Raw genomic sequence first — 111,693 nt, 5'->3', positions numbered from 1 at the left:
ATAGCTGAGAGAAAACTATCGCTTTCCACCAAGTAGTTAGGATTAATTGAAACATTCCTTGCTAGAATTAAGTACTGTAAGTACTGTAAACCTTTTGCTTGTCTACAAAATGACGCAAAAGTGTGGCAAAAATGGTAGATTTATCTTGCACTCATGCAAGATATAAACAGGAGTGTTTATTGGGAAATGGCAGGAAGTTCATACAGGAAAATATCACCTTCTCCCCATCATTGCAAAAGCATGCTCCTAATTTATAGCGGACCTTTGCAAGCTCAGAAGTATAGACATGATTTTAATTTTTTTATAATGAAAACCCTAAGCCTGAAAAAATATAAGTAACACAGGTCTGTACAAACGCCTAGGCTTAAGAGGTCAGTAACCTAAATTATTAATACCAATATAGATTCACTTCCTACAAAAGAAATTAGACCACTGTGTGTCTTTGCTGGATTAGTTTCATGGTTGTGTTTTCTTGTGAGAAGTTACCAATTTTAACCAAGGAATGTAATCAGTGTTGTACAAGTTTAAGTTTGCTGGCACAATGGAACTTCATAATCCTCTTCTCTATCCTGCAGACTTCCTAGAGCCCCCAAAAATTGTTCTAGAGAGTCCCACAACGTTTTGGAACAGATTTTGAGAGCTCTGAAGTGGGAAGATATGAAGTTCTGTGTGAACAGAAGTGTTCTGCTCATGTACAGACTATGCTGGATACAACCCAAAATGTTTTCACAGTATAGTCCTGCACTTATTGGCAGGAGTTCTACAATCTTGGACAAGTTCTATGCAGCTTCTCCATGCAGTGGTTATAACGTGTACAGCTGTTCAGCATATAGATTACCAGCATTGCATAGCAACTCTCTACAGTATGTCAAGGAGTAACATTGTTGACCCCAAACAAGATTAAGGGCTGTAGTAAAGTCACCACATTAGCACAGAGATTTCTGCCTGTACAAAAAGACTTCCTTCTCCCTCCATGCCCATCCCCAAATCTGTTCTGAGGGCTCCTCCAAACCTCTGGAGCAGAAGATGGGAAGGAAGTTCTGTTGCACAGGTGGAAGCCCTTGAACCAATGAGACAACTGTTGGATACACCCTAAGTGTTTGTTCTTTGATAAATGAACCTACTGCAGAGGAAGGAAGATCAAATTACCTGGGCCGTCCCTTTCTAGCTTTATACTGTACTACAAATTCATAAACTCTCCACAACCATTCCCACCTACATTTGTAGTCATTCTATAAATTTATCTACTATTTCCTAATATTTTCAATTAATAAATACCGGAGTTCATTAATTCAGCCTCCCAATAGAATATATTTATTTGTATCACAATGGACAGAAAGAACCAATTAGAGTAGGTATTATGTAATGGCTACGTGGCAACTGGAAGGTTTCGGTTCAAGTCAGCACCATTCCACATAATTGCGCATATATATATATATATATATATATATATATATATATATATTCATCCTTAATCCACTCTCATTGTGAATGCAGTATGTTTGAAGGGGATCTGAGGGCAGGAAAAGAGAGTAATTGTGATTATTGAGTAGGGGAAACCACCAAAAGGGACAGCTAAACTTCTGCTATACCCAAAAGTTAATAATTCATACTAATACAGTTCTAGGTCTGTTTGGTTTTTTAGAACTATAGACTGAGTAGTTAGACCTGTTAGCAATTTAAGTTAGGTCTGCTTTTTCATTCATAGAAATCATTTTGTACAAGTTCCAGTAATCCTCAAACCTAAGCCGCAGTAACAACTTTTATGATCCATGTATATTTCACAACACTGGAGATTGTAGGAACTATATGTATGAGCTCATATTTTACACTTTAGATTGTTCATGAGAAGACACAACTCACATTTGAAAACCCGTTATAAGAGCTATATGTTGAGAAATAGCATTGCTGTAAGAACTACCCCTGTGTTAGACAATTTGGATGAACTACTAAGTGGTTACTTCATTTCAAACAACACTGCTATTTAACAGGGTTTCATGTCTTTTTAATTAAACCACCATAATGAACTTAGGTACATAGTCTCAACTATACATTACCAGCATACTGGATTATTCCTTGGCATTAGCTTTTTCGTTCTCAACCAGGAAACAGGTTATATTCATGCCCTTAAAAATCAAACTACTATTAGAACTGAATACATGCACAAACTTTACATCTTGTAAAGAGGAGGAAAAGTCAATTTACATCAAACCAACCAACCAAGCTTATGTTGCTGTGATGATCAAATGGGTTAATTCACATACTGCCCTGAATTAAGTTCCTTGAAGGAAAAGTGGGATAAATGAGTCATCAACATCACACAGCTGCCCTGATGCTAGAAATTACTTGCTGGATCATAGCTAGTGATTGGATCATAACCAGAAGTGGGAGTTTAAGTTAGAAGATGTGGTAGAACTCAGTGGCAAATATGTAAAGCAGGAGTGGGAAGCCTGTGGTCTTCCAGTTGTAGTCCAACAACATGTGAGGACCACTGGTTCCCTAATTTTAACATATAAAACCCAAGGTCCAACCCCTGATATCTCCACAGTTTTAAAAAAAGAATTTGAGGCTGTTTTGAGAGTCAGAATTAGGACAGAGAAATACCCGTTATCTAACACCACATTAATTTTTTTTTTTTTTAGGATTTAAATTTTTATTGTTAAGAAAATATTTATTTTTTAAAAAAACCTTATATCTTTCCCTGGGATAAATCTGACAGGAACGGGAGAGCATCTGGTTTAGGATGAAATGAGAATGAGAATGTGTAAATGTCCAAATCAGAACAGAGTAGAAATAGTCAATGGCAGTGCAGTGGGATGATAGCCAGCCAGAAGTCCATAGCCATAAAGGAAAAATCCACATGACACAGACATTTGCAGAGGGACCCTACGTATTGAAAGAATGAGTGGAATAGAGTTCCATCTTTATTTAAATCCAATAGGAAGGGAAAGGTGTTGCTCTGGAATATGGTCAAAAAATTAAAAAGGGGTTACAACTCCCCAGAACCATTGTGTGTGAGTGATAATAGCAAGCCTCCAAAGTTATTTAGTACTGAAAAAGTACTAACATTCCCCTGAGCAAAAGGTCCAGGGTGATCTGGGCCCTAGCTACTTGGTCCTAAAACTGACCAGATGGGAAGTGACACAGAACTTAATCTTAAGTAACACCCAGGACCTGTTGAGAGATGCAAGTGTTAAACCATTTGGAAACGACAGTACTACAGCTCTATCAAATTCATTATATATTGAAATAGACAATTGCCAAGAAAGTCCAACAGAAGCATTATTTGAACACTGTAGAAGTTTGTTGAGGGATTAGTGAAAAAAAAAGTTTGAAAATGATAGTTAAGAGCTGGCTTCCTCAAATTCTGCCATCCAGATTGTTTTTGGTCTACAACTCCCATTAGCTAGCAGAACCAACGGTCAGGGATGATGGGAATTGTAGCCTCAAAACATCTGGAGGGCTGAGTTTGAGGAAGCCTGGTCAAGACTCTCTAAGTGACTTGGGAGCTATTAAAACACAATACACAGAAACTCAGCTAAAATATATACCACAGATCTGCAAAGGTATGACCAAAGCTATGAGGATGCCAAAGGGTTAACAAGCAGAGATGAGAGGCAAAAAGACACTCCAGAAAACAGAAGAGTTGCCTAAATTAGGATAACAAAAAGGAACACAAACTTTGGCAAAACAAATACAAGCAGACAAAAAGGAATTAAAAGGATTATGAGGATTGTATTGCTAGAAATATTAAGACCAACAATAAAACATTTTATAAATACATTAAGAGACATTCTAGGGAGACTGTTGGACCTTCGCACAACAAATGAGTCCAAGGTGTGCTAAAAGAGGAAAAGGAGATTGCAGGGAACCTAAATCAATCCTTTGCATCTGTTTTCACTGCCAGGTTGTAGAGCAGATCCCTGTGTCTCATAATGGAGAAACATAAGTACGGTAGTGGGGATTTCCTGAAGAAATTTGTATTGGGACCTGTGCTTCTTAGCTTGTGCATTACTGATCTAGAGTTAGGGGTGAGCAGCAAGGTAGCCAAATATACTGAGGCACGAAAATATTTAGCGCTGCAAACCATGTCAGATATTGAGACTCCAAAAGAAACTCTTCAGACTGGGGAAATAGGCACTAAAATGGCAAATGTAGTTCAATGAAAAGAATTGTAAGATTATGCATACTATGGCAAATATATGTAAATGTATCTCCTCACTTCACATACATCTGAACTGGCATAGCCTGACCAGGAAAGAAATCTTGCGACATAGTGGATAGTTCAATGAAATGTCAACCCAATGTGAAATAGCTGTGGAAATGGTGAATTCTGTGTTAAGGATCACTAGGAAAGGGATCAAAAATAATGTATTTATACAAATCTATGGTGCAACCACACTTGGAATACTTGCACAGTTCTGGTCAGTGCATCTCAAGAATATTTTACAACTTGATATGGTACAAAAAAGGGGGGCAGCCAAAATCATCCATGGGGATTGATCAACTGCACTATGAAGAAAGATTATACATAGGGGTTTTTTAGTTTGGAAAATGGGCAAGCAGGCAACAAACGCACAACAGAGGTGTATAACATTATGCATTGTGTGGAGAAAGTAGATGTAGAGAAGCAACAGCAGGGAGATGGTTGCTTTTCTTACATCCTGCTTGTAGGCTTCCTATAGGCATCTGATTGGTTGCTGTGGGAAGCAGGATGTTGCAGGAGACAAGTCCTGATCTAGCATATATTCTTATTCTAGCATTATCAGAAACATTGTCAGTGGCAAGACTTCCACGATCTCATGTCCATTAAATGCTTCTAACCAAGCATGCACATTGTAATGTTAAAAAGTATGCTTAAACTGTTGTCTTAAATCAAAGACCAAGAAGCCAATCTATCCCACACATAAAATATACAATGTGTGCAACACACTGTACACACAGGTATATAGGTTTTGTGAATTTTAACCCCCCCGCCTATTTCCTCCCTCGTTTACAAAGGATAAAATACACACTAACACCAAAACGTTTACTTCATCAGATATCAAATACTCACAAGGCAAGCAATATACGAACTTCAGTAACTTTGAGCAGAACCTCCACCCCACCAGCTTCAAAACTCAATGAGCAGAGGCCAGTTCAACAGTATTGTATATGTGTGGTTAGACACAAGTGTGGCTGAATGCAGTTCCACTTCTGAAATTCTTGTTTTTTCAGTTAATAAACTTTAGCTGCATAACAAAATTTAAGAACTTGAGTGTTCTATGAAAACTGTTGCAGACAAATCAGTTAGTTAACAGGAATTAATTATCCTTGGTTAAAATAGAGATACGGCACTAAGGAAACACAAACCAATCTAGCACTTTTAAATATTATTAGGACTATGTTAGTCTTTATTGAACTTTTTAGGTGTGCTACTCCCACTCAAACTGAAAATGCTCGTTCAATTTGTTTCTCAACTGGTTAATTTCAGATAGAAATTTTCAGAACTTAACATTCATCTCATTTATAATCTCAAACTCAAAAACCTTTATTCAGTTGTACCTCATAATTGATGGAATTGAAAGTGAAAACCTTCTTTAAACATAATGGGTTTGATCAAACACTGCAGTTCCATTCACACAACAGACTTCAGCATGAACAATGGAACTTTCTTCCCAGTTGCCTACCCCCCCCTCCAGTGCACTATCAAAATCTGCTCCAAATAGGCAGACTCTCCAGAGCAGTTGCAAGCGGAGGTGCAAAAGGGGGGGGGGGAGGGAGTTCTGCTTCACACAAAGAAATCCGCTTGTGCAGTGTTGGATACAACTGAGCATTTTTCCTCTTTATTATTGAAGTGTAAGAATGTTCTAAATCAATAGTTCCCAATTAGCTAAGTACCGCAGACCTCATTTTTCAAAAGCCAAACCGTGGACCCCGTACTTTTGAAAATACTGATATCTCTATGGTAGTTTTTGTTATGTGAATGGTGCCAGAGATCTCCTGGGTGGATTACGCAGACCCCCAGGGTCCATGGACCATTCTTGGGAACAAATGTTCTAAATGAATTGAAATCCATTCTCCAAAGGGACTGGACTCCAGAGGGAATACCTCCCCAATAGACCTCAGCACCACCTCATATGCTATTTCAAAAGTTTCTCCAACTCTCCAGAACACCTTTTCAGGAGGCACCAGGAGTCAAAGATGGAGGAATCAGCATAAGCCATACTGTGACTAGAGTTCTGCTCTTGGGAACTCAGGATCTAACCTAAATATGTATAATATAATAAATGTTGAACTTTTAAGGTAAGGGCAAAAGCACCTGTTAAAATGTTAAGTTACAATATAACATTGCAAGCCATTCAGTTTAATTAACAACTTAAATTTGGTGTGGCTACTATTTTAACTTCTGCATTACTACTTCCACATAGGGAACAGCTATTCAAACATACATAATTTTCAAAATAAAGAATTCTCTCCCCTCACTATGGCAAATTTATCTGTGAAAGAGGAAATTCAATATCAAAACCAGTATAAAAATAACATGCAGCTAAAACTTAAAAAGCAGATTTAGGCATTATGAATTTTATAGACAATCTCTGCCTTTTCTATTTTCAAAATGTTACAATTTGACTTCAAGGGGTATTAGGAAAAAACACTGCACTGGCAGACTGGGCACTAGCCTGCACATTCAATCAAAATTCCATGATAATTATAGGGCAATATTTTTTATTATTATTTCAAAACAGATTGAGTGAAGTTTAGTGGTGAAAAAAGATGAAGCAAATGAGGGAGTTTAAGGAAGTGTATTTACACACAGATGTAAAGGTCTAATTGGTAAAGAGGCAAAAATAGTTGTAATATTTCATTTAACTTTTCAGAGTCCAACATCATCTGTTTTTAAAAGAAATATAAATACTTCAACATTGGGCAATATATTGGTTTGGTGTAACTACAAATGTTATGCAGTTTCAGTCTTCTTTAAGATATGGACTTGAAAGCAAAATAATTATTGAGGTGGAGTTGGAATGTATTCCTCAGTTCCATTTAGATCTGCAAGTGAAAGAAAAGTATGAAAAGTCACAAATTACAATTTCACTATAGCATGTAAAATATAATCTATGATAAGCTTAACATCTTGTGTCGCTTGAGTTGCTGTCATGACTATGCATGATGGGCATAATTTTATTTCACTGACATTCTTGCTCAGTGGAAAAGGAAAGGCTCTCTACATTCACTCCAAACCATTATTCTACATTTCTGCTTACCAGGCTCAGTTACAATTTGCAGACCCCTGGCCAAGCAATATAACTTGAGTTGAATGATACAAAGTGTTAGCATACTCTACCCTTGAACAACCATCTTAATACTTTCCATGTACTTACATCATCAATATCTTCATCATCATCTCCAATATCATCAAATTGGATTTCATCATCATCACCAGGCCCAAAGGTATCAGTTTCATTAATTTTGGCTAGTAGAAATTAAAACAAAATAGAAACACATTTTAGCAGCTGTTTTACTGTGAGTCCACCCACCCCCGTTATTCGTAACAGCTTCTGAAATGACCAAGGAAATTCTTACCATGCTCTGGAAGTTCTCCATATGCCTTCAGACTTCTGGCTTCATCTGCATTGTACTTTAGAATGACGTCAGCCTTGTTATCCTAAATAATATTAAGTTACTAGTAAGTAGTATTTTGGGGCGGGGGGATAATCTAGCTCAAAACTTACTTTAACTGGACATTTAAGTTGTTATTTCTTATCAAGCCCTATATATTGAAGAAGACAACATCCTAGCCCCGTTATAGACCAATTTTTGCCGACAAAGCTTATTTCAGCAGAGGCATGTACTTTTCAAGTTTATATACTAAAAACAGTTTCAGTACTAAAAATTATTATTAGAAAATCTGGAAGTGAGAGGGGAGGAGAATGAGCTATGTACTATAAAGCTCAACTTGTAGATGCTACAAGTCAAGCTACACTTTTTTAGCCGCATCATCTCTGCTACTTTTGACTCTTAAGAAGCTCCAAATTAATTATATTTATGAACCAAAGCGTGTCTAAAATTGGTAATTTACTAACTTTGCTATTGCTTGATTCTACCCCACTTCCTTTCTCATTTATGTTGAGCCTACTATAGGAACTGGATAGATTGATGGTCTGTGGTAGTGCTTCTGCCTTCCTAGTTGTGCTAGAAATCTCTCCTTCTCACCCCATCCTCTGCAGAGAAAGGTAGGTATATGACACAGCTAGGCCATACTACACTACACATTAGTCTTACTGAAACTACAGGCGCAACTCAAAATACACACACAGACCAGTGCATGACTTGAAGCTTTACCAATGAACAGAGGACAGGAACGATGAATGAAGGGACAGATGGTTCACTACTGCATAAGCAGTGCTGCAATGTGGGGTTCTCCCCACACCTTTACTGAAGTCACTTTTTCTATTATGTGGGCAGTGGGGCTATAACCTATTGAGACGATCCTTGCCCAAAACACTTAGCCAAGACAGAAGCTGAATGGATTAATTCCATAGAAATGAGAGAAGATAAGTCTTCTCTTACCAGCTATGTTCGAGATTCAGCATTTATTAGTTTTTTTGAAATACGAAGTTATCAAAGCTGAGGAACTTGGGCTTTGTACAAAGCAAGCTTTAGCACATATTCCATACATTTTAATTATCCCTTTCCCTTCTTCCCAAGGGGAAGTTATTGGTTTGTTTTTGTTTTTATTATGTATTTTGTGTTTTTACCTTGTGAACCGCCCTGAGATCTACAGATGAAAGGCAGTATACAAATTTAATAAATAATAAGAATAAAGTGCCAGCAGGTGTGGGTAGGTTTATAAAATATGGCCCATACAGGGGATCAAGGTGTTTGGGCTTTTAATGTTTACACCAGCAACTCAGGTTTTTGGGACTCCTCATTTACAGTTACAAAAACCAAGAAAAGAAAGAAAAACAACAATATTTACCTGGTAATCTCTTAAACCCACCAGTATGATATCTGATGTATTTATCCAAACCTAAAATTCAAACAAATAATTAAGGAAAACCTACAAACCCAAGACTATTCCTCATTAACAATCTAACAACAATATCATCATTGGATTTTTTGAAATTCAAAATAATAAAAAAAGTCGCTCACAATGTAGAGAAGAGCAGAACCAAGAAAGAGCTTGAGGGAAGTTGGAAGAAATATAATCAAAGGTGGTAGAAATGTAGATATGGTAGCCACAAAGTCATAATAAGTGTGATCACCAAGGAAAGTGGAGAATAAAAAGCAGCAATCAAGGAATGCAAGACCCTTTACGGACATAAATGTCAAAGAGGACAGGGAAATACCATATTGGCCCGAAAGCGCAGCTTATATTTGTGACCAAGTGCTGTTTCAAGAATGGCTTTCTTCACTTTTCTTTTTTCTCTGGATCAAACTGGGTGCTTTCATACAAAATTTTCTTTCTCATCCCTTCTTGAACCATTTGTTGCTGAATCCTTAGTTTTGCATTATTGTATCAACATCCTAATGTTGTCAGGATAAAACCTCCCACTCCAAAGTCACAGGATCGTCTCACTCTGCTAGTTGCCAAAAAGTGTCCAAGACCCAAAGTTAGACCACCCAATGAGCCATAGAGCACTGATTCTCGAGCACAAGGGACATTTCTGACATCAAGTATTCCCAGTAGCTTAAAAGACTTTTCCGTGTCCCCGACCTCTTCCTCGCCCGCCATAACAACCCTGCTTGCTAGGCTTCTCCCAGCCGACCAACCGCCTCAGCTAAACCACAGAGCCCTCGAAAGGGGGAAAAATTGAAGAGCAACAAGACATTCTGAGTGATAGTCAAATGGAGGAAGCTGCAGTGCAATTGTTTAGTAATAATAATAATAATAATAATAATAATTTATTATTTGTACCCCGCCCATCTGGCTGGGTTTCCCCAGCCACTCTGGGCGGCTTCCAACAGAGATAAAAAATACACTAAAATGTCACATATTAAAAACTTCCCTGAACAGGGCTGCCTTCAGATGTCTTCTGAATGTCAGGTAGTTGTCCATCGCCTTGACATCCAATGGGAGGGCATTCCACAGGGCAGGCGCCACCACGGAGAAGGCCCTCTGCCTGGTTCCCTGCAACTTGGCCTCTCGCAGTGAGGGAACCGCCAGAAGGCCCTCGGAGCTGGACCTCAGTGTCCGGGCAGAACGATGGGGGAGGAGACGCTCCTTCAGATATACTGGACCGAGGCCATTTAGGGCTTTAAAGGTCAGCACCAACACTTTGAATTGTGCTCGGAAACGTACTGGGAGCCAATGTAGGTCTTTCAAGACCGGTGTTATATGGTCTCGGCGGCCGCTCCCAGTCACCAGTCTAGCTGCCGCATTCTGTATTAGTTGTAGTTTCCGGGTCACCCTCAAAGGTAGCCCCACGTAGAGCGCATTGCAGTAGTCCAAGCGGGAGATAACCAGAGCATGTACCACTCTGGCGAGACAGTCCGCAGGCAGATAGGGTCTCAGCCTACGTACCAGATGGAGCTGGTAAACAGCTGCCCTGGATACAGATTTGACCTGTGCCTCCATGGACAGCTGTGAGTCCAAAATGACTCCCAGGCTGCGCACCTGGTCCTTCAGGGGCACAGTTACCGCATTCAGGACCAGGGAATCCTCCACACCTGCCCGCCTCCTGTCCCCCAAAAACAGTACTTCTGTCTTGTCAGGATTCAACCTCAATCTGTTAGCCGCCATCCATCCTCCAACCGCCTCCAGACACTCACACAGGACCTTTACCGCCTTCACTGGTTCTGATTTAAAAGAGAGGTAGAGCTGGGTATCATCTGCATACTGATGAACACCCAGCCCAAACCTCCTGATGATCGCTCCCAGCGGCTGCATGTAGATGTTGAAAAGCATGGGGGAGAGGACAGAACCCTGAGGCACCCCACAAGTGAGCGGCCAGGGGTCTGAACACTCATCCCCCACCACCACTTTCTGAACACGGCCCAGGAGGAAGGAGCGGAACCACTGTATGACAGTGCCCCCAGCTCCCAGCCCCTCAAGACGGTCCAGAAGGATGTCATGGTCGATGGTATCAAACGCCGCTGAGAGATCCAGCAGAACTAGGAAACAGCTCTCACCTTTGTCCCTAGCCCGCCGGAGATCATCAACCAGTGCGACCAAGGCAGTTTCAGTCCCATGATGAGGCCTGAATCCCGACTGGAAGGGATCCAAATGGTCCGCTTCTTCCAGGCGTGCCTGGAGTTGTTCAGCAACCACTCGCTCAATCACCTTGCCCAAGAATGGGAGGTTTGAGACTGGGCGATAATTGGCCATCGTGGCCGCATCTAAAGATGGTTTTTTAAGAAGCGGTTTAATAACCGCCTCTTTCAGCGGGTCTGGGAAGGCTCCCTCACGGAGGGAAGCATTCACCACCCCACGAAGCCCATCGCCCAGTCCTTCCTGGCTAGCTTTTATAAGCCAGGATGGGCAAGGATCCAGGAGACAGGTGGTTGGCTTCACTCGTCCAAGCAGCCTGTCCACATCCTCGGAGGTAACAGATTGAAATTGATCCCACACAACTTGACCAGACAGGACTCTAGCACTCTCCCGCCCCGGCCCTGCTCCCACGGTGGAGTCTACTTCTTCCCGAATCTGAGCGATTTTATCTGCAAAAAAATTTGCAAAATCATTGCAGGAGAACATGTGGCCCGTACTGGGCCCCGATGTTACAGGTGGTTCCGCTAAATTGCGAACCACCTGAAAGAGTCTCCTGCTGCTGTTTTCTGCAGATGCAATAGAGGCGGTGAAGAAAGTCTTCTTCGCCGTCGCTATCGCCACTTGGTAGGCTCGACGTTAAGCTCTAACCCGTGTCCGGTCAGATTCAGAATGAGTTATCCGCCACCGGCGCTCTAGCCGTCTCAACGATTGTTTCATTGCCCTCAGATCCGTGGAAAACCACGGGGCTCTCCGGGCTTCATGCAATCGGAGAGGGCGCTTCGGAGCCAAACAGTCAATAGCCCTGGTTAACTCCACATTCCAGCGGGCCACCAGGGAATCGGCTGAAAGGCCATCAACATGGGATAAAGCATCCCCAACCACTCTCTGGAAACCATTTGGATCCATTAAGTGGCGGGGGCAGAAAAAGTAGGGCAGAAGCAGATCTGTTAAAAGTAAGTGTGGCTTTAATATTTTTTTGTACACACTCAGCAGACTAGGATTGAGAGGGCAAATAGTGGTGGTATCAATCATGTTCTGACAGACCTGACAGAAGGCAAGGAGAGTAGAGCAATAGTATCCAAAATACTGATGTCAAGAACCATACTTGTCAGCAAACTAGTGTAACATGCATCATGCTATAGAGGAATCACTACAAATATTTGTTGTTTACTCTGAAATTCATTAGTTAACTTCAATCAGAGTCCATTCTAGCAAGTCATTGGAAACATTGGTTGAAAATACGTACCTTTTTTCTTAACTTTCCTCTGATGTGACATAACCTCTTTACACCATCAAAACATAATGCCTCCAGTCTGCCATTTCCCAACATTTTGATAACCTGGGCATACTCTGAAAGACATGAAACAGCAGCTAAACCTTGACAGTTGTATGCATAACCAAAAAGAGGGAGCAAGCTTGTTTTCGCCTGCTCTGGAGGGTAGGACTCGAACCAATGGCTTCAAGTTACAGGAAAGGAGATTCTGACTAAACATTCGAAAAAACTTTCTGACAGAGCTGTTCAGCAGTGGAACAGACTCCCATGAGAGGTGGTGCACCCTTGGAGGTTTTTAAGCAGAAGTCATCTGTCATGGAAGCTTTAGCTGAGATTCCTGCATTGCAGGGCTTCGGACTAGATGACCCTTGGGTCCCTTCCAACTCTAAGAGTCTATGACTCTATGAAAACTTATATGCTATTTAATAAACAGAAGCAAAATGTCAGATTTTTCACAGCTGCTTGAGTTTAAAATGTCTCAACACAAAAAATTGATCCAGCCACCAAAAATATATGACTACATTCAGTACTACCAGATTACTAAATCCACAAGCTGACCCTTGTATCATAAAACTCCTAAGTGGTCAACATAAAATAAAATATACATTAAAATTATTGATCAATCAGTTAAAAAAATAAATGTGTTTTTCAAAAAGAAAATATGGCTAATGGAACTAGAAATCCTTTCCACAAACTACTGTATTCCCCTAGTTCACCATGCTTGTGTGCTGATTATTTGGTTATGTTTCCTGAATTCTTTATCTCTCTCTCTCTCTCTCTCTCTCTCTCTCTCCCCCTCCCCCCCCAACAATGTTAAAAAAGAAATCTTGTTTATCAGATTTTCACTCATTTCAATCTTCTTAAATTTTTCACAAGGCTAATTTAAGCACCATCTGGCATTTAAAGCTAAAGCAAATATCTCTGGAGACGCCCAGATTTGTACCAAAATATTATATTTTTCTAAACCCTTCTCCAACCCCTTCTACCTCTCCTTATATCCTGTATCACATGTTTCAATCTGTTCTTTCAGCTTTGCTCATTGTTTCTTTTAATTTTGCATAGAAGCTGTTTTCTTTTGGGGAGGAGAAAGGTGGTAGAGAACACGTATCTTTGTACTTCTCGTTTGAATTAAACATGCAAGTTCTGTGTTTTCTCCCTTTCCCAATTAAAAAGAGCTACAAATATGTCTCCTCCAAAAGTTTCATGTCCAGAAAACCACGGCAATCCAATGACATTAACCATAAAATGTTACTGCATTCATAGGGGATAACAAAACTGTGTGTCTCACCTTGTCCATCTTCTTTGAACACCAGTTCTCTTTTTTCTGATTCATTCTCATTCTTACCTCGTCTTCTGTTTTTACCTCCCTTACCTAAATTGCAAGAAAAAATGGAGAACCACAATTTGAAATCCTGCATGAAAAATTGTGTTGAATAAATTAATGGCATATCAGGCCTCCCAAAAGCTTTTTTTTTTTTTAATAAGAGAATTTGATTTTTTTCTGAAATAGCAGGTTTTCATCTAACCCACTCCACTCTATGTTCCTTGCTCTAAGGCAGTTAATTTTTATTTAAGACTCGGAAGGCGCTCTCAGTGCTACAACTAATAGTAACAGCTCCTATGAGCTAATTCAGTAAATTCAGATACAAAGTATACAAATTCCCCAATAAAGGTACAAAATATAGACTATCCCCAATAAAAGGTAACACAACTACTTGTGTTTTGTTTCCAATAAACATCTATAGTTCTGCTAAGGTTTGCAGACATTTTCCCTTCCTCAAATGCATATATTGTAGTTAGCTAACAGAATTAGCTATACTAATACAATTTTTCTAGTTTAGTAAGTTGTAAGAGGAAAAGTAGTACGTTATTCATCCAAATCTAGTGCATATTCAAGTATATTACACCAGAAACTTAAATAACCGTGGAAACCAAAGGCAGGTTTATACCAGACAGAATATAGCTTACGTATCGTATCCACACTAACACCATGTAGAAAATATGGATTAACACCTAATTATAAAGCCATTAACAATAAATCACAGAACAATCTCCCCCCATTTTCAGTGTGTGTAGTAGCTACTAATGAATATCAAATTAGTAATTTAATGGAATTTATAGTGTAAAAATAATTCTTCTGCCAAAGGCAATGGATGTAACTATTTTGCACATATATCTATGTGTATGTAAGTAAACAGTGATGTAGAACAGGCATAGGCAATCTCCGGCCCTCCTGATGTTTGGGACTACAATTCCCATCATCCCTAGCTAACAGGACCAGTGGTCAGGGATGATGGGAACTGTAGTCCAAAACATCTGGAGGGCCAGAGTTTGCCTATGCCTGACGTAGAACTTCTTGCACTGAAAAGATTTGTATAACACTTTGGAAAACATTCATGCTAACAGTTTATCCTGAATTGCAGGAGAATGTATACTTTGAATTTCAAGATCAAAACTCAAATTCATCAGCTGTTTAGACTGCAAATCTGAAGGCAGGTGCTACCTTGATCTCTGTTAATGATTCTGGGAATCATATTTAATTGGAAATTGGGGTAAAAATACTTTTAACTGGATATGTATAGTTAGCTATTTAACAATTTCCATCCTGAAGGCTTGACCAGGCAACAACCAAACAGGATATGACAGCCACTAAACACTTAACCATTTCAAATAAGCAGTTATTCAGCAAGGAAGCTGGGTCTAAGAGAAACACCAAGCACACTTTATTTTCCATTCTGTCTTTTCGAAGAGTATATATGTGTTCATCTGAGTACAGAAAAACAAACAAAAAAGGCCAACAGGACCTAAAAAGAATCAAGTGACCAATGTCTTTCAGGGGCTCTGATGCCCCAGGAAAACAAACATAAACCAAATAATCAAAACCAACCCAATAATCATAAGACACAGCAAATGAAAGGGAAGCAAAGGTGAGGAAACAGGCCTAAAGTGTGTGTGTGTGAGGTGTCACAGTCTTAAATCACCAATTCCCACCCACCCAGACGGCCTAAAAAGGCTGTGTGATCCTACACACACGTGTAGTATTGAATATATGCAATAAATACAGGACGATTCTCTTCCAAGACATACACTTGGGAGTGAGCCCACTGAACTAGGCGGGCCTTAAATCCGAATTTTAAGTACTCTGGTGGGGGAGACTGCAAGGTTGCGAGGGGAGAAAGAAGAGAAGAGGAAAAAAGACGCGAGAAGGAAGGGCGGCCACAAGACCCTCGCCTCTCTTCCGAAAGAGGAAGGCGACGCACTTTAGCCCCAGCGGAGGGCCAGGCCCAGGGGCGCCGAAGGCAGCGCAGTATCCCGGGGCGGGACTGAGCCTCGAAGGGGAGAGGGGCGGCCAGAGGCGCCGCGTGGAGGCGGAGGTCTGACCAGGCCTCACCTTTATTCTTCGGCATGGCGGCGGCGGCGGCGGTGTCAGGTGCTGCTTAGCGGGCGCAGCGTCGGCAGAGGCGGGAAGGAAGGACGCGCGAGCGGGGTCGCCCTCCGCCTTCTTTGAGCTCCTGGCTGAGGGAAGCAGAAGACCGTGCGAGGCGGTGACGCGCGTCTCGCGACAGCGGGAGAAAGGAGGCGAGAGTGCCGCGCGGGCTCCGCCGAATCCCAGCGAGAGAAGGAAGACGAGGGAGAAGCAAGCGTCGTCTCTTCTTCGTCGGCCCCCCAGAATGCACTTCGCTCGCGCAAGTTCCGCCAACCGCTTGCGGCCGTCTCTCTAGCGTCCCCTTGTGGTGGGAGGAACAAGCTGACGGACTAATGTTGTTTTGCTGCACGGCGGGGGCGGTTCATTCTCTCCCTGCGTGATTACGGGCAGGGAAGTCCCGTGCGTCATTGGCGCGTAAGGAACGGTGCCTGCTCATTGGCCAAAGGCCACCCAGGCCGCCAACGCTGCCCTGTCTTTCCGCAGCAGCTGGCAAACATTCAGAGGCAGCCTCTGCCTCCGCAGGGGAGGGCGACCCGGACTAGTCGCTTAAGGAACATCTTTCTCTCTTTAATTAATGGCTGTACTTTTCAGTTTTTCTGAGGTTCCTGTGCTATATTGATCCAGCCCCGCGTCACTCACCAGCCATGACTTTAAAGAGAAATGTAGTGGGGCTTAAATCAGTGAAGAAGAGGTTTAATTTTAAGTGATGTACAATTCTATGATTCTGTTATGATTTATTTGAGATTCTTGCATGGCAGGGGGTTGGACTAGATGATCCTCAGGGTCCCTTCCAACTCTACAGTTCTAGGATTCTATGAAACAATAGGATGACAGAAGAAACCAAAAAGCCAAATACATAATGGCTGGAAAGAACTTGTTAAGTCCTATATTCAGATGGTAAATCATTTTTTACCATCTGAATACAGTATAGGGCTTTACTGCCTTGAGTTAAAGGTAATGCAGTTAAGGACCAAACTAGGTTTGTTAGCTCCACATCTGTGGCCATAGGTGTTTCTAAGATCAATTTGCCAAAGGGAGTTAATCTTAATTAATCTAGCATACAGAGTAGGGGTACTTTAATCTTTTGTCTTCCACTATGCTCCCAATAAGGATCAGGGCTCCATGCTAGAAATTAGTAAAAAAAGGTAAAGGACCCCTGACAGTTAAGTCGAGCTGCAGATGACTCTGGGGTTGCGGTGCTCATCTTGCTTTACAGGCCGAGGGAGCCGGCATTTGTCCGCAGTTTTTCTGGGTTATGTGGCCAGCATGACTAAGCCGCTTCTGGTGCAACGGAACACCGAAACCAGAGCAGCACACGGGAACACCGTTTACATTCTCACCTATTTATCTACTTGCACTTTTCACCGTGCTTTCAAACTGCTAGGTTGGCAGGAGCTGGGACCGAGCAACGGGAGCTCACCCCATCATGGGGATTCGAACCTCCGACCTGATTGGCAAGCCCAAGTGGCTCAGTGTTTTAGACCACAGCACCTACGAGAAATTAGTATAAAGGGGGAAATATCCCATTCACTTCAATGAGAGCTTCCATCTGCCTGCTAGTGTGCCATTGCAGATAGGGATCCAGCAATGGCAAATGATATTCCACTGTGCACTGAAGGACACAGATACAGAGCAAATATACCGTATTCACTCAAGTCTAATGCACCATCAAATCTAATGCGCACCTCAATTTTCAGAACCTTGAAATCAAAAAAAGGATTTGCTGGTGAATGTAAATGTGCCATCAAATCTAATGTGTACCTTAATTTTTGCAATGTAATTTTGCCAAAAAAGGTGAACATTAAATACAAATAAATACAGTAAAATCTGGCCCTAACTCTATCTTCTGTGCTCTATTAAATGCAGATTATATTTCTTCAACCTCAGGGCAGCTTTCCTCCCCCCGCCCCACTTTGCCAGACAATTGGAGTATTCTGAAGAAAGCTTGCTCTCTTATTTTTTAACTTGATTGATCCTAATAAATGTGTTGTCCCAACTCTGGATTTTGTCTTTTCTTTTAGATATAATGCTAACTTGTGGACAGTGAGAAAAATAAACGTAGCTCTGACAGCCTAGATCAGTCATTTTCAAATTCAATTACTCTTGTCCAGCTGATTTGTTGGACAAATGTTTATAGCCCGGGGGGTTTCTCATCAGACCTTGAAAAAGAGAAGTTACGGTATATTTTAGAGAACTTTTATCTTGTCCAATGAATCTTGTGTATAAGAAAAGATTTAGGGACCTTTTCTAAAGCCATTCTGTACACAGTACTAGGTCTATAGGGCAATGATTAGGTCCAATATACAACCGAGAGCATAGTCTACATTAGAGGTGAGATCCCTGTGACCTTTCACATATCGTTGGGCTCCAGTTCCCATCATCCCCAGCCAACATGGCAAAATGTCAAGAAAGATGAGAATCCTGGTTGGCATCCTGGAGACAACTGAACTGTGCGCCTTTGGGGATCAAGTCAAACCATTGCGAGAGTTGCAGCACCTACTGTGGCTGTAGAGACCAATACGGAGAAGACATGTTTTTGTTGCAGATGGGGCAAATGAAGGAGTCCAGTTGTGCTGATGCAGGTGTACTATGGTGTATCTTCTACTCCAGCAACATCTGGAGGCACCACATTAACTTCCCCTGCTCTAAATAGAATATACTGAACTCTTACCCTGTAGTTGCAGATCACAGAGGCAGATTGCTATGGACTGGCAAACTGCCTTTCAGGGAAGCTTATCTACTATTATCTTATTGAAGATCTGATAAGTTCAAAGAACTCCTGTTCTCTAGCTCAGAATTTGAAAGCCACAGTCCTAAATTATAGCTTGATCAGTTTGCAGCAGCAAAGAGAGATCAGCAGTCAAATGGTTTGTCAAGGCAAGGGCATCAGAAATCCAGTGTCGCTGTAGAGGCCTAATTTAGCACACCAGTGTTAACAGCATGCCACCCCACACCCCAGTTTCCCTGTGGATGGGACTCCACGCAGCTATGAATACACTTATCAACAATTGAATTGTGTGGTATTTGTTTTTTCTTGGTATATTCCATGCCAGAATATGCAGCACAGGGAGAGAGGTTGGATGGGAGATTTCATACCAATGAAGTTAAACATTTGACTTCTTAAAAAACTGGCATTTTGGAAGACAAAGGTTATTTAAACATGTATATAAAGCTTACCAGCAAATGAAAACCCTGTGAATCTTTAGGTGGGTCAGGATCATTTATACCTGCTGATCAGATGAATGGATCTCCCATTTGCTCATGGAATTTTATTCTCCCTCCAGGTTTTCATTTGGCAGTAGGGCCCATGAGCTGGAGCTTCCCTAAATCTTCTAATTGCTCCTTTGCAAGTGGGTCTCCCTGACAGTCCAACCAAGTTCCACTGGGATTAGCTGCAGTAGGAAGTTTCTCGTTGTTACGCAAACCTTTGGTGCAAGAAGAAACCTGCTCCAGAGGCCAGCATAATCATATGCAGTTTCTGAAGAGGGGTAGGAGAAACTAGGTTATGCTGGACTTTGGACGTGAAGGCCATGAAAGTCTGTAACACAACTTCTGCCTGCTCTAGAAATTCTTCATTTACTACAGGAGTCTAAAAACGTTAGTTTGGCATGTTTGCCAACTATTATTTGTGGGCACCTCTGCTACTTATTCAGGCATGCACAGTAGGCTTCAGAGCACGGAGGAGACTATTCCATACAACATAATGTGAACAAGCTAAGAATCACACAACTAATGAATAATACTTGTTTTGTAATGAGAGAAGTAGTAAATTACTTGAAACGCACACATTAATATATCTTTGAAAGTTTATTTGCTGTATAAATTCAGTTTCTTTTGAAGACTACAAAACCTGCCCTTTGACAAGGATACAAGCAATTGTATCTTTCAAGGCTCATCTGTGGTTATATCTGGAACATTTCTGATTACACATATACAGTATTTTTTGAAAACATACATAGCTCTCAATAAAACCATCAGAAGTTATCAGTCCTTTAGTCTCCTTATCAGCACTTCAGTTCTATGATGCTAACAAAAGCATCCAACAGATGCTATTTTAATTTTCTACTCTAAAGGTACAATACAGCCAGGTCCTTTTGTTGTACCTTAGACTTGCATGCCATGCTGAAGAAGTCAATATAAAGAATGATTGTACATAACTGTAGAAAAATATTTTCTGATATTAAAAAAAAATCTCTTATGTAGATTCCCCCTCCCTTCACTAAAACTGTTAAAATAATTACATCCCTCTTGAGTGCACTTTCCCTAGGTCAGAAGTATAAAGATAAAGCTAATCATATACATCACTTTCATGAGTTAAAAGCCATTCATTACTGCTTACCAAGGATTCACATGCCTCTGAACAAAAACCTTCCTTTCCATTACCAGAAAAGCAATGCTTCAGTTCATCTACTACATTTACTACAACAAAACTACATACAATTATTTCCTTATGCCCTGATTCTGTATTTAAAAAGCAATTTTAAATACTTTGCTTGCTTGGTCTTGACAGACAGCTAATCTAACAAGAATGATTGTAAGAAATCTCAGTTTTCTCCTGCTCGGATATTGAGAACATAACTACTACCGTAATTTATTTTGTTTTGCTGGACATCCAACTGCAGTTCTCAAGCCCTTTCTTTCTTTCCATATCATACCTTGTAGGGAAAAGAAAATACAGTAAAGAGTACTTTTGAGATGTCATAAAACCAGTACAGTGCTTATTTGAGGAAAATCTTGCGGTTTGACATCTTGTCACAGGGTGGCTTGTTGGGCCTTGGAAAGCTGCTTCATATTACCAGAGCTATAAATTAAGCTGACAAATTCTTGCCACCTCTCTATCAGGTAGCAATAAATTCAGAATATCCAGTTTATATATTGAGAGTAATGAAAATGTAACTTCCTTACATTCATTTGAGTGTCTTAAGGGTCCTGACATTTTAAAGTGGTTTCAAAGGTGCCAATTCTGAATCTAAGTAGGCATATTTATTTCTCTTACCACAGTTATGAATACACAGGGAATATTAACTTTATGGAAGGGGAAATGTGAGCAAGTGAAGATCAGTGAAAGGGTTTTTCAGCACCATGTTCTAACCAAGTGACTATGCAGGTGATCATCACTGAAAGGATTAAAGGACTGAGTTGGGCTATTTTATTGTGAATAAATTTTTCAAACTTACCCTCCAAAAATCTTGGGTAAGTCAACAGTCCTAAACACTTTAAATGAGTTTGCCTTTTGCCATCCATCACAGAATCTATTTTAAAGCAACTAGTTTGATAATTCAATCAAATTTAGTAAACGCATGCTTTCTTGAATATTTGGGGGGCTTCGGTGATAACTGCATTGTTGATACCAAAATTTTAAGCCACAGACAGAAAGCAACAGCAGTAGACTGGTGGTTCCTCTCAGATATAAAAAGTAACATGATTTTGCAGTTATATTTTACAGTAGTTGCAAATTTTATCCTTTGGTTTAAAATCTTTTAAGAAATCAGCCTACAAGAAATAGCGCTAAAGGGAACAGGTTTGTGAGCACTAGAGGAACTGTAACATTACAGTGGTGCCCCGCAAGACGAATGCCTCTCAAGACGAAAAACCCGCTAGACGAAAGGGTTTTCCGTTTTGGAGGCGCTTCGCAAAATGAATTTCCTATGGGCTTGCTTCGCAAGACGAAAATGTCTTGCGAGTTCCTGCGGGGGTTTTTTTTCTTTCCCCCCCTTTTTCTAAGCCTCTAAGCCGCTTATCTGCTTATCTGCTAAGCCGCTAAGCCGCTTGTCTGCTTATCTGCTAAGCCAATAAGCCGCTAAAAGCCGCTAATCTGCTAATCCATCAATGGGCTTGCTTCACAAGACGAAAAAACCGCTAGACGAAGAGACTCGCAGAATGGATTCTTTCCGTCTTGCGAGACACCACTGTAGTTGGTGTTAAATAGTTTCTAGCATATAACTGAGCTGGGGTGAGCATATCCACATGTAAAATAAGGCCAACCAAATCAATGGTTTCTTAAATTTAAATATGTTTCCGTTAGTTGAGGGACTTCTTTACAGAAAATGAAAATGAGCCTCCCTGATCACTGCCTGAAGTATTCAGAAAAAGCCAAAATTGAAGCAGTACAACTTATCTTCTGCACCTATACGTCTTTTTTGCAGGATCCTGATTCTCCTGTGAGTATGAGACAGTCAGTGCAACACTGAAACCATTTTCCATTCCCATATTAATGCATTACTACACAGCAAAGAAAAGCTGAATGTAGACAGTAAAAAAATTCTGGATTTGGATATGGATGTGTCTTGTTTGAAACAAGCCAACGTTATTGCTGTAGAGTGTTGTCCAGAAAGCTAACTTGTTATAAAGAAGAGTTTAGGTAAAAGGAAGGAGTGCTTGTATAAGAAAAAGGGTGTAAGTTAGCAACCAGGGACTAACTAATTGCTGCCCCTACACAAGGCGTGAGGACTGTGATCCGCACACCCTCTAACATAGGAAGAGGGGAGGTATTTTTTCTGGTCTCCCCCTCCTGCCTATGGCCCACAGTGCCCCTGAAAATTAGTTCTGGAGAGGAGGAGGAGCGGGAAATCAACAAATAATCCCCATTGTTCTTCCTTCATTAGTGGAAAAGTTCTGCTGGAGCAGCAATGCTAGGATGAACAACTGAATTTCACTCTAGGGAGACAGTAACGAACACTAGCCTAAAGTAGTTCACATTTTTCTAGGGTCAGGTGAGTTTTCACTCAAGAGTAACATTTTCAGATTTACAGTGCAATTCTGTTGCATATTTACTCAGAAATAAATCCTATTGTGTTGATCAAGTTTTACTTTCTAGTAAGTGGGGCTGCAGCCTGAGTGGCCCCGGATGAGAAGCTGGATGTCGCAAAGCCCAAGCGAACAATGCAAGACTGGATATACTTGAATCCAACTGTGCAAAGTTATTTTGTAAACGTAACATTAAGGGAATGATTTAAATTAAGACATGTCTCTGTCTCAAGAGCAGAGCTACCAAAGCAGAATGATGACTTATGAATAGATCTAACGCAAGTGCAAAAAGACAAGCATCTTTAAAGCATCTGATAAAAAAACCCCTCAATGACAAAGCAATCCCTGAAAGAGGTCTTCCTTTGCACGAGACTTGAACAGTTTCCTACAGGTTTGTGAAATGTGTTAACTAATTTGAGATCACAGGTAGAAAGCCCAAGTTATTGCAAGAAATCAGTTCAGTTTCCCAAGGCAACTATTCGTTAATGCCGAGGAGAACAAGGCCCTATACCATTATTGATATCTCTTACGTTGGTATTGAATTATTTTTAAATGATTTGCCAAAATACTGGATTTTAGCCAATAGCTGCAAGTATTTTAGCATCCTTATCAAATTTAGGATATGATAGCTATGTTACAACTTAAGCTAGCCCATCTATGACAAGACTGAATAAGCTTGACCATGGAAATGATATGCTTCCTTCCTTTGGGTTGATTTAAGTTATTTGTGGGAAACGGAGTATTTTTTTAAAAAATGCTGAGTTTTTTTAGCTTGTCTCTTCACATGTCCAGAGACACAAATGGAATGTCTGATGAATTGCGTTGTAAGTGCTTCAGAGGTATTATTGTGCTGATCAACTAGTAGTTGAAGACTACTCTAATTAAAAATGAAATACATGAAGGACCACCGAGCTAAAATAGCAGCCTATTGAAAATATCTGATTAAAAATAGAGTAAAAGAAGCATAAGATGTTTGGGTCCAGTATTGCCTTTCCACTTAAAAGGGGGTCTGAGAAACAGCAGAGGCTTACACAGGAGGACAGGGAGATTTCTGCCAATTCCCCCTACAGCCCCCCAGCACCAATTCCTATGCTGAGAACTCTGAATCCACAATATTAGATCAATACTTCAGAGACAATATTCAGGAAACCCAACTAGAAAAGGTAGCTGGCTCATTCTTTGCACAGAACACTCCAAATCACATGAATGAAGAATAAGGGATGTTCACTGCCCAGATATTTTAGTTCTACCACATCTATATGAAATGTCATTGAGTAACAATTGTCTCTTTAACTATGAGATTGAGGATAGAGGGGATGAGAAATTTCGGATTTGTTGCTGCAAGGAAGATTGCTGGCAACTTGTCTAATTATTAAAAAGATTTCCAACCAACAGAAGAAAACTGGATTTCAAAATACAACAAATAAAGAGATAGTAAATTAAAGGCCACTGGGTGGCTAGATTAGCAGCTTCTAAGCACAGGCTTGATTTGCAAACTAGTCTGATGTGGAAGGAAAGAAAAAACATGCTTTTGAAATACTATTTATAAATAAAAAATAAAATAACCTGAAACAACAAAACCAAAGGAACTGCATGAGTTTGTAAGGCAAGGGATGATGCAAAGCACTAGGAAGTTACTACAAGAGGAAGACTAAGAATACTACATGGGGCTGAGTGACCTTAGAAAAGGTAAGCATTTGTAAGACCCAAGAAAACTACTACTCACTGCCTATCTTGCTGCTATTTTGTTTAACACACTGAATTAGGACTAAATTGTTTTCAAAACTCAGAAACATTGATATTAAAAAAAAAAAATTCTTTGGCAGAACTCTGGGATGATCCGTCAAAATTATGTTGTACTTCAACTTATCGAACTTTTTAGTAAATACAACTTCAATATTTCCCAGAAAACAAGTACTCCAAGACAATTCAAACAAGCTGGGAACACAGACCTTTCCCCACTTTCTCATTAAAATAATAAAAACAAAGTCCAAGCCCCACTGTGGTCTTCAGGCTTAGTCATTAGTTATGTGTGGTTAGGATTGTAGCCTTAGCTGGCCAGCTGATTGACGAGCAATGACCAAAAGTCCAATGCTAATAGCAGAGCCACTAGGAAAGGCTGAAGACACTGGGCACATCCCCATTCAACTCAAATGCCATTCTGCTTTGGATTGCAAGCTGAAAATAGCCCAAGTTCAGCCAACCTCCTAATTGCAATTTCCTGACTTTTTTTCTTTTGCTGGCATGCTCATTAACAGATAATGCACTGCTTTAGCTTTAAATGTTCCATTTCCCACCCTATTTCAGTTTAGCTCTGTGGAAGAGTTATCCCTTCTCCTGAAGCAGCAAAGTTTTGGGTTTTAGATGACCAATTACAACTAAACACAACAAAACTGGTTAAACTATTTTGCCATGGTGTCCGATGTCCACAAAAAGGACATGCACACTGGAGATATACAGCTGCTTTTTCATGTCAGTACAGATTCAATTCCACATGTCTGATGGTGAGGAACCTAATGTGCCATTAAATCCGTCAACAGCTCTGGATTCCCATGACTTCTAACCGTATGTCTGTGGAGAGACATACACAAAACACATTCACAGAATTACATTCAATAGCTGTTTAACAGTCAAGCTGCTTTAGAGATGTTAACCATATTGATTAACCATTTAATCAAACGTAATTGTCAAATTCAATTAGTCTAAATAGAAGGCATGTAAAAGGAAACAGTACAGAAATGTACTGCTTATGAAAAGTTTACAAAAACATATAAAATGCTGGATGGCACAAATAATACAGTGCTAATATAAACATACTGTTTAAGCTAAGTGCTTAACATAAACTGTCCATCCATACATGTAACGAAGAATATTTTAAAGGGAGTAAAAATATTCCCTATAAAAATAATGCTATATGGGGAGAGAGTGCTTCATTCAGTGTATTTAATGTGACAGGTGTATGGAATTCTACTATCTCCATGAATAGTTCATTTCCCATTGATTCCACTTTATATTCCATCTGAAAGGCAATATTTTGCCACTGATAGTTTAAAGCAAGAACAGATGAAAGCAGGAGCAGCAGCATAATAGGTACCAGCTGGAACAGTGTGCTTGCAGGTATCTTGGATATGTGCTACCTGTTGCCATGATTTGTGCTATCATCGTATTATGGTACCACATTTTTCAACTAAGGTCACTTCACAGGGCAGTTGAGGTAATTTTTTTCACTCCTCTTCGTTGAGCAAGGGTAGAACGGCCTACTGGCTCTAAAACTGGTGACTGATTGCGGTTCAACGCTGAGTATGTAGCAGCCATGGCACCCTAAAAATAAAAAGGTTGAAAAAATAATTGTAATGTGATTCAAAATCAATAAAAGTGATTAGGGGCTATTTTTAGTTTAAACAAGCAGCACATTATAATGTGCAGGTTGACCCACTCTTCACAAATCCAACTTTTTTTAACACTGAAGCTTTGTGTGCACAGCTCTAGATTTATTTTGTGTCATTTTGGTTCACATTGCCCACAGTTTCTGGGGATATAGTGACTTGATTTTTCTTTCCCCCTCTACCAATTCCTTTTCCTTTGTGTCTTTTAGATTATAAGCCAAGGGAGAAGGAATCTCTAATCACTCCATGTTCCGTATTCTATTGTGCATTTTCACATTTTGATCCTGCAGGCCCAGAGCTGGTGACAAATAGAATAATACAAACTGGGTACATTTTTACATTGTTATTGAATCCATAGACATCTATACCTGAATTGTGATTTAAGCTATAGAGAAGGGACTCCCTGTTTAACAGTATAACAGTTTGTTTCCCCAGTGATGGAAGTACTATTACAGAATTTCAGCAAATCAGTGCTGCAAGAGGTATGTAGCCTTAGAAAATCTACCAGGCACAAACAACAAAATGGAAGTAGAAACTGCAGTTTAATAGGGAGAGGGGTAGGAATAGTAATAGTAATGGGACACTCTATGGAATGGAAGTACAGCCAGTGACCGGGTACTTGGGAAAATGGAAGGAGATGCAGGCAGTCTGCAAATTTTAAAGGGGAAAATAGATGAAAAAACACAGTTATACAAATGCGTATTTTTACCTTCACAAGATGTGGAGCATCTTGCCTGTTTAGCTGGAACTGAGGCAACTGGTCACAGTGGACAATCCATGGATGTCTCAAGACCTGGGCAGCCGTCAATCTCTGATGAGGGTCAACATGAAGCATTTTCGAAACCAAGTCCTATTAATAATAGAACAGAACTAATTAGGCATGTGTTCTAAGGCTTAAAATATGCAACAAATCGAAGATTTTGAATCTCACAAAACTACATACACTCTGATAAAAATGATTCAGATTATTCATTTCTCATATTTCCAAATATATTTTCAAATGCTATAGGGATAAAGGTCTGTTATCAAGAAAGAGGAGCAGGAATACAGAGAGACTTCTTAAAAACATCTGGAGGATATTAATTTAAATAAATCACCATTCAGCAACATACTAGAGTTCCAATGGTGGTTTCTTTGTTTAAGTTGTAGTGTCCATCACATTTTAAAGACATAGTCTGCAACATCTATCACTGGAAGGAAATGCATATTCATTTATAATTTATAAGATTGTAAAACTAGTGACATGCCCCCCCCCCCAATATCCTAAGTATGGTCTGTAACTGAGTGGGTGACGGAGCTGAGAGCATCTTCTGTTTTCAGCAAGCTTTGTCCCTTTTTGCTTAGCTCCTCCTCTCCCCCACTTTCTGCATCTGCAGATAAGGCATCAGTGCATCTGTCTACTGCCTCACATCTTTCCCCTGATTGCAAGTACCTCAATCCTCATTAAGTTCCATTCAGCTGAAGACAATTCCTGTGAAAAGCCCACATTTCCCTAATCTTGGAAGAGTGCTTCCCCAATTCTTGCTCTTCCCCAATTCTTGCAGCTGTGTACTTCCAAGTGTGTGCATTTACTTCCAAATAGTGACGTAAAGGGAGGAAACAAATTGTGTCTTCTGACCTCAGTTTCATGTATCATTCCAGAGGAATGCTAGACTCTTAGCAGTGGCTTTCAAGGGGTTGCAGGAGTCAAGAAAGTGCTGTTGCAGGAGCAGAGTTCTGCTGATCTCTCTCTGGATCTAATGCAAGGGATGCCCATTTGCTGCGTTTCTTTTATCATGGACTTAATTTTATTTATATGCTCAACTTTGATTATCTACAATGATGTAGTCTTATAATCACCTAGTTGGTTAAACAATAAATTGTTGACTATTTCAGATGTCGCCATGAAATGTTATTCAAAAACACATCTAACATACAATGGATGGAACATATATGCTACCTTTGCTGTATCTGAAACAGAATTCCAGTATCCACCACTGAGAGAGAACTTTCCACTGCCTATTCGTGCCAAAATTTCTTCTGGAGTATCATCAGGACCATTTGCAAATGGAGTGTAGCTAAAAATAATAATAACAATCACAAAGATTTTTGAGTTCATTGTTAACTTCCAACTACTACAAGTGTCAATGACACTAAAATAGTAATGCATATTCATATTATGGGGAAATTCATGTTAGGAAGTAGCTTGTCATCTTACTGAATTCAACAGACTTAGGAAAGTCAGCAGACCAGGCAGAGGGGCTTTTCGGTAGTGGCACCCACCCTGTGGAACACCCTCCCATCATATGTCAAGGGGATAAGTAACTATACAACCTTTAGAATACATCTGAAGGCAGCCCTGTAATGTTTAATGTTTTATTATGTTTTTGTATATACTGGAAGCCACCGAGAGTGACTGGGGCAACCCAGTCAGATGGGCAGAGCAGAAATAAAAAAATTACTAATTTTATATAGAAAATACTGAAACCTATTCAGTATTGCTATTAGCCCTGCAGTTTCATCTCTCATCACCACTATCTGCCTCATGAATGAATGACTGGGAAGAAGAACAAGAAAGCACAGCAGAACAACAGGGCAAGGGGACATGAGCAGATCTCAAGGTAACAGAGTAGGACAGAGTATATACACAGGCAATACCTTGTGGTGCTGCAAGAGAATATCAACTTAGTTTTGAAATTCTGAGATGAAAAGCTACAAGAACCTCTAATCCACTTTTACAAATTAATGTAACAATTTCCAACTTAGAACCTACAAACATACCCAGTCAGCATTGTATAAAGCAGAACACCAAGGCTCCATATGTCACATGCAGCATCATAGCCTTGCCTTTTTAAAACCTATGGAAAGCAATGTTTTCATTAGTTTCTGCAGAAAAAGCCAATTCCTTTGGTTATGAAAAATGGGTGGAATCCAATGCAGCACAAGCAGGCATCCACTCATCAACTGTTTTTCTTCTACCCCTCTTCTTTCCCTACAGCCCCCTGCACACATCCAACATCTGCTCCAGAGGGTGGGGGACCCTCCAGAGCAGATTTATGTGCAAGTATTGAAGGAGTAAGCATCTTCTATTATACATTTAAGAAAAAATGTGTGAGTTATTTAAAAAGTCACTCCACTGAAGCACGCACACAGGGTGAAGACAATTCCACTGTACAGCCACCACAGGACTGCAAAAAGAAATATGAAACAGGAAAATTCTGTTCAAGTAAAATAAGAACCCTCAAAAGACTACATCAATATAGAAGTACACTGAAAGGGGGAGGAACTATATTGTTTCTGCTTAATAACTACGAGGTAAACAAAGCATTAAATCATTTGTGCACCACTTGATGTATCAACAGTCTCAAAACTCTTAAAAAGAGGGGGCAGGAATGCCTTGTGTTCTCCCTCTAACTCTGAAAAGCACTGTGGCATGCCCAGCCCAATATATAGGGCCAAAATGGAAGCCCAGGACACATGTAACTTTACCCAAGTTAAGAAATCCGAAGCAGGTCATAAGACTGCACACTCTCACCTCCACACCAAAAAACTATACTGATAGTTACCTCAGGAGCAACAAAATTTGCTGTGTAACAAGGAGTCATTAGAAGGCCATTTTCTGCTCTCAGCTGCTTTGCAAAGCCAAAGTCACAAATTCGAATAGATTCTGGATTGCCAGATTCATCAACATAAAGGATGTTGCTAGGTTTCAAGTCTCTGTGTACAACCTAAACCAACCAAACAAACATGGCTGTTGTTACTTCCACATTTAAAAAGAATATAATGCATCCAATATCAACATCCCTTTATTGCAAAATAAATTAATTGAGCATAGTCTATCATTTTGGGTCATATATATATATATGTGTGTGTATATATATATATGTGTGTATATATATATATATATATATATATTCATGAGCATTCATTCTTACAAGTTAATTATCCATAAGGTACTTGTGTGCTTGCCCTTATTCACCATATCTACAGAAAAGTTATGAACTGGCTCTTGGGTACCTTTTCTTCTACCTTTACACAAACTAACGAACTATTGCAAACTAGCATCTAATTAGTTAATGCTCACAGGCCAGATGGGAGAATTTAAAATAAAATGAAAGCTTTAAGAGCTGTAACAACGGAATAACTTATCTATTGTATTAACCAGGTAGTGCATTTCAAATATATCCCTCAAGAACGCAGACTTACTCCTTGTGCATGAAGATATTCAACAGTTTTTGTTATTGTCAGTAGAACAGCACTGGCTTCTCTTTCTGAAAAAAATTTTTGCCTAAGGATTTTGTCCAACAGCTCTCCTCCTTTCATAAGTTCTGTTACCAGGTACACACATTTCCCATCATCGTACACCTGAAAAGTGTAACACATTATTTAAGTGCTCAGTTGTGCAAAGAGTTGTATCCAACATTAGTCATACATTGAGTACACCCACTGAAATCGAAAGGCATAACAATCTTCGTTCCACTAACCTAGCAAGTGCATTTGCAGACTCCTAATGAAAGATTAAATACTGTACATGTCAAAAGCATCTTATTTATGCCTGAATTGCAATAAAGCTGCTAATCATCTACTTACATCTTTGAGAGTAATAATATTTGGATGCTGTCCGTATCGTAGTAGAATTTCTATTTCCTCTGTGGGATCTCTTTTACTCTTGTCTATTATCTAAAAGAGCAAACATATTTGAACCAATAACTATATTATTAACTCAGTTTTCCCCATGTCAATATTGTTTCATACCTACAACCACTGTTTTAAGTCTCTCAGAGGATTTGAAACAGCATTTTTGTGTGAAGAGCCACCCTTCTTCAAACCAGTTTTCCTTCTAAGCTCATAACACTTTCATTAATTGGGTGTTTGCAGATTTCTGCTTTTCCAGTTCCTCAATCTCCTTTAGCTGCCGAAGCCACCTCACTACAAGCCTATAACAGTCTCCCCTCATCTTAACCCATAGCCCTCAAAATGCTTCTCAGCCTTGGTTACCCAATTACCTCAGTGCACTGAGAATGTGCTAACATTATGGATGCTTGAAACAATTAATTACCTTTACTGCATATTCCATATTTGTTGCTTTATGTATACATCTCTTGCACACCGAATAGGAGCCAACTCCTATATCTTGTTTGACTTCATATCCATCAGTAAACTGAATGCTGTTCCTGTGTAACTGCTACCAAAATAACATTATCAATTAATGCATTCTTTACAAATATCCAATTTAGATCTTTATATTTTAGAACAAATGTTTATCAGTAATGAATTGTTTGTACAACTAATAATATTGAACTTTTAAAAGAAAGCATTTTCCACTCTGATTTTCATATCTTCTCCAACCTGAATAATATGTTCATACACACTGAATAGTGTGGAAAGACACAAACGGCTGGTTTTCACATTACCCCTTGGTTCAGCATATAGTTCATTTGCTCCTTCCTTTACATGTGTGGGGCAACAAGCAAGGAAGCTGCAATCAAAACTAGGAACTATGCTTATTCACTTCCAAACAAGCTGGAATATAGAAGTTAACTTTAAACCATTGCTACATAGTCTGGCTTCTATGGAAGCCATTAAACAGTTTTCCACTGTAACCTCCGCACACAACACTAATTCATGGTTTTAGGCAACCTTCACAAGCCTGGTCCCATGCATTTGTTTTGAACTACAGTATCTAGAGGACACCAGCTTACCAAAGGCTTGTTTAAGGTTATGTGCCCCAAAGCATTATTAACTGATAATTTTTATTTTCTGAATAAAACTATCTCAAATTGGACATAACAAAAAGGCAAATAAAATGTTTAATAACACATGCAAAGTAGAACTGGTCTGTTATGAGCACATAAGTAGCGAAAGCTATTCAAATTAAACTGATAGAGCCAAAAACAAGGACAAAATATGAGAGAGAAAAAGCAATCTACTTGTTTACTTTGCATGTGGAAATAACTTCAAGACATTAAGTAGCTTGAGCTCTTGAGATACAGCAAGCTACAGATAACAAAAACAAAAAGAGATTAACGTCACAGAAACACTTCCATGCGCTTCTGCACAGCAAGGGCTTTTTTCCTCATGCAAACCAGTAATATAATCAGCTTGAGGAAGAAAATGCATTCACTTCCAAATATCATTTTCTGCATGTGGAAATCCTTCAATAAGATTATATGTGAAACTTGATTATCTATCCTTTGGGCACAGCTTGTGCATACATATTGTGCAAGCAATATCTGATCTCCTTGCAGGCCCCTAAATTCCAGCCAATACGAATAGTTAACTTCATAATGAACATTCACCTGAACAATCGAGTGCCCAACAGATGTCTGCATTGCTTGACTTTCATCATCGGTTGCAATAGCTACAAAACTGAAGCCCCGAAAAAGTTGGTGAGCATTAGCACTAGGTGGAATACCAGGTGAATCTGGGGAAAAAATATTTTATTTTATTTAAGATATTCCTCTTTTAGAAATATTTCATAAAAATGCCTAAGGCAGTTTGCACAAAAAGCTGCATTTCAAATTATGATCAGAACAAAACAACAATATGACAGGCAACAAAGATCAGGATATTTAAAAAGCGGTGTACCATTTTAGTGAGTTGTCAGGTCAAATACATGATTGAACAACCCAATTATCATATCGTGCTGGAAGGTAACAGCGAGGGATAGGCCTCACTATCTAAAAACTGAGTCCCAGGAATGGTAACTGAAAAGGCCATCTTCTCTATCCCAACCAAATGCAACACCGATTTTGGTAGAACATGAAGGACACAAGATCTTGGCAAGAAAGACCTGCTGCATACTGAAGTCAGATTAAAAGGACACCTGTGTGTCAGGTAACACAAAACCAAGGGAGTAACACAAAATTGAGGTTGTTTGCCTGTTTCTCATGTATAGCAACTGTGTGACTGATTTATTTCATTTGTATACCCTAGACTCATAAAAGTTAAAAATCATGCACGTGATTAAGATTAAAACCGTAACTTTCCCAAACCACCTGAGAGAACGGTATATATATCTTACCTTTTGGAGTTTTTGCTGTAAATTCGGGATCAAAATAAAATGTGTCTTCAGGTCTACCCGTTGCTGGTTTAAATGGTGGATTAATTTCTCTTCTGTACAATTTCTAAGACAAACACATTTAACACGTTAGAAAGCTGTAACACAATTAACATGAAATGTTGTAAGTGTGTTTTACTCCGTTGTGTGTACTTACATTCCAGTCTATTGTGGAGAAAAATGGATGCCTCTTAATTTCCTCAACTCCATCAGGACCTGCACCTATCCGAGGTCAGCAATGAACATAACAGCAGATATATTAGGGATTTGTTTAGCTTAATGTTGAAGTCCTTAGTAGATAACTTAATTAAATTATTTACCTAATCTGTTTGCAGGGTTTCTCTTGAAAAGCATTCGGAGAAGACTCTGAGCTTCTGGACTTAAAAACTGAGGCATTCCAAGTTTGGCTCTGTACAATAAAAACACATTAACCATATACAAAGTTTATAGTGGAAATGCCACGTTCATTTGTTTTAAGCACAACGCTTGGTGAACAGCAAATGCTGCACAAGCAGGCTTCCCCTTCTGCAATGGAACATCCCCCTTTCCTTCCCTCTCCCTGAAGCCTTCCCTGTGCCTCCAAATTCTGCTCCAGAGGGTTGGAGGATCCTCAAAAGTACACCAGGCGAAAGGTGGGAGTGGGCAACAGGGGGAAGGAAACAAGGGGAAGTCTTTTGCACAACTGGGTGGAAATCCACTGGCTATCATTCCTGTCTGAAAATAAAGTAGGTGAAAACACACAAAAAGGCCCAAATGTTGCTTCCACACAAAAATTCCTATTCCAACTGTGCGATCCTGGAACTGCAGAACTAAACATAATGGAAAATTATGGAAAGGAAACACAAATATTGTATTTCATTGCCATCTATGGTCTCTCTTAATTGAATTTTTCACATGCATTGGTAGGGTTGTGTATATCCAGCAGCCTAAAAATCTCTCTCTTTTTTAGCATGATAGCAATGCCAGTAAAGCCAAAGGAGGAATTAGTAAGAGAACAGAACGCCTAAGATCAGTCCTCAGTCCTCATGCTTCTGCTAACTTTCACATGTACTTTCCACTCTTCATTTCAGTAACTGGAATTCATAAACAGAAAAGGAACACTATGAGTGAACACTATGAACTACAGCAATGCTTTAATAGGCCACACTCAATGTAAAAGGTACTATGATGGAATACATTCTTGTTTAATCCGTTGATCCTGTTCCCTGAAACCAGTGAGGTAAACTGCCTGGATCACTGCAAACCAACTGGGAAAGGCTAACTGGTTCTTCTGTAACTAAATGAGAATCATTTCCTGGAACAGTTTCTGCAGAAATTCCATTGGTTTGCATCTAGCAAAGAGACACTGATTAATTTTAGCTCAACTAACTAGAAACACACAATGTCCTTGGAATGTTATGATTAACCACTTTGCATTACAGCAGATTCTTCTGAAAATATTTGATTCATAACCGGTTACTGTTGAGCAAAACACAACCCTGTTCCAACAAGAAACTCTCTAGATTATATAGCTACATGAATGAGAGCCATCTTGGTTGTTTTTTTTTTACAGGTATATACAAAAACATGCCTTGATAATTTAGGACAAAATAGACACAAAAAAATCTGTCTTTGATTCAGGCTGATCATGGCTAAAGAAACCAAAGTTAAAAACTGTGGAATAAAATGATAATATCAGTAGAAGGGGAACAGACAGACTAAATATGAAATACAATCACAAGTTTATAAATTATAAAAAACAGACCCCTTATAGAGAATTAAGTCTAGCACCATGCAAAAGTACTGGGTGGTATTCAACCACATTTTACTCAGTGTAAAGGTAAAGGTACCCCTGCGCGTATGGGCCAGTCGTGTCTGACTCTAGGGTTGTGCGCCCATCTCACTTAAGAGGCCGGGGGCCAGCACTGTCCAGAGACACTTCCGGGTCACGTGGCCAGCATGACGAAGCTGCTCTGGCGAGCCAGCACCAGCGCAGCAAACAGAAACGCCGTTTACCTTCCCGCTATAAAGCGGTACCTATTTATCTACTTGCACTTAGGGGTGCTTTCGAACTGCTAGGTGGGCAGGAGCTGGGACTGAAAGACGGGAGCTCACCCCGCCGCGGGGATTTGAACCGCCGACCATACGATCAGCAAGTCCTAGGCACTGAGGTTTTACCCACAGCACCACCCGCGTCCCTTTACTCAGTGTAGACCCATAGAAATTAACAAACATGACTAATTTAGGCCCACTAATTTCATTGAGTCTACTCTGAGTAAAACAAAGCTGAATATTATCCTCTGCCATTACCACAGGAGTGGTAGCTAAGACATAGTGACAAAGAAAGTATGAGAGTGTATATACATAGCAAAGACCAAAAGACATTCAAGTTGCTTCAGAAGTATAACAATAGTAGTCAGATATAGATCTATTTATTATATGACCAAGTCTGATATATTGATATATGACTACAGCCAACCTAGGCTATAGGTATATTCCACAGTATCAAATTTTGTATCCAGATTGAAAAATAAATAATGCATTAAGTATACCAGAGGTATACTGTAGCTGGATAATAATCTACAATGCAAACCTTAATTCCACCCACTTGTCAGGAGTGTTAGAATTAAATCAGTATGCAATGATAAGGATAGGTTTCAGAAACAGGAGAGGCACCGGAAGGACCAATGGTTTATAACAGTAGTAACAAAAAGGGAACGTTAAGACATTTTTCCACTAGAATTTTCAGGATGGTGAAACTAATAACAGATCAAGGAGAATATAATTTGGTAACTTTTAAAGGAGATAATGGGACTACAAATACATTATTATGTATTAGAAAAGTACTGGACTAAGTGTCCGTTCAGCTTTTGACAGGAAGGACAGTAGAGTGGAAAAGGACATTAGCAGGATGCATTATGGAGTCAGGATGTAAAATGAGGGAATAGTAGAAAGAGATTGCAGCATGGAGGGCATCCCCAGTAGAATACCTGGTGAGATAAACGTATAATAAGAGTGTACTCACTTGAGAATCAGTGTCATGGTTTCTTTTCTGTCTTTCCCTTGGAAAGGTAGAGTACCAGTGAGCATTTCAAACTGTATAAAGTAAAACTTCCATCAATCATATTAAAAGACGAGGTAATTTCTTTTCAACATCACATTTGATTGTTGTAACCCACCCTGGGACCTTAGGGTGAAAGGTGGGAAATAAATGATAACAGCAACAACCACCTTCCTCTCTTTGACAAAACTAGTAGAACCTTGTTTATAAAACAAATTGTGCATACCAACCAATAACTCTGCATAATAATGTTCTGCAGCATAACTTTTTACATTTTCAGGAGTTTAACACATCTACCTTTGACGCAGTCAGTGCATGTTAACCTAATTCAGATGCTAATAGCTAGTTGTACATTTCTACATCTAATGTGCGTTTGAAGCTAAAAATTAAAAGGCAGCTATTTTGAATGAAGCACACTTTTCATTTTGTCTACTTGTAAGAAAATACTGCTGTTGTCTTAAATCTGAGCAAACACAAACTTTGTATGTGATTTATGAAAAAATATCCACTCTCTTGATAGCTCAGTTGGTAGAACATGAGACTCTTAATCTCCAGGTTGTGCGTTTGAGCCCCACGTTGAGCAAAATATTACTGCACTACAGGAAGTTGGGCTAAATGACCCTCATGGTCCCTTCCAACTCTACAATTCTCCAATATAAAAAATGTGCTTGTGTTAAGACCCACAAATTTAAGTGTATATCAGTAGGTTATAACAAGTCTTTTATTCTGTAAGGGTCAATAAAAAGGCTGCTTATTACTCTATATTTCTTCTAATCATTAGGTGTATCTTAACTTATTTTGGGTTCTAAGTTTCTCAGAACTGATCTATTTAATCTAATTGAGAGCAAGACTAGGAACTTATGCTTCCTTTTAGTAGCCTTGCCTCCCACGCCACTTAACTAGGGTTAAGTAGCATGTTAGAACTAATATTAACTATGGTGTTCCTTAACCCAGAGTCTAAAATTGTGGCCTTTAAAACTGCATCAAAGTTAACTTTAAAATAAGAGTGCAGGACATTTCTGTAAAACAAATTTATCTGTAATGTAATTAAGGAAGTATTATTGAATTGCATCTAACTAAGAAACAGAGACAACAGTGTACAGCGGGTCCGCAACTTACAATCACTTTACTTATGCAATCGCAGCCTTACACGGGTAGGGTGGGGCAATAAAATAGAAAATGGAGAGCGGGGAAAACCTGCCGTTCCCCAATCTTCATTTCCACTACCCACCCACCCACACTCCCAGCAGGCTTTGCTGCTGTGGAAAGTGTTTTTTAAGCCCTCCACCTCACTTACTGGGCTCTCGGAAGGTGGTGGAAGGGCTCTAGGAACATTCCTTTGGCTCTCGCATGAGCTTCCCAGAGCCTGGTAAGCAACACCTCACAGGGGCTGGTTCTGAGGGTTCCTGACTTTGTGCAGTTTTGAATTTGCCTTTCCATGTACACCCCCAGAACCGAACCCTCATGTGAGTGGTAGGCCCACTGTATTGCAAAATATCGTTTCAGTTTGCTATCACATATACGTATAGGGCAAAATTCACCTAACAAACCTGCCCAAGGGCTTTTGTTGCACAAGAGGGCTTTCCCCTCCCCCTCTGTGGCCCCACCTCCCGAAACTGGCTCGGTAAAGGGCATTGGGAGAACCTCCAGAACAGCATGTGGGGAGAGGGGAAATTGTTCCATCTAGAAACTGATATGTTTGAAAAGAAGGATCATTCAACACAACATGGTGTTGAATTCCACCCTTAAAAACAAAAACAAGTTGCTTAAAATACTGTACAAAAAATAAAACCTGCCCTCTGCTTTTTCAACTGGCTGATCTGCAAAGATTTCACTTAAGGAATGTATTTGTCCCTATGGAGCCAGGTAGAAAGAATCTGTGGGTCACTTTTTTGGACTGCAATTTGTACAAGGTGCCCAGGGAGGATAGATTCTTTTTTAGCTACTCTAGGTGGATGACTTGCTGCAATTCTGATCTATTACTGTTTAAATGGCGAGTTTCAGGAAAGGTTAGTGATAAGATAGCTAAGTACTTTCTATCCTCAGTAATGTTAAAACTTATAATAAAGTAAGAAGTCTTTTTTGGTGAATCTATTTGTTATTCTTACTATGCAATTGTATCAACTTCTATAGGATCTACTTCTTGTATCAACCTTTATGATTGAAAAAAAAAAGCTATTCTTTTGTAAATAATGTGTTGCATTTTAAACATCTCAGCTTTGCTTCAAAACATTTGATAAGCTTAAATTATAATCATTTTGTAATATGTTGTGGTTTTTAAGATTTATATTTTTTATCGTTTTGTCTGACCAGGGATTACTTCTCTTTGTTGTCTTGATTGCATTCAACTATAGCTACTGGCATCATAGTCTTATGGTATTTATACACCTATGAAATACTGTAACCAAAATATTGTAGAACCCAGTGGTGGCTTTGTAAATTGCAAACAAGAGTGACAGACGCAGCTTGAGCTATTTGGCCTTGGTTTTTAATTTTTTGTGTTTGATGAAAAAAGGTTGTGGATAAGGAGCTGCACATCTTTTTCAGAATGAAATACCGTATTTTTCCATCTATAAGATGCCCCCATGTATAAGACACCCCCTATTTTGTGGGGCCTCAGATTTAAGAAAATGGGGGGAGATGGCCCCGTGGATAAGACGCCCCCTAATTGTTGACATTATTTTTTAGGTGGGGGTGGAAACTAGTCTTATACATGGAAAAATACAGAAATACTACCACTGAAAGCATGAAGTTATTCTCTTTCCTACTATTTTCTGGACTAGAAACTGCTACTTCTGAATTATTTACATTTAAAATGAATGAAATTTACCCCCAAGTAAATGAGCCAAGAATCGGGGATCAAGAGACTCTACCACCACTTTCAGTTCATCAGAAACCTACCATTAACACTCCAAAAGACCACCAGTCTGCACTCTGTGTATGCCCCCGCCGATTAACCACTTCCGGGGCCATATATTCTACTGTTCCACAGAAGGAATATGCTTTTTTCTCGTGATCAATAGACTCCTTGCTTAAACCAAAATCTGGAGAAAGAAAGCACAATGAATTTAGTAATCTTATGAGAATATACAAAGTTTTGAAAACAGGTTCTTTATACTTTGCATGTGTTTCACCAGCATAATTTCATTTCCCCTCTCTAGCGCTGTTTATCACACTAAAAGAAAACTGTCTACGAATTATTTATGTAGTAGAAGTTTGTTTTTACTTACCTGTCAATTTAATATGTCCTTCTTCATCAAGTAATATGCTATAAAAAAAGATAAAGCTTGTTTGAAACATGGTTATGCTGATTTTCTTTACAACAAATAATGACTGTCAGAGAGCATACTGGGAGGATTAAAAATCTAGAGAGAGAATATGGTATTTCTATCATATTCAAAATAAAAGGTTCTTACTTTTCTGGTTTTAGATCTCTGTATATTATTCCAAGACTATGCAGATGATCTAAAGCAAGTGCTAATTCAGCCAGGTAGAATTTGACGTCCTCTTCTGTGAACATCACCTAGAAGAGAAAATGCATAATACTTGTCTAAAGTTAATACAGAGCAAACAGTTTCTATGATTAGAAAAGATTGAAGAGTTTTTTTCCAGTTTAAACTTAAATTGAAAACTAAAAATTGTATGTCAAGTGTTTATAAAAGTCACTTGCACTGTCAAGTAAGTGCATTATTAATACAACAGACTTTGAATTCTGATGGATGCATTTCTACATCAGCTGCCTAAGGATAATTCAACTGTACATTTGTTGCATCTCTATTCCCCCACTCCCAACCCTCCAAAATATTTAAGATTTAAGTGTGGAAAGCAAAGGGGAAGAAAGAAGAGACAGAACGGAAGAGATATATGAACACAGACCATGCAGTGTAAAGTAACTTAGATTCATCGGTACAATTAATTAAGAAATCATGGCAAATATTTCCCTGAACATTTGAGCACATTCTATAAAATAAACACAACCTCTATTAATAGAATTCAGAATTGTGACAACAATATATGAAACATTTACCTCTTTGGATAAGCGTGTAAACAAGTCTCCTCCTCTGAGAAAGTCTAAAATAAGGTATAGTTTCCCTTCTGTTTGAAAAGCTGAGGGGGAAATCAACATTATTTTAATAAAAGTATTATATTCTTGGGTATGTAGGTACTTATTGACTGTTACTATTATTGCAAAGATATTGTTTTATGATGCTGGATCATTAAAAAGTTCGTTCAAGAATGTGTTAAAATGCAATGCTGCACCCTAGCTATTACTATGTTCTATGATTTTTCAAACAACATTAAAATGAGCATCTTTGCTTATTATACATTATGGCTAGAGTCATAGAAAGGTTTTAGATCCAGCTGTGGTATCTCTTGACGAAAGAAGAAGGGATGCAAATTTTCCCCGTTCTCTCTATTCCCCACACCTGCCATGCCACCATCCACACTGATCTGGAGGAGTCCCCAACTTTCTGAAGCTGACACTGGTGGGGGCTGGCACTGGCCACTGCAGGGGCACAAGGAAATCAGCAAGAAATACCTCCCTCCATCTTCCATTAGGGGACACCCTCCACTGGATTAAAAGCTCTTCCACGAGCACAAAGTTATCAACTATAGTCTACTCTATACAGCGTGTATCATATTTGTAGCATACAGATCAAAACTATCACGCAAAGCAATTTTTATCTTGGCCACACCAATGTTAAGATTCATATGTATTTTATGCATTCAAAAAAGGTTTTAGAAGTTTTATGAGATATTTGACGCTTTAATGCACAACTGCTCTGTGTTTTGTATGTATTATGCAAGTGATGGGTATTGAAGAAAATAGACACTGTGCACATTTTGTATGTGGAAGTGTAAGGATTCTGTCGAGTTGCTTTTGAGGTTATTTTTTTTAGAAGCAAATTACTTCTGCTCACCCCACCCCTATGTCCTCACATTGCCAAAGCACATGTTATCCAGACTTCTGAAACTTTAAACTGCTGGACAGTGCCAAATTTATTATAGATCTGGCCACTTGTAACTTGCATTCAGCAACAAGAAAGTTCCAGATCACTCACTGGAGAACAGCATCAAAGCTTCTACCCCTTCCACCTCAATACTGAATATTTTTCTTTAACAGAAAAAGTAAACAGTGGGTTGCTTCTTAAAATTTAAAATTTAATTGCCTCAGAGATATGCAAAATGCAAAGCATCCCTTTAAAAACAGGACTGGGTAAATCTCAGGTAAATAAAACCTAAGTATGTTCTGTTCTGGCCAATGCTTAAAAAAAAGTATAGCTGACATATTCTATAACAGAGTATTTCTTTTTCTTTCTTATATTAATTAACTAAATAGGTGAGAAAACTGCCAAAACAGTACTGAAATCACAAAAGCTGAAAATGAACCCTTAGGGAGGTAAATTTAACAACACCATTGTATATTTGTATGAGGCCTTTCCATAGTTACGCCACATTCAAGGTGGCTTACAACATGAAAATATTTACATAACTAAAAATATATCAAAATTTAACACTAGGGAAGTTAAAGGAATGTCAAAAATTACATTTGTTCAGAAACTGATCTTTACTAATGATCAAGCTTCAAAATGTAGCATTTGTCTTTTTGTGATTTTCTGCAATGAATAGTATGGATGAAATCTCCTATACAATTAACTGCTTTAACAAATGCCAGTTATGCAAACTGACTTGTACAGGAGTACAAGATGGTAGGTTGGGTCTCAATAGAACTTGCTATATTTTATTTGAAGGTATCAGGATTTTATAAATGGCAAATACGTACGAAATATCATAGTTACCAGTAACTAGCAATATTTACGGTACTTTAGCAATTTAGGATGCTTATTAAACTTACCGTAATGCAACTTGACAATAAAGGGATGATTAACCTCTACTAAAATGTCACGCTCCATTTTTGTCCGAACACGATCGCGAACTATAAGAGATGTTGACCAACATTTAGTGCAAAAGAATACTACCCACTTAATTATGTATATGGACTATTGTTTTTCGGTTTTATATCCATTGTATGTGGACGCAATGTCAAAGTTTTCAAGAACCATTTTCACTGTACAAAATGTAATGAAAAATAAAGTTTTAAGAGTGCAATGTTATGGATAAAAAATGGCTTGTGCCAATGGAAAGGCACTTCCGTTGTGCGAGGAAGTATTACAAAATTCTCTCATGTCCACATCCTGCTGGAGCCCCCATGCCCAGTTCCAGGTGGTCCCTCAACCTTTATGAGCGGGTTGTGGGGCACAGAGGGGTGTAGTATGGGGGTGCCAGGAAGGCCCGATTGTGTTAGCAGAGTTATACTCTCACCTCTCTAGTACCAAATTTATAAATACAATTTTTGGGATCTGAGCAGGAAAAACATTGGACTTGCCTATGCACATATCCCCCTGCTGCATAGACCCTGGCTTACCGGAGTCAACAATCATACCAAAGTGCCAGGGGTTGAAAATATATGTACGGTAGGGTACTTTACTATAGCTCTCAAGGACTTTCTTCTCAATTTCTAGCATGCTTTCCAAAAAGGGTGATCACCATAACTTTATCCCAGTGTCTAAGTATTGATGGAAGGATTTGTAGTATACATTATTCAACAACTAGCAAATCCATCACCCTGACAATTTTCCATTGTCTGTCGCTAAATACATACTATGCAATAAAAAAACTTGCAAAAAGAAATTAGGCATCTGTTGCATAAAGCAAGAGTACTGAATTTACATTATGAGTGCAAATTCTAAAACCGAAGCCAAGAAACTAAGTGCATTCAAATTCTATTTGCTCTATTTACAATTATTGTTTCTAAGCACTCATTCTAGCAAAACCATCAAGATGTGAACATAGTCCACATGAAGATGCCTGTAAAACTGTTGCACCGGGAAAATATTCAGTGCCATACACCCTATGTTATGGTGGATATGTATTCTTAGCCTCCAAACGCAGGCTATATTCATGTATAGCCCAACCCTAAGATCAACATTATTACTAATAATTTATTACTTATTATTAAATTTGTATACCACCCTATACCTGCAGATCTCAGGACTGTTCACAACCATAAAGTATCAGTGAACTAAACAGGTCTTATTTCCCAGCAAACATGCATAGCAAAATGTTTAGAAGCATTAATAATGTTTTTAAAAAGTACAAGAAAAAGAGCTAATAAGCAAAACTCATGACAAATAGGTGATTGAAAAAGACACCACTGTATGTAAATTTAGATGCAGTCATCTAAATTTAGGCGCAGATTCCAGGGAACAAAAGCAAGGTTGTCTAAATATGAGCAAGTATCAAGTGCATGAATGTGCCTCAATGGGTTCCAACTTTTTCACATATGCTACTTTTCAAAATCACATTCTTGATGGGGATATATATACACACACACACATATATATATATATATATATATATATATATATATATATATATATATGTGTGTGTGTGTGTGTGTGTGTATTCCAGTTGGATTGTATTGCGCTGGATATATGAATTGCTCTAATTTTTAAAGGGTATGGGGTTAAAGTTCTCCCAAGATTATGTAGAAGCTCAGCCATCAAGTCAACACCAGAAAATTTTCCTTTTACTATCAGCTCCTCCACCACATCTCATTGCACTGTCAGTCTCTTGCAACAATGTTTTAATATATTATTCTTAAAACAATTATATTTAAAGAAATCATGTCATTTACCCTTGAGTGTTGCTTTTTTTAGCACCTTCATTGCATACAGCTGTCTTGCATCTGATCCTGAGATTTTTTTTACAAGGAATACCTGTATTAAACACATGAAACAATTCTATTACAATGATCCAACACACACTGAACAGACCCAGGGTAAGAACGTATTTGTGCACATACAGAAACATCAATCTCACATGAATGCAAATGGTAAGGTAGGCATTATTCCACTTCACTACATACTTTTAAAAAGCTGCATGTGAATAAGACTCAGGTGCACTTTCAGTATAATTTCACATTCCTAACTCTCTAAGTATTGTTACAGCAAGGCGACTAGACTAGAAGGAGTGTACATTTCCTACCAGTAACTTACAGAAACCAAGTGCAAGGAGCAGAGGAAATTGGATGCCAATGTCATAAATAAGATTGAATAGTCTTTTATCAAACCAAATTCCTTGAAAGGGGAACAGCAGTGAATAACAGAGCAAGCAAACCCTGGCCAGAGAGATGCAGAGTCACTGCTACATCTGCAGCCTCATTGCTCATGCTGGTCAGGGCAAAAGCACAGCCGTCTGGCTAGATATCATCAAGTGATGGCAGTGAAGATGGCTCAGGATCCAGGGAATCCCTGATCAGTTCAGCCACTTGCCCTCCCTGGAACACTCCACTTACAGACATCTCACAGGTTACAGCAAGTCAGAAGTTTGTTGGGGGTGAACAGGGAGCCCAGCATGAGTGAAGGTGTTGTGGGCTGAGGGAAAATCTCTGCCCAGCTCACCCCCCGCCCCCGTGGCAGGTCAGGGACTTAGATTGAGCCCTTAGTTAAGAGGAGTTTATTTAAAAATGGCCACTCAGACCTTTTTGGCATTTAAATGTTGAATGAAGAAAATGTGTTGTTGTAAAATACAGTGGTACCTCGGGTTACAGACGCTTCAGCTTACAGACTCCGCTAACCCAGAAATAGTACCTCGGATTAAGAACTTTGCCCCAGGATGAGAACAGAAATTGTGTGCCAGTATTGCAGTGGCAGCGGGAGGCCCCATTAGCTAAAGTGGTGCTTCAGGTTAAGAGCAGTTTCAGGTTAAGAATAGACCACTGGAACGAATTAAGTTCTTAACCAGAGGTACCACTGTAGTCATCTTCGGACAAAGAATTCTGTGAGTGGTAGTAAGCTCAGCTGGTTAGAGTGTGGTGCAGATAATGCCAAGGTCATAGGTTTGATACCCATATGGGCTACCTGCACGTTCCTGCAGTTTCAAGGGGCTGGACTAGATGACCCTTGGGGTCTCTTCAAACCCTACAATACTTTTATACTACACTAAGATCAGTAGAATATTACCACAGTTGAGGGGAAAATTTATGTCAAGTGTCTAACTCTGAAAAAGAAAATCAACACCACATACTACCATGGCAATCCTAGAAATATGCCTTAGTTCAAGAGATGTGAGTTTCCTTCCAATTGTGTCGAAGTATTAAAATAGGCAACTAAAACAAATTTCATTTTGCTCAGAGACCAATGCTTTTAGTTGCTTTAATGCTGATGGACGTAGGTCAAGAATATATAGGTTTTCATCACTGACACATTGAAGACTCTTTCAAAATATGAACTAGATACAAAATATATGCATGCTTTAATTCATCCTTGAAAAGATATAGGGTGAGACTGGATTCTAGTGATATTCAGAGTAGACCAACTAGAATTATTTCAGTGGGTTTACTCTGAGAATGACTAAAACTGAATATCCCTCCACAGCATAAATATTAAGGTGATCTAGTGAAAAATATGTTTAATTTATACTGTTCACTGAAAAAATATGACAATAAGTATTCCTGCATATATGAATGCGAGCTAGGGCAGCAAACTAGGAGACAATTAAGGAGATTAGAACAAAAGATTCAAGAGGTGGTATTACAGAAACAGAGCATCTATTTTAGGAATTCTGGTTAGTGCTGGCTCAGGCAAGCCATCTGAGCACCATGACAGCTGGTATCAATTCCAGAAGTCAGTCTTACCTTTCCAAAAGACCCCTGTCCTAGCACTTTAAGGAGTTCAAATTGTGAAGGGTCTGCTTTTTCATGTCCTTCCTTGACGTGATATGTTATTGCAATCTCTTTAACATTGCCTTCTTCCTGCAAAGAAAACAAGAATAAAGCTCTCATTTTTATGTTTGGAATTCATGCCTGGAATATTCATCCTAGGCTGGTATTTAACTATTCACAGATGAAAGCAATTGTAATGGATAAAAGCCAACGAAGAAAAATATATATTCATTAAGTCCAATGTTGGTACCACTAGGAAAAACAGGAATGTAGAATTTCCACAAAAGTTTGGTTTTCTTCATGTTTGGGAAAACCACCAACTGAGGAATGAAAGATACCAAACTGCCAGATTTTTACAGAGTAGGGAAATACAAAATAACAGAAGGAAGCTTAGTTATGAACAGTTTCTTTTTTCCAAATTAAGAAAATAAAAAGCGGAAAATAGTCATCTGGCATATTCAGCTACCTAGTAAAAATACTAAGTTTAGGTCATTATCGTATACCACTTTTTAAATGTTTCTTCAACATTTTGCTTGTTTCTCAATATAGCATGTAGTCGGTACAGGAACAGCTCTAGTCACTCTTCAAAATCGCAGCTTCAGCTGTCTTGTCTAAGAGCTAATTCACACATTATAAAAAAGGGGAGAAAGCAGGAGAAAGGTGACTCACTTCTGCTCCTAGTGTTGTTTGCTAAGGGGTGGGGTGGGGACTTATGAATGTCACCACAGCAAGTATCTGCAAGTCCCACCATAGACATTTACAGGAAAAGCAGAAGTGTGAGCCTCTTGGGCTTCTTTTCCTGATTGTGTATTATGTGCAAACTGACTGGTGGTTCATGCATTGAAGACGAAGGGCTTCCACAACCATAATGGGTCTCTGCTCAACTCTTTCAAAGCATTGCTCCTAGCCTCCATAAGCAGTATTGATTTTATAGGATTATTTAATACACAAAGTAAAAAGAAAAGAATTAATTACATCAAATAGTTTATTCTCAACAATTGGTCACTTTTATATCTAACCATTCTTCCAAAGAGATCAGGCAGGGTAACATGCATTTAATTATCAGTTTTATCATTGCAATCTTTCTTAGAGGTAGGTGAGACCGAGCCACTGTGCCTTGCTTATTCCATTGAACCTCCTGGCTGGGTGGAGACTTGAACCTGGCCACAACTCACTATACATTTTATTGTTACACAGTAGGCAAAGCTTTTCCTATACATAAAAGGAGTTTTAGGATTGTATTACAGTGGTACCTCGGGATGCGAATGGGATCCGTTCCAGAGCCCCGTTCACATCCTGAACAGAACGTAAGACGTGGCTGCGCGGGGAAGGAGAATTAAAAGAGCCATGTGTTAGATAGAAGCAACAGTCAGAAGTAGAAGAACTGTAATAATTCAAGTAAATTGAACTAAAGGAAGGACAGGAGATGTAATAAAGGAGCATGGAAGAAAGCAGCTATGTGTGTGGAAGAAAAATATGTTTGCTGCTTCTGTATTTCACAAGAGTGAAACTGAGTAATTGCTATCCTTTCAGCAGCTGGCTTTATTCTCCTTGCTGGCATGATGCAGAGTATACACATGATGACAACAGGGAAGTGAAATATTATTGCATAATTTCAGAGATAATAAATTACTGTATACAGCACTCTCAGGGATCAAGAAGACAAAAGCGTTGGAGCACCTTCCCTACAAGTACACTTTGGAACTCCCTGCCTATTGATATAACACAGGCCCCTTCACTGTAGTGGTTTTTTGGCGTGTGCTGAAGACATTCTTATTTAGATAAACCTACCCAGATGTTTAGAAAGTTTGCCTGAGATTTGTTTTAGTCTACTTTATTGCCATTTTAGCATTCTATATGTTTAAAACATTTTAGCATTCTGTATGTTGTACTTTTTTTGTGTTATCTTTATTGTTTTATCATTTTTGTAAACCACTTTACGGGTTTTTTATAATCTACAGATTCTATGAAATAAATAAGAAATAAAGTGTTCGGTGCACTTTAGTCAGGTTTTATAGAATTATGCATGATGCAGGAAAAGTAGGCACAGAATTTTTCTCCCTCACGTTAGGGTGGTATTAAACTAAACTGTACTCAAACGAAACCCACTGAAATTAAGATGACTCAGGTCCATTACTTTCAGTGGGTTTACTCTGAGTAAAACTTAGCTGAATACTATCTTTAGAATACTATCTTCTGCATCATCCAGTGAGATTGATTGGTAGCAGATTCAGGGGACATAAAAGAAGGGCGTTCTTAATACAACACATTATTAATCTATGGTGTTTCACCACCACAAGATGAAGTCATTGCTTAAGATAGATTTAAAATAATTAAGCATATTTATGGAGGATAGAGTTAACAACAACAACAATGTGGCTAACAGATGTCGTTATGTCCTACTCTTCCTCCAAAGGGGGTCCAGGGTGGATAACAATGTTTAAACAAATAGAACCAACATAAAACGAAAGCTAAATGGAACAGTTGTTGTGTACTTCTGAACACCAGATGCTGAGGACAAATAGTGGGGTAAGGGGTATAGCCTTGCTGACTTATTATGGGCTTCTCAGAAGAAATCAACTGACTGCAGCAAACAGAATGCTTAAAAGAAGATCTTTGGGCTAATCCAACTGGGCTTTACCATCTTCCCACACATGCACCAATCACAAGCATGGATATTTGTCATACTAGGGGCTGCAACCCTGCTCACTCCGCTAACCAACCCTATTCCCATTCGCTCCACAATAACCACTAGAGCTTCCCCTTCCTACTCCATGCAACTACTGAGCTCACTTTTCCCTTTCCCAGCTCCATCTCTGAAGCCACTTCTCTCTTCTAATCTGCAGCCCCCTTCACACCTGTTTTCACCTGAACCCACAAGCCTATACCTCCTGCTTCCCCGTTTTTGCGCAACCACCCTCCTTGCACACAAACCATCCCATGGTAGCCTCTTGCACCTATCTTGCCCCACACATTGCTACTAAATATCCTTTCCATCCAACTAGAAAGCCACCATCCCCTCCTATTCTTCAGGTCCTTTCATGTCCCTGCTTTCATTTTCAACCCCATTCCCATGCCTCCTTTTCCATCATTGTTTTGCAAACCCTTTTGCTTAGTTGATATTCCTGCACTGCAAGGGGTTAGAGACCAGGTGACCCTTGGGGTCCCTTCCCTTCCAACTCTACATTTCCATGATTCTCTCTTTCCCCCCTTCCCCTTCTTACCTTTTTCAACTCACCCTTGCACACAGGCCACCCCCACTTCTATGCCTCATCCTCTCTCCTAATCTGCACCCCACTTTGCACACACCCCATGATAACATATGTTACTGAATCTTTAAAATGAATAGACTCTTAAGAGCAAGCCTATCAGTTAGCTTGTTCAGTTGGAGAATGTTAAATTCAGCTGATGAATGTTATATGTATATTGTATGACTGTAGGGTGTTTGCTTGTTAATAAAACATGTTCTAAATTATTACGTTAGACCTGGAACTTTGTATGACTGTAGGGTGTTTGCTTGTTAACAAAACATGTTCTTAATTATTACGTTAGATTTGGAAATTAATGTTGAAGTAAATACATGGGACCAGGAGTGAAATACACTGTGTGAAGGTACTATGGATTATCTGAGGGCTTTGTCTATCTCTCACATACATGAATCTGCTGAAGAGTAGAAGAAGCAAGAAGCGAGGAACACTGAAAGGAAAAAAAGAGGCTACTTTAAACAAAGAACAGCAGAGGTTTGAATAAAGTAGGGATGGGAGGGTAAGCTTTTTAAGGACTTGTTATCACCTGTTGCTTGTTGCTCAGGGCTCCTTTGGATAGAATAAAAAGAATTAAGAGAAATTTTATGCCTGATTTGCTTTCATAATTTTAAGGGACCCAAAATGACTCTCTTGCCCAGAATCTCCAAAACCATAGGCCACCACTGCATATTGCCTCCCCACAACAACTTGGAACTCTTGCTTTTGGAAAAAGACAATGTCTTTTGACCACTTTGATCAATATAAGTCTCTTTAACAGAAGAGTTGAGTAATGGGGGTGTTGAATGGACATGCATATAGGGACTGAAGTAACGTATATCAGAGTAAGTAGGGTAGAAGTTAGAGAGAGAAATATGGAGCACTTCTCCCCACAAATATGCTAACCAGAGCCATGAAATTTTACAGGCCTTTAAGTAGCCATTAATGACAGATGTGCTTCTTTCTATTCTCCTTCACTTTATCATAACATCTCAAGTTGAAAATAGATCTAAATGGATTTTCTGGCCCCTTTCCATCCCAGAATGTTACATATGTAAAGAAGTTCTTGGCATATCATGCTAAACTCTGTCAAGAATCTGCAAAGTGTTAAGTTCTTTTATGAATGTCAGAGAATAGATTTCACACATCTATCTGGTTTATAAGCAACACCCTTGTATGAAACAACTGGTTTGGGAAAATTCTAATATTTTCTAGGTAAAATTATTATTTGTTTTTAATTATGGTGAAAACTCAGACAAGTGTTTATGTCTTTGATTCAGCAGTAATCATCATGACTCCAATCATCATGAAGTGTTTTGAGAAACTGGTGCGCCGTCACATTATTTCCTGTCTTCCACCAATTTTTGACAACTACCAGTTTGCATACAGGGCAAATAGATCCACAGAAGACGCTATCACCACCACTCTCCATGCTGCTCTGTCCCATCTGGAGCAGCCGGGGAGTTATGTGAGGCTGCTGTTTGTGGATTTTAGCTCTGCTTTTAACACTATCCTCCCCCATAGACTGGTGTCCAAGCTAGAGGCGATTGGACTCTCCAACTCCACCTGTCTCTGGGTTTTGGATTTTTTGTCAGAACGTTCTCAGAGGGTTAGAGTAGGGTCACATATGTCCAAAGCCCTTAGCCTTAACACCGGCTCACCACAGGGTTGTGTGTTGAGTCCCCTGCTCTTTACTCTCTACACGTATGACTGTACAGCCATCTATTCCAGCAACAAAATCATCAAGTTTGCTGATGACACTACGGTGGTGGGGCTCATTTCAGGAGGGGATGAGTCCGCCTATCGGGACGAGGTGGAGCGGCTCTGTGTTTGGTGTGGAGAGAACAATCTGGCTCTTAATACAGCTAAGACCAAGGAATTGGTGGTGGATTACAGGACAAAAAAGGCGGTCATTCAGCCCTTGTATATCAACGGGGAACGGGTGGAGAGGGTGGCGGAATTCAGGTTTTTGGGAGTGACTATCGATCAGGGCATGACTTGGAGCGCAAATACCACTGCTCTGGTGAAGAAGGCTCAGCAGAGAATTTATTTCCTCAGACTTTTAAAGAAGAACAATCTGAGTGAGAAACTGCTGGTGTCCTTCTACCGAGGCTCCATAGAGAGCATTCTCACATACTGTATTTGTGCTTGGTTCTCCAGTTGTACAGCTAGGGAGAAGAAGGTGCTCCAGAAGGTCATAACCACAGCCCAAAGGATTATTGGTCATCCTCTCCCATCTTTGGAAGAACTGTACGGTTCCCGTTGTCTTAGGAAAGCAAACAACATCCTGCAGGATTCATCTCACCCGGGATACAGTCTGTTTGCACTACTGCCTTCTGGCAGGAGATATAGAAACATCAAGTCAAGGACAAATAGACTGAAAAATAGTTTCTATCCAAGAGCTGTGGCCTTTTTGAATGCTGTAACTCGATAGTGTGACCTGGAAGTTTGATGGGTGTGGGTGTGGGTGTGGCTGGAATGTGGTTTGTTTGGTTGTTGTTGCTGTTTTGTTTTTGTTGTTTTTTTAAGGGATGGCATCCAATTTCGTTGCACTGTGCAATGTTGCACTTGTGTAATGACAATAAAGAATCTATCTATCTATCTATCTAAAGAATATATGATTTTATCTTTGTGCTTGTCTCTTTGATCCAGCACAGTCATCCATCAATAGAATGGAGAGCTAAACAATTTCGAGTGATTCCCCTCCCACATTCCCAATATTTGTTCTAGGACAACATGGGAGGTAGGGTGGGGGTGGGGTGGGGAGGGCTGCAGAAGAAAACTGACCAAAATATCTCCCTCCCTATCTTTTATATCATTTTAATTACATCTAGGTGGTGGCACCACTTTCTGGAATTCTTGGCACTGAAATATCTAACTGATTTGAAATGTCTATTTGATTTATTTCTTACCTGCTATCATGCATTTGACCAAAACATTATTATAATTTAGCCGGAATCCAATGTTGTCTGTGCATGGGGAGAACACAGTAACCACTTACACAACAATTTTCTTTCATCCCAATGCAGCCCCCCCTCAAAATCTGCTCTGGAGGGTTGGGGGGGGGTCTTGTGGTCCTCTACAAATCAAAATAGCAATCTCCTATAACCACTTTCTGGAGTCTGCTCTTCATGAAGGACTGGAGCAACTTTAGAACAGTACCCTAGGTTGGTGAACAGTTCACCAGGACACCTGGAAGATTCCTACTTTCAGTTAGAACACTTCAGCTTAACTTTAAGTCTGTTATGTAAGGAATGAACTTACATAAAAAGTAACCTTGTTCCATTGGCCCACAGTAACACAGTACAGGTTACTGGATAATATTGTGGTTTTAAGAAACACATTCTGGCATAAATTCATCCTGCACATAATTTCTTTTTCCTCTACTCCTGAAGTCAGGGAATTATCTAGAATTCATTTTTCTCAATGGGTTATGGAACAAAGGTTGAATTCTCCTAAGGTAAACAGGACTTACAAACTAGTTATGCTGCAACCCGATACACAGTCACTGTGGCTTACATCTGAGTAAGTAAAGGGGAGGAGAAGGGCAGCACTAAAAAGAACAAGAACAAAGGAAGCAAAAGAGGCAGCAAAGTCTCAAAAAACCGTTGAAAGATCAATCTTTATGAATAGTAATAGTGTTGGTGGAACAAAAATGTCCATTGCATTTCATATGATAACAACTTCCCTCAGGAGCACAAGATTACAGTTCTCATATCAAGGCAACACTTCTCTCTTTTTTTTCTGAGTAGGGATGTATAACACTGCACAGTTAAATGCCTGGGAAGTACCACCTTCCTCTGATAATAGTTCACAAGAAGAAGAGCTGAGGACCATGTTCCAAACTTAAAGTTTAAATTTAATGCAATACATTTTTTTTTATTCTATTGCCACAAGCCAAACATGTATTTATGCATATTATATTCCATACAAGTACCACAAAACTGATATAAAAAATGAAGTAACTCGGCAGCAGTCAATGGATACAGCCATTCTAACTAGAGGAGTCACTACTACTTCATCAGCTCTGCTGAGAAGCCAGCTCCATCAGCCATTTCTTTTCCTTCAACAGCCATATGGCAATAGTCATAGGCATTCTTTCAGGATGCAACTGGGGGCAGGGATACAAGGGAAGCAAGGTGACAGCATAGGCTCAGCTGAGACCCCAGCAATTTTTGGTTCCTCCTCTCTATTCCAGCCAGTCATTGTAAGAACTTTGTAACTAGTGCTTGATTTTGCTTTTGCTCTGAATATGTGCATGCATACTAGTTGGCTAAGCACCATAGGCTGAGACTGTCCAAGCAACATGTCAACACTCAGGTTTTACTTACTGATTGTGGATTCATCTCTTCTTCTCCCATAGGTTCATCCATGATTTGTTGGCCATTCTGCAAAAAAAGAAAGGGGGTTCATAAAGCAACTAAAGTAGAAACATTTCTCTACATCTTATTTAAAATAACAAAACAATGGGTTATATTCAACCAAGTCTTACCCAAAGTATAACAATTGAAATTAATGAACCTAAGTTTGTCATGTCTATTAACAGCAATGAATCTATTCCATGGGTAGGCAAACTAAGGCCCGGGGGCCGGATCCAGTTCAATCGCCTTCTAAATCCGGCCTTCAGATGGTCCGGGAATCAGCGTATTTTTACATGAGTAGAATGTGTCCTTTTATTTAAAAAGCATCTCTGGGTTATTTGTGGGGCATAGGAATTCATTCATATTTTTTTTCAAAATATAGTCTGGCCCCTCACAAGGTCTGAGGGACAGTGGACCGGCCCCCTGCTGAAAAAGTTTGCTGACCCCTGGTCTACTCTGAGTAGGACTAGCATTGGATAAAACTCAAAGTTATTTGCCAGTATCAATTACTATAAAAGATGGTTGCAACTACTGTCTTACTGGGCAGTGAATGGGGGGGACTTTCCAGAAAGAAAATAAGGTGTACAATTCTAAGCTACTAACTATTTAGAGCACTTATGACTAGAAGCCCATAGATCTGCAAAAAGCAAGATGAAGACAACAACCCATCATACAAAACAAACATTTAAACTGGACCTTGACAATGGCAAAGGTGATGCAGCTCTATTGAAAATTATTGTGTTTTAAATAATATGTAAGTTCTATTACTGTGAAGTGAAGATAAAGAATAGAATTATAGGACTGCAATGCTTAATCAATTAGATATATCAATAAACCACTTTAAAAGTGGCCATTTAGACAGCAAGTACTATATTAAGGGGACTTTCCCTCTTATGCAAGATAAAATGCCTCATAAGGTTTTTCCTCTCATATATATCACCTAAAAAAAAATCAAATGATGTATGCTACTTGCTTCAGAACTTTTTGGGGGGGGCCAATGTGTGAATCGAATCCATTAAAGCAATATCAGTCAAGTTTTACTGTGCAACCCACTGCATATCTATTTCATATCTTGGCTCTTGTATGGTTGGCTATCTTGTACTAAAAACACAGATATGAGTTGCCCTGGGACTGGAGAGTAGAAGGAAAACACACTTTGGCTTTTGTCATTGCCCAGAGGACCCAGGACTACTAAGAGACTGCCTCCCCTGCTTCCCAGGAGTAACATCAAGGCAATCGGAAGTCTAACCTGGCCCTAGTTCTCAGCCAGAGAAGCAGCAGCTGCAAGGGGCATGCCTTCCCCACTCCCTGCTTGAAAGAACACTGAGCCACAACTGCCTGCTGCCCTGGGAATGCAAAAGCAAGGGGAAAGAACACCCCGACTCCATTCAGCGGCCAAATGAACAAAATACACTAATTGCTATTCAAGAAAGAACACCAGCAGAGAAGATCAATCCAGCCCAACCTGGATAAAACTGTTTGTGGCCTACCCATAGGCATCTGGTTGACCACCGCAAGAACAGACTGCTGGACTAGATGGGCCTCTGGCTCCTTTTAGTACCCTCTAGCAGTCTCACTATTTTGTTCCGGCCTTAAAGAACTGATATCTCTATATTTTCCAGTGTTCAAAACTCCCATTGTGCTAGGCACATTTTGTAATAGGGAATTTCATTCGTGTGAACAGTTTCTGAGCTCGGGGTGCAGTACTGCATCTAAGATTTCAGATTAAAACTGCAGAGCTGAAGGAAAGGAGGACCTTTTTCTGCCTCTCCAGTTCCAGCTACTCTCTGAAGGCTGGAGAAGAGACCCTCTTAAGAATATTAGAGGGGTGACCAGGGGAAAATGTGAAAAATGATATATTTTAGCTGCAGTTCATTCATTTTCAGCTTTGTATTCTTGTTATAAAAAAGCATGCCTAGACATTCTGTTGTTGTGCCCATAATCTAGGTTTAAGGTGCCATTTATCTCCTAGCTTTCATATCTCAGTTTATAATACTGATCTTTTCCCTTTATTCTCCTTTCCTTGTGTACCTTGCATTTGTCATTTGTAAGACTGATGCCTAGATTTCTCTCTCTCTCTCTTTTAAAAATCACTTTAGGAAACAATAATTGCCTGAAAATCAGTATAAACATACAGGAAATAAAATAGGTAAATAATTTGTGTACAATAGGATAACAGGTTGAGAGCAAGTTTCCCCACCTTGCACACTCAAGGGCAGGGGTTGGCAACCATGGGCTGGGGATCGTTTAACCAGCCCCCGAGCCGCCCCGAAACAAGCCGCCTGCACGGCGAGTCCCCATGCACTGCACTAAACTGGCACTGCATGGGAACTCGCGCCTGTGGTGCCGGAAATCACATTTGCACAGATGTAGATGCCGGAAATCGCGGGCGGGTGCGCTCACACAAGCGATCTGCCCCACGGAGGGATCTCTGCTGGAGTGAACCGGCCCAGGCGAGGTAAACCTTGCTGACCCCTGCTCAAGGATCTAAGCAGCACTAAAGCAGCAGCCATGTTAGCTGGAGCACAGCATTTGTCTACCAACCTCTCATCCAGACTTGGCTGCTCAAAGGAAGTTACTCTAAAACACTTCCTAGGATGACACTGCTTTAAAGCAAAATATCAAGATGGGTGTATTTCAGTGTGACTTGGCACTGGGAACTGCCAAAGATAAGAAGCACTGCATTTATCAACACCTTCCCAGAAACAAACAGAAGCCTCTGTATGACTCTCCTCTTTCTTCAGACCCTACTTACTAATTTCCACTTACTTAAACCAGGCAGTTATCCAACTTTCAATGTCAAAGATGGCAAAGCAACCTTCGCCACCTGACGCAAAACCAAGAGATGTAGATTTTAACAATTTCTTATCACTTTGTTGTCTGGGTAACCCAAAGAAACACACCAGGCTCTTACTCATCCTCGTGAATCCAAATCAAAATACACTACGGACTACTGAAATACTGCTTTCCTCCAGCAAGAGTTCATTTTATATAAAAACATTTAAATGGATGTGAAGAAAATTTAGACCACAATTCCTTACACTTTTAATGTGTAGCATCATTATCACATTAGGAACATTAGTATTCCAAGTAAAACTCGTGGAACACATATTTGCACTAACTTCTATTTGATTCTACATTACTTTTAGCAGCATATAATTGTCTTGCTCACAAGGGACACCCAGCAAGAATGAGCTGCATGTACCAGATCTCTAATCTGTCTTATGATTTGGCTAGTAAATCAGTCTAGTGAAGGGCTGGTCGCGAAACGTGATTCATTATAGCCAGTCATTTTCTCCAGCAGGATGAGTGTACTAAAATGACACATTGCCAAAGACTGTTTAGCCCTCTGGTGTGTTCATCACCACATATTAGTCTTATTCTAAAACAGATACAGATAGATGTATAACATGTTTACATCAGTAACAATTGAAAGATTGCAGTGGGGCTAAGTTGTAGAAGAAAGTAAGTAAAAAATAAGTCAATTTACAATGGTTTTCCATATTAGAAAATATTGTCTAGATGTTTCAATGCAAGATAAATCACAAAATTCCAAGTATTACAGTTGCTAGTGTAATCTGGCATTTCAAATACCTGACTGCACAGTATGAAAACACTCAAATAATTGGAAAAATAATACAAGTTACAATACAAAGAAGATTGCAAACTTATTTTATCTTGCAACCTTTCTGGTAAAAGATTTGAGTGTAAAAGCTATGCAGGTCAAAGGTCATTAACAGGAAAAATGATATTTTGTAGGTATATGTATCGTTTAGCATTTTTATGAATTTTGTACTAAGAGCAATGTACCGTATTTTTTGCACCATAACACTCACTTTTTTCCTCCTAGAAAGTAAGGGGAAATGTTTGTGCGTGTTATGGAGGGAATGCCTATGGGTGGCGGGGGGGATCTGCTGCAGTCGTGAGCAGAGGATCCATGGTTCCCCTTCCTTCCCTTCTCCGTGGTTACAAAGCATGGATCCACATGGATCCTCAGGATTTTTGCATTGGGCTACTCCAAACTCACTGTCAGATCACATGTCTGTGGCTACAGCATGAACCACAAAAATCATATATCCACTATTTCGTTTAGAATATTTTTTGTCTTGTTTTCCTCCTCTAAAAACTATGTGCGTGTTATGGTCTGGTGCGTGTTATAGAGCGAAAAATACGGGTACATATCACAGTAAATAAAACAGTGGTACCTCGGGTTAAGAACTTAATTCGTTCAGGAGGTCCGTTCTTAACCTGAAACTGTTCTTAACCTGAAGCACCACTTTAGCTAATGGGGCCTCCTGCTGCCGCTGCGCCGCCGGAGCACGATTTCTGTTCTCATCCTGAAGCAAAGTTCTTAACCCGAGGTACTATTTCTGGGTTAGCGGAGTCTGTAACCTGCAGCGTCTGTAACCTAAGGTAGCACTGTACTGTCTTTACAATGATCATGTTCAGACACAACTACAGGTAATCAATTAGCTTATGCATGAGCCACGTGAAAGTGCATGCAAACTGAGCTCTCCTGCTTCGCTCCTCCCTTCCTCTGTCAGGGAAACAAACCATGGAGTGGCAGGCTTAGCAATACTCCAAACCAGTGCTTGTGGGTTGTTTCTCTCAAAACAGACCACAATTCTGAAGCCTAGTTTTTTTCTTGGTTGCCCACTGCCCAATCATGCTTTGGGGGGGGGGGGTAAGCAAGCTATGAGTGCTGGTTAAGACATAATGCAAAGCCAGTAGTTTCCCTGAAGCTTCAAAACAGTTGAGCTCAGCATACTCACACTTCAATGTGGCGTGCGCACAGGTTAATTTGGCTAACTGCAGTTAAGATTGCAGAAATGATATATCACTACAATGAGCCAGATATTTTTGGAAAACGCTGAAGACAGCTATTAGTAAGGGCTTCATTTTTTTTTCTATTTGCAGCCTAATTATATTCATATTTGCTCAGAAGTAGTCATGTTAATTTCAACAGAACTTACTCCTAGGTGAATATGCTTAGGGCTGAATCCCTAAGTTATATTTTTGTTTCTCTCAAACTGCTTACTGCTCCATATTTTTCGCTCCATATTTATTTCTTAAAACTGAAGATGAAGAGGATGATGTAAACAACCTCTATACTTCACTCAGGCACAGCAATGGTTACAGTTAATGTTTTTTTAATTTTTTTCTTTCACTGATTTGTACATCTTACTTTTTACAGCTGTGTTCTCAAAAATTAATAAACATATTTTTTCAATTGCTCCTTGTAGGTTTAAATGCTGTTTTATAGGTAATTCATGAGCAAATCATTGGATTAACTGGTAATGCACATTCTAGTGTGTTTTCAATTCTATAACCTTCAAGCAAGAAACTGAAATCTCTCACAATGCCGCCCTGCAAATATAGCATCTTGTTCGTTTACATTTCCGGCATTTTACAGGAACATATACATGTTTGTTTAAAATGTCAGTTTAAAAGTTGCAACACAGCTCTGTACACATTCTTCTTTGCTACCGTATTTGCTTCAGCTGGGAGGGCATAGTATCTCCACAAGGTTGTTGCAAGGATATTGGTGGTGAGAATAGCAGCTTGCCACAACCCATGACAGTACAATAGGAAAGTGTGCCAGGGTTGAGAAGTATGAACAGTTTAAAGGCACCTAGAACAGATTCCAAGCCCCATTTGATAGCAGACAATTGTCTGCATAGGTTATGGTACCACCAGCCCTCTATCAATATGACCAGCGCTTTCCCTACTGACAGTCTCAATAAAAGGCAAAGAAGCATTTTTCAGAAAGGGGCTTATTCTCACTTCAAACCATTAAATACTACAATTTGCCTTCTTAAAACATTTTGATATAAGCAAATACTATAGCCATGATTAAATACTTACATGATGAAAACACTTAACATATAATTAGAAGGTTTTAAAGTAATGCACACTTTCCCCATCTCTCCAGCCAGCCATCTACACACAATGTGCTTTTGTCCTGTATTCCACTAAGCAAAATGGCTTTGAGTTACTCTTATAATCTTTTTTCCCTTCCCTAACATCCATTTTTGATGAGAGTCATGCATTTGGGACAAAAAAAAAAATAACCTCACTTATCTGGGGTCTGAACTGACTGTGACTGACAAGGAATGAGACCAAAATGATCAGGAGGAGGATGGAGCCACTTCCTTATGTGGAAAGGTTGCGGTTTTTAGTTTAGAGAAAAGCCAAGTAAGAGGCAGCATGATCAAAGTGTATAAATCTATGCATGCTATGGAAAAAGTGGATAGAAAAAAGTTTCTCTCATAACACTAGAATTTGGGGATATTCAGTGAAGCTGAATGTTGGAAGATTCAGCACAGACAAACGAAAGTACCTTCTTCCTTCAATGAATAATTATACTATGGATTTCACTCCCACAAGAGGTAGCAATGGCCACCATCTTGGATGGCTGTAAAACAAATTCCTGGTGAATAAGGCTATGTTCTACCTCTGCTGTCAGAGATAGTATGTTTCTGGGTATCAGTTAGTAGAAACCACAGACATCTGGTTGGGTACTGAGAGAACAGGATGTGGACAAATGGGTCACTGGCCTGATTCAGTGGGCTGTTCTTGTGTTCATAGCCAACTCTAGTTGCAGCTCAGACTGGAGTTTTGAGAATTAATTAATTTCACTTAACCAAATGAAACTGGCTATATTTAATTCTTTATGCAAAGAAAGCCAGAGGCTTTTGGGTCACAATCATGTCTTAAACAAGCATTGTTCCTAATTACCAAGGTCTATCACTACGAGCATTCCCAAGCAATATTATTATTTATTCATTAATTTAAATCACACTACTGTCTTGAAAGAATAGGGTGCGAAGAAACACTTTTAATTATTTCACATCAAAAGTACTTTTTTGAAAGATGCACTCTTCCACATGGGATCTACCTAGAAGTTTCTTCCATGGAGCAGCATACCATATTATGTTTAAAACCCTTATAAGTGCATTGGTTCCATAGCGTATAACATCTCTACACCAAGGCTAGTCATAATCAGGAATATGTGGAGCTGGCAAAGATTATCTGGATGAGCAGATACTCCTGGTAGTGGGCAATTTTATCATTATAAACAAAAATAGCTAAGTTTCTGACCTGGCTGCAGACCACATTGTGATCTGTCTGCCTGGTGTGAAGACTGCAAATGTCATTCATCATCTAGAGAGGCTGGTAGATGGTGCTGGGGAGAAGTCAGTGGTCATGCTGCATCCTGGCACCAATGGCATGGGCTAATGTAGTCATGCTCCAACCCCCATCAGCCCCAGTTAGCATGGACAATGGCTAGGGATGTACTCCAGTAATTTCTGGAGGGCACCATGCTGGCTACCCTTGATATACCTCTGGCTAATTAAACGATCTATTGGGGGGGGGGTTGTTACTATGCTATGCATTTATATGCTTTGGAAAGGAGGCCTGGGGGTGCGGAGGGGCAACAAAAAAGGCATCAAGGGCCACATGCAGTCCTTGAGCCACAAGTTTGACTGCCCTGCTATAAATAAGGGGGACGGACATGACAGAACTGCATAAAATTGTGCAAACTGTTCTTCACACAGTTCATAGTTAAAGGCTTTAAAAGGGGAATTAGACAAATTCATGGAAAGTAAGACCATCTACTAGCCATAATGACTTTATTCTATCTTCACTGTAGAAGTAGTATGTCTCTGAAAACGAGCCAGTGACGATCATGAATAGAAAAATACTGTTGTACTCATTTCCTGCCGCTGGGATTTCCATAAGCATGTGGTGAGAAAAGAATGTTGGCCTGGACAGACATTTGGTCTGATCCAGTGGGGTTGCTTTTATGTTTTTAGATGCTGCACATAACAAGCACAACACAGATCATAAGTGTCTTTCAAACATTATGCTTAGCTCCTGGAACGATATTTAGACATACTATCTGGTTGTCTCCATAGGGAAACTGATATATTTCAATAGGCTGCAATGATACGTCATCCATAGAAATACAGTTAAAGTGCTTTATTGTTATTACACCTCTGAGACAAATGGTTTTTTTAAAAAACAAACTCTTTATGGAACCAAGTGTTATAAACACAAATACTGTTGCTCTACTTATCAGACAAAGTCAAAAAGAACGAAATACTTCAGGTCGGGATTTAACAAAACTAGAAACAGGGTAATTTAATTACGCCAAATCATCACAACACCTTATTACTACCAATAAAAGGAACCACTTGATGAAACAGCAGAGGTTTTCTCAGAACCATACCCTGAAAGCAACTAATTAAGCCAGATTATCTAAACTTGATCAAACCACAAGCATGCTGCTTCAACTACATAAAGTACATCGCTTCTTGGATCATGAGAACTTAGGGGGGGGGGAATGGAGACAGAGGACCACCAGTTCCTATATTGGTGCCTTGCTTTCAGCGGAAGCAGGATATGAGGACTTCCCCTTTTAAAAATGAGAAAAGAAAAAACTTGCTCTCATGTGCAAACTGTTCCTACTGCCTGGTTACAGACCTGTACATCGAGGAAGTTGAGCATCCGGTCAAAATGAGGGGGAAGGGAGGGAGGAAGAGACAGTAGCCGGGAAAGTAACCGAACACCATCAAAAAGAACAAAAGCTGCCAAATCATTCAAACCTTCAGTTTCTATCACAGATCTGACAATCTGACAGCAACCCACTCTACAACCACCTAACCCAGATGTTCTTGGCTTCATAAAGGTGCTGTATTCGGGCTGCACCTTATGAAGTGGAGAGAGGAACGATGATTACTGAGATATTCCGAAGCTTAACGCTATTTAACTCCTCCTCCAGCAAATTTCAGAACAGTAGTAGGCTGTAGATGGGAAAGTCCCTTTGCTCCCACCCTCTTTTGATGTTGTTAACCCACTGGCCTTGCCTTGACCAGCAGTCAAGGGTCTCGCCCCCTCCACTTCCCCTGACTATCGTCCCTTGCAAGCAAATGGAATAAGGAGGCTGTTCGAAATTAGCTTGAAAGCCATCAGCAGGATTAGCGGTATGGATCAGCATGTTTCTTCCCTAAGGTGAAAAAAACCATCACAAAATAGATCTGTTTCAGTAAAGCGGGGAGAAGAGAAGGGCATAGGCACCCCCTCGCATACTTTATCTCCCTCCTCCTGCCCAACAGTGAGATCCCACTAAATTCCTTTCAAAGGAAGGCAGAGGTAAACTGTGCCCTCTCCATTACGCCAGAGATCTCAATGCCACTGCGTCCAGAGAAACCGTCCTGCCGCCAAAAGAAATTCCTTCTCCGAACCGGGAAGAGGGGTTTTGTGTGCCAGAAGAGTTGCCCACACCACTCTCTCCCCCGCCGCCAAGCAAGCCATTGCTAATACGGATTTTAAATATCCTGTCGCTGAAAAGGGTGAGAGTCGGAAACGCGCCCCTTCGTGACTCGCTGCCCCCGAGAGCGGCGAGGGCGAGAGAGGGAAGGGGACTTGGCTAATCTGGAGTAAAGGAGCGAGCGGGGTGAGGCGGGAGAGGGGCGACAGAGCAGGCGGCCCCCAAGAGCCCCCAGACGGGCAAGGGGGCTGCCCTGCCTCGCATGGGGCACTTCGAAGAAAGAGGAAGCGGCCGCCGGTCCCCAAGCCGAGGCGGAAGCAGAGCGACGAAACGTTCCCCTTTCCCCAGGACGGGCTTTGAATTCTCCCCCCCGCCTCCTGGCGGGCCCGTCCTCGCCCTCCGGGGCTCAGCGGCGGCGGCGGCAGCAGGGGGTGCTGTGCCCGCTCCCCGGCCGGCCGCTCAGGTCGCCTTACCTCGGCGCTGCTGCTGCTGCTCTCCGCCGCGCTCTCCACAGCCATTTTCTGCCAGGGGTCCGCCAGCTGCGCTAACGGCATCTTCCCGCTTTAACTTCCGAGCTCCCCCCACCCGGAGCCGCCGCTGCCCCACAGTCTCTCGCTCAGGCTCAGGGTCAGGATTCCTCCTCCTCCTCCTGCTGCTGCTGCGGGCCAACTGCCGGGACACTCGCGCTCCCAACCCCGCACTGGGGGCGGAGGACGAGGCAGAGCTGCCCACGCGCGGGCGACGGAGAGAACTGGGCTCGGAAGAAGCCGCGGCCGGGCAGAGCCAACCTCCCGACGTCCAGCAGGGCTACTGCTACTACTGCCGCCGCCGCCGCCGCCGCCGCCGCTACTCACTCCGCTTCCGCTCCCAACATGGCGGCCCCCAAGCCGTACCTGCCTGTCAAGCCGAGGCCTGGTGGCGTCATCCCCGAGGGCGGGACTGGCCCAGCCAATGAGCGGCGAGCCCAGGTAGTAAAGGGACGGAGTCGCGGGCGCGCGGCCAGGCGATGGTTGCTCTGATCCCGTCGGGAGTGACTGGCTGGCGTGGGAGGGAGAGGCAGGCAGGCAGGCAGGCGGGGACTCCGGATACGTGACGAGGGGTTTGGGTTTTTTTTCTCCTTTTTTGTCACGGTCACTTGAGCGAAGGGCGGGAGGCGGCGGGTTTATCCTCCGCTCGGGCAGTTTTGCTTTCGCCGATGCCGCCCGCGAGCGTCACACCCCTCGAGCTGTACAAAAGCTTATCGTGTGTAGAGAGGCGAATGTGCGGCGTTTTCCTTCTACCCCCGGATGAACTAATCCGGCATAATTGCTATAGTGCCACCCCCGTGGCTATGACGGCAAAGTTTAGTAACCTTTCCGAGATAATCCGCGGGAAGCTGTTATCTTTGTACGTATTCAGTATGACTATTCTGGAGTTTATTTTTTATTTTAACTTCATGAAAGTTTTGGCTTAACATAAAAACAAAACCCTGTTAACTCCGATCTAAAACTGGACTCTGCAACCCTGAACGCATGTTATATTTTAGAAGCCTTACAGGACTTTTCTTACAAAGCATGGCTAAAGAGTCGACAAGGAATCCCAAATACTTGCAACACTGCCTTCACATTCACATTCTGGTATTCTTAACTTGTCCCTTGGGTTTCCTCCTAGTGTAGTTTATCCCTCTAATGAAATTTATGAGACACACTATTCTATTTTGTTAAATTTAAAGAACCAGGTTTATGTTGCTGTAAATAATTGTTTTTGATTTGATTTTGCAGCTGCTGAAAAGATAACCCACAAGATTCGCCTGATGAAAGGTGAAGAACCAGCAGAACAATCCCATGCAGTTGGGTGGGATCTTATATTTCAAGCAACGTGCCTTCCCTGCACCTAAAAAAGAAATATGGTCCTCCTAAATTATGTGTTTAATAAACCTAGGTAGAATTATACTTATCATTATTGTATAAGCCTCTGTCTAATTACTTTCCATATTCTTCGGTTGAAAAAGAAAAATGAAAAAAGTTTTAAAATATATGTTTAAAAAGTATACTTCAGTATGCATCCTTAGGACACTGTAGTTATACCATTGTGTGATTCAATCATAGACAGTACCAGCAAATTCATGTTGCACAATTATTGGAAACTGAGAGGTCTTCCACAACAAATCTACTTTCCCCAAAGACCTGACTTTTAGCAACATAAAAAGTGATGGGGAAATTTACTGGAAAGTGTGGGCTTACATTTGCTTTGATGCAACTGTCATCCAACTTCCCTGCAAACTGATCAGGATGAATGTTCAGTAGACATCATCCAGAAGCAGCCTTAGAGTTGAAGAGATCCACAGAGGTTCAATATACAGGTCAACCCTCATCATTAAAACAAGATAGTCTTGGCTTCAAAGCTGCCTGTTCTAACCACTTTGAACATATTGAAACGCTTGAGTGAGCAACATGCTTAGGGATTGCATCTCAGTCCTCATTAAGACTTAATTGGGAGGAACTTCCATTGAACACTGTAAGACTTCCTTCTGAGTAAGCATTCATAGGGTTGTGCTGTTAGGGTGCCACTATATCTGACAATGTCGTAGTCTGACTCGGGCAATGCTGAATACATTTAAAAAATATATATATTTATTACTTTTAAAACTTACAAAAAGGAAAGAAGAAAAGAGACAAAAAAACAACAACAAGAAAGGGAAAAAACAATACAATATATAAACAATACAAAACACAACATTAACCTAAACAAAACAAAACAAAAACAATTTAAAAACATACATTATACCATTTCAGTAGTCTATCTTTCATACCCTTGTTTCATCGACCTCCTCTCACCTCCCTTTTTGTATTTCACTTCTATTAATTGTTTCAGCAATTCCCTTCCATCTTTCTCTATTTTCTGTCATATAAATATCTTATTTTTACCCTTATTTTCCATTAATACTATAATGCTTATTTATGCTTAACTCCTTATAACATTTCAACTAAAGCCACAAGATTTCATTCCAACATTTTTCTAACACTCAGTAATTTTACAATATTTTTATTTCTGAAAATAAACTTTAAAACTTTTTCCAGTCTTCTTCCACCATCTCTTCTCCCTGGTCTCGGATACTGCCAGTCATTCATCAATTCCAAATAGTCCATCAACCTGGTGATCTTCTGTCCGAGGCTCTTAACTCTTTTCCAAGTCCCTTCTGCAGGTCTTCTTCATATTTATACATGCACTTTACTTTGTCTTCTACTGATCTTGTTCTTATTTTCCTTCCTTTGATACTGAAGAGCAGATCTTGGGGAAGCTCCAACCTAGCAATGCTTTTATTCCTTCTCGACAGGTCAACCAAATCTCCATGGTTAAATCTAAAATCCATAAGGTATTTCAGGACATGTTTCAAAATTCCTCCAAATCCAAAGGCCCCCACAGCTCCAATCTCCTCATGACCCAAGTCCAAATCCCAAAAGTCAGTAAATCCCTGCATGAAGGGATCTATCCAACTTTCCTTCTCCAGTCCAGGCAGGGCTCCGATCCTCAAAATCTGACTTTTTCTAAATTCAATCATAAAAGGCCTCAACTTATAGTCCTCAATTTGCCTCTGTAAGGCTGGGGCTCCCACTTGTATTACTTTAGGTTCAACAACAGCAACTTTCTCCTTCACCTTCTTCACAATTTGCCCTGTCAAAGTAGATTCCTGTATCAGATCCTGAATAATTTCTGTATTGATGTTCACTTTTTGTCCCAAATTAGTCACTTTTTGTCCCAAGTTAGTCACTTTTTGTCCCAAGTTAGTCACTTTTTGTCCCAAGTTATCAATTTTAGTAGTCATGACATCTGTCTTCTTGTGGAGTTGTTCCAACGAGTGACTTATCTTGCATAATGCAATCACTAAAGCTTCTTCTGTCGACATTCTCAAATAGTCCAAGGTCAATCCCTGATTCTCACAGTCTCTTATCTTGCAGCTGGTTCCCCCAGCTCAGCTCTTATAACAGTTTCAAAGGCTCCCTCTAGAGGGAAACAGTTTCTATTTGTGTCAATCCTTTTAAGCACAGTTCAAACAGTAAATATAGTTTCAATTTTTCAATGCGGCTTCACTCCGTGAAAGAAGCAATTCGAAGCATCGCGCCGCTCACCCCACGTCGCTCCGGATCCCCGAAACCGGGTCTCCCCGCGAGTAGGGGAGGCGCAAAAGATGCCAGCCGAATCCCAGGTTCACAGGCTTCTCCCGCCTGTGATTTTTAGTGGGTCTCCGCCTTTGCCGTGGCGGCCAGACCCTGTTTCCATGGAGTAAATTCCTCCCGATCAGAGGAATTCTGCCATTGCCAGAGGCGCAAACCCGGAAGTCGGAAAGAGGAAAGACTTAAGACACAGGATGGATGTTAGGAGCTAAGCCCTTCTAGCTGTGCTTTTCTCTCAAAAACTCTTCGTTGTTGAGAACATAAGAAGAGCTTGCTGGAACAGGCTAATGACTCATCTAATCCAGCATCCTCTTCTCACAGTGGCCAACCAGAGGCTTGTGTTGTTTGCTTTGCTGTTTTGATCACAGCTGGGTTTATTTCCAATTGCAGAGTACTACTGAAACAAAAATAGTTTCCTGTCAAACACAAGTATGATGCATACTTTGAAGTTTCCCTAGTACCATCCTAACAAAAAGGTCTGCAGCCATTATAACTATTTCTACTCTTGAGCATGACCACCAAGGAGAAAGATTAGTCTATTTGTTGATGGTTTTTAGGGTTCAGCGTTTTTTTCTGTCTGCAAGAAAACATTCAAAATCCTGCCAGAGAATGGACACTTTGTTTGTTTGTTTGGCAATGCATAGTCTCTGTTGCTAGGAATGCATTGGGTCCAATGTGTGCATTATAAAATAGAAAAGGCAGTTATTACATATGGCACATCTTCTTCCAAGACCAGTATTAAGCATTATATTTTTTGCCAATGAATTATTTCATTGAATACATATAATTAGTAGGATACTGTTTATAAAATTCATAAGGTATTGGGGGGTGTTAAAACACATATCTGTTGGTCTAAATCTGACTTAATTGTGACATGCATACTGATTACAAACCTACTTATCTGGATCTGAGCTCCATTATAATCAACATTTATTTCCAAATAAATGACCAGGAGTGTTAAATTTTAGTATTTGTATCAGTAAACAGCAGGGCACACTACATCTATTTTTATTACAGTTTTATTTCAATTGACCTCAAAGTGACCAAGAATTACAAATAAAAGGAAAATGATAAAATCCACAGGTGGCTTAATACCTTTATAGTAACAACAAAAATAACACAACATAGAAATAAAGTTTTGGAGTTCTCTAGAATTCTTCACATTGCAAAGTGTTACACAAATCGTGTTTTTCCCTACCCTGTTTCTTCCTCCTGCTAACATCTATCCTGATTGAAAATTGTGGAGAAATCAAAAGCTCACTCACTATCGTGTAATGGTTTGACTTTCCAAATGAAGATATTGCCCAATTGTGGATTTTGGAACCTTTGCAAAGTGCAAGAATGCTGGTTTGAGCAATTTGTGGTGGAGGAAAGGCAGGCTATATAGGAGGATGCTGTCTCAAGACATGACTGTACATGTTATCTTCCATAGTGTACATGAGTTACCTATGGATAGTTGTTCATTGCTGCTGAAACTGATGATAAATATGAGGATGGTGACAGGTAAGATCTCATTTGCAATCATCACAATCATTTTAGCATGTGAGTGGCTTCCTATGTTCTTGGCTTCCTGGAGTGTAATTGACATCCACCAGGAATTTAGAATTCCTGCCAGTGTTCTGATGTAATCTTGAGAATGTGGATGTGGGCGGGATTGTTGCAGCCTCAAATGGGAGTTCTAACAAAGTACATTTGAATAAACAAGGACGTTGCACTCCTATTTTTTATTCTGAGGCAAAGTGCTGTGCTGGAAGAGGCCCAGGTTCACACTCTTAAATTGCTTAAGGCTTGAATCCTAAATACACTTGCTAGGGAGTAAGCACCACTGAAAACAGTGGAATTTACTTCTAAGTAAATGTGTTTAGGATTGCACTGTAAAGCTCTGTAGGAGACATGGCTTTCCTGTGGTACAATCTTCCCGAGGGGAAAAAAGGTAGCCATATGTTTGTACCTATATGTATAAAAACTTAAACTAAGGGAAACTTTGCCCTTCTAGACAATATCTGATAGCAATAATAATAATAATAATAATTTTATTACACAAGAAATAAAAGAATAGAGTCCTCTTTCACCATTGTGTTACTGTGCTAGCATTAACCTGCTACAAATTGGTGATGCAGGAAGAGTGAAACAGGCTGAGTTATATTTATTGACATGACATTCACCTGTGGTTAAACTATAAGCAAATCGCATCCTGCCTGTGGTTCCAACATCCTGAGCAGTGATATGGAATACAATAAAATATAGCCTTGCATCAGGATATGCGGCATCAATACATGCTTTTACTATTTGTTTTGTTCATGAGAAGAACATTGAATGCTTTTTTATAGTACAGAGTTTGATTATCTTTGCAGAAAAGAGATCAGGAAACATTTGGACTGAATGTGGGGGCTGCAAAGTGGTATCTGAGCTTGCTCCCATGGTCAATTTGCACTATCTGAGCTTTCTGTTGCCTTGGCTATGCTTTTTGTCTCATTTTAGTTTTGGGTAGGAAAAACGTTAACTCTATGCATTTAGGGTCCACTGCTGTAGTGCACTCTCCACATCTATTCATATTTACGCTGTTGTACTACACTGCCTTTCTTCATAGCTGAAGGACCATCTCCTCACATATGATCCTGTCTATCTATTAAAGTCAGACGAAAGGGCCTGTATGCATCCTGCTTCCACCTGAGCTATGGCTGGTGAAAACATGTGAAAGAGCTCAAGGCAGATAGATTTGTGGCCTGGTCTCCTTCCACCAAACTATCACCGTCTACAATTAAGAATGGTTTTTTTTATCAAATCACCTAGTTTACTGTATCCTTTTTTCTTTTCTTTAAGATACCATACAATCTCTTTGATTTATATTATTCAGCTATCGGGAGTTGTATGCATATACCCTGGACTACCATACATATGGAATCCAAATGATTTTGCTTAGAATTCACACATGAGTTAGCTTCCCTTTAAGAATAGCACTTGCTGAAATTTAAGTAGGTTGGATGGAAGATTAGGGACTGTTCACCTTTAGCCAACTCTCTCTCTCCCCCCACCCTTGCTTTGAACTTCTTTCTTTCTTTCTTTCTTTCTTTTTGCCTCTCGCAGTAACTGGAGAATGTAACTTCCCAAACTCTGATGCATATTACATCCCCTAAATGAGAATCTTCCTAGTTATCTTCCTAACATCTGTTATTAGCTGCCAGTTTTAAATAAGATTGTTCCCCAGTATCTGATACAAATGTGTAAGGACTGCATGTTACAGCTGGCAAAATAAACCATTCTGAAGTCTCATTTAAAAGAAAAATAACTACATTTGTCTTGATGGGTATTGGAGAATGTTTGGCACCTGAACAGTTTTTCTTTTGGAGAAAACAGAGGGGAAAGACTTGAGCATCTGAATGAAAAAAGGCTCGAAGAGACCCAGATATTTAAAACAAGAACAATAAGGAGTCATGGCATCTAATTTGTTTATTGTGGCACAAGTCTTTATGGACCACAGCCCACCATGTTTTAAGCATGAAATGTTATCTTTGTTGTAAGATACACATGCACGCACACTCACATACCGAAAAATAAATGAAGACACTTGAGCCAAAAAGCCCTTTGTTGCAGGCTTACGGAAAATAATTCTGCAGACTTTGTAGGGAATAATCCTGAATTGGGACGAAATGATTCTTAAATTCTAATTAGCATATTTAGCAATGCACCCAAAAGCCAAATAGGAAAAGGCAGATGTAGTTGGCTTGACCTTCTGCTGGACCATTCTGCCAATATTTAATTTCTTGCTACAAGATAGATATGCTAAACATACGTCATACACCTTATTAAAACAATTACACACAGCTGGATTTTCCTTTTGCCCTTAAATAATATTTGCAGTAAGAGGAACAAGCTTTCTGAGCATGCCTACAAGTTATTGCTAGGGAATACTAGAACAGGCTTTAAACCATAAAAGCAAATGTCAAGCCAAATGTGATGTGCAACTCTTTCACCTCATTCCATTTTCAGCTACACTGAACCTTTCTTCTTCTTAAGTATTTATTTCAGATTAATTTCCCCACTGAAACTGCTTTTCCCCGTGTTATTCTAAAAACAGGACACAATAACTATTCTTGCTGCAAAAGAACCAATTACTGTGCCAGAGCAAGAGTGTTTTGCTCAGAGGTAATAATGTTCATGAAGCATTTGAGTCTTAATAAGTCTTTGTTATTATTAGAACTAGCACTAATGGCCCTAAATAATGCAAGTTGTTATGGGACTGCATTCTCTTAGAGAGCAGGTCAGCTCTGAATGTCTTCACAGCTCTTTTATAATGCACTTGATGAACATTTCAGGGCATCTTTGCTGGTCACTGCCTAGAGCTGATAGACTGGGATTTGTACTGACTGTGTAGTAGGCTGAATTCTTATTATCAGTGTGGACAACATTGTAATTGGTTCAAATCTGAGCCAACCACAAAGCTTACTGGATGATCATGGGCTGGTAACTTCAGCCTAACATTGCTCACAATATCTACTGCCTAGCTGAGGTAAAGATGTGGCAGTATACAATATTGTAATATGAGATTTGTGAATGTGAATTGTGCTTTCATGGCTTTACCATACCATACGCTTCTAACTTTAAAATACTTATAGTATAATATAGCATATGTATGAGAAATCTGGGAGCCTCTCAACTACAGTCATACCTCGGGTTGAAGTAGCTTCGGGATGAATATTTTCGGGTTGTGCTCCGCGGCAACCCAGAAGTAACGGAGCGCGCTACTTCTGGGTTTCGCCACGCGCGCATACTCAGATGCTCAAAATGACGTCACGCGCATGCGCAAAAGTGGCGAAACACGACCCATGCATGCGCAGTCACGTCTTACATTTACTTCAGGATGCGAACAGGGCTCTGGAACGGATCCCATTCGTATTCAGAGGTACCACTGTATTATATTGAGGATCGAAATACCTCAAGGACCACCTCTCCCCATATGAACCGACCTGGACCCTGCAATCTTCATCTCAGGCCCTCATGAGAGGTCTGGAGGGTGACAACATAAGAATGAGCCTTTTCTGTGGTGGCTTCCCATTTCTGGAATGTTCTCTGTAGGAAGGCTGTCCTGGTGCCTTCATTACACATGGCGCCAGGTGAAACTGTTTCTCTATAACCAGGCATTTGGCTGATTAAACATTTGATAGCCTTTTAAATGTGTTTGTGGGAGAGATGGTTATTGGTTTGTTTTTGTTTTGTATTGTATTTTGTGTTCTCATTTTGCATTTTTATGTTGTGAATCGCCCAGTGATCTTTGGATGAAGGGCGGTATACAAATTCAGTAATAAAAACAACTAGAAATATAACACTTCCAAAAACACCGAATGCAAAGGCAGCCAGTTACCTAATTGCAACACAACTTGTCACACACAAAGGGCTTATCAACACTTCCATTTGCCCCACCACTTTCTCTCAGGGAAACCCAATCTTCAGCGCCGAATCAGAACAAATGGTAATTGTGTTTTCTGCAGATTGCCATTTGTTCCAACTTGGTGCTAATGACTGGGTCTTCCAGGGGGATGTGGTGGGGCGAAGGTAAAACCGCTTGGACCTGTGCTTAGAAAGCACATAACAAGTGAAAACTGCTCAGACCCATGCTTTCTAGGCATGGGACAAGTGGAAGTGTAGATGAGCCACAAATCTTTAATCTATGCATTTAAATATGCATTCTGATATTTCAAGAATTTGGCTAAGCTATGCAAAGTGGATGGTTGTACATCTAGAACAGGATGGTAAATTTGTAACCTTTTGGGCATAGTTGGACCCCCACTTCCATCAGCCCAGACAGCATGATCAATGGTCAGAGAAGATGGCAGGTGTAGTTTAGTAACATCTGGAAGGTCACTGCAGGCCCCCATCCCTGACCTAGAAGTTATTCTTCATTAGCTATACATACAGTCAGTAAACATGCTTGCATGCTCAGATCTCTGTTGCTCAAGGGGGTGAAAATGTGTCCAATACTTCTGAGGGTGTTTTGCTATATTAACCTTAACAGATACCAATAAATGTGAATCAGCGTTTTGGTGCCACTAGCATGCTACATCTTTCTTCAGTGCTTTTGTAAGGCACATTATTTATGACACGAGGAACAAACAAAGAAGTGCTGAGCACACAAAGCTCATGAACAAAGCAACTCCATATATTTATATCAAAGATGAAAGGAGAGTGGAATCAACAATAAATAATAAAGATGGTGCAAAGCAAAATACGTTACAGCTGTGTACTTTTCCTGAGATTGTTTTAATAGCTGCCAATTCTTTAGATTCAGTTTATTTTTGTCATCCCTTAGAAGTTAGGAAATGTTAGATCTATACTTAGCATGTTATTTCTTACAAACATTAGCATTAGGAACCATACCTTGGTGTTACACACTATGGTGTTTAGACGCAGGCTGAGGCAAGTAATTTCATTTACTTGAGCTATAGTCCTTAACACACTCACCATGGAGTAAACCCCATGGTGGAATTTACTTCTGAGTAAACATGCATAGGATTTAACACTTAGACTTCAGTGGCTGCTTTTACTCTGGGCACAAGCAATGTGTGCGAGCTAGAAGGCTGCAGGCTGAAACCTGGGGGAGGCAGAGCCATGCCTGATTCCCGTTTGAATCCAAGGATGTGGCTATGGAAGATGCAAGATCCTCTTAGGTTGTTAATGCTGTGAGCTCCTCCATCGTAGGCTTGGGTTTTATATGTGAGTAAATAAACCATATACTGTACAGGCAACTCCACACTTGTGTGCATTGGTGTCGTGCACACTAAAAACAACGCCAAAAGGGACCACGGGGACTAAGGTGGAACAAACAGGAATGACAGGTGTGGTGACCCAGAACGGAACCCCTGTGCAAGTGGGGGGATGCCTGTATCACAAAGACACCACAGTCTCCCCTGCCCCTCATTCTGAGGAAACACAAACCCTGAGAAAGCACCTGGAATCCCTGGAATCTCACACTGCTTGAAGATTAGGGTGCTGTGCAACAATATATTAGTTCCATAGCCCAATTTAAAATGTCCAGTGTTTCCTTGGAAAAGAGCATGACTAGTTAAACAGGTCTAGGGTTGTAGTCAATAACTGTACCTGTGATCAGTTTACAGGAAATACAGACATGAATACACAGTATAAAATATAGCTGAAATATTATTATTAATGTACAGTGGTACCTTGGGTTACAAACACATCGGGTTACAGACTCCGCTAACCCAGAAGTAGTACCTTGGGTTAAGAACCTTACTTCAGGATGAGAACAGAAATCATGCAACGGCGGTGCGCCGGCAGCGGGAGGCCCCATTAGCTAAAGTGGTACCTCAGGTTAAGAACGGTTTCAGGTTAAGAACAGACCTCCGGAACGAATTAAGTTCGTAACCAGAGCTACCACTGTAATGTCATTATCATGCTTTGCAGTTTACTGACTAAAATAAGCAAATGGGCTCGCTATTGTGCTTTTAGTGGGTTTGAAAACCACCCATATGCTGTACAAGCTGTATACAGTATATACATTTAATGAATAAGTCCTTGCAACAAGGAGATAACAATCAGAATTTTGATAGTGAAGACAACAATGGAGAGGAATTGTGGCGTGACAGAGACAGTAAGGGCTGAATGTGAGCAAATAGTTAGATATATTTAGGTTAGGATAAAATTCCTTCCACAAAACCACCTTATTTATTCAGTCTGAAAAAATGTATCTAAAAATGTTCCACTTCATTATGATTGTTCATATCCAAGAGTCAAATAATTAGGTGTATTGTCTATCTATAACAAGGCATTCTTAAGAGGAAAAGAGCCCATTCTTGAAAAGGCTTATAATCAAGGGCTCTCCAATATTTCAAGGTGGCATGATCTTTCATCACACTGCACTCTGGATGTAATTGCTCTAGATGGAAGCCTCTGCCATAAAAACTGCAGAGCTGTCCAGGTTTTATGAGTCACTGATTCCCCACCTTCCAAACTTCATAATTCTTCCTCTAAGGAGGCGGAAGGAAATATAACTGAATTAGCAAAGTCTCAGATAAACCTGCAATAAAGACTGGCAAACCCACAAAGCCATTTGTGGGCCAAGCTCTTTTTGCAACTTGATCCTGAGTCCTGTTGGAGTAGCCAAGCAGCCAGGGGTCAATATTCTTTTAACAAAATCAGTGTCTAAGCTGATTCTCTCTCTCTCTCTCTCTCTCTCTCTCTCTCTCTCTCTCTCTCTCTCTCTCTCTCTCTCTCTGTGTGTGTGTGTGTGTGTGTGAGAGAGAGAGAGAGAGAGAGTGAGAGAGAGAGAGAGAGAGCGCTTTTGAACCTTTTACAGTTGACACAGGCATAACTTTTCCTCACATGGAGAGGAAAATGCTTTCCTTGATGAAATTCTGATTTCACACCAGGGTATTTAAAAGAACAACAACAACAAAAACCACACATGATGAAATGTGTGGAGAGCCAATGCTGGAGACACGAAGGCTGAATTAGATCGACCTTTGGCCTCACCCAACAAGGCATTACAGAGCAGAATATTTTCTAGCTGACGTAGCAAACATTTATGTAAAAACCAGCACAGTTGTTTACACCTGGTTACACAGATATGCTGCTAGGAATCCATTTCAAATCAGCTGCAATCAAGCTACATTTGTTTTCATCCTTCTTGCTATAGTTTTAACCAAGTGATCTTGGAAATCTGAGGGACAGAGGTGAAAGTATATTAACCATGAGTCATGGAGTTCAGCAGGAACCTGTTAAACTTTGGCTAGCTGAGGAATAGAAAGGAATATAAAGCTTTCCTCAATGCCAGTGGTACCCTGAGGCAGGGGATTGCTTCACAAAGTCACTCAATTTAACAGAGGAAGCAAAGGTGAAAATTGGACTAGACCTATGTTTATTACCTGCTTACATTGCAGCTGATTAGTGAAATATATGCTTATTTGTCTACTTCAACCCTTATTACTCCCCAAACATGCATGTCATATGTTCATTAGGATGGCACTCTTTCAGTTTTTGTAAACTTAAAAGATCTATAGGGTATAAATATTCTCTCCCTGCCCCCAGAGGATTCCTGAGCCTTTAACAGGGGCATGGCAGGCAGAAATCGCAAAGGTTTGCTCTCTATGCCATATTCCCTATTAACTTTGCCTGTTGCACATCTGTCAAGTGCACAAGAGCCCTGCCAGAAACAGTATAGGACTAAGCAACCCAGTGTATTGCACTAATTTACAGTGAGCTGTATCTGATTAAGTTATACTCAGAGAACCACTGAAATCAATGAACTTAAGTTAGTTATGACTAAGTCCATTGGCCTCAATTGGTTTACTCTATAACTTAGTTGGATAGCAGTACACTCATTCATTTTGGGTGGATACATTCTATGAACAATGCATTTCAGTCCTATACATTACATTATTTATTTCACCTGTATTTTGCTGCACAGTTCATCAGAAGTCTCTAAGTGGTTTGCATATTATCATTATTAATAATAATAATAAAATTTGTACTCTCTCCTTCATCCACAGATCTCAAGGCAGTTCACAACATAAAATTACAATATAAAAGCCACAAAATACATAATAAAAATGAGAACAACAAACCAATAATTCATATCCCAATACCCCCTAACAATACTGTTACATGCCATCCCAATCTCCAAGTGGTGTGAGATTCTAGTAGTACCAGGCATGCTTACCAGGGTCTGTGTTTCCTTTTGGAACAACAAAGCACAATAGAGTCTGTGCTGTCTTTATCATATATGGTTTATTTACACATATATACAACCTGCATCTAGATGGAGAGAGTGCAGAGCTCTCACATTCCTTCCATTGCTGCAGCCTCCAAGTCAAAGAGACTCCAACCATCATGCCTGACCCTCTCTGCAGACTGCCTGTCTCACGCTCTGTCCCACCCCCCAGCTTGCAAAACTAGCACCCCCCCCCCCCGTTCACTTACCTCCTCACTCACTGCAATTCTGTCTCTCCCTCCTGAAACTCTGGCCCTTTGCCTCTGCTCCTCCCGTCTTATAACACTACAATACAATACAAATTGTACATATAATACTAAACAATACTGCTGCAACCACGGCTACTACTAATTCCACATTATAAGTAACATAATTAAGCAACAATAATTATCTCTAAACAATGTGCTTAAGTAAAATAAACAAGAAGCACAAAAGCAAATCAGGTGCAAAACATCGAAATGCAACCTAATTATATAATTAGCTAGAAAATCTCATTTTACCAAAGTCCCTCTGCTTATAATAAGACAACCACCAAGCAAGTTAACAGATACACGCAGCATGGTAATAATTTTAATATCCCATAGTACGGCATAAATTAAGTACTATACTAGCACTTACCGTAATGCCTTCATATGTATATGCCGTCATACCATGCCAGTGAGAGCTAGAATGAATTCAAAACCTTCAAAGACTAAGCATGTTGCATGCTGCAGTTGAGATTTGCCATGGTAAACTATGAACATTTAAAATGTGTTTAAATGCCCAGATCTGGACAAACATATATGATTTGTGCGGGGAGCCAGTTACAAATTCCTAGGTTACTACTTGCCTTGTAGGGTTTTCATTATATAAGCCGTATTTCATGTTACTTTTCTCTTCCGAACAATATTGCCTATAAAGAAGCTGTAAATATGACAAAGTGTTGACAACATTTGATGATCAGAAGGCAACGTACATTCAATAAATTCCTTTCTTTTATTGAAAACTTTGATTAGATTGTTGCTAAAGTCCTCAGGGCATTCTAGAGGCCTTGTGTAGAACATACAGGTTATTTCCTGTGACAGAGACAAATGCTGGCAACAGTAACCCTTGTGTCACATTTAATTTTGAAGTACCCAGCCAGATCTTTTGTTGGAGGTATGTCATACAGAAAACCAGAGTAATGCATTTTGGTACCTAGAAATTAAGTGTGCCCTAGGAAGATTGGCAGAATTACTTTTCATAGTGTTCTTACTCTCTTGGAAGAATTTTTGGCTGCATACCAAGTATTATTATATATATGTCATAAATGTTATTTGCTCAGAAATGTTTTGCAGTTTTCCTCACAATCATAGATAGCCTGAATTTTTTTTAAGCAGAAAAATTCAAAAGTGACACTCTTTATTGTATGTATGCTTTTCTCCCACACTACATTCAACAATGCACACTCTCAGCTATTTTGGTTTATAATATTAGGTGCCACTATCTTGGGAAGTTTAAGTTGGCAATGAAACCAGGAAGTGTACCGAAAAGGAATACCTTTTTGCCCTTCACACTGTGACTTGGTTCTGACTGTACAATAAGACTTCTGTGCTTAAAGTCTGATGTATGATTAACTTGTGGCTCCTTTAACGTCGATTTCATTACCACTTGAGATAAGGCATACTCCAGCAATCTATTACTTCAGATGCATGCTTTTATTTACCCAAGCCTTTTCTGAATTAATTTTAAAATTATTGTCTGCTGATCATCTTTTGAGTATTGCACTGTTGTTTTAACTATACTATTATGTTAGGTATATATTTTATATTTGTCTTCATTCAGCAGGATAGAACAACTGCAAGACAGACCCCACTGTGCAGCAAGGAAAGAGAACATATTTATTGCCTAAATATATGAATATTTGGAGAATTTTAATGGGGGGGACACACAGCTGATTTTGAATCATAGCCAACCATTCCACTTTCAAGAGCAGATAACAATCTAATAACGTTAAAAATAGTAAAGAAATAGTGCAGTAATCTTACACGTTTAATAGTTGTGTAAATGTCAGGATGTCTTTTCTCCGTCACTATTTTATTATGCCACAAAACTACTTATCAGTGTAAAGTGCATTATATTTACCCTTGTATTTAGGAGCCCTTCAACTTCCAGTGCCACAGCATGCGCAATGACTGTAACATTCCTCCATTAACAGACGATGGCTGTGGTGTTGAGAAACTGACACGGACTTTAATATGACTAGTATGGTCCCAAATATGTAATGCACTTAAAAGCGAGATGAGCGCCGCAACCCCATAGTCTCCTTTGACTGGACTTAATTGTCCAGGGGTCCTTTACCTTTTTTTACCTGCACTTAAATCAAATAAATATCTGGTCATTCCTTCACTAGTAGGTTCTTGCAACAAACCTTTCCTAGCCTTATTTCAGCAATGGCCTAGTAATACTTTCATCAACGGCCCATAGTTCATCATATATGACCCAGTAATATTGATCCCTCAATGTGGAGGGTTCCCTCAATTATTGTGGTTCCTAAAACCTGAAGCCAAACTGATGGCTACTTCGCAAAAGATATGCTTAAATACAGTACTTTCATTGTTCTGTGTGAAGGAGCTTTGACATCCAAAACATGTGCGTAAGATCTATTTCTGAGAATAAAGCACCTTCTTTATTAACTGCTAATAAAACTGTAAATGAGAGTGGGGAGAAAGAAGTCAGAATTTTAATCAGGGAGAGGTAAATAAAGGTAAAGGTAGGTTATGTTTACTAGTCCTAAGCAAAACTACTCTGCAGCGCCATCTGGTGACACTGAGGATAAAAGTCTCCCATGCCACCTTTCTATAACCTTATTTATTGCAGCAAGAACTTACCGTAGTTCAACAGATGAATGAAGTAGATGGTGAAGATGTTGCTTCTAAATAAGATACATATGGGCTGTGTGTGTTTGTGCGTGAGAGAGAGAGAAAGAGAGAGAGAGAAGTAAATGTGTGGTACAGGGTGAATTTAATGATAAATATTGATGCCCTCAAGGCAGACATATAATACATGACCAAGTAATTTGAAATAAACAAGCCCATTTGATATAACAGGGGCCCAGACTGTATAGCACAATATATATATATAAGATACATTGATGTCTGTCATCCCAATTATGTGTAATTTTCCTTCTTCAAGTTTGAAGTTATATTTAAAAAAATATATTTTTAAGTTATATCCAACTAAAGTCATATTTGGAACAGATGCACTGAAAGCAATGTCTGCTTTCTGAGTGGCTGTGGGACAATGAAGAGGGCAGGGTAGGCGGCCACAAATGAGTTACCAAAAAAGAAAACAAAAGAGGACACAGCTTTGCACTAACTTTGCAAGTGCTAGTTGATCGGTAGAGAAATAATTGCTGTAATTTTAATGATGATGATGATGATAATGATGATGATGATTTGTAACCCACTCATCTGATTGGGTTGCCCCAGCCACTCTGGGCAGCTCCCAACAGAAAATTAAAAATGCAATAAAACATCAAACAGTAAAAACTTCCCTAAACATCCAGACCTGGTGGGGAAGACTGTCAGCAGGTGACCCATGTGCTCAGTCTGCTGTCCAGGTGCATATGGTTGACAGGCAATTTCAAGCTCCCTGCTCTCCCTTCTTAGAGTTATTTATCTTTAAACTGGACTTGAACTGGACAGTTTTTCAAAGGTAGGACTCCTTCCACTAGAAGGCTATCCTCTGACAGTAGAGGACCATCCTGGCCACCTTAGAAGGCGGGTAGATAGGTTGCATGATCTCAGCCAACCCTTACTGGCTACAGCTGAGGGATTGTATGGCTTGCCCACCCTCTGCATCGCCTGGGCTACTAGTAGGAAAATGAAGCCCCTCTGCCTCAATCCTAGATCAGTGCCACATATGCAAAGGGCAACTTCATGCCATTGTTTCATCTGTCATATGCTGAAGAAGCCTTAATTATCAAAGCATCAGTGGTTACGGAGCAGCTTTTGTCTTGCATGGCAAAAGACAGCCTGATGTTGAACGGTTTGCAAAACTTCCTGTGGGTTTCTTTTGAACAAATTGCTATTTGTAGTTTGCATTTCCTGTGTATGCTTCTTCTATACGTAAAGCAATGTTTAAAAAACAAAACAAAACAAAAAACAAAAACAAAGATATAGTGCACAAAATCTTACTGTGTTACAAATGTATACATTAGACTGTCTTGATTACTTTTAAAAACAGTAAGTTGGTGGGCAACACACACTTTGTTTTGCTTACAGCTGGTTCAAGCCCAATTTAGGATCTTTTGCACACATTAATAATTTCTGTCCAAGAGCAAAGTTAGGTGCTTGAGTATGTTTAAGTTTTGAAGCAAAATGGGCCCACCCATAAAATAAGGTAGCAGCTTCTAGGTACCATAAGTCTGTAAATTAAAAGAATTTTTTTTTAAAGCTCAAACCTGCCTTTTGAAATTCTCCAACATCCCAAATCCAGACAAGATAATGATATGACCATGACAATGACCTGACAGTAATGCTCTCCACAGCCAGATTATTAATATTTTGCTACAAGTGAGAATGGTTGTTGTGTTCTCTGGGACTCACATCCTAGACGGGGACTAGATGTTAATATGGGTCCTAATTCTTCCCCCAAGCTATTACAAGGATTCTTTCTGGGACATGTAAAATATATGTTGCTTTTATCTCAGGGGCATTGTTGGAATTTTGTGGCCTCTCACCTTAGAGAAAGATAAAGTGAACCATTGTAGTTAAATATTGGAAAGGCTAGTTTAAAATGCAAATAAAGAGATACATCAACCTGAGTTGCCAGAACTATACCAGCCCGTTGGCCAAAACAGCTAGCAGGAACAGCTGCCTATTTTGAGATTTCACTTCAGTTAGTAGGTTCAACTTCTGTTCCTCTTTTTCACAAAATGGTAAAGGTATGGGATTGCTTATCACAACTTACCGTATTTTTCACCCTATAGGGCGCACCGGCCCATAGGACACACTTATTTGGGGGGGGGGAATAAAGGGGAAAAAATTACTCCCCCCCAGCCCCAAAGAGCAAAGAGGCCATGACAGCGAGCGGGATGGATCCCGCTCGCTGTCCTGGCTTCGTTTTTAGCCTCGGGGCTGGGGGTCTGGGAGCGAAGGCGAGGTTGCGCAACCTCGCCATCGCTCCCGGAGCTTGCGGGGTTGGGGACGGGGGAAGCCGGAGCTTCCCCCGACCCCAGCCCCCAGAACGGGACCGAGAGCGATGGCGAAGTTGCACGCAGCTTTGCCATTGCTCCCGGAGCTTGCCGGGCTGGGGGGATAGCTTCCTGAAGCCTGGAGAGCGATAGGGGTCAGTGCGCACCGACCCCTCTCGCTCTCCAGGCTTCAGCGAAAGCCTGCATTCGCCCCATAGGACGCACACACATTTCCCCTTCATTTTTGGAGGGGAAAAAGTGCGTCCTATAGGGCGAAAAATACGGTATGCCCCGAGGAGCATAGTAGCTTATAACAATTGTGCAATGACACTACATCTAGCAAGGGCTACAGTAATGGGTTTTGTTTTTATGAAATATGGGGTACTATATATTTCATTTAACCACAACTACGAAATGTGACCCATTGATAGTGTTATGAGTTTGTGGGTGCCAGAATCTTCCTGGGTCCAGTAGGTGTTATAGTTTAATCAAGGCTTGGGGGATTAAAGTGAACACCAGACTCCTAATCCCTGGACCCAGTTCCCCATGTTCAGGAGATCACTTGGGAGATGGCCATTGAGAAAGCAAGGTTCTGGGCCAGACAGCCACCTCCCTCCACTCAGAGTTAATTAGAAAACAATACAGTGGTGCCCCGCAAGACGAATGCCTCGCAAGACAGGAAACTCGCTAGACGAAAGAGTTTTCCGTTTTGAAGGTGCTTCGCAAAACGAATTTCCTATGGGCTTGCTTCGCAAGACAAAAATGTCTTGCAAGTTCCTGCGGGTTTTTTCCCCCTTCCCCCCTTTTTCTAAGCCGCTAAGCCGCTTATCCGCTTATCCGCTAAGCCGATAAGCCGCTAAAAGCCGCTAAACCGCTAATAGCACTAATACGCTAAGCCATCAATGGGCTTGCTTCGCAAGACGAAAAAACCGCTAGACGAAGAGAATCGCGGAATGGATTCTTTTCGTCTTGCAAGGCACCACTGTACTAGAGTTGAGGGTTGGCTGTGATGTGACTGAGAGGAAAAATGGTCACAAGCTGGTAAAGGCAGCAAGCTGGAGAGAGGGTTGCAGAGAGAGAGAGAGAGAGAGAGAGAGAGAGAGAGAGAGATCGAGATCGCTGCATGATGGTTGATTTCTCTTTGAATCCAAGGCTGTGATTATGGGAGAAACAAGACCCTCTTGGGGGGCTAATCCTGTGAACCCCTCCATCATAGGCTCAAGTTGTATGTATGTGCAAATAAACCATATCGCCTAAATACACCACGGTCTCCACTTTGCCTCATTTCCAAAAGGAAACATGAGTACCTGGAACCCCCGGAATCTCACACTGCTTGAAGACTGGGGTGGGATGCAACAATAGCCATACAATGGAAAATGGATTCATCTGAAATGCAATGGAAGCACAGCTGCTATATATAGGCTCCATGAAACAAATGAGTAACGAAATATGCATTTATAGTACAGAAATGAATTGTAAGGAAAAACCTTCATTCAGAGATGTCATTGATCAGATGACTGGCGTCAGTTATATTTGATGTTTGTCCAGTGCTCATAAGAAAGGGCTTAAATTACAGTTGCTTCTGAATGCAAAGCCCCTATCTCAGATGTCAGCAGGCATTTCTATCACTCAGTGCCATCACACACACACATCAATTCCTGCTATAAAAATCAGCTTGTCAGTTTTACAACTCTCCATGTTAGTATAAAAGGCTGCATGCAAAATGATTGCAGATAATTATGGGCTATGGAGTTAAACAGTGGTCCCATTTTTCTGGCAATCTCTCTTTGCAATAATCTTTGTATGACAATGAAAGGCTCCTGAAAAACTCTCTATTACCATCGCGTGCTATAATAAGTATAGCACTCAGGGGATGTTTAATAGAATCTGAAAAAAACAGAGATGAGAACAGCATATTATATCAACCTGCTCATTATGTCATTGATTCAAATTGTTTTAGGCAGCATTTCTTCCTGGAGAATGTCCAGTTGAACAGGATATAGTAAAGTCATGCGCTCCTGATACTTAATTGAACTATTATGGGTAAATGTTTTCTTTCTTAATTTAGTTCCGCTATTCTTCACCATAGTTCCATGTAAATTAAGACAAAGTACTTTCCTTGGTACATATACTTTCCCAGTGCCTGTGATCATTCTCATCCATCAATGCATTTCCAGCAAATGCACATTATATTGTATTTCATTTCTCTCTTACTATTGTACAAATCCCAGATCTCCTGCTTATCAGGGGAGGGTGGGGGACACACACACACCATATATTCAAATCACAAAACACTAGATTATGCAGTTAACATAACATGTAGTTACCAAACAAACAAGCAAGCAAGCAAACAAGCAAACAAACAAACAAACAAACAAACAACATGTAGTTTGGCCCTTACTCCAAGCAGGTTTATATCTCCAATCTGTAAAAGCCAATCCATATACGCACCACTGTAGCAAGGAATTTTGTGCTTAGGAAGCCTAAGGATGCATCAGAAGGAGAAATACAACCAATACGGCAACAGGGAGCCAAATAGGTTTGAAATCATACAGTTGTATTACATAGCCATAAAACATGGGATTTTATTATGGCTTTTTTATTTACTTCCCAGAATACAGGAAGTGGGGATGGGAGAGAATTTTGATTCCATTCACATTTAAAGGAAAATTTACCAGATTCATACTTTCTGAAACAATGTGAACCAAAACACAGCCATCCTTCAACTTTGCACTTTTCCAAATTTTGCAATGCAGCTCTCCAGTTGTGTACAAAAATGCATAAAGTGTGCATAAAAATGCATTATAAGTGAAAAATTGCCCAGGAAAATGTGTGTATTAGGCAAAATTGCATATACAGTGGTACCTCGGGTTAAGAACTTAATTTGTTTTGGAGGTTGTTCTTAACCTGAAACTGTTCTTAACCTGAAGCACCACTTTAGCTAATGGGGCCTCCTGCTACTGCTGCGCCGCCGGAGCACGATTTCTGTTCTCATCCTAAAGCAAAGTTCTTAACCCGAGGTAATATTTCTGGGTTAGTGGAGTCTGTAACCTGAAGCGTATGTAACCCGAGGTACCACTGTATAAATCATGAACCCATCGAATTATAGATGTGCATATTAAGAGAAATTCACACTAAATTGCTGATGAATTTCTGCGAGGCCTTAAAAAAATAAATCCCAGACCCTCATGGAGATGTGGATAATTGAATTAAAGACTTAAAATGGGAAACTGAGAGAAACAAAAATTGATGGATTTGACCATCTAGCAGGAAGACAGGAGCATGGTTGCTTCTTACTGGGCAAGCAGACACAATACTGCCTGTGAGCTTTTCCTTCAAGGTATGAAAGAAAAAAGAGCCATAGACATGCTTAAAAACAACAACAACAGTAAAGGGGTCAAGAATATCTAAGAAGGCAAGAACCCCACAACCATAACATGGCTTCAGGCCTGCAAGTCTTAAAATGTTTCTGAAACTTACTCAGCTTCCAGATTTTCTGTTCCCCTGGTGGAGCAGAGTGCTGGTCGCAACAGGGTATTTCAGGGTATGAAGTGTCTCAACAGAGATTATGTGGTGAAACCAAAGATCCGTGTAGAACTGGAACAGAAAAATGAGTGGAGGTTACCGCTGCTGGTAAACATGTTTCTGAAAATGCTAAATTATCTTCTAAGATTTAACTTCCAGAGATTCAGAAGCGTTCAGGGTGGTGGGGAGACCAGTCTACTACAAAATGCATAATCCTGCAGATATTGTTTTATTTGTAAGTTTTCTTACTTGTCCTTCACAAGCCCAGGTCACACCAATACAATTAAAAGCAAGAAAAACAGATAAAACAGTTTATACAATTATAAAAAGTAAAACAGTTCTAAGAAAACCAGCACAGTATAAGATAAACAAAACAGAAGAGGTGGATCCAACCAAAATACCTAAGACTAGGATAAAGAAGTGTGTTTCTAGCAAGCAGCGGAAGTTGAATAATGACAGTGCTAGATGCACCTCTGTGGGGACTGAATTTTACAACACAGGGACTGCCACAGAGAAAGCCCTCTTTGGGTCACCATTCCCCACACTTCTGAGGGTGGTGGAACTACTGAGAGACTTTCCTCTCCTGATCTTAACACTCAAGAGGATCATAGAGATGGAGTGTCATTTGAGATATTCAAAGGATATATATTCTGTATACTTTATACAATAGGCTTATATACCAGCTTCACATTTTTGTCTTAATTGTTTTCAAAAGCAATTACATACATGTGTGTTACACAAGCCAGACCCAGAAACAAGCTGTCATTTCCCCCTTGTTTTGCTACCATTAATTTCTAATGAACTCATCAATTTGAACTGAAGAGTTTTTGTCTCTTTCACATTTATATTGTTTCAATTCAACAATATATTCCATCGCAATCTTCCAAAATGTTTTAAGCCATTTCGATGTTGAAGCAGATTCCCAAGGGTGTCTTTTCATTATTTCACAATTACACAAAAGATATTTCTGAAATTGGCTCTGGTTATTTTATTGCAAGCGTAACTTTAAAACAAGAGATCCATTTGCAAATTACATCCTAATCCATTATAGACAATGAGAAATTGTAAGTGTCTTAATATGAAGGGAATTTCATAACAAAGCAAATAAGACTGTCCCAAGAGGTTCCATAACTAGCAGCAAGATGAGGTGGTCACCTCCACTCGCCTTATTGGTGGGCCAGGCCCAGTTGGAGGGCAAACCTGTGAGTGTGTGGCCCTCTGTGAGTATAGGAAGCTCCCTAGAAGATCATAGAATCATAGAGTTGGAAGAGACCACAAGGGCCATCGAGTCCAACCCCCTGCCAAGCTGGAAACACCATCAGAGCACTCCTGACATATGGTTGTCAAGCCTCTGCTTAAAGACCTCCAAAGAAGGAGACTCCACCACACTCCTTGGCAGCAAATTCCACTGTCGAACAGCTCTTACTGTCAGGAAGTTCTTCCTAATGTTTAGGTAGATCCTAATGTTTAGGTCACCTAGCCCCATCCCCTCATAATTCAGGAAAGATGACCTTCTGTCCTGATGGAAGTATGATCAACAGCAGGATACCTTGTAAAGCTGTGCCATCGTTGACAACCTTTCAGGTCATCACATCAAGCCTTAAAAAATACATTTTGGTTGCATAATATCTTGCCATTAAAATTCTCACATCAATGTTAATTTTTAAAAAAACAAAAAACAAAAAACAAAACAACTCCAAGCATTTCAAATCTACATATCCTTACTTCATGGTAAGCTGATGAGAAATACAGTGGTGCCTCGCAAGACGAAATTAATTCGTTCCGCAAGTTTTTTCGTCTTGCGAGTTTTTCGTCTTGCGAAGCACGGTTTCCCATAGGAATGCATTGAAAATCAATCAATGCGTTCCTATGGAAACCGCCTTCAGACCAGGTCCGGGGACAGTCTGTCCCCCGACCTCGTCTGAAGGCTGGGGGGGGGGGACAAGGGCTTTTCTTCCCACCCCCAGCATTTTAAAAAAACCCCGGGACAGCAGAGGACCTCTCCGCTGTCCTGGGGTTTCCCAAAACGCTGGCGGGCGGCAGCACTGCCGCCCACCAGCATTTTAAGATCGCCCCGGACAGCGGAGAAGTCCTCCGCTGTCCCGGGGTTTCTTAAAATGCTGGCGGGCGGCAACGCTGCCGCCCACCAGCATTTTAAGATCGCCCCGGACAGCGGACTTCTCCGCTGTCCCGGGGCGATTTTAAAGCCCCCGGGAAGGCAGGCGGGGGGGAGCAAAGACCCCCGCCCCCCGCCAGCCTCTGGAAGAGGTCCAGGACCTCTTCTGAAGGCCGGCGGGGGGCGAAAATCCCTGCTCCCCCCCGCCTGCCTTCAAAAGCCGTCCGGGAAAGCGGAGAAAGCGCTGCGAAGCAAGCCCATAGGGAAATTTGTCTTGCGAAGCACCTCGAAAAACGGAAAACCCTTTCGTCTTGCGGGCTTTTCGTCTTGCGAGGCATTCGTCTTGCGGGGCACGTTTGCTTTCCAACTCAGGGAGATTGAAGCAGGAGTGGACATTATTGTTATGTATTGAAGTTCTCACCCTGGCCACCAGGAGTATTGTGTATGTATTTTTCATTCAGGTCCATGTCAATTATTTTAGGCGGGAAACCCTGGGTTGTTGTTGCTACAATGTTGACAGCCGGCTGCCTATAAAAGCAGGCCGGCTGAGCTGTTTGCTGTTCAGTTCTGTTCCAGCTTACAAATAAAGAGCTGCTTTGGAGAAACTGCTGTGTCGTCTGCTATGTTTGCCCACAATTTAACACTGGCGACGAAGGTGGGATCGATGGACAACAGAGCACAGCCAGATGTGGCCACCCTCTGAGATGAGCTGAATCACGGAGCTGAAACACTGAGCGAAATCATGGAGCAGAACCAATTCAGAGCTGACCGTTCTGGCTAGAACACGGTGTTCCATCCATTGCCTCCACATCGGTATCGGAACAATGGCTTCACTCGTGCCTCTACCGCCGTTTGCCCCAGCCTCTGAATCATGGGACTCCTACCTCGCTCGGTTTGACTGCTACCTCCAAGCAAATGAGCTGACAAGAGGGCCTGTAGAGCAGAAGCGGGGCCTCTCCTCAGCCTTTGTGGCCCCGAAGTGTTCGCGACGGCCCAAGCATTGGTTGCGCCTCTAGCAGTCCAGGCAGCACCTTGGGACATGATTCAAGAGAAGCTCCGCAACCACTACGCCCCAAAGCCGTCCAAGATTGCTGCCTGCCATGCGTTCTATCACCGGAACCAGGCAGAGGGGGAGTCAATCAGCAAATACACCACCACCCTCTGACAGGCTGCAATGCACTGCGAGTTCTGAGACTTAGATGATGCCCTGATGGATCAAATCGTCTGCGGGGTCCGGGACATCTGTCTGCAACGGCATCTCCTCGCCAAGCCAAACCTCACGCTGCAGAAAGCCATTGAGGAGGCCATGGCCTCGGAAGCTGCTGAACTCTCCGCCCAGGAAATCCACAAGGCCAGTAGACCATATTTAAAGGACTATGTTGTTAGACATGTAACACTGTTGGTCTAATGGAAGTATATGAAATGTAACCGATATGCTTTGTGCCTAATTGAACCATTACGTGTAGTGCTTTATATAAGGAAACCATTACGATTGTAACTAACGCCTTATCTCGGTGGGGAGGGGTGTTATGTATTGAAGTTCTCACCCTGGCCACCAGGAGTATTGTGTATGTAGTTTTCACTCAGGTCCACGTCAGTTATTTTAGGCGGGAAACCCTGGGTTATTGTTGCTACAATGTTGACAGCCTGCTGCCTACAAAAGCAGGCCGGCTGAGCTGCTTGCTGTTCAGTTCTGTTCCAGCTAACAAATAAAGAGCTGCTTTGGAGAAATCGCTGTGTCGTCTGCTATGTTCGCCCACAATTTAACAATTATCCTTGCTGAACCCCTCATTAAGTAGCACTTAATGGCTGACCCATATGTATGCTTCTGACCTTTACTGCAAATTTCCTCCAGTCCTTGAACTGTGGATACTTCCAGTATGAGAAAAGAAAAGTCCTACAACTCAACATTTGGTCCCATCTGTGTTTTGCTTTGTTCCATGCCTTCAGTATCAGATTATTAGAGGTAAAGGGAAAACAACTATTCAGCAACATGGTTTCCTTTATATTGTATGCTGATAAACAAAACATGTAGTACATTTTTTGGGTTGTTTTTTTTTAAAGAACCACATTTATCAAGATTTAATTTTTAGTATCTGTCTTTCATCAGCATTGTACAAAGTTAATTCAGCTAGAAAACAACTCCCAAGAGCGGTGTTGTACTTAAGGCTGATAGCCACAGACTACAATCTAAGCCTGTCTCTGGTTTGCTGAAAAAATGTCTACAAATTGATCATATTGGTCCTTTGCTGTAGATTCACGCAATTAAAAGGAAGCACAAGAAAGTGAAAGATGATTAATCTTCATGAACTTCTTATTCTGTTTAAGCTTCTGGGAATGCACGCCACATTTCCCCATAAGGATTATTTGTTTTAGTGTTGTGATATATCACCTATCTGCTTCTGAATATTTAAGTGGGACGTTACTTTTGGCAGCAAAACTAGTTTTGAAACTTTAATGAGAAGTGGAAATAGAAGACAGACAAGATGCCAAGACATTTTCTGGTTAATCTTATTCTGCCATATTCTGTTGTTAAGCACTCCATATTGCTGAGCACATGTAGAAATTTGAGAAACTGGTGGGCATCACCACAAAATGTCTGCCATTGGGAGAGCATGGCTAATCACAAAATGTCTGCCATGAAGCCTAGCTAGTCACAGACAGATCACTAAGTACAAGGCAGAGGGTGGTTCTGAGTGCCAGCTCCTGCAACCCCATCCTTGTTACTGCTTGCTGTCACTGTCTATTCACTGCCATTGTTGAATATGTGAACAGCAACAAGAGGGAAGAGATGCTGGGCAGGCCCTATTGGGTGGAGTGAGGCAGCTGCATCAGGCAGCCAAAGCAACCATACTAGCTGTTCCTCTTGAATCTCTCCAGCTATCCACCCTACTGGAAGACAGCAGTGTATGCTACATGACCTGCTTTGCACCTCCTAAGATGGCTGCAGGAGTGGTGAATGATACTGTCCTCTATCCAGCACTGAAGTGAGATACAACTTATAAGTCCAGTCAGTTTGTGTGTGTGAACCGGTAGGGGTATTATTTTGTCCTTGGTCTCAGGTAGCAAGCTGGCTCAGAGAAGAAAAGAGAAAGTGCTTAGCACTTTCCCTCTTGACAGTGGTGTAAACTGGACTCAGAGGGAGAGGGCAAGCAAACTGGACACTCGTGGCTGTGGCAAAGATGTAGACCCACTGAGGGTATCTTACCCAAGGGCACCTGCAAACCTAAAACTAGAACTGTATGGGTGTAGGTTCTGGGTTCATTGTCTTGAGCAATGAGTTAGGTTACCATGAAGACTATAAATCTATTTAAAAATCGCATGAGCTTACTGTCAGTGACAAGAATGTTTAGCAAAAGTATTTTGATAACATCCCAGCTGCATTCAGATTAGAAGATAAACTGCAATGATGTAACAACATTAAGTTGCATGGTAATAATGCATGAGGCTGTGGTTATCATAAAATATATATTACCCCAGGGTGTTATAAAAACAAAATTGTGCACCAAATACACACAGGTATTGCAATGCTATCCCAAGGCAATACAGCAATTGGAATTGGCTCATTATTAAGAACAGAATTCGTTTTCTGTGTGCTTCAGAAATATGAAGTCGGCAAACAAGTAAAAACAGCAGCTGTTTTGGCGAAGCTTACAAAAATTAAATTTCCCTTTTAGAACTTATCAGTGCCCCCACAATCCAAGTATTTACAAACATAAAGAGTAATCACATATAATTTTAAAAGTGTTTGTTTTTATAGCTTTTCTAAGCTTCATTGGGGGCCAAGAACTGCTTGCATAACCATTGTTCAAAAAAATTTGTTTTTCTGAGCAAACATTTAGAGCCTAGTATAAGAAGACCGTGGGGTGGATTAGACATATCTGTGTCTCATAGCAACTGGTAAATTTAGTGTTGTCATAATTTTTATAATTAGTCTTAAAATGCTACAATCTTAAATGTTTAAAAATTAACTTCAGGGAGGAAAATGAAAGAATATTTCTTCTTCCTATGAACGTTGCAGTTTTATTAACTGAAGATTAATACTGAAAATGGAGTGTTCTCTATTCCTCACAAAAACTATTCTTGTCATTCACCTTGAACCCCCCCTCACAATTTTAGGTGCTCCTTTTGGTGCTGGAAAATAAAATTGAGCCTAAAGTTAAAACTTTAAAGGTTAGACTCACTCCCCAAACAGATAGTCAAACGCTGTAGCTGTGCCTTTGGGAGCAAAACAGTATTTTTCAACTTTTAAGGAGAAATTCGTAATAGAATGTAAAACCAACATTACACCAATCAGAAAAAAGTAAAGACCCACAGTTGGATCTCTCCCAAGTACTCCTCACTTCCAAGAATAGTTTTTGTGAAGAATATAGAAAATCTCTCCCAAATCCTACTGATAGATAATAAAAGAGGTTGATTCACTCATAGCGACTGCACTGTTAAAAATAGTACTTCCTGAAATAGCTGATGAAAGGAAAAGGTATAGCCAGACAACAGATAAACAAGTCATAATAGCTTGAGTTCCAGAAACATTTGACATGTATAACTAGCAAATGGTTTATTGATTAGATATTAAAGTACTGAGCCAGAAAATATAGCATCCCTACAGCACAGTTAAAGGTTTGCTGTATTTTGTTTCCCTCTAGACAGCTTGAACTGTAATGTCTCCTGTTATCAGTATTGCAGGTGCTGCTGTTCCATAAGCTCAAATTGTAATATAATCCAATTTTTAGAGTTTTAGCAAGACCAATTGTTTTCTGTGTGAGTATCAAGCATATTGGATAGCCTGAGACCTCCCTTCTTTCTTGCATGGGAACAGGAATAGCTCCCATCTCTAAAGCTGAGGTATGTGCCCTAAGCCTTTGCTTTTCCTATGACCTTGAGACAAGGCCAATGCTTAGGTAACTGACTATGGAATAAATTTAAGTTTGAAGGCCAGTTTATAGGAAACCTAGAGGCAGGGCCAACCCATGCATGAGGCAAGGGGAGGTGACTGCCTCAGGCAGCAGGATCCATAGGGGTGGCAGATCTAGCCTTCAAGGAACGCATCACCCATTGTAGCCACTGTAGTGCCAATAGTAACTGTAGCACACTCTTTGGAGGCCAGATCTGCCATGCCTTCAGTAGTCCCCACCCCAGATGCTACCTCCACAGTAGCATAGCTGTCAAGTGTCCCTTATTTGGCGGGACAGTCCCTTATCCCAGCACCATGTTCCGCTGCTGTCCCTTATTGATGAGGCTTCGTTTGGCTGCTGGCTGGGCTTTCTGCCTTTGGCTCGGAGGGGCTCAGAAGTTGAACATACCTGTGCCCGGAAAATCCCTTATTTTGGGTGCTGATCCCTTATTTTCGAGGCTGCTGGTCCCTTATTTTCAAATCTGTAAGTTGACAGCTATGCACAGTAGCCAGCTGATCTTCTACCATTATCTGTTACTAATGTTGATATTTACTTCCCTCCCTTTTTCCAGGGGGGGGGGGGCTACAAAAGAACCATTTTGCGGTTTGCTTCAGGTGCTCAAATGTCTCGAGCAGGTGCTGCCATAGGCTTTGCATGGTGAATGAGAAGCATGCTGCTCTACATTACGTTATCTGCAAGGTGGAGGGGCAGGTGTGCAACTTCATACCAGACCTGTTAAATAATTGCCATTATGTAAGTAAGATGTCTTTCCTTTCTTCAGAGCCTAAAGAAGATGGAACAGAAGGACAGAGATTGGCAACAGTGCAGTGGTTGGCAAGATGAACTAACTTGATTGCAGCTAAGGGGCTCATCAGTATTGCCAATTAAGTACTGGCACAACATTTTTGTCAGCATGATTCATGTCAGTCCGGAAAGAGCTGGTGCCAGATCTGCGCTGCTAGCAATGATCAGTCTTAAATACAAATCTAGCTAAGAAGGAAAAAAACTGGTTGATTGGTTGGCATCTGTCTGTCTTGGGAGACAACAGAAGAGTGCGCCTTCGCGGTAAAGTCAAACCATTGGAGAGTTATAGCACCTGCTGTGGCTCTAGAGACCAACACATGAGAGACATGTTTTGTTGTGGGTGGAACAGGTAGTAGGTATCCGGTTGTGATGATACAGGTCTACCATGCCATTTCTTCTTTCTATGCTCCTCATTTTGGAGTTATTCATGTGGGACATGGGATTCTTCTTCTGTAATGCTCCTAATGCTTTTAATGTAAAATGGGCCTAGAACTAGTGTGTCATTTTCTGCTCAGTTTTTTTTAGTATGAAATAGAATCCAGGAAGGGATGCGGGTGGTGCTGTGGGTTAAATCACAGAGCCTAGGACTTGCTGATCAGAAGGTCGGCGGTTCGAATCCCCACGATGGGGTGAGCTCCCGTTGCTCGGTCCCCGCTCCTGCCAACCTAGCAGTTTGAAAGCATGTCAAAGTGCAAGTAGATAAATAGGTACCGCTCAGCCGGAAAGGTAAACGGCGTTTCAGTGTGCTGCTCTGGTTCGCCAGAAGCGGCTTAGTCATGCTGGCCACATGACCCGGAAGCTGTACGCAGGCTCCCTCGGCCAATAAAGCGAGAAGAGCGCCGTACCCCAGAGTCGGTCATGACTGGACCTAATGGTCAGGGGTCCCTTTACCTTTACCTTTTACTAGAATCCAGGAAGTGTATCAATCACCACTAAGGGAAGTTTGGCTGCTGCTATGAAGGAATGCATGGCTTGTTGCTGTTTAAAAGGCCACTTGTGTGTGCAGCTAAATGCCATCCAGCCAGCCATCCATCCATTCTAGGGTCCTCCAACACTTGATATATTTCCAGCCACAAAGTGGTCAACAACCCAATGAATGACTGTATACAACAGTAATGACACATAAAAGCAGTGAGAATTGGATGCCAATATCTCCTTCCATCTCATTTGATACTTAGCAGCCTTTTAGATCTTGGCACCCAATTACAATGCAAGTATTTAACCTTCACATGACCACTCAACTTGGAAACTGGAGAGCAGAAGACAACAAGCTTCATGAATTAAAAATCCTCCCTGTATTAAAAGGCGAGAATAGGTCAGATCATTAGATGATATCCCTTGATCTCCATAATCTCTAGTCAAGCTAGCTCATAAGTTTGAGCAGTTAAGAGAGTATGTTATCTGCTGATGTTATTTTGCATTCCTGTCCCTCAGTCCTTTTTTGGCTGCACAAAAGCCAGGACTAACACTATTGTGCATCTGTACTGCCTCCTAGAATCATGCAGTTGGAAGGGACGCTGGGGGTCATCTATTCTAACACCCTGCAATATAGGAATCTCCACTAAATCATACGTTACAGGTGGTCATCCAAACTCTGCTGAAAAAAACTCCAAGCAAGCTACGTCAATCTGAGGGAGTAGTCTGTTCCTGTTGAACAGTTCTTACTGTCAGAAAGTTTGTCCTAGTGTTTAGTTGGAATCTCCTTTCTTGTGACTTGAATCTATTGGTTTGGGTCCTAGCCTCTGGAGCAGGAAGAAACAAACTGGTTCCATCTTCCATGTGACAATCCTTTCAATATTTCCTCTGTCTCCTCTTTACTAGGCTAAACATACCCAGCTTGGTTCCAGACCCTTGATCATCTTTGTCGCCCTCCTCTGCGCATGTTCCAGATTGTCAATATCCGTCTCAAATCGAATCCAATACACCAGAATAAGGCCAAAACTCTGAATAAAGCAAAAAACACGAACAAAGCCAATGCCTGAGCAGCACCGACAACAACCGACAACAATTGAGGAAGCGAGCCAAAGAGGAAGTCCTCAGTTTAAACGGCCCCGGCCACACCACACCCCCGGTGGGGAGGTGGTGACCACGCGGTCCACCGCAACTCCTCCCCATTGGGAAGTGGAGTGGATTTGCCAGCTGCTTGAATTCAAGCTTATTTTATGTTTGCTGTTTATATTGACTGAATGTTTTTAGACACCAATTTTGTTATTTTTTTCTATATACTTGCAAAAGTTTGTGATAGAAATGATTTAAAGCAGCAATCCTATATACACTTACCTGAGAGTAAAAGACACTGAACTGTTATATTATCTTTTTTAAGTCTTTGAAAATTACTACTTTACAGCATTTGTCAATGTATTATTGCCAAAATAAAGGTGATTACAAAACAAGAAGTTAAAATAACTTATCATAACAGGGGCGAGCAACTGTGCCTTAAATAATGACCCATGATAAATTAAATTTAAAAAGTTAATGTAAGGAAATACATAATCAATCTAGAAAGCCTATTTTCAAGAGTGATTCCTTTTCTTTTAGCAAGCAAGGGGGAAACCCTATCTCCAGCCAGCCTCATTGTAGAAATAAAAAGATAGTTGATATGCATAAAGGTGGAAAGTACCGGTAACCTGTATTCAGTAATTTTGATTGTATACCCTAATTAAGTTTCCTTTCAGTTACCAGCTTTGTAGAGATACAACCAGAATGAATGCAAATACTCTCCAGCAGGGTTTGCCCACAGATAACAGCAGTGAGGTTTCTCAGCCTGTTGCCGTGGTTACTAGGGCACAGCAACTCATTAGCTGCATTTTAAAAGTTTTTAATATCTCTGTACCTGAGGTCTCAAATTTAACAGCAAGCAAACAGATCTAGATGAAGTAAAGGCCAGCCTTGAACTTTTACCCCTTCTTCCTCCCACACTATCAAACAAATCCAAAGAAATCGCTTTAAAACTTTCTAAAGTAGATAAGAAAAACTTGTATTGGAGGTGGTTTATGGTTCGAACTTGGATCTGAAATGTAAGCAGAAAGAAATTAGGTGGCTTCTTTCTAGCTCGGTATGTAACCCACAGATAGGGAGGGGTCAGGAAGGGTTGTCTAATGGTATTCAGATGATAATTTATAAAGAAGATCTTTAGCATTTTGGCTTCATGCCTTATTCTTTTATTGATTTGTTGAATGACCTTGGGCAAGGCAATTAACTTCTGTGTATCTCAGTTTTCCCCATTTAAAAAAAAAAAGATTATTACCCACATTTGTAAATTACTACTTCAGTATGTGAGTTAAAGAAAGATATCATTTGTCATTCAAGAAAATGAGTTTTCCAGTTTGAATATGGAATTAGGCACTTTGTAGTGCTTCTACTGTTCACATGAAATAATTTCACAGAGAGTTGTTGATCTCTAATTTTTCTACCTTTGCTAATGGTTAAGACATATCAGCTAAATATTGCTGTTGGCTGTGTATTTTTAAAATTTAAAAAAGGTTAATATCCTTGTTGATTCATAATTTTGAATAATTTGACAAATGTTTGCAGTAGTGCCAGTTTTCTTTTGAGGTGGTTGAGATTTACTGGTATATTATGAAATTTGTTTTTAAAATGTTAAAAGTGCAAGAAAATATAGTTAATATCTCACTGCCAAAAAGAGTTATGATTGAAAAACTATTATACACAGTATTTATTTCTTGCATACTCACTTCGTGTGTTTCAATTCTATTGTGGTACATCAAAAAGGATCTCAAGCTTTCCATAAAATTGGACAGTCTAATTTCCAAGTTTATTTTATAATGAATAATTTCCATCATCACCAAAGATTGCAAGGCACTTCATTATTCATCCATTAATTTTCTTATGCATTTTGCAGTTAAAGAACCAGCTGTGATCAACAGATTGTTTACCAGACAATGATGCTCTTTTTAAAATAGATTGTCCAAAAAGTCACAGCAAGAAATGGTAAAAATTTAGAAGTATGCCTTCCCCTATTTTAAAAAATAATTTATATATAAGTATCCAAAAGGTCATGTCTGAAATATAAATTATGTCCACCAAATACATCAGCGGTGCCAACTGAAACCTCCCTTCCTATGCAAATAGCAGCTTCAGGGAGTGGATTTTATTTGGATGTGTGGAGGAAAGGATTTAACTCTTCCTCTCCCCCTCCTTGGGTGGCATTGCTAATTGGTCCCATCAGATGGGATTCACCATTTGTTAATGCATGTTAATTAATGCTGTTAATATAACAACTAGTTTGACCTGTTGACAACTGAAGCTTGGCTTTGTACAATTTTGAGGTAACAACAGGACTTGTGATGATGTTCTGACTTTCTATTTTTGTCAAGGTAAATGATAGGTCTGGTGTGGCATTATAACACTGTGCCATAAGGGCTTCCTGATGGGTGACTTACGATGATCCCAGATAATATTGGGTTCTGAACACAGGTGTTGTAGCCCATTTGGAAAGTTCCAGGAAACATCTGCTGAAATAGAAAGGGTTGACTCAGAAATCGTACTGCTGGATGACTACAAATAACTATCAAAGGAAAGTTTACCATGGCATGCCTAAAACCAGTTCATAAGCTGTCTTTCTGAATCATCGTACCAAATGCTGAGGGAATTTTTTTACAGACTTCTGCTTCCTCACCTTTCAAATCAAGTGCAAAAATGTCATTTGATCTGCTTACAAATATTCCTTGTGCATTCCATGAATGTACTTGTGGGGGTGTATTAGCAAAGAGGCAGGCTTTGCTTCCAATCTATGCAGGTTTATTTGAACATCTGGAAAGAGGTCCCTTGAAAACACCTAGGCTGTGGGTGTAACCTGCTGTCAAACTGCCCTGAGAGGCATGCTCACTGAACACACGAAGAGCATATGCAAAGAACTGGAAAGTAAAAATTGGTTTAGAGAAGATTTTTCCCCCCAGTGAGCCAGATTGGAAACGGAACTAAGGAACAAAATGTGGTCTCACATCTGAGCAAACATGCTTTGCATCTGGCTGCAAGCTGCCTTTATTTACTCTGCCATTGATAGGTAGGAACCAGAACCTTCATTGCAAGCTGCCCTGAGAACTTTGGTTACTGGGCAGTATAGAAGTGCAGTAAATAAAATACTTTAAAAACTATACACAGTTATAAATTTTTGTATAATGACACGTAAACTTGTGGTTCTTCAGATGAATACTTGAAATTGTAATATTCTTAAGTGAGCCCTTTGCACATCTGTCCACACAGTTGTATAGCTTTCTGTCAATCACACACCACAACGCACTCCAGGAAAACAGAACAGTCGCTTTATTATACAGATGTTAAACAGGACTGCCCCTGAGGCCGCCTTACATAGAACTGAACTGGTAGAACACTGAAACACCCATACACCCACACCATAAATCCCATAAAAGCATCAGGGGTTGCAGGAAATTTAATTTTAACCTTTTACACACCAAGACAAGTACTTATGAAAACTGCACATGACAAGTAGATTCCTAAAAGGGATTACCATACATCCTATGAGCGTGAGAATGGAGCTTGTCCCTATTTTCTATCTGGACTCGTAGGGTTGCCATATTATGAAAAGCAAAAAAGGTGACACATTTACCGACTTCTACTTTTAACTATGGATCACTATGACAACTCTACCCATGAAAAAGAGGACATGCCTGGAAAAAGAGGACGTATGGCAACTGACTCTGGAGGAGAAAGGTCACCATATGTTTTTGCTCCCGTCTTGGAGGTTAGAAGCATCATGGCTAGTTCAAGATATAGGGTCCTATTGAATGCTGCTGTTCTGCTAATACAGCAGAGTTTTGCTTGCGCAACAGTATTTCCACCTCTCCTATACCTTGCAGCCTGCCATTAAAATATAGTTCAGAGGGTTGGAAGATTCTCCAGAGCAGATTTTGCAGGGGCATGAGGGAGTCCCATCATGTTTGAGGAACTTCATGTACACAGCATTAGATAAAACCCATAGATTCATAAATTTGGAAGCCATTTTTGGTCATCTGGTCCAACCTCTTGTACTGAGCACTACACTTAAATCAACTTTGACAGATGCTTTTCTAGCGTCTCTATGAAGCTCCGTAATTGCTTTGTAAAAATTATTTAAGCAAGAACATACAATTCAAAAACATACAAGAATAAAGAATACAATTGAATAAAAATTAAAATTAAATATACATGCTATTTAACAAAAATATTATTTTAGCATATTTTGATATTATTTGAGTCTCTGACCTGAGGTTGTTTTTCCTGTTTAAGTTGGTTATTTGATAACTAAAGATTTTGAAAAGACGAAAAGAAATATATGGTAATGTACAAAAACAAATCTGGGATCTTCTGCTTACAAAGCATGTGTTATACCAAGCTTTGCCCACTTTCTTTTTTCTACCTATTCAAAATATTTCTAGTCTCCCATTTATGTAAAATGAAAACATAAATGTACATTCAATTTAAATAGTTATTTTGTTACTCTTGAACAAGTCTGAATTTTTCTTTAAATTACAGCCAAGAACAAAATGTTTGATCAGCATATTTTAATTTCACGAAAATTAATGTTGTTACCACTTCCTTATGTTTTGCGAGATTATCTCCACTGGGAAGATGGTATGAAATTAAAGCATTCATCTTCCACAACTGACTAGTGGGCCAAATGTGTTATTTAAGATGACCAAGACCAATCAGCAGAAATAGATCTCTCTTATGTTGTGAAGTGGGAGGAGATAACAAATCTGAAATTACTTTCTCTCTGAAATATGTAATAGGACAAAATACTGCTGCCTGTTAAAAGCTACTGTGTAACTTATTGCAGCACATTAATAACTGGCTATTAAATATAATGATAACTGTATTGCAAGACCAGATTTGCTTGTTTTAAAGGTTCACGTTTCGTCTTTATGCTGACAGTGCAACTTGCTAAGTGAGTGTAGGAAGATCATACCCCTGGGAAATGAATCATTTTAGATTAACCAAGATGCACTCTGGTTTCCACAGGATTGTATTAAATGATTCTTTACTTTCTATGTTCAGCTTCATAGATCTTTACTGATAATTTCATCTCATTTTAGATTGTTTTCCTTGCTGGTGCTGCAGTTTTAAAGACTATAAATGGTCTTTTTTAAAACAAAAATTATCAGTGACAAACCTTTTGTAAACTAATTTGGTTACATATGCAGTGACAGTATTGCAGCCAATGTGATTAATCCAAGGTGCAATTATTGCCAATGTGATATAAAATATTTTAAAGAAATAAATGTATTAAGCATCTGAATAGGTTTGGAATTTAAACTAGTACCCTGTGCTTCCAGATCCCTTGCTCTCTAAGTCTTACTCTACAACACCAAAACGCTTTAACTTCTCCTGGTCTAAGCTTGTTACAAGGTGATTTAAGGATTATTTACCTAAACTGAGTACCTGGTGGGTGTAGAAAAAGCATTAGGGGAGACTGTCCGTGTTGGATTCAGTCTGTTTAAAGCCGGTTTGTGCATCTGTTACTATGCACTAAAGTTTGCTTTTGGCACACCATCACAAATGTTGTCTTTGAAAAACCTGGCGTGAAGTTCCAAAGGCAGAATGATGCCTTTGCTAGGAAATGCACATTAATAGTAATCACTGGGCTGGGAACCAACAAGGGCAGGTTTTCCTTTAGCTATCACATTATCTGATTGGTCATGCTGAGTAGGTTCTATGTCTGTTTTGAAAAATGAAGTGTAACCCTGTACTTTTGCAGAACATTTTGGGATAAAAAACAATATGTTCTTTTGCTCAGTGAAGTGCATGGTAGTAGGTAAAAGATCATTTGGTTGGCAATGGATGTGAATCTCCTAAACTCTACAGCTGGGAATCTCATAAGTATGTGGCCTCCATCACCCCTCTCCCACAGTCACCTTTTCTTATAAACTAAAATGTTTAAGTTCCTCTGATGATTTTAAAATGAAATCAGATACAGTGGTACCTCGGGTTACATATGCTTCAGGTTACATACGCTTCAGGTTACAGACTCCGCTAACCCAGAAATAGTACCTCGGGTTAAGAACTTTGCTTCAGGATGAGAACAGAAATCGTGCGGCAGCAGTGCAGCGGCAGCAGGAGGCCCCATTAGCTAAAGTGGTGCTTCAGGTTAAGAACAGTTTCAGGTTAAGAACAGACCTTCAGAACGAATTAAGTTCTTAACCCGAGGTACCACTATATACACTTACTTTGAAGTAAATCTTTTTGAACAACATGGTCTCCTTCTGGTTAGTTGAAGGTTGCTGAACCTGTTACAAAACTATTTCTTTAAGATTACTGTCTGAAGTGGGCATCTGGAAAAAAAATATTACCCAACTCAATTTTTTAACTTTCTGCCTTCATCTGCCATCTGTGCTAGACCTATTGTTGCTCATCAGGATCCTCTCCCTGTCATCGTCTGTCACCCCTGGCATCTTGTGTCCATCTATTATCTGCTGTTTTCTTTCTCAGTGACAAATGCTTCCATCAGTTATTAAGCTCCAAAACTCCCACAGAAGTCTATTTGAGGGCTGCTGCACTTTCATGTCCTCGCCTCTCTCTGAGCCTGTTTTTCCCGCTTTCCCCCTTCCCCTCTTCTTCTCCCCTTTTTTTTTCAGGAAACAGGAAATGAGTCCATTAATCATTATCCCTGTTTTTCTGAATATAAAAGCCAATCAAAAAGGACTCATTTTCCACACTGTCCTTCAACCTACAACATCTTGATTATGGCCTGCAAAAATTAACATATACTGAAAGAAAGTCCTGATTGCAGAAGATTCATGATCACCATTGTGTGCCCCTCATGACTCATTAAGGCAAAAAGCAGGGCTGTGTTAGTCACTGGTTTATGGATGGAAGAAAAGAACTGTTGTCATCCTTTACTTACAGCCCACCGCATGCATCATTTAAGAGATAGTTGAATCAGGACTCCTGATGACAAAGGAACATCCTGCAGCTAAATAAGCTTTTACTCTGCTTTTAGCCTTGACTTTCAGTTTAATAGCAGAGTGTTTGCCAAAATCCATTTCACTATCTTCCTTCATGTTCACATCAGTGCAGACAGTAAGGAAAGGAAAACCTTTCTGTATATTTCCCTGCACCAGAGCCAGGTAGTGATTCGAGGTGAGTTTTCTTTGCAGTAGCTCCTCATTGTTTCTCAAAAAGTGTTTCATTTCTTGATTTTAAAACTGTTTTATTACAGTGGGACGGCAAATGTTTTAAATAAACATTTCTGGATCCGCAGGGAAAAAATAAATATATATATCAAGTCACGCAGCATGACTCAATATATAAAAGCCTGGCCCTTTTGTTGTGCCAGGCATACTACCTGATTTTTGGCACAGCAGGATCTGATTCAAGTGTGGGAAGCCACTCTGGGCTGATATCATCCATGGTCTTTGCACCCACAATGTCAACAAGGTTCCCAATTAGTATCAATTTGTGAGGATGGCTTCAGTCATGCAGAGAGGTAATTCGTTAACTTCATGCAGAACCTGGCCTCTTAGCTTTCTGCTTACATCTTATGGTAGCATCTCATTTTAGAAGCACTTCATTCTCAGTGGCAAGGAAAAGAACTTTGCTTGGCACAGGGGATGCCATGTGCTTGCCAATCACACACATTAAAGTGTGTCAATTTATTCATTTATTGAAATGTTTCTATTCATCAATTTAAAGCATTTATTTATCTAAATCTTTGTTCCTATTTAGGATTCCAGGGTGGTATACAACAATTTGTATGTCAATATCATACAAATAATATTTAAACAGATGAAATCAAAGAACCAACTAAATTTTACAAGAAGGTAGACTATTGTCTGAGTAAATAACAAAAAAAGTTATTCCATGATGTTGGGAAAGCTGAAAAGCAGGCACCATACAAATACCTTTAAAGAGGGCATTGTGAAATTGGGATGCTCAGTGTTTCAGTACTAGGCCCTCAAGTCAGCTAACAGACATCTTAATAATTGTAACTTCTGAATAAAACAACTTTAAAACAATGAAATATAAAAACTAGCACCAGGTCTGGCTCCAGATTTTCAACAAGCTACATTTGTTGAAGCCCTCAGTTCTATTTGGACTCCTGGAAGTGGTGTTCCTCCAGCTAAAGATGTACGAACATAAGAAAAACTTGCTGGATCAAGCCAGCGGTCCACCTAGTTCAGCACCCTGTTCTCATAGTGGCCAACCTATGCAAAACCTGCAAACAGGACCCAAGCACAAGGGCATTCTCCCCTCCTGTGACTTCCAGCAACTGTTATTCAGAAGCATTATTGCCTCCAACTGTGGAGACAGAGCATATCCACCATGGCTAGTAGCCAATGATATCCTTATCTTCTATGAATTTGTCCAACCCTCTTTTAAAGCCACCCAAGCTGGTGGCAGTCAGCTTCTTTCTCATGCTCACAGGCTTACCTGGCAGAGGTGGTGATAGAATGGGCCAGCTATTAGAGAGAAAGCACACCCACCAGTCTCTTCCTTGCAGTTACTCATCAACTTGTTTTCCAGTGGCTCTGTAATGGGCCAGGAACTGGGTGACTGTTCAGATCCCAGTCCATTACAATGTTGCTGGGTAAGCCCATTAAGTGGGAGGGTAAGGTTGGCAGATGCCCAGTCTCCATTTGACTAATGAGTACAACCTCTCCATCTTACCAGGCAGAACTCTGCCACAATGGGGCCTAAATAGTGGCAGACACTGCAGGTGTCCAGGCAAGGGGCCAACCATGTTAGGCCCTGCAGAAATGCATGGGTACCAGCAAATGGCCCAGTATGGTGCTAACACCAGGCCTGACTAAGGGTTCACCCACATTTCTGCTTGTCCCATGACTAGAAGGCATGGGTCCAAGCTGTTTTCCACTTGTCCCGTGATTTCTAGGCATGGGTCCAAGTGGTTTTGCCTTTCTCCCACTGCTTTGTCATGGAAAACCCGTTCTTCAGTGCTAAATTGGAGCAAATGTAAATTCAGAGAAACCCCAATTGACATTTGCTTCAATTCAGTGGTAAAACAGTGATTGTTTACAACATGGTGGGAAAAGCAGAAGTGCAGATGAGCCCTTTCACCACAAAGCACCAGCATTAGAAATCAGTGAACTAATAAGAAAGCAAACCAGAACCATTTCATACTATTTTTTGAGGAGTTCTTCAGAGTAGATACCAGCTCTGGAAACAGCTACACACTTAAATAGATATATTATGAAACTATCCATTAACTATAAATGTATTATGAAAATATCCATTACCAAAGGTTAAGGGCATGTTCTGCCCTTATTACCTTAATTCCAGATTCATACGTTACAATCATCCACATATTTCTGCATTTAACGGTTCAGTGGTCTGCATATGTAGTTTCATAACATGGGTAAAGTAAATTTGTGGAAACTTCCTTATCAGTGAGCTGATTATGGGCATTTCCAATACAGTATTTTGTGAGTCCCCTTCTCCTCATTACACACAAGTAGACCACCTTGACTTGTTCAATATGCAAATAAGTAGCCAATTATGAAGTAAATGAACCTGCTCTAACTCTTCTTCTGCTGTTTGTAGTTCTAGATTTGTGGTTGAACTAACAATATAAACTCAGATTTATTTTTTTTAAAGTCTCTTATGATGGAATGATACATCTTTTAGGTTCTTCTCTCTCCTTTCCATGTCACATAGTAATGATCTGAACCACTTAATACAGTTGGCTAAAATCCAGTCCATAGCTATGTGAACTGAATAGTCTAATTCTGAATACACTGGCCAAGATCCAAAAAGAGAGAATTGTATGGGATGGAAAGACCTGTGCATGCAATCCAAGCTTGGCTGGCTGTTTTTGCTCCTGCTGCTAATGAAAGGAGTTGCTGTTTAGCTTAAAAGGCATATTATATTTTTCCACAGGGAGCAAGTGGAGAGCTTGGGCTCCGTGTGCACTTCTCTCCTGCATGCAGATTCTTTTGGGAAGTGCATGTGAACTGCAATATACACTGTAGGTATTTTTCATGGTTTTCTGGCCCACAGGTGACACCCTACCAAGAGCAAGTGGGTGGGAGTTGTTATTCTCAAACGAAAAGTCATCACCACTGCATCTGCAAGACTATCAGTAGATTTTATTAGGACTAAACTAAATATGATTACTGTAAAGTAAGGTAAAGGGACCCCTGACCATTAGGTCCAGTCGCGGCCGGCTCTGGGGTTGCGGCGCTCATCTCACTTTATTGGCCGAGGGAGCCGGTGTACAGCTTCCGGGTCATGTGGCCAGCATGACTAAGCCACTTCTGGCGAACCAGAGCAGCGCACGGAAACGCCGTTTACCTTCCCACCGGAGTGGTACCTATTTATCTACTTGCACTTTGGCATGCTTTCGAACTGCTAGGTTGGCAGGAGCAGGGACCGAGCAATGGGAGCTCACCCCATTGCAGGGATTTGAACTGCCGACCTTCTGATCGGCAAGTCCTAGGCTCTGTGGTTTAACCCACAGCACCACCCGCGTCCCATGATTACTGTAAAAAGGTAAAAGGTAAAGGTACCCCTGCCCGTACGGGCCAGTCGTGACCGACTCTGGGGTTGCGTGCTCATCTCGCTGAAGAGGCCGGGAGACAGCGCTGTCCGAAGACACTTCCAGGTCACATGGCCAGCATGACGAAGCTGCTCTGGCGAGCCAGCACCAGCGCAGCGCACGGAAATGCTGTTTACTTTCCCGCTATAAAGCGGTACCTATTTATCTACTTGCACTTAGGGGTGCTTTCAAACTGCTAGGTGGGCAGGAGCTGGGACCGAACGACGGGAGCTCACCCCGCTGCGGGGATTCAAACCGCCGACCATACAATCGGCAAGTCCTAGGCACTGAGGTTTTACCCACAGTGCCACCCGCGTCCCTATGATTACTGTAGTTCCATGTAAATTCAGAATTCCTCACTCACAAGAAAGACAGCATGTGTATGAACACTTAGAGGCAGTACAAGAGGTACAGATGTACCAAACCCACAACCAGAAGAGGTCCCAGACTCTGAGATTTCTTTCTTTTCTTTTTTAATGTCTAGTTCTTCTAGAAAGAAAGTTACAAGGCAAAATGCATAGGTACTCTACTAAATGACTTGTATGTGATTTTAATAGCACAAGAAGCATACTGATAAGGAATGCTGAACTCACCCCACGCCCAAGTGGTTTTTGCCCAGCTAACCAGCGGGAAGGTAAACGGCGTTCCGTGTGCTGTGCTGGCTCGCCAGATGCAGCTTGTCATGCTGGCCACGTGACCCGGAAGTGTCTGCGGACAGCGCTGGCTCCCGGCCTCTAGAGTGAGATGAGCGCACAACCCTAGAGTCTGTCAAGACTGGCCCGTACGGGCAGGGGTACCTTTTTAAGTTCACCTGGCTTTGGAGTTTGGCTAGGAAGAAAAGCAGCTGGATAAAGGCGATATGAGGAGGAAGAGGGGGCAAGGGGGTAAGGATTTAGTACTCTTTGTACATGCAGTCCCTTTTCTGTTAAAACAGGCTTCCTCAACCTCGGCCTTCCAGATGTTTTGAGACTACAATTCCCATCATCCCTGACCACTGGTCCTGCTAGCTAGGCATCATGGGAGTTGTAGGCCAAAAATATCTGGAGGGCCGAGGTTGAGGAAGCCTGTGTTAAAACAAAACATTGGTAGGTTATTGGGTCAGTTCAGTGTTTAAATTCACAGGACTGTCACTGTCACACTTAGTTTGGTTCATCTCATACTGACATCTTGCACAAATAAACTTCAGGTGAGCTTCTTAGACCTTTCTGTTTCACTGAGCTTTTACTGTGGGTTATAGTTTTGTCTCCCTGTTTTTATGCTGAATTATTTTATCATACTCTTGATTTATTTTAAATGTGGTTCTTTATCAACTTTTTGAGTTAATTTTATAAAGAAACGTGGTATAAAAATGTTTATATGTATGATGAAGTAAAATCTCTTGAAATTAGTTTTTAAGGACACTACAAATTATTCTTAATTTGCCAGTTTTGAGACTTCCTGTTTTTCTCTACTTCGATTATGTCGTTCTCTTGCCTTTTAAACTTTTACAGACAGAGCTCATGGTGTTAGGTATTCTTCTCAAATTGACTTCACATACGGACCTTGACACAAAAGCAAACAGACTTTCAGCTGAGTCACCATCAGATTTTACATGCATAAGCACACATGAACCATTCATTTCCAGCTAATGTGAAATGGCACACACATCAAACTGCGTTATTTATACCTTCATGATTAATGTTTATTTATCCCTCAGTAAATCATTTTTGTTGTGTTTCTGTTAACACCTTTTCAATTTAGATTTGTAAATGTTTGCACTTGTCTGAAAAATGCTTTTGTTGCACAGAAATCTCCTAGGATATGTTTTTAATCTAAATTCAGATTTAGGATTTAGAATTGTAGTTAAACACTTTCAATGAAAGAGAAAAGACTTTTCTTCAACTTGTTGCAGAGAAAGGACAGTTGATTTTTTTTCTAGATGCTTTGTCCCACAATCCTTCCTTGGAAGGCTTATAAAAAGGGTTGTCAACCAAGAATGTACAAGTGCCATGGCACTTCAAGCTTTGAGGTGTTAGCTGACAAGTTCATACAGTACTTAGAACTAATAAAAAGACTGGCACTCCTTCAGTTGTGTCCATTCTGCCATTTCAGGTCTAGGGAGCTAGAAGCAGGGCAGGATAATGAAAGTGGAAGACATCAAGTGGTGAATCTGACTAAATATAATTAAGAGTTTATTATTGAGCTTTCTCTGTATAGTGGTGATGGCAGTGAAGAAGCAATACTGCTCTGCAAGCTTTGAACCCTCAGGGTCTTGGATCTACTTCAGTCTGCCTAAAGGATGATGATAAGGAACTCTCAGAGGCCACTCTGCTAAGAACTTTGAGGATAAAGGTCACTGGTATCTGCCTCAACTTGGACTCCACTAATTCAGCACTTCTGTCTACAGATATGTCTAGACCAGTGTTTCCCAACCTTGGGCCTCCAGCTGTTTTTGAACTACACTTCCCATCATCCCTGACCACTGGTCTTGCTAGCTAGGGATGATGGGAGTTGTAGTCCAAAAACAGCTGGAGGCCCAAGGTTGGGAAACACTGGTCTAGACTATCATGTAGATGTGGATTGAGAGAAGAATGTCAGTTATTTTGGCCTGAGGATGTGTACAGGGTGCTTAGAGGAATGCAGCTCATTGATCCAGTTTTGTTACTAGACAACCAAGTACAGTAGTCTTATTGGCCAATGTTTTGGTAACCTTCAAGCAAGACTACTTCAATGTACTGCACTGGGATTGTCCAGAACCTGCAAGGGAACTAACTGGAACCTGGCATTGGAAGAACTTCTTGCCAGAGCTTAAAGTGTTCCACTGACTTGTTTGCATCAAAACACAATTTAAAGTGCTGGTGATTACTACAAAACCTTCTACCACATCAACCTCCCATACACTGGTTTGGTCTGTTGCAGAGCCTCATCTACAAGGGCTGTTGTCCTGGCACTGACTATTTCTGCATTTGGATCAGATGCAAGGACGACAGTGACAGCTGGCCACACCCAGCCCAGACAGGTGCACAAAACTGTGGCTTTCAGTCTCTTCTATCATTGCACTCTCCCCATCTTTCACAGCGAGTTATTTACACACTTTATTTGGTGCTTATTGTATTGCAAAATGAAAGAAGAAATATAAGCCAGGCTTTGTGGCTATTTAGTGCACAACACTCTGGAATCCAAATCCCACAGGAGCCTAATTAGTGGATTTTACCTGACAATAATGACTGTCTGGGTCTGCATAGCAAGCCCCAGAATAGTACTATCCCTTCCAAGTGGTATATGAGGCATATGAGACCTTTTGCCTTGCGGGGAAACCTTGTAAGTTGAAGTCACTGATAACATTCTTTTTAATTCTGATCAATTTTCAAATTCTCGATAAGTAACTTACCTCTTTAGCAACCAGGGCTTGAATTACAAGGGACCTTCTTATCTTTTTGTGATAAGCTGCCACAACTATAGAAGGCTACAGGGGCTTACAATTTGACTAAGATGGGGGAGAGCATGGTTGCAACTTGTGCATTTCATTAAGGGTCTCTATCTTTATCCTAGTAATTTGAGCACTGCCCTTCAGGCAACAACTTATGAGCCATTGTAATTTTGTCAGAGCTATGAAAGCTGGCATGTGCAGCTTCAATCACCAATAAGGATTTTGAGAAGCGTATTCTTGCCAGCCTTTCCAGGGACAGCAGAACACTGCAGTAGTTGTGCTGGCATAAGACCTGGTTGTATGCAGCATCCCAGCTACCAAGTCCAACACTCTGAAACCTATTGTGATATCCCTGGGGTTACTCAAAAGGGCCTACTCCACTGATTCCAGATGTCCTTCAAATTACCTGCTGTCAACATCTATAGACTTGTAGAGAGCTGTTGAATTTTCCCTTTATAGTGTTACTCGAGTACAAGACACCTGGGGTGTGATATACAGACCCTAGAATCCACCCAGAACAGAACAGTCGCTTAAAATATAAAAATATATTTAAGGAACATGCAGAAGAAGATTGTATGCAGAGTTTAGTGTTCTTATTTCCTAATTTAACATTATCGATTATCCCATCTTTCATAACAGCTATCCTAACACTTTTACATATACTGTCATTATCTCTCTCATTTCATTTTCTTTTAGCTTCCCTCTGCTTCTCACAGCCACAGTTTCCCCACTCTGTCATTCTTCAAATGACACTCTCTACCTGTCACTCATGCTAACGCTGCCCAACATTCCATTTATTAATTTATTTCCACTCTCTTGCTATCAATCATTCTTCCGCTATTTCTTCTGTGTCACAGGCTGTTAGGGATTTATAGGGTTACCCACTGTTCTATACAAATGATGTAGTAGGTTTTAAATAATAGAATATGCGAGTCATAAACTGCAGTGAATTTCAGCAATATACTGAATAAGGGAAAATCATTTAGACATAGGAGAATTTGGGATTTCTTGAATACAGTGTTTTCTTCTTATATTATTTCCTATGAAACAGATCTCATTGCAAAGTTTATTATCTGTCATCTCCGGATTACATTAGTTACCTCAGTGGACTGTTGGGGGAGAACATTGTGTTAGACTGAAATGGAGCTTTTACCATTAACTGAGAAAAGCAGAAGTCTGAAAGCCCTGAGAGATTCCTTGCCAGACTCAAGGTATTGATCGCTATAAAAAGTAATGTGGAGGATGGGACTGAGAAAAGGGGGAATGAAAGCATAGCATGAATGCTGTCATACTAACAGCAATAAAAGCTTGCTCTTATGTTAGAAAGCCATATCTCCATAAATATAGTAATGGTAAGAAAAAGTTGAAAGTCACATAAAGCTTAAAACCCCCCAACAAACTTTGAGCAATGTTGTATCATCATTAATGTTGGCCACTTATTTTCTCTTTTTTTTATCTCATGTGAATGGGACTACTCAGCCCACCCCCGCAAAGGTTGGTATTAAAAGCAGGGCTGGGGGAAGCCTGGAGGCTATTTTTTCTGAAGAAAAAAAATTAGTTTTTGCACCACTCTGACTAGAAATTGCCACGGTGCTATTTTCTAATAGGGCCTTTTTTTAAATCACAGAAAACTGTGATCCCAGCCAACCTGGGAACATGCCATGAATGTGATTAAGATATGACAATCATGGCTATGTGATGTCTTCATGAAAGCAATTCAGAGGGACGGCAGAAAGCATTGCCCAACCTCTGAATTTATGATACTAGCATGAAACCATATACGTAATTATCGTATAGCAAAATCTAACTGAAGCCAAATCTAACTTGAATGCTTCCTGCTTTCAATTTGAATGAGAAAAGATTTCTGCCCATTTGCAACATGCCTGAAGGAGGCAGCACTAATGGTGTTATCCCTCCATATGTCCTTGCAGGGGGGCAGACTGCAAGGTCAGGCTGCAGAGGAAGAGGAGACTGCAGGAAAAGCCTCATAGAATTTGGTGCTTGCTATAAGAGCACAGTCAGACCTTAACAGGCAAAGAAGAGGATGACTTCAATAGTGGATAAGGTGATGGAGCTGCACTACTTCCCTGACCTTTCTCCAGCTGAGTCGCTGCTGCATACTGGGATGCAGAGTGAGAGCTGATGGTGAGATGAGTGTAGTGCAAACACAGTGCTGCAGCCAATCTGGTCTTGTGCCAGCATGTTTGCACCATGCTAATCTATCTTGTCAATGCCTTGCCCTTCCTTAGTATGCAGCAGCAACTTAGCTGAAGGAAGGCCAGGAAAGAGGTGTAGTTTCACTGTCCCATCTGCTACTGGATGGCTCCCTCTACCTCAACCCTGCAGATAATTTCCTACAGGCCAAGTAGGAAGTGATGACCAAAGGAAAGGCCGCTGCGGTGAATATAGAAGTTGTAGTTATTTCTTTGTTAAGAGTGCACTGTGGTGAGCCTAGAAGAAGTAACGGGGTAGGAACCTAAGTATAGAAAGTTAGGGAAAGTCCTTATGAGGATACTGTGATGATCTGCGCTCACAAGTTCTGCGAACAAAGGACCCACCTGGTCTACTGTGAAGCCAGAGTGGCCTGGTGCTCTATTGAACATCAATGGGAGTGGGATTGAGTTAAAATGATCACCCAGGTAGGTGATCATGAGATGGCCTAGTACACCTTTCTTTATTTACATGTGATA

General features: G+C 40.4%; 2 protein-coding genes and 1 long non-coding RNA gene across 4 annotated transcripts; 1 reads left to right on the top strand and 2 right to left on the bottom strand.

Moving 5' to 3' along the window:
• Nucleotides 1–1,983: 1,983 nt before the first annotated feature.
• EIF1AX (eukaryotic translation initiation factor 1A X-linked) lies at nucleotides 1,984–16,137 on the bottom strand. The gene is made up of 7 exons (XM_081859194.1): nucleotides 15,859–16,137; nucleotides 13,756–13,839; nucleotides 12,441–12,544; nucleotides 8,963–9,013; nucleotides 7,567–7,648; nucleotides 7,365–7,456; nucleotides 1,984–7,032 (listed from the first exon to the last, which is right to left on the bottom strand). Exons 1-7 carry the CDS (start codon nucleotides 15,872–15,874, stop codon nucleotides 7,027–7,029), a joined length of 435 nt encoding a protein of 144 aa, XP_081715320.1. The 5' UTR covers nucleotides 15,875–16,137; the 3' UTR covers nucleotides 1,984–7,026.
• A 6,260-nt stretch (nucleotides 16,138–22,397) lies between these two features.
• RPS6KA3 (ribosomal protein S6 kinase A3) lies at nucleotides 22,398–63,320 on the bottom strand. 2 transcript variants are annotated; one of them, XM_081859084.1, is made up of 22 exons: nucleotides 63,184–63,320; nucleotides 53,407–53,463; nucleotides 45,807–45,923; nucleotides 43,806–43,887; nucleotides 41,964–42,044; nucleotides 40,134–40,213; nucleotides 39,523–39,629; nucleotides 39,337–39,374; nucleotides 39,008–39,150; nucleotides 36,071–36,141; nucleotides 33,387–33,475; nucleotides 33,224–33,288; nucleotides 33,031–33,133; nucleotides 32,306–32,430; nucleotides 31,066–31,191; nucleotides 30,597–30,686; nucleotides 30,213–30,371; nucleotides 29,573–29,734; nucleotides 28,788–28,864; nucleotides 27,967–28,084; nucleotides 26,737–26,877; nucleotides 22,398–25,962 (listed from the first exon to the last, which is right to left on the bottom strand). In XM_081859084.1, the coding sequence occupies exons 1-22, from the start codon at nucleotides 63,262–63,264 to the stop codon at nucleotides 25,840–25,842; spliced, it is 2,235 nt and encodes a 744-aa protein (XP_081715210.1). In that variant the 5' UTR covers nucleotides 63,265–63,320; the 3' UTR covers nucleotides 22,398–25,839. The 2 variants fall into 2 exon arrangements, with proteins under 2 accessions (XP_081715210.1, XP_081715211.1); XM_081859085.1 differs by having other exon boundaries at nucleotides 31,066–31,188.
• Nucleotides 63,321–63,540: 220 nt separating this feature from the next.
• LOC309340391 lies at nucleotides 63,541–64,645 on the top strand. Its single transcript, XR_014155957.1, has 2 exons — nucleotides 63,541–63,678; nucleotides 64,471–64,645. It is a non-coding gene; the product is annotated as an uncharacterized lncRNA (long non-coding RNA).
• The last annotated feature ends 47,048 nt before the right edge of the window (nucleotides 64,646–111,693 follow it).

Source organism: Podarcis erhardii, assembly GCF_964252035.2.
Source record: "Podarcis erhardii genome assembly, chromosome: 4".
NCBI classification, from domain to species: Eukaryota; Metazoa; Chordata; class Lepidosauria; order Squamata; family Lacertidae; genus Podarcis; species Podarcis erhardii.
Note: the sequence above shows the minus strand (reverse complement) of the source record. Positions and strands in the feature narration are given on the sequence as shown.

Excerpts from the sequence above, each read along its gene's own strand:
- EIF1AX (XM_081859194.1), bottom strand. Across the intron at positions 12,545-13,755 it reads GTTCAAAGAAGATGGACAAG|AGTATGCCCAGGTTATCAAA; the intron begins GTGAGACACACA and ends CATGTCTTTCAG. Across the intron at positions 7,457-7,566 it reads TGGAGAACTTCCAGAGCATG|CCAAAATTAATGAAACTGAT; the intron begins GTAAGAATTTCC and ends AATTTCTACTAG.
- RPS6KA3 (XM_081859084.1), bottom strand. The coding sequence starts at position 63,264 with ATGCCGTTAGCGCAGCTGGCGGACCCCTGGCAGAAAATGGCTGTGGAG. Across the intron at positions 42,045-43,805 it reads AAAAAAAGCAACACTCAAGG|TTCGCGATCGTGTTCGGACA; the intron begins GTAAATGACATG and ends CATCTCTTATAG. Across the intron at positions 33,134-33,223 it reads TCTCCACAATAGACTGGAAT|AAATTGTACAGAAGAGAAAT; the intron begins GTAAGTACACAC and ends TGTTTGTCTTAG.